Raw genomic sequence first — 135,581 nt, forward strand, 5'->3', positions numbered from 1 at the left:
AGCAAGTACCTAATAAAAACCATTTTTCTCCTAAAACTGGTATGCAGCTGGCCTCTTAAGCTGTTAAGACAGCAAGACCAAGCCCTACACTCTGATGTCTGTGGTATGCTTATTGCAAAAGATTTCCATTCTATGGCATTTTCCATAGTTAATGGGGTAGGGCAGGGAGATGTCAATATTTTAGTTGCAGTAAAGCACAAAAAAAAGGCAAATGCCACAAGAAAGAAAACAACAGCAGGCAATGTGCTCAGGAATCTGGGACCTTTGTTACAAACCTTCAAACCCCAGCATGGGCCTGGCCTTAAGAATAAATATTTCATGCTAAGAGGCACTCATTTCTAAAGAAGGTCATGTTTGAGGTCAAAGCTAGTAGACTATATTGCTTTAATGGAGACAATATAAAAATCACACATTTTCTAAACAAGGGCTATGGGGATGACTTTGCTTTGGCTTGTGATGCATTTACCCTGGAAGGAAAGCAGGTAAACATGGCTGAGACTTTCATTAAGCTATAAAAATTGATGGAGCCAATTATCTCCCTCTGAAAATCAGCCAATATAAGGAGAAGAGAAATGGATTGGAAATAGAAATGAGGCACTGACAGAGGTATGAGTGGCATCTAGGCAGTCTCTGATTTTCATAGTGTCCTACAAGGAACTAGAGGTCCTTCTGAGAGCAAAATTGACTGGTCAGTCAGCTTTTATGGAGCACTTCTTGTTCCTATGAGCCTTTGTGTTACACTCTGTCATGGATAATATTAAAATACAGGGTTCCATCTCCTTATTCTGGATAGATATCTACAGTGCAGTTGGTGGAGCCAAGAGAAAGATATCTGAAATAACAAAAGAACATTCACAAAGTGGTATGAGCTGAAACAAAATGTAAATTAGCTTCAAGTACCCAGGGAAGTGAGGAGTCAGGGAATCACATGATGTGTGTGTGTGTGTGTGTGTGTGTGTGTGTGTGTCTCCATGTGTATGTGTGCCTACTTGTATCTGTTGAAGAGGTGGTGGTGCAATGATCTGGGAAATTGAGCTTTATCCCAAGGAAGTATATGAGCTAGATTGTTGGAGGAAATGGGGCATTCTTTGTAACTATATGAGCAATGGGTACAGAGAAAAAATTAATAGTGCATGTAAATAAAAGGATAAAAAATATCCAGGTTATTTAGACAACCAGGTCTTTGTGAATAAGGTTAGGATTGTAGAGTTGGGCAACAGGCATGCCAAGATTTGTAGTGGGGGAAAAGTTATAAAGATAAATTAAGACAAGTTAAAGAAGAGCTTCAAAACCCATGGTGAACATAATACTCAATGGTAAAAGACTGAAGGCTTTCCCTCTCAGGTCAGGAACAAGATAAGTATGCTCACTTTCACCAATTCTATTCAACATTGTACTGATGGTTCTAGCCTAGGCAATCAAGAAAGAAAAAGAGAAATAAAACTCATCCGTATTGGAAAGGAAGAAGTACAACTATCTCTATTTGCATAAAATGTGATCTTTAGAAAACACTAAGGAATCCACTAAAAATCTATTATACCTAATAAACATGTTCAGCAAGATTACAGAATACAAGATCAATATACAAAAATCTATTGTATTTCTATACACTTGCAATGAACAATAAAAAATTAAATTAAGAAAACAAGGATATTTACAATTGCATCAAAAAGAATAACATACTTAGGAACAAATTTTAAAAGTGAAAAACTCATATGATGAAAACTACAAAGCATTGTTGAAGGATATTAAAGTTCTAAATAAATTGGAAAACTTCCCATATTCACGGATTGGAAGATTTCATATCATAAAGATGGCAATATTCCCCAAATTAATCTGCAGATTCAACATAATTCCTATCAGAATTCCAGCTGACTTTTGTAGAAATTTACAAGCTGAATATAACTTTAATATGGAGTTGCAAAGAACAAAGTAGGAAGACTCACACTTCCTGATTTCAAAACTTTACTAAAAACAACAGTAATCAGAATAGTATGGTAGTGGCACAGGATTGGCATAGATCAGAAGAATAGAATCAGGAGTCCAAAATTAAAACCATGTGTCTAGGATCAACTGATTTTTGATAAGGGTGCTAAGACCATTCAGTTGGGAAAAATTCTTTTCAATAAATGATGCTGGGACAGCAGGATAGTCACATGCAAAAGAATGAATTTGAACCCACACCTCACATCTTACATGTCACATCTTACACAAAATTAACTCAAAATGGATCAGACCTAATGTAAGAGCTAAAACTATAAAACTCTTAGGAAACACAGAAGTAAATCTTCATTACCTCAGATTTTACAAAAGATTCTTAGATACAACACCAAAAACATGACCAAAAACAAAAACAGATAATCTGGACTTCAACAAAATTTAAAACATTTGTGCTTCAAAGGGCACCATGAAAGAAAAGTGGAAAAGAGAACAGAATGAATGCAAATATCTACAAATCATATATTGAATAAAGATATGTATCCAGATTATAAAAAGAACTCTTATGGGGAGGAGACAAATGGTGGAATAGCATGGAAGATTTTTTTGTGTCTCAAATCTATGAAATACAGCCAGATCAACACTAAACCATCCTGCACACCAAGATAACTGATTTGAGGATTAACACAACAATCTGTACAACCTGAACCACAGAACTCAGCAGGTACATGGTGCGGAGAGATAAACTGGGGGAAAAAGAAGCCAAGTAAGGCAGGGAGCTGTTTTCGCGTGCGGAGAGAGGATGGGGACGAGGCGGGGGTGGGAGGGGGAGGGAGGAGAATACGGGAAAAGCACCCCCCCAAAGCAGCTGGAGAGAAAGTGGAAAAGTGGAAACAGCCACAAGGACTGAAAAGGGATAAAGGAGAGGATTTAAATTCCATTAAGACTCTATAAGGGGGAGCACAGAGTCTGAAACTCCACAGCTCGATACCTGGCAGTGCTCTGGTGGGAAGGGCGAATCCCCAGGAGCAGAGTGAAGTCTGGAGGTCTTCAGGCCACATGGGAAGAGGCGGTTCCCCTACTGGGAGGACATCTGGTAGAGGCTGTGTGGCCCCCCCCACAGGCAAAGGCCTCAGTGGACCCGGGAGAACAACCACATTCGCTGGTGCTGGAACAAGGTTGTTGGGAGTGAAACCTGGTGCCAGATGCATGTTGTGATTTGCCATAATCCCTGAAATGCTGCTGCTGCACAATCACGTGAACTTTTTCTGGGGCAGGCTGGCACCCAGCCACAGTCTCTGGGTGTGAGCAGCAGCCCGGTCCTGCGAACGTTCCTGGATGCAGCCGGCACCTGGCCATTGCTTGGTGAGACTCTCCTGCAGAGGGGCAGACTGGGTCAGAGCCACAGTCCCTCAGAAGTAAGAGGTCCGGAAACACAGCCGCATCTGAGATAAAACTCAGGAGGGAGGTACCGCCTGGGGCTTGGCCACGGACAGTGTAAAAGAAGGGAGTGGATGGAAGCCAGAGACAAAGGATAGGTGTGCGATTGCTGGCCAGGGAGAACACAGAGTTCCAATATGGAGAATGGATAGCAGGGTGACACCATTTTTGCGTGGCCTGTGCATGCGCATACACACCTACAAGTGCCGCAACAATCCCCGCCAGTAAGCTAAGCAGCGCCATCTAGTGGAGAATGAAGCCGTTACACTAAGCCCTGCCCAACTGGGTCAAACTGGCTCTTCAGAAACACAGGTCTTTCCACCTGCTTAGTTTATGGACTATAAAGCGCTCCATAGTTTGACTTCTAGGGGAAAACGAAGTAATTTCAGTCGTATTTCAGTCTGTTCGCTGGTCCATCTGTTCAATTTTCTTTTTTTCTTTTTTTTTCTCTTTTTCGTTTCTTTTCTTTTTCTTAAATACAGAAAGAGAAAAAATTTATTTTTATTTTCAATTTTTGTTAAAAATATTTTTCTTTATTTTTTCTACTATATTTTTTACTTTTGTGTAATTTTTTTCAAATTCTATTTTACTTCCATTATTTCATTTTATTCTATTTCAGTGTATTCATTTTTTCAAATTTTCAAACGATTTCCTTTTTTTTTCTTTCTCTTTTTTTCTCTAATGTATCAAGCCCCTTTCAACACCCAGACCAAAACACACCTAGGATCTAGCATCATTTATTTGATTTTGTGTGTGTGTGTGTGTTTTTAATTTTTTTTAATTTTAATTTTTTTAAATTTCTTTACCTCATTAATTCCTTTTCTCCCTTCAAAATGACAAAACGAAGGAATTCACCCCAAAAGAAAGAGCACAAAGAAACAATACCCAGGGACTTAGTCAACACAGATATAAGCAAGATGTCTGAACCAGAATTTAGAATCATGATAATAAGGATATTAGCTGGAGTCAAAAATAGATTAGAATCCCTTTCTATGGAGATAAAAGAAGTAAGAGCTACTCAGCATGAAATAAAAAATGCTATAACTGAGCTACAATCTTGAATGGCTTCCACGGAGGCAAGGATTGATGAGGCAGAGCAGAGCATGAATCAGTGATATAGAGGACAAACTTGTGGAGAATAATGAAGCAGAAAAAAAGAGGAAGACTAAAAAGAGCACGATTTGAGAATTAGAGAAATCAGTGACTCATTAAAAAGGAATAACATCAGAATCATAGGGGTCCCAGAAGAGGAAGAGAGAGAAACAGTGGTAGAAGGTATATGTGAGCAAATCATAGCAGAAAACTTTCCTAACCTGGGGAAAGACACAGACATCAAAATCCATGAAGCACAGAGGACTCTCATGAGACTCAACAAAATCCAGCCATCAACAAGGCATATCATAGTCAAATTCACAAAATACTCAGGCAAGGAGAGAAACATGAAAGCAGAAAGGGAAAAAAAGTCCTTAACCTACAAGGGAAGACAGATCAGGTTTGCAGCAGACCTATCCACAGAAACTTATCAGGCCAGAAAGGAGTGGCAGGATATATTCAGTGTGCTGAATCAGAAAAATATGCAGCCAAGAATTCTTCATCCAGCAAGGCTGCATTCAAAATAGAAGGAGAGATTAAAAGTTTCCCAGAGAAACAAAAATTAAAGGAGTTCATGACAACTAAAGCAACCATGCAAGAAATTTTAAGGGAAACTCTTTGAGGGGAGAAAAGATGAATGAATGAATAAATAAATGAATAAACAAATAAATGCCAAAAGCAACAAAGACTAGAAAGGACCAGAGAACACCACCAGAAATTCCATCTACAAGCAACATAATGGCAATAAATTCATATCTTTCAGTACTCACTATAAACATCAATGGGCTCAATGATGCAATCAAAAGACATAGGGTAACAGACTGGATAAGAAAACAAGATCCATCTATATGCTGTTTACAAGAGACCCACTTTAGCCCTAAAGACACCTTCAGATTGAAAGTAGGGGGATGGAGAACCATCTATCTTCCTAATGGTCAACAAAAGAAAGCCAGAGTAGCCATACTTATATCAGACAATCCAGACTTTAAAATAAAGACTGTAACAAGAGATGAATAAGGGAATTATATCATAATTAAGGGGTATATCCACCAGGAAGACCTAACAGTTATAAACATTTATCCTCCAAAAGTGATAGCACCCAAATATATAAATCAATTAATCACAAACATAAAGAAACTCATTGATAACAATACCATAATAGTATGGGACTTCAATACCCGACTTACAACAATGGACAGATCATCTAAACAGAAAATCAACAAGGAAACAATGGCTTTGAATGACACACTGGACCAGATTGACTTAACAGATATATTCACAAATTTCATCCTAAAGCAGCAGAATATACATTCTTCTCCAATGCACACAGAATGTTCTCCAGAATAGACCACATACTGGGACACAAATCAGCCCTCAACAAGTACAAAAAGATCGAGATCATACCATGCATATTTTAACCACAATGCTATGAAACTCGAAATCAACCACAAGAAAAAAATTGGAAAGGTAACAAATACTTGGAGACTAAAGAACATCCTACGAAAGAATGAATGGGCTAACCAAGAAGTTAAAGAGGAAATGTAAAAGTATATGGAAGTCAATGAAAATGATAACAAAACAACCCAAAACCTCTGGGACACAGCAAAGGCAGTCATAAGAGGAACGTATATAGCAGTCCAGGCCTTCCTAAAGAAGGAAAAGAGGTCTCAGATACACAACCTAAACTTACACCTCAAAGAGCTGGAAAAAGAACAGCAAATAAAACCCAAAACCAGCAAAAGACAGGAAATAATAATGATTAGATCAGAAATTAATGCAATCAAAACAAAAACAAAAACAGTAAAACACGTCAATGAAACCAGAAGCTGGTTCTTTGAAAGAATTAACAAAATTGATAAACCACTAGGTTTGGATCAAAAAGAAAAAGGAATGGACCCAAATAAATAAAATCAAGAATGAAAGAGGAGAGATCACAACCAACACTGCAGAAATAAAAAACAATAATAAGAGAATATTATGAGCACTTATACGCCAATAAAATGGGCAATCTGGAAGAAATGGACAAATTCTTAGAAACATATACACTATCAAAACTGAAACAGGAAGAAATAAAAAATTTGAACACACCCATAACCAGTAAAGAAATCAAATTAATAATCAAAAAGCTCCCAAAAAACAAGAGTCCAGGGCCTGATGGCTTTCCAGGGGAATTCTACCAAACATTTAAGACAGAGTTAACACCTATTCCCTTGAAGCTGTTGCAAAAAATAGAAATGGAAGAAAAACTTCCAAACTCTTTCCATGATGCCAGCATTACCTTGATTCCAAAAGCAAAGACCCCACTAAAAAGGAGAACTATAGACCAATTTCCCTGATGAACATGGATGCAAAAATCTTCAACAAGATACTAGCCAACTGGATCCAACAATACATTAAAAAAATTATTTACCACGACCAAGTGGGATTTATACCTGGAATGCAGAGCTGGTTCAATATACACAAAACAATCAATGTGATGCATAATTTCAATAAAAGAAAGGACAAGAACCATATGATCCTCTCAATAGGTGCAGAGAAAGCATTTGACAAAATACAGCATCCCTTCTTCATAAATAAACCCAAGAAGGTAGGGATAGAAGGATCATACCTCAAGATCATAAAAGCCATATATGAAAAACCCAACACTAATATCATCATCAGTGGAAAAAATCTGAGAGCTTTCCCCCTAAGGTCAGGAATAAGACAGGGATATCCACTCTCACCACTGTTATTCAACATAGTATTGGAAGTCTTAGCCTCAGAAATCAGAGAACACAAAGAAATAAAATGCATCCAAATCGGCCAGGAGGAGGCCAAACTTTCAGTCTTCACAGATGACATGATACTCTATATGGAAAACCCAAAAGATTCCACCAAAAAACTGCTAGAACTGATTAATGAATTCAGCAAAGTTGCAGGATATAAAATAAAGGCAGAGAAATCGGTTGCATTCCTATACACCAACAATGAAGTAACAGAAAGAGAAATCAAGGAATCTATCCCATTTACAATTGCACAAAAAAACATAAAATACCTAGGAATAAACATAACCAAAGAGGTGAAAAATCTATACACTGAAAACTATAGAAAGCTTATGAAAAATTGAAAAAGATACCAAAAAATGGAAAAAGATTCCATGCTCCTGGGTAGGAAGAACAAATATTGTTAAAATGTCAATAATACCCAAAGCAATCTACATATTCAATTCAATACCTATCAAAATAATACCAGTATTTTTCACAGAGCTAGAACAAACAATCCTAAAATTTGTATGGAACCAGAAAAGACCCCAAATAGCAAAAGCAATCTTGAGAAAGAAAAACAAAGCAGGAGGCATCACAATCCCAGACTTCAATACATATTACAAAGCTTTAATCATCAAGACAGTATGGTACTGGCACAAGAACAGACACTCAGATCAATGGAACAGAATAGAGAACCCAGAAATGGACCCACAAACATATGGCCAACCAGTCTTTGACAAAACAGGAAAGAATATCCATTGGAATAAAGACAGTCTCTCCAGCAAGTGGTGTTGGGAAAACTGGACAGCAACATGCAAAAAATTGAACCTGGACCACTTTCTTACACAAAAATAAACTCAAAATGGATGAAAGACCTAAATGTAAGACAGGAAACCATCAAAATCCTCGAGAAGAAAGTAGGCAAAAACCTCTTTGATCTTGGCCACAGCAACTTCTTACTCAACACGTCTCCAGAGGCAAGGGAAACAAAAGCAAAAATGAACTATTGGGACCTCATCAAAACAAAAAGCTTCTGCACAGCAAAGGAAACAATCAGCAAAACTAAAAGGCAACTGACAGAATGGGAGAAGATATTTACAAATGACATATCAGAAAAAGGGTTAGTCTCCAAAATCTATAAAGAACTTACCAAACTCAACACCCAAAAAACAAATAATCCAGTGAAGAAATGGGCAAAAGACATGAATAGACACTTCTCCAAAGAAGACACCCAGATGGCAAATAGACACATGAAAAACTGTTCAACATCACTCATCATCAGGGAAATACAAATCAAAACCACAATGAGATAACACCTCACACCTGTCAGAATGGTAACATTAATAACTCAGGCAACAACAGATGTTGGCAAGGATGTGGAGAAACAGGATCTCTTTTACATGGCTAGGGGGAATGCAAAGTGGTGCAGCCACTCTAGAAAACAGTATGGAGGTTTCTCAAAACATTAAAAATAGAACTACCCTACGACTCATCAATTCCAATACTAGGTATTTATTCAAGGAATATAGGTGTGCTGTTTCAAAGGTGCAGACGCACCCCAATGTATATAGCAGCACTATCGATAATAGCCAAAGTATGGAAACAGCCCAAATGTCCATCGATGGATGAATGGATAAAGAAGATATGGTATATATATAAATGGAGTATTATTCAGCAATCAAAACGAATGAAATCTTGCCATTTGCAACTATGTGGATGGAACTGGAGGGTATTATGCTAAGTGAAATTAGAGAAAGACAAAAATCATATGACTTCACTCATATGAGGACTTTAAGAGACAAAACAGATGAACATAAGGGAAGGGAAGCAAAAATAGTATAAAAACAGGGAGGGGGACAAAACATAAGAGACTCTTAAATATGGAGAACAAACAGACGGTTACTAGAGGGGTTGTGGGAGGGGGGATGGGCTAAATGGGTAAGGAGCATTAAGGAATCTACTCCTGAAATCATTGTTGCACTGTATGCTAACTTGGATATAAATTTAAAAAATAAAAGAAAAAAAGATTTAAAAAAAAGAACTCTTATAACTCACTAATAAAAAGACATATAAATCGGGGCGCCTGGGTGGCTCAGTCAGTTAAGCACCCAACTTCGGCTCCAGTGTTAATCTCATGGTTCATGGGTTCAGGCCCGCGATTGGGCTCTGCTGTCAGCACAGAGCCCACTTCAGATCCTCTGTCCCCCTATCTCTCTGCCCCTCTCCCACTCACACTCTCTCTCTCTCTCCCTCCCTCAAAAATAAATAAATATTTAAGTAATAAATAAATAAATAATAGACAATTTAAATGGTCCAAAAGACATTTTTCCAACGAAGATATTAAAAATGGACAATAAGCACATGAAAAGATATTCAACATCATAGTCATTAGGAAAACTCAAATTAAAACCACAATGAGATATCATTTCATACCCACTAGTATTGTTGGCTCAGTCAAGACAGCATGTGATGCTTTGATCTTGGGGTTATAAATTTGAGCCCCATTTTGGATGTGGAGATTACTTAACAATAAAACCTTTTTTAAGAAAGATGAATAGTAACAAGTGTTGAGGAGGATGTGGATTAATTGGAACCCTCATACCTTTCTGGTGGAATTGGAAAATTGTACAGCCACTATGGAACACCACCTGGCAATTCCTCATGGTTAAATATAGTAACCATATGACCCAGCAATTCATAATTATATACACAAGAGAAACCAAAACATATGTCCACACAAAAGTTTGCAAATAAATGTTCATAGTAGCATTATCCATATAGTCCAAAACTGGAAACTCAAATGTCCATCAACTGATAAATGGATAGACAGAATTAGTATATCCATCCAAAAAAATATAAATCCATAAAAAAGAATGAAGTATTGATATATGTTATAACATGAATAAACCTTGAAGACATTTTTCTAAATGAAAGAACAGTTACATTGGATATACTGTATGAGTCTATTTATATAAAATGTCTGGAGAAAGCATTTTATAGATTAGTGATTGCTTAGGGCTGGGGCAGGGAGAGGAGGGAAATAGAGACTGACTACTAATGGATATGGAGCTTCTTTTAGGGGGAATAGAAATTATATTGTGGTGGTGGTTGCACAACACTGTGAAAAAAAGTAACAACCAATGATTGTACGCTTTAAATTTTTTTAATGTTTATTTATTTTTGAGAGAGGGAGAGAGAAAGAGAGTGTGTGAGCAGGGGAAGGGCAGAGAGAGGGAGCAGAATCCTAAGCAGGCTTCAGGCTCTGAGCTGTCAGCACAGAGCCTGATGCGGGGCTCAAACCCACGAACTGTGAGATCATACCGAGCCAAAATCAGACGCTTATGCCAACGCTTAATCCAGGTACCCCAAATTGTTCACTTTAAATGGGTGACTCATATGGGATGTGAATTATATATGAATAAAGCTGATATTATCAGTTTAATTGTATCTCCCAAAAAGATATGTTAAAATCCTAACCCCTCATACCCATGAATATGACCTTATTTATAAACTTAATCAAGATTTAATCAAGTTAAGATGAAGTCATTACGTTGCTGTGTAATTCAACCTGACTGGCATCCTTATAAAAAGAAGAAAATTTGAACAAAAATACTCAGGGAAAATGCCATGTGCAACAGAAGCAGAGATTGGAGTGATGCAGCTGCCAGCCAAGGAACACCAAGGATTGATATCCAGCACCAGAAGCTAAAAAGAAGCAAAGGATTCCAGCCAGAATCTTAAAGGGGTCATGGCCCACTGACACCTTGATTTCAGGCTTCTAGCCTCCAGAGACGTGAGACAATAAATTTCTGTTGTTTTAAGTCACCCAGTTTGTGGAATTTTGTTATGAAAGCCATAACAAAATAATACAGCTGTTAAAAATGAATAAATAGAGGCACCTGGGTGGCTCAATCGGTTAAATGCTCAACTCTCTATTTCCACTCAGGTCATGATCTCATGGGTTCAAGAGATCAAGCCCATGTTGGGCTCTGTGCTGACAGCGTGGAGCCTGCTTGGGATTTTCTCTCCCTCTTTCTCTGCCCCTCCCCTGCTCATGCTGTCTATCTCAAAATTAATAAATAAGCATTTATAAATAAATAAATAAATAAATAAATAAATAAAACAACCCAAAGTGTTTCAACTTGTATGAGACATCAAAAATAACTAGGGGTTAAGAGACCTAAATTTTTTTGTCCCAATTCTCTCCTGACTTACTGTATTATATAAGGTAAGTCACTAGCTCTCTCTGAGCCTAAACTTTCCTATTTATAAAATAATGCAGGAATTGGTTTACATAATTATTAAGGCTCCTTCAAGGATGACATTCCCACCATTAATAGAACTAATTTATTTTACAGTTCAGAAAACATTAGCATGGGGCTCAAAATTCAAATAACACCATAAAACGTAGGAAGATATTTTATAATCAAATGAACTTTTTCCATCTTGAAGCTCTTTTGCTCATCTTGACATCGCACTGGAACTAAAATCACCCCCATTTCTTCTTGGCTCCTATAGGAACATGAAATCATTCCCCAAGCCTTGTAGGGACTATAAGCTAAGACATAACAGTTTCTAAGATATAATACAGTTATGAATTAAACTCCATTTGTTCTTTCTCTTAGACTATAAATGTAGAACATCCTTTCCAGCATTGTATTAATATAAAACCTATGTGATACCAACAACTAAGCCTCATTTAACCACAGAACGAAAGGTAGCATTGTCCTAGTTCTTGTTCTGCCTTGTATTCAAAAATGTTTTATGTAGTTTGTAAACCACTGGTTTTGATGCACATTAAAGAAATCTCATGCTGACCTCCCCTTCATTATTACAAATGTACAGCATACTTGCACAACACAGGAAGTGTTCAAAATGGCTTCCCCCTCCCTTTTCTATGTTTTAAAGATTTGGAACATAAAAGGTTTTCCTTTATGTTTCATTTCTGCTTTTTTTTAACTCTTGTTTTAATCTCTCCTGTGGTCCTTTCTCTTTGCAAGAAAAGTCACTTGACCCTCTTGAACCTGGTAAACTCTCTTGTAGCTCAATAAATGGAGTATGTCTCAGTTGCTGAACTGTGCTCCTACCATAAAGCTGTCTTTTCTTTAACACATAGCCTCACATGAAGTTTAAATTAACTTCCCAGATCATCACAAACCAGCAGAATTTCTTTTCACAGGCTGAATATTCAGGCAGCAATTTTTTATTTAGCTTCAAAATAATGAACTCTTCTAAGTGCCAATCATTGGCTTTTTGGCAACTCATTATGGTTTCTACTTAATAGCCTGCCTGTTGCACTTAAGATTTTCCAACTTACTATTGCTAATTTGTATCAAAACTTTTTATCCTTTGGTTTTTATAAAATGGCATTTTCAATTTCATGCTACAGTCGTTAGTTTTACACTCATTCAGTCACTCATTCATTCAGCAAGTATTTTTTGAGTACTGTGCAAAGATAAATAGATTTAATTTCTATAAATTAAACCACATTTCAATACAATACATGAGTAGTTCTTTAGAAGAAATCTAGAGTGGATCCTTCTGTAAAGTAACTAATCATTTGGTAAAGAGATATCTCTAACTTATGTTGCATTGAGTTTACTTGAAGTAAGGACCCTATTAGTTGAACATAGATGAAGCACAAATGTTTGTAAGGGGACAGGAAATGTGGTCTTGAGCCCACACAAGACAGAAAACTGGAATTAAGATTCCTATTTAAAATTAGGATCTTCGGGGCACCTGGGTGGCGCAGTCGGTTAAGCGTCCGACTTCAGCCAGGTCACGATCTTGCGGTCCATGAGTTCGAGCCCCGCATCGGGCTCTGGGCTGATGGTTCAGAGCCTGGAGCCTGTTTCTGATTCTGTGTCTCCCTCTCTCTCTGCCCCTCCCCCGTTCATGCTCTGTCTCTCTCTGTCCCAAAAATAAATAAACGTTGAAAAAAAAATTAAAAAAAAAATAAAATTAAGATCCTCAAAATCTACCCATTTTATGTAAAGGAGACGAGACAATTCTACCCATCATCTCAGGGAAACATCAAGGATACTTATGGGCTGCTAGGGGCTGCAGATTGAAAACAAATCTTCTCTGAGAAGTCAAATTCTAAGTATGTAATGTATTTCTGCATGGGGGTGCCCTCATATACATTATTCACATGGAATATTACAATAAATTAACATAAAACTTGATCCAAAACTGGTAAGACTCCTAAAGTTCTTGTGAAATTGAAGGTAATTATTTAGAAATATCTCCACACCTTAGGTTATGAAGCACCCAAGAAAAGACAACCCAGAGTTTAAAATACACACACACACACACACACACACACACACATACACGAGAAAATTAACCACTGTGAAGAAGAATCAGTTGTCACAATAAACAGCAGGATTAGCATCTCAAGAACTGTACAAAATAAACAGCTATAAAATAGGCATGTTTAAAACAATTTTAAAAATAAAAGAATAGGATTTTGGAAAAAAAATCTGAAGAACAAAAACAACAAGAAATAAAACATAGTTATTGAAATTAAAACTGAAAGAAGTAAAACTTCAGACTAGACACAGCTAAAGAGAGACTTTGTAAATAGTAAAAATTAGCTGAGAAAATTACCAACATGGAAAGATAAAAATAGATGGAAAATGTGAATGATTAAAATACCTAAGGATAGAATAAGCAGAATATAATTAAAGAGGTACTATTATTTCAAAGATCCCATTCACAATAGATGAAAAATGCATTAAAGAAAAAGTGAAGAAAAAGAATATGGAAAAGGCAATATTTGAGGAGATAATTTTATAGAACTGTTATTTTATAGAACTGCATATTTTATAGAACTGTTCTCAGATTTTATAGTTCCTCACATTAAAGACATACATTGAGGGACACCTGGATGGCTCAGTCAGTTAAGCGTCCGACTTTGGCTCAGGTCATGATTTCGCAGTCTGTGAGCTCGAGCCCTGTGTCAGGCTCTGTGCTGACAGCTCAGAGCCTGTAGCCTCTTTCAGATTCTGTGTCTCCCTCTCTCTCTGCCCCTCCCCCCGCTCACATTCTGTCTGTCTGTCTCTCTCTCTCTCTCTCTCAAAAATAATACACATTAAAAAAATTTTAAAGAAGTGCATTGACTCTTATGCAGGATTAGTAAAAACAAGTGCATATCTAGACATAGTATAGTGAAAATACAGAATAGCAAAGGTAAAACTAACCAAAAATATCCTACAAAGGAATGACCATTAGATTGACAACAGAGGCTCAAATAAAATGGAATGATAGTTTCAAAGTGATGAGGAAAATAATGTCTGCTACACTGAAGCTTATGCCTGGCTAAACTATTTTTGAGTGGGAGTAAACAAAAGGTATTTTCAGATAAATAAGACTATAAGCATTTTCCACTCACAACCCCTCACTGAACAACAATAAAAATATGTACTTCAGTAAGGAAAAATAATAATTATTTCAGGATAAAGTATAGGACACAAGAAACAATGATGAGAAGAAAAACTGAAAAACATATTGACAAGTTTTAAAAGTACTGAGTATAAAAACAAGCAATAATAATATTTGGGGATAGTAATAAATTTAATATAATAGGAAATAACATGGAAGAGAGGGTGGTGGTGGTATTTGTGTTCTACTGACTTTGAATTATTCAGAAAAATAGATTTAGTGATTAATATTAGACTTTGTTCAATCACATTTATCTGTACACATATAAGGGATCACATATTCATTTAAATTTTAAAAGAAATTTTAAAGAAATTTTAAAGAAATTTTAAAATTTTAATAGAAAAGCAGAAACAACATGTATGACTCCCAAATGAGTAGAGGGTAGAAAGAAAAAGAAAACTTAATCATTAAGAAGAATCATCACTGAAAGTTCCTCAAAAAGTTAAACATAGAGGCGCCTGGATAGCTCAGTCAGTTAAGCCTCTGACTTAAGCTCAGGTCATGATGTCATGGTTCGTGGGTTTGAGCCCCACATCAGGCTCTCTGCTGTCAGCTCAGAGCCCACTTCATATCCTGTCTCCCTCTCTCTCTTCCCCTCCTGCACTTGTTCTCTCTCTCTCCCCGCCTCTCAAAAAATAATAATAATAATAAATAAACTTTCAGGGTGTCTGGGTGGCTCAGTCAGTTGGGCGACCAACTTTGGCTCAGGTCATGATCTCACTGTTCATGAGTTCGAGCCCCACATTGGGCTTCTGCACTGACAGCTTGGAGCCTGGAGTCTGGTTCAGATTCTGTGTCTCCCTCTCTCTCTGTCCCTTCCCCACTTGCATTCTGTCTCTCTGTCTCTCAAAACTGAATAAAAGTTTAAAAATTTTTTAAATAATAAATAAACTTTAAAAAATTAACCATAAAGTTACCATATGACCCAGGAATTCCACTTCTAGGAATACACTCATTCAGAGAACTGAAGGCATGTCCACATAAAAACTTGCAAATCAGTGTTCACAGCAGCATTATCCACAGTAGCCAAAAAAACTGAACCAACTCAAATTCCCATCAAAGTGTGGTATATATATATATACCATGGAATATTAGTCATAAAAAGTAGCGAAGTACTGAAATATGCTACAACATGGATGAAACTTGAAAACACAATGTAAGTCAAAGAAGTAAGACACAAAAGGCCACATATTTTATGATTCCATTTATATGAAATGTCCAGAATAGGTAAATTCATAGAGACAAAAAGTAGGTAAGTGGTTGCCAGGGGTTGTGGGAAGGAAGACTGTAAGTGACTGCTAATATATACAGGATTTCTTTGGGGGATGATGAAAGTGTTCTAAAATAAAATGTAGTGATGATTGTACAACTTTGTGAATATATCAAAAGCCACTGAATTTTATATGTTAAAAGTAGTAATTTTATAGTATGTGAATTATATCTCAATAAATAAGCTATTAAAAAACTAAACAAAAAAGAAAGAAGTTCAAATATATTGGTAGCCATAGTAAATGATGATTGATTAAATTTAGCTACCAAAGTCCCATATGGTTTTAGAGGCAAGTTTAACCAAATTTTCTAAAACAAAATATATTAAAAAAAAAGGTATAATCAAGATTTTATATAAAATATTTCAGGAAAAAAGAAGCTGATCTCTCCAACTTATTTTCTGAGTCTAGAACACATTGGTACCAAAACCAGAAAAGTGCAAAAGGAAGACAAAAACAGGACAATCAAAATCCTAAATTAAATATTAGCAAGCCATTGTATTATAATTTTTTAAACATTTATTTATTTTTGAGAGACAGAACATGAGCGGGGGAGGGCAAGAGAGAGAGGGAGACAGAATCTGAAGCAGACTCCAAGCTCTGAGCTGCCAACACAGAGCCTGACACAGGGCTGGAATCCACGAACCATGAGATCATGACCTGAGCCAGAGCTGGACACCCAACTGACTGAGCCATCCAGGCAACTCTTATAATTTTTAAATTATGACCAAGTAGTATTTATCCCAGCAATGTAAGGTTAATTTAACATTAGAATATCCATGTAATTCACAAAATTAAATGTCCAAAGGAGAAAATTCATCAAGGCTCACTAGATACAAAAAAAGCATTTGATAAAATTTAATATTTATTCAAATGAGTAAAATATAAAACAAATTCATAGCCAACTTAGAACGAAAAGGAACTTCCTTGGGTACCTGAGTAGCTCAGTCAGTTAAGCATCTGATTTTGGCTCAGGTCATGAACTCACAGCTCCTGTGTTCAAGCCCCATGTGAAGCACTATGCTGATGGCATGGAGCCTGCTTGGGGTTCTCTCTCTCTCCCTTTCTCTCTGCCACCCCCACTCTCTCTCTCTCTCTCAAAAATAAATATATAAACTTTAAAAAAAAGGAACTTCCTTAACTTGATAAGGATAAACTCTTAACTGCAGGAAACAACTTGACGGTAGGTGGGGGAATGGGTAAAATAGTTGATGTGGATTCAGGAGTTCACTTGTGATGAACACAGAGTGATACAGAGAAGTTTAGAATTACTATACTGTACACCTGAAAATAATGTAACACTGTATGTTAACTAACTGGAATTAAAATTAAAACTTAAGCAGCACCTGGGTAGCTCAGTTGGTTGAGCATCTGACTCTTGATTTTGGTGCAGGTCGTGATCTTGCAATTCATGAGTTCAAGCCCCTGGGCAGGCTCTGTGCTGACAGTGTGGAGCCTGCTTGAGATTTTCTGTCTCCCTCTCTCTCTCTCTGTCCCTCCCTTGCTTGGTGTCTCTCTCTCTCTCTCTTTCCCTCTCTCTCTCTCTCTCTTTCTCTCTCTCTCCAACATAAATAAACAAACATTTAAAACAAATAAATAGATAAATAGGTAAGTCAATCAGTCAGTCATGGAGATGAAAAGTACAGCATAGGGAATATAACCAACTATATTGTAATAACTTTCTATAGTGACAGATGATGACTACACTTATCATGATGAGCATTAAGTAATGTATAGAACTGTTGAATCAATATATTGTACATCTAAAAAATTTAAAGATACAGCATTTGAAAAATACTTATATGTGGGGCACCTGGGTGACTCAGTTGGTTGAGCATCTGACTATTGATTTTGGCTCAGGTCATGATCTCATGGTTCATGAGATCAAGCCCCATGTCAGGCTCTGCACTGAGAGCACTAGTCTGCTTGGGATTCTCTGTCTCCCTCTCTCTCTGCCACTCCCCAACTCTCTTTCTCTCAAAATAAATAAACTTAAAAAAATAAAAATACTTATATGAAATGGAAAGAAATGACCATAACTAAGAGTAAGAAAATCACGAAAGGTAAAAATTTCACAGGTAAAAGCAAACACACAGTAAAGGTAATAGAATAATCACTTAATACACATAAAATGCTACATATAAACCCAATGATAACCACAAATCAAAAGCCTATAATAGATACACAAATAATAGAGAGAAACAAATCCAAACAGAACATTAAAGAAAGCCATCAAACCACAATGGAAGAGACGAAAAGAAGATAGAACAGAGAAGAGCTATAAAAACAACCAGAAAACAATTAACAAAATGGCAATAAGTACATACCTATCAGTAAATACTTCAAATGTAAATTAACTGCTCTAATCAAAAGATATAGGGTGACTGAGTTGACTAAGAAAAAACAAGACCCATCTATATGTTGCCTACAAGAAACTCACTTGAGAACTAAAGATACATACATACCGAAAGTGAAGGGATGGGAGATCATATACAATGCAAATGGAAGGATAAAAAAAAGAAGCTGAGGCAGCAATACTCTTATCAGACAAAATAGGCTTCAAAATAGGCTGTGGCAAGAGACAAAGAAGGGCACTACATAGTGAAAAAAGGAATCAATCCAACAAGAGGATATAACAATTTTAAATATCTATGCATTCAACATACGTGCACATAAATACCAAATCAAATATTAATAGGCATAAAGGGAGAAATTGACAGTAATACAATACTAGGGAACTTTAACACTCCACTTACATCAATTGATACATCACACAGAAAATCAACAAAAAAAATCAGTAGCTTTGAATGACACATTAGACCAGATGTACCTAACAGAGAACGTTCCACCTAAAAACAACAATACACATTCTTTTTATGTGCACATGGAATATTCTCCAGGATAGGTCACATGTTAGGCCACAAAACAAGTCTCAATAAATTTAGGAAGACTGAAATCATATTAAGCATCTTTTCAACCACAATTGTCCACAAACAGAAATCAACTGTAAGGAAAAAAATTGGAAAACACAAACACATGGAGGCTAAACAACATGCTATTGAATAAGTAATGGGTCAATAAAGAATCAAAGAGGAAATTTAAAAATACATACATACAAATGAAAATGAAAATACAATGGTCCCAAATCTTTGGGATGCAGCAAAAGCAGTTCTAAGAAAGAAATTTATAGTAATACAGGCCCACCTCAAGAAACAAGAAAAATCACAAATAAAAACCTAAATTTATATCTAAAGGAATAAGAAAAACAACAAACAAGGCCCAAAGCTAGAAGGAAGGAAATAATAAAAATAGGAGCAAAATAAATGAAATAGAAACTAACAAAGAAAATAGAAAATATTAATGGAATAATTAGCTTGTTCTTTTTAAAGATAAACAAAATTGATAAACCTTTAGACAGAATCATCAAGAGAAAAAGAGAGAGGACTCAAATAAATAAAATCAGAAATGAAGGAGACATAACAACCAACACCACAGAAATACAAAGAATTATAAGAGAACATTATGAAAAATTATGTCAACAAATTGGACAACCTAGAAGAAATGGGCAAATTTCTGGAAACATATAATTTTCCAAAGTAGCAAAATGAGAAAATAAGAAAACAATTCCACTTGCAATTTCATCAAAAAAGGAGAGGAAGATGGCAGCGTAGGAGGACACTGGGCTCACTGCGTCCTGCTGACCACTTATATTCCACCCACACCTGCCTAAATAACCCAGAAAACCGCCAGAAGATTAGCAGAACAGACTCTCCAGAGCCAAGCATAGACGAGAGGCCCACAGAAGAGGGTAGGAAGGGCAGAGAGGCAGTGCACGCTACACAGACTGGCAGAAGGGAGCCGGGATGGTGGAGGGGCAGCCCACCCGGCAAGGCAGAGCCCCCGAGTATGGCTTGCAAAAGTGGAGGGGCCGGATGGAGTGTGTTCTGACAGCCAGTGGGACTTGTCATCTAGAATGTTATAAGTCAACAGCTCTGCTCCAAAAGTGGGAGGGCTAGAGGACAATGGGAGGGAGAGTTGTTGAGCCCCAGAGGACAGCGCTCAGCTTGGCGGGGAACAAAGGCGTTGGGAAGCCACATCTCCCTCACCCATCCCCTAGCCAAAATCCCAAAGGGAACCAGTTCTTGTCACGGAACTTGCTTGCACTGCACAAACACCCAAGCTGTGCATCTGCAGATCATCCTTCCAACAGGTCTGCCTCCCTCCCAGTGCCGCAGGGCCCCTCCCGAAGTGGACAACTGAAGGCAAAGCAACTTGAGTCTGCCCCTTCCACCCCTGTGCACCTTGTGGCTATACACCAGCTAATACGCCAGATCCCATCGAAGCAGCACCACAAGCCTGGCAGTGTGCAAGTAGCCCAGACAAGGGCCACACTACTCCACAGTGAGTCCTACCCCTGGGGGAGGGGAAGATAAGGTACACACCAGTCTGACTGTGGCCCCGGAGGCGGGCTGGGGGCAGACATCAGGTCTGACTGTGGCCCCACCCACCAACACAAGTTACACAGACAGCACAGGGGAAGAGCCATGCAATTCCGCCCCACTCCAGGGACTATCCAAAGTGGCGAAATGGAAGAATTCTCCTCAAAAGAAACTCCAGGAAGTAGCGACAGCTAACGAACTGATCAAAAACGATTTAAGCATATAACAGAAAATGAATTTAAAATAATAGTCATAAAATTAATCACTGGGCTTGAAAAAAGTATAGAGGACAGCAGAGAATCTATTGCTACAGAGATCAAGGGACTAAGAAACAGTCAGGAGGAGGTAAAAAATGCTATAAATGAGCTGCAAAATAAAATGGAGGCGACCACAGCTCAGATTGAAGAGGCAGAGGAGAGAATAGGTGAATTAGAAGATAAAATTATGGAAAAAGAGGAAGCTGAGAAAAAGAGAGATAAAAAAGCCCAGGAGTATGAGGGGAGAATTAGAGAACTAAGTGACATAATTAAGCGCAATAATATACGCATAATTGGGATTCCAGAGGAGGAAGAGAGAGGGAAAGGTGCTGAAGGTGTACTTGAAGAAATCATAGCTGAGAACTTCCCTGATCTGGGGAAGGAAAAAGGCATTGAAATCCAAGAGGTACAGAGAACTCCCTTCAGATGTAACTTGAATCAATCTTCTGCACGACATATCATAGTGAAACTGGCAAAATACAAGGATAAAGAGAAAAAGCTGAAAGCAGCTAGGGATAAACATGCTCTAACATATAAATGGAGAGTGATAAGACTAGGGACGGATTTATCTACTGAAACTTGGCAAGCCAGAAAGGAATGACAGGAAATCTTCAATGTGTTGAACAGAAAAAATATGCAGCTGAGAATCCTTTATCCAGCAAGTCTGTCATTTAGAATAGAAGTAGAGATAAAGGTCTTCCCAAACAAACAAAAACTGAAGGAATTCATCACCACTAAAACAGCCCTACAAGATTTCCTAAGGGGGATCCTGTGAGACAAGGTACCAGAGACATCACTACAAGCATGAAACCTACAGACATCACAATGACTCTAAACCCGTATCTTTCTATAATAACACTGAATTTAAATGGACTAAATGCTCCAACCAAAAGACATAGGGTATCAGAATTGATGAAAAAACAAGACCCATCTATTTGCTGTCTACAACAGACACATTTCAGACCTGGGGACACCTTCGGATTGAAAGTGCAGGGATGGAGAACTATCTATCATGCTACTGGAAGTCAAAAGAAAGCTGGAGTAGCCATACTTATATCAGACAAACTAGACTTTAAATTAAAGGCTGTAACAAGAAGGACATTATATAATAACTACAGGGTCTATCCATCAGGAAGAGCTAACAATTATAAATGTCTATGCACCGAATACAGGAGCCCCCAAATATATAAAACAATTACTCACAAACATAAGCAACCTTATTGATAAGAATGTGGTAATTGCAGGGGACTTTAACACCCCACTTACAGAAATGGATAGATCACCTAGACACACGGTCAATAAGGAAACAAGGGCCCTGAATGATACATTGGATCAGATGGACTTGACAGATATAGTTAGAACTCTGCATCCCAAAGCAACAGAATATACTTTCTTCTCGAGTGCACATGCAACATTCTCCAAGCTAGATCACATACTGGGTCACAAAACAGCCCTTCATAAGTGTACAAGAATTGAGATCATACCATGCATACTTTCAGACCACAATGCTATGAAGCTTGAAATCAACCACAGGAGAAAGTCTGGAAAACCTCCAAAAGCATGGAGGTTAAAGAACACCCTACTAAAGAATGACTGGGTCAACCAGGCAATTAGAGAAGAAATTAAGAAATATATGGAAACAAACGAAAATGAAAATACAACAATCCAAACATATTGGGATGCAGAAAAGGCAGTCCTGAGAGGAAAATACATTGCAATCCATGCCTATCTCCAGAAACAAGAAAAATCCCAAATACAAAATCTAACAGCACACCTAAAGGAAATAGAAGCAGAACAGCAAAGGCACCCCACACCCAGCAGAAGATGAGAAATAATAAAGATGAGAGCAGAAATAAACAATATAGAATCTAAAAAAACTGTAGAGCAGATCAACTAAACCAAGAGTGGGTTTTTTGAAAAAATAAACAAAATTGATAAACCTCTAGCCAGGCTTCTCAAAAAGAAAAGGGCAAGGACCCAAATACATAAAATCATGAATGAAAATGGAATTATTACAACCAATCCCTCACAAATACAAGCAATTATCAGGGAATACTATGAAAAATTACATGCCAACAAACTGGACAACCTGGAAGAAATGGACAAATTCCTAAAAATCCACACACTCCCGAAACTCAAACAGGAAGAAATAGAAAGCTTGAACAGACCCATAACCAGCGAAGAAATTTAATCAGTTATCAAAAATCTCCCAACAAATAAGAGTCCAGAACCAGATGGCTTCCGAGGGGAATTCTACAAGACATTTAAAGCAGAAATAATACCTATCCTTCTCAAGATATTCCAAAAAATAGGAAGGGAAGGAAAACTTCCAGCCTCATTTTATGAAGCCAGCATTACTTTGATTCCTAAACCAGACAGAGACCCAGTAAAAAAAAGAAAACTACAGGCCAATATCCCTGATGAATATGGATGCAAAAATTCTCAATAAGATACTAGGACATCAAATTCAACAGCATATAAAAAGAATTATTCACCATGATCAAGTGGGATTCATTCCTGGGATGCAGGGCTGGTTCAACATGTGCCAATCAATCAACGTGATGCATCACATTGATAAAAAAAAAAAAGATAAGAACCATATGATCCTGTCAATCGGTACAGAAAAAGCATTTGACAAAATTCAGCATCCTTTCTTAATAAATACCCTCGAGAAAGTCGAGATAAAAGGAACATACTTAAACATCATAAAAGACATTTATGAAAAGCCCACAGCTAATATCATCCTCAATGGGAAAAAACCGAGAGCTTTCTCCCTGAGATCAGGAACACGACAGGGATGTCCTCTCTCACCACTGTTGTTTAACATAGTGTTGGAAGTTCTAGCATCAGAAATCAGACAACAAAAGGAAATCAAAGGCATCAAAATTGGCAAAGATGAAGTTAAGCTTTCATTTTTTGCAGATGACATGATATTATACATGGAAAATCCAATAGACTCCACCAAAAGTCTGCTAGAACTGATACATGAATTCAGCAAAGTTGCAGAATACAAAATCAATGTACAGAAATCAGTTGCATTCTTATACACTAATGATCAAGCACAGAAAGACAAATAAAGAAACTGATCCCATTCACAATTGCACCAAGAAGCATAAAATACATAGGAATAAACCTAACCAAAGATGTAAAAGATCTGTATGCTGAAAACTATAGAAAGCTTATGAAGGAAATTGAAGAAGATATAAAGAAATGGAAAAACATTCCGTGCTCATGGATTGGAAGCATAAATATTGTTAAAATGTCAATACTATCCAAAGCTATCTACACATTCAATGCAATCCCAATCAAAATTGCACCAGCATTCTCCTCGAAGCTAGAACAAGCAATCCTAAAATTCATATGGAACCACAAAAGGCCCCAAATAGCCAAAGTAATTTTGAAGAAGAAGACCAAAGCAGGAGGCATCCCAATCCCAGACTTTAGCCTCTACTACAAAGCTGTAATCATCAAGACAGCATGGTAGTGGCACAAAAATAGACACATACACCAATGGAGTAGAATAGAAACCCCAGAACTAGACCCACAAACGTATGGCCAACTAATCTTTGACAAAGCAAGAAAGAATATCCAATGGAAAAAAGACAGTCTCTTTAACAAATGCTTGCTGGGAGAACTGGACAGCAACATGCAGAAGGTGGAAACTAGACCAGTTTCTTACATCATTCACAAAAATAAACTCAAAATGGATAAAGGACCTGAATGTGAGACAGGAAACCATCAAAACCCTAGAGGAGAAAGCAGGAAAAGACCTCTATCACCTCAGCCACAGCAATTTCTTACTTGACACATCCCCAAGGGCAAGGGAATTAAAAGCAAAATGAACTATTGGGACCTTATGAAGATAAAAACTTCTGCACTGCCAAGGAAACAATCAACAAAACTAAAAGGCAACCAACGAAATGGGAAAAGATATTTGCAAGTGACATATCGGACAAAGGGCTAGTATCCAAAATCTATAAAGAGCTCACCAAACTCCACACCCGAAAAACAAATAACCCAGTGAAGAAATGGGCAGAAAACATGAATAGACATTTCTCTGAAGAAGACATCCAGATGACCAACAGGCACATGAAAAGATGCTCAACGTCGCTCCTCATCAGGGAAATACAAATCAAAACCACATTGAAATATCATCTCATGCCAGTCAGAGTGGCCAAAATGAACAAATCAGGAGACTATAGATGCTGGAGAGGATGTGGAGAAACGGGAACACTCTTGCACTGTTCGTGGGAATGCAAACTGGTGCAGCTGCTCTGGAAAACAGTGTGGAGGTTCCTCAAAAAATTAAAAATAGACCTACCCTATGAACCAGCAGTAGCACTGCTAGGAATTTACCCAAGGGATACAGGAGTGCTGATGCATAGGGGCACTTGTACCCCAATGTTTATAGCAGCACTCTCAACAATAGCCAAATTATGGAAAGAGCCTAAATGTCCATCAACTGACAAATGAATAAAGAAATTGGGATTTATATACACAATGGAATACTACGTGGCAATGAGAAAGAATGAAATATGGCCCTTTATAGCAACATGGATGGAACTGGAGAGTGTTATGTTAAGTGAAATAAGTCATACAGAGAAAGACAGATACCATATGTTTTCATTCTTCTGTGGATCGTGAGAAACTTAACAGAAGTCCATGGGGGAGGGGAAGAAAAAAAAAGAGGTTAGAGAGGGAGAGAGCCAAAGCATAAGAGACTCTTAAAAACTGAGAAAAAACTGAGGGTTGATGGGGGGTGGGAGGGAGGGGAGGGTGGGTGATGGGTAATGAGGAGGGCACCTTTTGGGATGAGCACTGGGTGTTGTATGGAAACCAATTTGACAATAAATTTCATATTAAAAATAATAAAAAAAACAATTGCATCAAAAAATAATAAAATTCCTGGGAACAAATTTAACCAAGGAGGCAAAAGACCTATACTCCAAAAAGCATCAGACATTGTTGAAAGAAATTGAAGACAACACAAATGGAAAGCTATACCATGCTCATGGATTGGAAGAATACTGTTAAAATGTCTATACTACCCAAAGCACACTATAGATTCAATGCAATCCTTATCAAATTACCAATAGCATTTTTCACAAAACTAAAACAAATAATCCTAAAATCTGTACGGAACCACAGAAGACTTCAAATAGCCAAAGAAATCTTGAGAAGGAAGAAAAAAATCTGGTGGTATCCCAATTCCAGATTTCAAGATATACTACAAAGTGTTAGTAATTAAAACAGTATGGTACTGGCACAAAAATATATACATACATCAATGGACAGGATAGAGAGCCCAAAAATAAACCCATACATATATGGTCAAGTAATCTACAACAAAGCAGGCAAAAATACACAATGATGAAAAGACAGTCTTTTCAATAAAAGACTGTGGAATTTAAGAAATAAAACAAATGTGATATCATGGCCTGTGAAATAGACCCCTATGTCAGGCTCTGTGCTGACAGCATGGCACCTGCTTGGGATTGCCTCTCTCTTTCCCTCTCTCTCTCTCTCTCTGCCTCTCCTTGCTCATGATCTCTTTTGTTCTCTCACAAAATAAATAAACACTAAACAAAGAAATAAAACAAATGAACAAACAAAAAAAACAAAAAAGACTTAAATACAGAGAACAAACTGGTGGTTGCTAGAGGGGAAGTTGGTGGGGAAATGAGCAAAATAGACAAATAGTACTAACAGGTACAAATTTCTAGTTATAAAATAAATAAGTCGGGGTGCCTCAGTGGCTCAGCAGGTTAAGCCTCTGACTCTTGATTTAGGTTCAGGTCATGATCTCATGGTTCATGAGTTCAAGCCCTGTGTCTGGCTCCACAATGACACTGCAGAGCCTGTTGGGATTCTCTCTATCCCTCTCTCTGTGCCCCTCCCTCGCTCAGTCTCTCAAAAATAAATAAATAAACATTTAAAATAAATAAATAAGTCATGGAGATGAGAAGTACAACATAGGAAATATAATCAATAATATTGGAATAACTTTGTATGGTAACAGATGACTATACTTATGATGAGCACTGAGTAATGTATAGAACTATTGAATCAATATATTGTACACCTAAAACTAATATAACATTGTATGTCAATTATACTTCAGTAATTAAACAAGAGAATTTTCTCCTTAAATAAATAATAATAATAACTTACATGATGTTCTGTCTGAGAAAATATTTCGAGGCAATAAGTACCTATAAGCATAACATGCATAATAGTCCGTTTTTCCCACTAATAATTTAACACAGTGATTAAAAGTATAGGCTCTAGAGTTTAACCCGCTAACATCTACTGAGGACCTACTAAGTGCCAAATCTATCCATCTTCACAATAATCCTTTGAAGTAAAGTGTTATTTAGCACCATTTTTTAGATGAAGAAAAAACAAGGCCGAGAACTTGAATTATGTACAGCTAGTGAGAACCTGATGGCAAAGCCCAAGTGGCGCTACTCTAGGTGCTCCTAGAAGGAGTCTAATCTACCCAGAGTCATGTTATGAAATTAGCCACAGGGATCTGGTAGAAGGGGAGTGTTGTCTTCAATCCTTGTCAACGCTGTCAGAGCAAAATCTTGTTTTCAGTTCATTCAATGATTTCAGTAATTTTGACACCAAGGAGTCCAGAGAATTCAGACACCTTTGCCAGAGTTTTTCAGACTATTTAAATGTTCAAACTACCCAAAGGAATTGACAGATTCAATGCAATTTCTATCAAAATCCCAATGGCATTTTTTACAGAAATAGAAAAAACAATCCCAAAATTCATATGGAACCACAAAAGACCACAAATAGCCAAAAGAAGTTTGGGAAATAAAAACAATTTTAAATAGCAACCTCAAAGAGACTTAAGATATTGAATCCCTAAAACAAGGACAAAGTGCTACGACAAGGGACCAATTAGAGAAAACGTTTGTATAAACTTAAAATGTTATTTCCAAAATAAAACCTTGTGACAAGATTGAGCATAAAGCTGAGGAAATTTCCCAGAAAATAGAATGAAGAGAAAAAGAGGTGGGAAATCTGAGCAAAAAGATAAGAGACATAGAGGATCAACACAAAATTCTAAATTTGATTAACAGGAATTTCAGAAAAGAGAATTGAGAGAGGAGAGTGAAAGAAATGATCAGAACAAATAATACAAGGTAATTTTATGAGTTTTGTGAAGAACAGTTTCCATATCAAAGGGGCCTTCTTCAGTGTCAAGTGCAATGAATCAAAAACACTCCACAGCAGGCCACGTCATTGCAAAATTCCAGAATGCCAAAAATCAAGAGAAGTTGCTAAATGCTTCCAAAGAGAAAAAACTAGTCATCTACAAAGGTACAAGAACCAGACTGACATTATATTTTTCATCAGCAACATCAGATGCTAGAAGACAACTGAGCCATGCCTCTAAATTCTGACCAAAAAGTACTTTCAAATGAGAATTCTGCATCTACAAAGTTATCAATCAAGTGTAAGAATTAGAATAAAACATGTTCACACATTCAAAATTCAGAGTTTATCTCTCACACATTCTTTCTTAAGAAGTTAGTTGAGAAGCTGTTCCATCAAGAAAAAGTAGTAAGCCAAAAAGAAAAAAAAAAAAAGACACTGAGGTCCAAGATCCAGTGGCTCTCTACTCAAGGACTGAAGTGAAGAGACCGCTTTTCTTTAGAACTAGGGAGCCAAGTGGAGGGCTCCAGGAACGAGGTATCCACAGAAGACAACAGGCATCAAGATATCTTATACTATCCTTAAGAGGTGCCTGGGTGGCTCAGTAGGTTAAGTGTCCAACTTTTAATTTTGGCTCAGGTATGATCTCATAGGGTTGTGGGATCAAGCTCCATGTCAGACTCTGCACTGACAGCACAGAGTCTGCCTGGGACATCTCTCTCTGCCCCTCTACCCTGTTTGCATGCTCTCTCTCTCCCTGTCTCAAAATAAATAAATAAACATTTAAGAAAATAGAGATGTTATACTGTAAAAACAGGAACAACCTAAGGAGATGATAAAAGCAGGAAACACCTGGGAGTTAGGAGAGCAACTGAGGTAGCAATAACTTAAGTGATACAATGCCCACAGACTCTTCTGGGAAGAACTACTTAAGGATGTAATACATTCAGGCAAGAAATAAACAAAATAAAATCTTATAAGTAGAGATTTATTGGCTAGTGTTCTTTGGTAAAATTGGCTAGTGTTCCAGGCAGTAAATCAATGTAAATATAGAACTAAAATCAAGCAAGACATTGAGGTTACAGGGACTTCCCACATTGTCAATGTGTAAGTAGCAAAACTACATTCCTCAGCCTGCCCTACAGATAGCAGATGGCTGGGGCAGGTAATGAAATAAAAATGGCACTTTAGCCTTCTAAAAGAGTCTTTTTGGGGGCACCTGGCTGGCTCACTCAGTAGAATATGCGACTCTTGATCTCAGGGTCATGAGTTTGAGCCCCACATTGGGGTTACTTAAAAAAAATTAAGACTATGAAATAAAGTATATCTATATATTTTTAAAGTCTTTTTCACCTTCTTCCCCCTTCTTCCTGTTTCTTGCCTGGAGTATAGACACAAGGACTAGAACACCAGCAGCCACATTATAACCTTGAAAATGAAAATCACACACTAAACATGGTAAAACAGAACACAGGAATGTTAGGGAGTTCCTAATAAGTTCATGGAGCCCTGACCATGTCCTGACTTACCTCCAGTCTTTCTGTAGGTGTGAGACTAAACCCATACATGTTTAAGTCACTAGAGTCAGGTCTCTAGTAACTGGCAAACGCAATTTCTAACCAATTACTAGAACATGAAATAAATGTTACAAACCTTGACTTTGTGATTATTGTTATATAAAACAGAACTTGTAAGGGGAGAGGGAAAAACATAAGTGTGATTTCCTCACCTTTCATAGTAGAGAGTCAATCAATATAATTAAAATTGAAACAATAAGGATATAAATAACAACCTCTTGATTTTTTTTCATCAATTTTTCCCTCAATCTTACAGGATCTATTAGAAACTGATATGCCTTGTGGTGAATAAATATTTTTCCAAAGTGTATAGTTTCTCCAGTTTGACCTCATTTTCATTTTATTCCATTAATTTCTAGTAACAGTACGTTGAGTAATCTTGATAAAAAATGTGTAATATGATTCAATTTTTTTAAAAAAATGATTCTGTACATCTATCATCTGTCTGCAGTGGGATATCTAGAATGCTGTTAACCTCACATTAATGGTGATTGTATCAGGGTGGTGGGGATTGGGGTGGTTGTAGCTCTCAACATTTTACTTTGAATGGCTTGAATTTTTTAATAATGAGGATGTATCAATTTTAGAAGAACAATAAGGTCATTTTGGAATGATATTGGATTCAAAGGTCTCCAAAAATCTCTAAGCTCTATAAGTCTATGATGTAATATTTTATGAAGCAAATATAGAGCTATAATTCAATGATAAAAGCCTCTACATTTTTTAAAAAAATTATGCCTCACTTTATCTTCTAGCCTCCTATGATAACTGATCTTTGTCTAGGTCCAAGACCTATTAGAAATACACTAGATAGGAGTGTCTGAGTAGCTCAGTCGGTTAAGCATCCAACTCTTGATTTCAGCTCAGGTCATGATCTCATGGTTCGTGAGATCAAGCTCTGAATCGCGCTCCACACTGACAGCACAGAGCCTGCTTGGGATTCTCTCTCTCTCTCTCTCTCTCTCTCTCTCTCTCTGTTTCTCTCTCTGTTTCTCTCTCTCTCTGTTTCTCCCTCTCTCTCTCCCTCCCTCCCTCTCTAAAAAATAAGCTTTTTTAAAAAGTGTTTAAGAAACCACTAGATGACCTCAAGCAATTAACCTTAGAAGGCAGTATGTTCTCATCTCAACTAAAAACAATTTCTTGAATACAAATGAAAATTTTAAAACAGGAAGCAAAGATCTAATCCAAGAACAACGAAGAAACATTACTTACACATAAAGCCGTTCTAATATTTAATTGTATGACAGTAAACTGTCTACTTAGAGAGGTTGTAAATATAACTTACATTGGCATCCTTTCTTCAAAACAAGGAATCAAAATATACTATCTGGTAGGAACACCCACTATTCCCCTAATCTCCCAGCTCTTTCATACATCTGTGCCTTTATACACACCCTAATGCCTTCTCCTTCATCTATAATTTGGATAAATGCCATTCACCTGGCAAAATTCAGTCTTTCTTACAACTACAAGCCTATAGCACTTGGCATATACTGTTATAACAGTTTGCAGGGCCACAGTGTATAATTGTATAGTTTGTGCACTGCACAAAGGTACCCAGATAACGGAGTAAGTGGGAGCTGAAATTCATCTTGAGTTCAGCTGCCAAGCCAGGCTGTACCTGTCTAGAAGAAGTCTTTTTATTAAATTTGCACAAGGTGCCTTATAGGTTCACATTGACTCTTACAATTATTAGGTTGAAATCAAAGTTTACCCATCTATTGTACCCATCAAGGACCCTGCATAAAGTAGTAATTTAATGTTTGCTTAATGGATCCTGAATAAATATAAGATATAAACAGTTCCCTTAATCTCTTAACATCACAGTGAAAATAAGTGTCAGGCATTTTTCTCTTCTTTTATTTAACTTGAAAAAATATTTTTTTAAGTTCTACAGAAAAAAAAGGAAGGATATAAAACTAAAATTTCATGAGTAGCAACTGTATGTCAGGAGCTTCACATGTATTATCTCATTTTCTTTTCCCAATAACCCTACCCATTAAGTCTCATTCAGAGTGATAACCAAAATATTTAACACCCAGTACAACATGGGCATCCATCCATCAGAGTGGACAATGACCCAATCAGAACAGAGCCCAGCTGCAAACAGCTGCTCCACTCATGCTGGTAAGTATCAGTCCTGAGTATATCATATCATCCTATTACAGATGGGCAAATTAATGCTCAGAGAGGTTAGATAATGTGTCGAGCTCACATACCTAGTAAGTGGACAAGCTAGGACTAGACCCTGGATGAGTCTGATTCCTGAAACCAGTGCTCTTTCCATGATACCATGATGCTTCTCCCTGGTCTCTAAAGCCCAGCAGGAGTGTGGGAAGTTGGGTCTGAGTTTCCTGATGTTTAATCCAATGTCTATTCACTAGACTATTTACTTCTCCAAAAAGGAATAACCATTGTTTACAACTCTAAAGTAATGACCCTCATTCCACAAGTCACACACAACAAATAGTCACATTGCCTTAGAGTCATACTTCGTATCTTAATAAATCTGAGTGAGACATTTTTATTACTTTATATATTGAAGGGGTTAGCAAAAGGAGACAATTCTTGAATAATGCTCCTGGCTCACTTTGCATTTTTAAAAGTCTGTATTCCTTAAATTTGAACTACATAATGCAGTTCCTTTCAGTAAATACACTTCAACTACTGAAGAATATACCAAATGTAATTTTGTTCTGTGACAGTTCAGGGCAATACTTTTGTATATTACACAGTTTAGTACCAATTGATGAATTCTAGCTTGTTTTAAGACCTCATATGTTCTATGAACATATGTTCATTTATGGATCTTGTTATTTACTCAATCCTTGGATCAGCCATTGCATAGCACTATGGCCAGACACTATATACATCATGCCAAATCCCTACTGAGAGTGAAAACATTCAACAATGTTTGGTTTCCTTTCAGGTTGTTTTCCATTACAGCCTTGTAGGAGATTTTAATAAATTTGTTGCTACTATGAAATCAGTTCTTCTCTGTTAAGGAAAGGGTATTTCCCCCCTTAGGTCAGTTTTACTAGAATATAATACTAACTTAGAGGCAATCACCTCATTCTGATTTGTAACCAAAATGAATTTTCCTGGCATTAAAAGAATAAACCTAAAGAAAGATTATCACTTTAAAAATGCTTTTTTAAAGACTTGATTTCTTCTTTTTTACAGAAATAATTGGTGAATGTCTAAAAAATGCAAAATTTATACAAAGACACATTGAAATTGCTTTAGAAGAAATCAACCCAACTACAAAATATGTTATTTACAACTATACTTACACAAGTAAACATAGAAAATATTGTACATATGCCTTCTGTAATATGGGTTTGGAATCCTCTTTCCACATAAGCCACAGGAGTGGTATTCAACATATTTAACAATCACTATGGCAAAGACATCAGCCAATCAAAATAGAAGCCAACCTTAACCCTGGAGCATAAGCCTGAGTCCTCACACCACAAATTCACTTTTAGTTGCTAGGTAGTAAGAAGACCTTGGGGTTTCCAGGGAGAGATCAAGTCAGCTGGGGTGAGGGAGGCACTCAAGAGGCTCAGGAAGGAACTATTTACCAATCACTAAGAGGTATTCAATATTTTAAATATATATATATATATATATATACACACATATGTATGTATATATATATTAATGTTTATTCATTTCTGAGAGAGAGAGAGAGAGAGAGAGAGAGCATGAGCAGGGGAGAAGAAGAGAAAGAGGGAGACACAGAATCTGAAGCAGGCTCCAGGCTCTGAGCTGTCAGCACAGAGCCCGACACAGGGCTCAAACTCACAAGCATGAGATCAAGACCTGAGCTGAAGCTGGACACTTAACCAACTGAGCCACACAGGTGCCCCTTCAATATTTTAATAACAAGTACAGTGGTACTGGCTATTAGATAATTAACATTAGTATGTTATAATGAATATTCTATTTTATTAAATATTACTATATTATTTACAAAATAACAAGTATGGTAGGTACCATCTGAAAACTAATCCTGCCAGTCAAGATGCTATACTTAAAATGTCCGTCAGTGCCTGGCATACCCCAAGCCCTTTGTTTAACCACCCTACCCTTAACCCCTGCTGTCCAGGCAGCCATGTTATATACTATATTACTCAGACATTCACTGGCCACAGCCACCAGGACTGGCCATAGCCAATGGGACTCAGTATGGGCTCACAAGCCAAGGGCTGAAATCCAAAGGCCAGCTAGGAACACTTTCTGGCCTAACACAAAAAGATAACCTGACCAACCAATCAGATTCCTAGTCTTAGGATTTGGCGTTAGGAAACACAAAAAAGTACGCAAGGGGCAGTTAGTCCTTTCCTGGGGGGAAATTAGAATGGAAAAGATGATAACAAAGTTATCACTAAATACACAGAAGAAGGGGTCAACTAGGGTTGAACACAAGTGGCAGCAGTTAATCACAGAAGGGAGTATGGACATCACAATCAGCACATAAAGAAGGATGGCAATCCAGGTGCCAACAGGGACAAACACAGTGAGACCTGAGGGGTTCCCACAGAATAGAAAACCCAGAAATAAACCCACAACTAACTATATGGTCAATTAATCTTCAACAAAGCAGGAAAGAATATCCAATCAGAAAAAGACAGTGTCTTCAACAAATGGAGTTGGGAAAACAGACAACAACATGCAAAAGAAAGAAACTGGACCACTTTCTTACATACATCATACACAAAAATAAGTTCAAAATGGATGAAAGACCTAAATGTGAGACCTGAAGCCATAAAAATCCTAGAAGAGAACACAGGCAATACCTTCTTTGACATCAGTCATATCAACTTTTTTCTAGATAGATCTCCTGAGGCAAGGGAAACAAAAGCAAAAATAAACTATTGGAACTATTGGAAGGTAAAAAGCTTCTTTCTGCACAGCAAAGGGAATAATCAACAAAACTAAAAGGCAACTAACTGAATGGGAGAAGATATATGCAAATGACATATCTGATAAAAGGTTAGTACCCAAAATATATAAAGAACTTATAAAACTCAGCAGCCAAAAAACAATCTAAATGGGCAGAAGACATGAACAGACATTTCTCCAAAGAAGACATCCAAATGGCCAACAGACACATGAAAGGATGCTCAACATCACTCATCATCAGGGAAATGCAAGTCAAAACTACAATGAGCTATCACCTCACACCTGTCAGAAGAGCTAAAATCAACAATACAAGAAACGACAGGTGTTGGTGAGGCTATAGAGAAAGGAGAACCTTCCTACACTGTTGGTGGGAATTCAAACTGGTGTAGCCACTCTGGAAAACAGTATGGAGGTTCCTCAAAAAGTTAAAAATATAACTACCCTACAGTCCATCAATATCACTATTGGGTATTTATGCAAAGAATACAAAAATACTAATTCAAATGGACACATGCACCCTCATGTTTATAACATTATTTACAATAGCAAAGATATGGAAGCAGCCTAAGTGTCCATCGATTGATGAATGGATAAAGAATATGTGGTATAGGGGCACCTGGGTGGCTCAGTTGGCTGCGTGTCTGACTTTTGATTTTGGCTTAGGTCATGATCCCAGGGTCGCAGGATCCAGCCCCACATTAGGCTCAGCATTGAACATGGAGCCTGTTTGGGATCCTCTCTCTCCCTCTGCCCTTCTCCCCCATTCATGCTCTCTCTCTCAAATAAAGAAAGAGTATGATACACACACACACACACACACAATGGATTATTCAGCCACAAAAAAAGAATGAAATCTTGGGATTTGCAATGACACCGATGGAGCTAGAGAGTATTATGCTAAGCGAAATAAGTCAGAGAAAAAAAAATACCAATTCATTTCATTCATATGTGGAATTTAAGAAATAAAACAAATGAGCAAAGGGAAAAAGAGAAAGAGTGAGAAACCAAGAGAAAGGCTCTTAACTATAGAGAACAAACTGATGCTTACCAGATGGTAGGGTGAGGGAGCTGATGGGGATTAAGGGGTGCACTTGTCCTGATGAGCACCAGGTGAGGTATGAAGTGTTGAATCACTATATTGTACACCTGAAACTAATTTAACAGTATATGATAACTAGAATTAAAATAAAAACCTAAAAAAAAAAACTTAAAAAGCCAAAAAAAAATTTTAGGGATCCCAGTAACACAACTGACAGATAAACTAGAGAAATTCTCCTGGCTTGAAACTACCAACAAAACCCCACTTCTTTTTATAATGTTCATTTATTTATTTATTTATTTGTGGGGGGAGGGGCAGAGAGACAGGGAGAGAGAGAATCCCAAGCAGGCTCCACGCTGTCAGCATGGAGCCCAACACAGGGTTCCATCCCACGAACCATGAAATCATGACCTGAGCCAAAATCAAGAGTCCAGTGCCTAACCAACTGAGCCACCCAGGCACCCCAAAACCCCACTTCTACATGACCACCAAAGGCCTGATTCAAGCACCCTAGAACAGGGGTTTTTAAAGTGTGATTCCTGGACCAGCAGCATCTACATCACCAGGGAACCTGTTAGAATGGAAATTCCCACTGAAGGCCAAACTCTGGAGGTGGATCTCAGCACTCTGTTTTGTTTTTTGTTTGTTTTTTTTTCTTTTGAGAGAGAGAGAGAGAATGTGAGAGAGCATGAGTGAGCAAGCATGAGCAGGAAACAGGCAGAGAGAGAGGGAGAGAGGGAATCCCAAGCAGGCTCCTTGCTGTCAGCACAGAACCGATGCGGGGCTCTATTCCACAAACCATGAGATCATGACCTGAGCTGAAATCAAGAGCCGGAAGCTCAACTGACTGAAGCCCCCCAGGCGCCCAGCAGTCGTGTTTAATAAGCCCCCCAGGTGATTCCAATCCAAGCTCAGGTTTGAGAAGTAAACCCTCAAAGCTGCCTTGCCCAGCATGCCAGTATTACCTGGAAGTGGACTGCCACTGCCCTTAGAACACGTCAGGGGTAAGTCCTCCCAGAGGCAGATTCTCCAGTTGGTCAGATTTGCTGACCAAGGAATTGACTTCTGTGCAATAACGTATGCCTACTGATTCCAGTATATAATTCACCATACCCAAGCAGCTGCAGGATGCAATATATACTCTGAATAAACAACCATAGGTAGGCCCAGGACTTGAAGATTTGAAGATGCCACCTAGAAATTATCAACACTGGGTCCAATAAGCAGCTTTTATTGAGATCTTTCCACATCTAGATAAAACTGGCTTGTCTTCCTCCTGCAAGTGGAGGGAGCCGGTGTTTGTGGCTGAAGCCTAATAGGTAGATTGTTTCAGGCAAAAACAACTTTGGTGCAGGATACAGGAGAAAGATTAGTATACATTGGGCAAGAACCAGACTACAGGGAGGTATCAATCACTACCTGCTTACAACCTCTGCTGCTCATGCTGCCAAGTTTCATATCACATGACCTTGCCCGGTAGCCACAGGGTGTATGCCTGACCCAGTTGCAGCCAAGTCAGTCAAACCATTTACCTACAATGTGACCTGATGCAGAAGATGATCTATGTCCCTGTGATTCTCCCACTCAAAAAATCTGAGGACTGTAGCAGTTAGAAATGACAGCTAATGCTTACCAAAAATGCCCTGGAGAAGAGAAGGATCTATGAAGGATCATGGCAAGGCAAAGTAACAACAAAAGCAGAATGCATTGAACAGCATGAGGTTCCAAGAAATAAAATCAGTAGGCCATCCATTAAGGCTATAGAGAAGCAGAGATACTGAGATAGAATGACAATGACAAGGACATTGAGAGACATCATGTGGTCCTAAAGAGAGACCGAAAGTAAAACTGCCTGGATTCCTGCTGGCTTACAATACTCACCTTTGCATATTTAGGTATCAGAGTGAGTTACTAGAATGCCTGAGAAGGGGGCCATTTAAATTTGTTTTGGTGTAAGAGCAGGTGAGGGTGATTAGCAAGTTGAGAGAGACAGATGCACTGTAATGAGAGAGACAAAGAAAACAACAGAGAAATACAGGTCAAAGGAGACAGAGAAAGTCCTACTGATGCAAAGCTTGAAGGGCATTCTGTCAGACAAGTGGTCACGGCTACAACCCCTTCTCCCAGAAGTTTACCCTAAAGTCCAGTGAAATGAAGAACAAAGGAATAAATGAATGCACAAATTAATAAATAATAAATACATTTTAAATACATGAAATTAATGACATTTGTCAGGATGGACAGAGGTGACTCTGGTCAAGGCCCTGTGGCAGAATAGAGCAAGGGAGCTTCTGAGATCAAATCACTATGAGAGTAGAAAGAGATGGCACTAGTGAGCCAGCCCTTGCTCACAGCCAGGTAGTCAAAGAGGAACAGGACTGAATCTGAGGGGTGCCAAACCCAGCAACCAATTGCACCTCGGTTCTTCTGGTGTCCTTAAGAAAAGTTAATGTTTCTAAAGAGTTCAGGTGTTTGAATTCCAGATCAGTTTTTGCGAGAGCACCTTGGCCCAGGGGTGGCCTGGGTGGGATCTCACTAAGGGGCCAGGGAAGTGACTCGAGTGGGAGTGTTCTGCACTAAACATATCAACTCTGTCATGATGAGTGACAGCGCACAGTCCAACACAGCAATGGCAACAGGGGAAATCAAAGGATCAAAACCCTTGCCAACTTCAGTAGCAGTGAAAGTGACATAAAAGCCTGTCCTGAAGCAAACAGTTTAGAAAAGCCAAGGTAGAAGTCTCCACCCTCAAAGGGCTTGTCTGAGTTCAGACCCAGTGCCAAGAGAAGAGTAGCAGGACCAAGCCCTGAACCCAGATAAACATACAGGACCTTGGGGGCATTCCCAGACACACACAACATTTTGCTCTTACTGCCTATTTTGACCCTGCCATCTTAACCCCAGAAACATTTTTGTTCTGTGTTTTGCTCTCTCCTCGACACAGAGTGGAGTCACTCAGGTTAGAAGAATTCAACCTTGGTAGGAGTTTAATGCCTCTACTTCAACTTATAAGAAATTCCTTTGAATGTATAAATAGGGACTTGACATCTTGAAAGCAACTGAGCCCATGAGGAAAGACACTGTATGCTGATATCCCCAGTTATACAGCTGGCATATGTTGCATTAAGTCCTCTTCTCAGAGTACTCTTGTTTTACCAGTTTATAACAATGATAACCTGAAGCGTGGTGCCTGGGGGCAGAAAAAAAAGGCATCTCCTGAAATCCAAAAGCTGGCCTGATGGTCACAGCTAGGTCGTGTTATTCTCCTACTGGACATTAACAATTTCACATATCAACCCCAAAAAATGTTATTCTGAGAACATGAAAGTGTGCGACTAAACAAAGCCACTTCATAATTTTGTCCTAAGCCCAAAGTCAAGGTCACTGTGCCCCCAACAAACTACCAAACACTGCTGCTCCCTCTCAGCTAAAATGAGTAATCACTATTTCTTTACCAATTATAGCTTTTCTATCTCTAACCTGCCCTCTCTATAGATTTTACTGAGAAACCCAGTTATAGAATCATCCCTGATTTCTGACAGCATCCAGTCTAGAAGGAACCCTCATTTCCTTAGACCCTCCCTCAATCACCTAACCAAAGCTCAAATCCTATAATAGGTTCTTTCTACTATCCTCTCAATGTGAGACCCCATGGTTCCCCGTGGTTTGTGTTCTCTCCCCTACAGCAAGTAATAAGCCCAACTTGTCCAACTACAGGTGTGTTCCTGGTAGACTTTAGCTGAAGATCACTGGCATGCCCCTAAAATGTATTATTTTAATTGATTAATTTTGTCTTTATTGTTATGTGTGTGTGTGTGTGTGTGTGTGTGTATGTGTGTGTGTCATTAAATGTTGGAGGACATAAACTTTCAGTATCATATTGATGATTTCTGGGGGTGGTAATAGGGTTTTACATGTTGAGCATACAATAGCTGCAAAGAGGTTAAGGAGAACAGGTAAATAGCTATATTATATTAAGAGAAACTGCCTAGTTAGGTTCTATAATGGTAAGTAACATTAATTATTAAACCACTTGAGTGCATTTTAATGGAAATTTGGTGCTGTTTTAACAAAATTGGTGTCAATTTGGGGGCTCAGGGATGCGTGACATTTTCTCCCATTTAAAGTAATGGTAATTGCAACTTTGACTTAGGAGGATTTGCACTAAAGGAGATTGCCAGAAACAAATGACAAGAGGAAAGATTATAAGTATGGATGTGCAAGACCACAGATTCATTCTGAAGAATGGGAAAATTCTGGAACATCTGAGGGGAGTTGCTCATAATTTCCTTATGGAATCACCAAGAAATTACTATCAATTTCCAAGTCATAAAAATATAGCAAGTAGAACTAATCAACACAAATAAAATGGTCAATGTCTAAAACTGCACATAGTAAAATTTATTGGAAACAAAAAAACAAAAAATACATGTCATTTGTAACATTGGAAACATGGTGAAACTGCACATGATAAAATTTGTTATTGACTATAATTTTAAAAATCACACGTTCTTGAAAAATTTAGATTTATAAAATTTGACCCAGGGAAACTATACCTTGATAAAAATAACATCCACAAATATGAAAAATAATTTATTGATAAGTTAAAATGAAACTAATCAATCCCAATGAAAATATGTTCAGAATAAAAATACAAATGGAAAAAAATGGAATTGTTCTACCTTGCAATTTAGAAAACTCATCAAGGATTTTAGTTAGCGTAAGGGAATTTATTTCAAATATTTGCTCAATAAAAAATCATCAATACTGGGGTATTAGTTAGGATACAGTTCCATATACCAATAACAACAAAATTTAAGACAGGGGCTTAAACAGATGAAAAACCATTTCTCTCCCAAGATAAAGAAGTCTAGAAGTGGGGGCACCTCAGGGCTAGAAGGCAGTTCCATGGTCATCAGAGACCCAGGCTCTTCTATCCAGCTACTACATCATCCTTGATGTGCATCCATTTAATTCAAGATGATTGCTTGAACTCCAGCCATCAAGTCCACATTCCAACCAGAAGGAAAGAAGAAAGGATGAAGAAAACTTTTAAAGACACTTTCCAGAAGTTGCAATGTCACTTCTGTTTACATCTCACTGGCCAAAACTTAGTACAGGTCCATACCTTGCTACAAAGGAAGCTGGGTAATAATAGTCTTTTAAGCCAAGTGGCAGTGTGGAAAACTGAAAATAAATGTTCTTACTAAGCAAGAAGTAGAAGATGTGTACTGGGATGCAATTAGGAGTGTCTGTCCCTGTTAGCATAATTGTGATATACATGCTTATACTCGGAAACAGGGAGTCCAAATATTCTTGGAGCCAAAATAGATGGGGGATCCAAACTCCTAGATCAAAAATACTACTAGGTCAAAATGGTAGCCAAAAATAAAATATTTTGTACCCCTCACAAATATATCAGGAAGGAAGTCTCTAAGTGATAGACTCTGAACTTTCCACTGAGCTATGCCCATGGGGGCTCAAATGTTATAATTTGGGATACTGCTAGAGGACTATTATTCACACACTAACTATAAATCGGGACACCTCAACAGAAAGAGCCTGTGCTAGATTCCCCTCCACACTCATCTTGTACCCAGTCCTTTTGCAATGTAACACTGCAGCATCTCCCATCTAGAACTGGAGTCAATTTATCTACCCCTTGAATCTGATATGGCCTTGTGATTTGCTTGAAGTTGTGTGAAATCCAAGCCTGGGCCTCAAGAGACCTTGCAAGCTTTCGCTCTTCCTTTTGGAACCCTGCCAAGTTACCATGTGAACATGCCCAAGCTAACCCACTGGATGATAACAGATACATGGCTGAGGTACCCCCACTGACCAAGCCAACAATCAGTCAACCACCACAACCAGAGTCACCTAACTGACCAGTAGTTGACCAAAGACATGTGAGTGAGCCCAGTCAAGACCAAAAGAACTGCCTATCTGAGCCCAACCCAAATTGCCAACCCACAGAATTGCAAATTAAATAAATGGTTGTGTTGGGGTGCCTGGCTGGGTCAGTCGGTACAGCATGAGACTTCTTGACCTCAGGGTTGTAAGTTTGAGCCCCACATCAGATGTGGAGATTACTTAAAAACATATAAAAAAATAAATGGCTGTTTTAAGCTACCAAATGTTAGAGTGGTTTGTTTTGCAATAAAAGCTAACTGATGCAGGGGCGCCTGGGTGGCGCAGTCGGTTAAGCGTCCGACTTCAGCCAGGTCACGATCTCGCGGTCCGTGAGTTCGAGCCCCGCGTCAGGCTCTGGGCTGATGGCTCAGAGCCTGGAGCCTGTTTCCAATTCTGTGTCTCCCTCTCTCTCTGCCCCTCCCCCATTCATGCTCTGTCTCTCTCTGTCCCAAAAATAAATAAACATTAAAAAAAAATTAAAAAAAAAAAGCTAACTGATGCAGAACCTAAATAAAACAAAACCAAACCAAGCTTAGTTGTCTTCAAAGCCTGAAGCTGACAATTCTGAATACAATTCCAAATGTTTCCTTCAGTATATTAAGTCCAAACTCTACATCCTGGGAGACACAATCACTTTTACAGTTCTACGAGGTTTGAGCAGTGTAGCAACTCCAGCACCGACCTAGCACTCTGGAAGATCTCCACATAAGGAAAATTATGGCATGCAAATTATTCACACATAGTTTACATTGCTGTTTAAAAAAAAACCCTACAAAATAAAAACAAATGTTTTAAAAACATGGGCATGCATATTCAAATTTTAGCAGTAGATGTGCATTTATAATAGCATATGAAAAGCATCACTTTTTCTCCTACTATCATTACTAGGCAACCATTGCCATATCGCAGAAGAGAAAACTCAAAATGCTGTAACACTGTTGTATAATAAACCATTGTTCACTGATAAACTTAGTCTCACCAATAATCACAAAATATGATAGATAATAAAAAATCCCGCATAGATGATACGATTCTCATTAGAAGTTACCAAGTTTGTATTCTATAATGGTACCTCTTGTGACACCTCTTCTATTAGTCAATGTTCCTGCCATGTATGATCATGTAATCAACCACAAGCTGTAGGAACTGACCTGGCTACAGAAGCTGAACACTGAAGCAGTGTATGCATAGTGTCCATACTGGCCCCTAGAGGCAGCAATGGGTTCAAGGCTCTTCTGTGGTCCTCCCCCTATCCTCCTACACAAGTAGTGGAGGAGTCTGAACTGATGGGTAAGATTCCCAAACACTTCTTGAACCACAGTTTCTAAGTGGGTAGAGCTGTAGAAATCTAAACAATCCCATATGGATAGCCTCTTTCTGGATTCATTCATTCCCTCTGGAGTTGGTAGTTTCGAGTTTTTTTCTCATTGGAATGGCAAATTCTGAGTTGATTTCGGCCTAAGGGAAATACTAAACCATTCATCTGGCTTTGGTTCTGAGTTCCAGGCAGCCTCTACCTTAAACCTCCTTATGCTCAAGCCCAACTCAGTAGCATGCTAAACTGGAGTTTGGAACCAATGTCCCAGTTTATAAGATGCTACTTAGCTTTCTTTTACCACTCTTTTATGCACATGTATCCCTTGTGGAACACATAGAGGTGGTAAGGCCAAGGCAGAATTAAGTATTCCTGAGTCTCCAGGCCTATTAGCATCATAATTCTACCCCTTAATAGATTTATAATAGATTTATAATAATCTCACCTTCACCCCTAACACTGGCATGATCTCAGCAGACAGAGCAAATATATGCCCCAGGGAACTGACATTTGGAGAGCAAAGTCCCAAGAAAGAGATTGAGTTTCAGTCCTCCAACTTGAAGCAGTGCTTCTGTACGCCCAGAATATAATCTCCCACGTGTAACAGGCAGGTGTTAGTATTGATGCAAATATTCATTTTAGGAGGTAGGGCAGACTTCAAACTGCAGGAGCAGCAAAGGTCCAGCACATGACCTAAGTCTTCCTAAAATAAGCAGTGTGACATATTTGGCCTACTGGATTGTTAGATCCAAAGAGTCACATGGCCAAGTAGATGGCAGGCCCAAACTCTTAATTCTCTTAATGTTGTTTTAAACTACATCCAGGGATAAAGAGAGAACAATGGTGGGATGAAATTCTGGGGTGTCATATGCCTTCTCTAAAGTTTTCTGAGTCCCTTGTCCGTCATACGTTCTCATGTTGACTCTGATTTGGGCATTATCTAAATCCTAATCTATGAATTTGTGGAAAAAATATAAAGGGATAGAGTAACAGAAATAACCCTTAGTGATTGGCAAGGCCTAATTGGGAGAAAATACATTCCTTGCAATGGCTTTCCTGATCAGGTATCTTCAGTGAGCACTGACCAAATGTCTAATCATGGTTGTGAACTTCAGAGGCTTCAGAGCATGGATGCAATCACTGCATGTAGAGTTCACTAATAAAAAAGGAATTGAGGGCTTTATTGCACAGGGAAAGTAGACTCTTTGAGGTGGAGAGGAAAATTTAATAAAGAAAAAGCAAATCCAAAAGTCAAAAAGACATTAAGTAATGCCTATACCCAGAATGGCTTGGCTTTGAGAACTGGGTTCACCTGGAAATAGTGGAAGGCTATTAGTCAGCAGGTAGAATGATTACAGGATATTTTAAAACTTTTGTCCAGGAGATACTTTGAGCTTTTGTTGTGATGGGAGAAAAGTTAGAGAAGAATTAGGAAATAAAGAAAGAGAATAAAGTTTGACATCTTAGAAGCCAGGATAGATGTATGAAAGAAAAAGATATACCCAGACCTAACTGCAATCCTCCCTCATGAAGGTAAGGGAGGCTGTCTACCTACCTGTACGCAGTATAGCTAACACATATGGAGAAACAATAGATGGAATACTCTTGGCGATCAGAAGAAAATGGGTAAATTATATTTCATCAATGCTCTCATATGGCCAGTACAAAAACTAAATGGCATTTGGGAGACTTATACTCAATTCTGGGAGAGAACTGAATAAGGTATCTATCAATCCCAACTGATGATGATAATGGTCACACACCAAATATTCTAGAAAAGATAAGACCTGGTGCAAAGATCTTTACTGTCTTAGATATAACAAATGGGCTTTGGTCTTTACCACCAAATGAGGTATATTAGTTCAAAGCTGTATTCATGATGGGAGGTAGACAACTGCACATACATGGTACTCACCATCAACCTTCCATAGATAAATGGGGACTCTCAAAAATAGACCACAAAATTTGGTAGTCCTATACGGACAAATACTAATAGCTATCTCATGGGGAAAAGATCAGAAATTAACCAATCATGTCTCGGCCTTCAATGGAAATATATAGCTTGAATCTGATTACAGTGGCCTAGATGAAAGTTTCCCTAGTGGGAAAGCAATGTATCAGGAAATGGACAAATCGTCAGGTCACAGATGTAAAAGCCTGGTGATACCACAGCACAGTTATATGCCACACCACAGTGATAAAGGCCTACACTTGGCCCAGTTATCTCGTGAACCACTGCTACAGGCAAGAGGCACCAACCAGCACGGACACCACTTATACAGACAATAGCCTGGGCACTAGCTTTGGCCTTACAAAAACTTTGTAACCTTTTAACCTCTGCCGAATAAGAAATCCCAACGCCACAGCTACTGGTTATATGAGAAAGTTTCATTTGTTTATGGAGAGAAATCAGAACCTAGCACTTTGTACCAGTGCAGAATATCCTGATCCAAGCACATCATCTGCTAAGTGTCCATAGAGGAGTAGACCTAAGAACAGGTCAGTGATATACTATCCAATCAATATTCTCCTTGAACACTCTACACCTTTTAATGAAATAACTAAGGGCTAAGAAGAACTATGTATACAAGGGGAGTGTCTTAATTGGGGTTTCCTCAGAAGCAGACCCTGGGATGATTCTCAGGCAAGTAGTATTACTGACAAGTTGACTCCAGAAAATACCCAGAGAGGAACAAGTGATACAGGGAAAGAAACAAAGTCAATAAAAAGTGTGTCATCAACACAACTACTACTTTGAATGACTGGAGCTTAATTCTTTGAGTAAACTCCAGGGAACCATATAGAAAAGACCCAACCTGATTCCTTGTTTGCAGAATGTGCAAAGAGGGAAGTGGATAGAAGAACAGGGACCCTGAGAAAGACCTCACTCAAGGGGTGAGAGAGTTTGGGTACTTATACACCAACCCCAATTAGTTTTTGGTTAAGAGGCACTCAGAGGTGTTAACTTTCTAGTTCTTCCAGCCTATCATGCAAAGGGTAGAAAAGCCTTCCAAAACTTCTGATAAAGTCCTCAGACAAAGCCCTTAGACAAAGAGCGGCAGTTAGAAATCAGCTGGAGCACACAGAAATAAGGCTGAGGGATAGGGGACAGAACAGATGGCATTAGCTATATATATTTGAACCACAGGAAAATCTTACCCCTTGTCAATTGGGGAGGGTAGCTTGGACAGACTAAATGAAGGAGACATGGAACAGAATTCTGATAGAACTTTGAAATTTGATGACAACTAGAGGATTTCAAGAGTTAGTTAAGAATAGCTAGAGAGAAAACAACTTGGACACCAGCACCATCATGGGACTTGAAACTGGCAGGGGAATCTGAAATAGCTGCATTGGCTACTGCACCACAGAGGAGGAACAATAACCTACAGTGGGGACCTTGGCCAGTAATTGGGAAATAATAGCATTTTATTTTGGTGACAGTAGACAGCTCCACCAGTTGAGCAGAGGCTTTTCAAACCAAACACCCTGCAACTAAGATAGCTGCAATAACTTCTCTTAACTGCAAGGTCTCAGACAATACACCAAATGTGGGCACAGGTTTCATGGGAGAATTGTGTAATGCGACAAGTATCCAGGTTTTCCATATAGCATAACCACTCATAGGCCAGGGAAAAAGGAGCTGTGCAATAAAGAATGAGATACAAATGGCTATTATTACAATGAGAGATTACTGAGCTCACTGCCTTCTTTTGATTCTAAGGAAATTAGTGCCTGAGTATCCAGTGGATCAAGACAGATGCTTTCCAAGTGCCTCTTTGGGAGCCCAAGGATTATTGGTAAACCCATTCACCTCTTGTCTTCTACAGAGGTCTTGAGTGAATAAAAACACTCAGGGTCCCTGTTCTTCTATCCACTTCCCTCCTTGCACATTCTGCAAACAAGGAATCAGGTTGGGTCAGATTCCCATACAACTGATTGGACCATTTTTGCTGGTGAGCTGGATCATTGTGCATTTATACAATTGTATTCAAGAATACAGCATGCTCTTCTGCTTCCTCTGGCCTCCAAGTAGCTGGTAAACTTATTGTCCTGCTTTATCTCTCCAACAGGGCAGCCAAGCCTAAGGCTACTACCCCATCAGTCTCAGCCCCTTGTTAGAAATGGGATTTCTTTCTTAGAACTTTTGAATTTTCTATCATACCTTAATTTCTCTGTGTAAAACTGACAATAAGAGAGGTTTCAAATAGAGACTTGGGCATTTTGTATCTCCAACATTGTATTATTTGGACTATGCTATCATCTGGGGTTCACTGCATGGGCCTCCTTGGTAGGCTATGTGCAACAACAATGCTGTACACAAAATAAGATGAATACAGTAGGTGGTGATTTTTTCACTGAATATATAGTGTGGCCTTTAAGTTAAAGTCCTGAATAAAACCATTTCACAAGTTTCTGAGGATGACATCAGAGGTATTCAGTGAACATTTTGGAGAGCTGAATTTCACTTCTCTTTGGTCCAAAAAAGTTTCATAAGAGCCATGATATGGATCAGGAAAATGGCCCCATGAAAAGGTTCCAGGAACTTACCTGCAGATTTTCTCCCCTAAAGCAGACAGTCACATACAGCTTAACTATTAACCCCTCTGGGTTAACAGAAAGAACAAGCAGAGATTGTTAAATTTCCATGAAAGAAGTTTAAAGATCCTAATTGTACTTGCATGCACCCTGCATCTTAATTCCTAAGAAATGCTGAACTGATTGATCAGAGTCCAGGACCCTCACTGTTTTTCAGTGCACAAAACTTGGGGGTTTCAAAAAAACCCTCTCGGGTATCATTTTCTCTAGCTCAGGTAATACAGCATTTAATCTCACTGGTGTACAAAATTCCAAGATTTTATTTTGGGCTTAAGAGCTCTGGATTGAAGTCTGAAGCAAAAGCACCAGCTATTGAAGAATTACCTTGCTTACCTTTGCCTCCTTTGTGAATCTTACAGAAAGGGTAGTTAAGTGGGACAGATTTGGGGATCTCTCGGTCCCTTGACCTAATATCACCCTAACCTCATAACAGCACCTTCATTTCACCCCAATCTCCAACAGAGTACAAGACTCTAAGTCCTAACAATAGAAACAGTAAAAGGAACCCAATCAGGAGCATGGCAGGAAGAAATATGAAATCTAGACAATGAATGAAGACTTGGAAGAGTCCAGCAGACACTGGTTTGTCCTTCTAGATCTATTCCTATGTTTCAGAATGCCTACAAGAAGACTGAGGGTGTAAAAGATGCTGACTTGCATGCACGGCTACCCAAGTTTTGCTGGTGATACACTAAATAGATTCTGATAGGAAATGCAAAAGATCTTGGTGGGGGGAGGGAGGGTGGGGAACAACTCTTTAGTGATCCAAGCCTTGTTTGGTAATGAAAATCACTGTCCTGCATTCCCCAACTTTGCTTATTTGCTGTGTGTTTCACACTAGATCCCAATTCATTTTCCCTGTTCCCCTGACAACCTGACCTCCATCCTGATTAATCACAAACCAACAGTTTCATGTGAAAGACACAGGTTGTTTCCTGAGCCAACAGGCCCCGTGGCAGAGGCAGTAATGTTAAACACTCCATTTGTTCCCCTACATTTGCCAGCCCTCTTTCAGATACACAGGACCATGTGACTACTTTGGGACAATAAAATATAAGTGGGTGTGACATGTGTCACCTCTGAGCCTATGTAATGACGAACCTACATGAGACTCTTCAGCTTCTCTTTCTCCTACAGTAGCAGCTGAAAAGGCCACATGTCCCAGATTGTACTGCCACAATACTAAACACTGGAGCCTCAGTCAGTCTGGAAGCTTAAGTGACTGTGTAAAACAGATCCCCTCCCATTCTCATATCCTTCTGACCTGCATGGAATCTGTAGTGTGAGCAAGAAATAAACTCTTGGTGTATAAAAACTCTGATACTTTGAGATTGTTTGTTTTCTGAGCCTAACTGTAGTCCTATGGATGCCAGCCCCCATTCTTCTACATGCATAGCACTTATTTCGTAACCTTAACTTAGTTGTTAATAACTCTACATGTTATACCCAGACTCCTCTGAACTGGCTCTATGGGACAGAAGATCATGCACAAGTCAGCAAACAAAGCTTTAACTTTCAACCAAATACATAGTAGAGTGAGCAAAACAATTCAATAAACACAACTATTTTTCTACTGCACAAAAAACAGGAAATAATTAAATTTCTTATAGACATTTCTTTATTATATTTTCCCACTTGAATATTTAGAGAATAATTTAAATGTAATGCATACTGACAGCAAGCACAGTATCAAATATTAGTTTTTTTTTAATATTTTTCTGTTCTCACCCTTTATTCCTTTAGGAAAAAAATATTTAGATGACCTCAAAAGAAACAATTATTATGCTAATCACAGTATGCAGTAACACATACAAGCCCATACTCAATAGAAAAGAAAGCAACAAAGAAGTGAAAAAGTCTTTCTCCTCAAATCATTTTAATTCATTTTTCCACAGCCATATAAATTTAAAGTATGAAACAACAATAATACAGCTATAGAATCTAGGTTCTCTTTCAAAGCAGCGGCATATAAAACATAGAAAAGCTAAAACCTCAGCACAAGCTTCAAAAGAACAAGGACTGAGAGGATTTTGATGAAGACATGAAATGCACAAAATACAGTACACAAAAATACTAGAATGCATAAAATATAAAGCTACACATTTCAGGTAGAAAGCATTGTAAAATATATAAAATATGCAAGAAATCAAAACCAAAGAGATTTTTCTTAGAGTACCATGAATACACTGGAACTGGCAATTAGCATTTGAAGATGGGAACAAGAAAATAGCAGTTTCCCATTTAAAACTTTATTTCTAGGCTTTAGGATTTCACCTTCTTGACATCCTTCTTTCCAGAGCTCTCAGTAGCTGACTCTGCTTTTCTTTTCTGTGACTAAAATGGAAACAGATTTAATGTTCTGCTCCAATATGCACATTTTTAAATGGCCCAACAATGTTAAATCTAGGATGTAAATGCATCAAAAAAAAATTTTAACATGAATATTCACTTAAATGTTATACTCACAGTTAATGTTCTATATAGCCCAACAAAATATATAACCCAATGTAAAATAACCTTCAAAGACTTTTTTTTTTAAAAAGACATAAAATACCCACCAAAAATAGTCAGCAAATGTCTACTTACACAGGGTACCATAAATGTACTCTCATGTTAAAGAACTACTTAATACTTAAAGTTTTCTAGGCAAATGCTATTTATTTTTAAAACCTTATGATAGATGTTAAAGCACCATATTTCATATATTCTATGATGCGCATTTCTTTTTCACTTTAGCATCTCTGAAATCAGGATGCATCTTACAATTGATGACAAATGAGTTAGTTGGCAGCAGTTTCACTTAGCAATACAGAAAATGATGCTGTTTCTTACAATAGGAAGCATCTTAGACTTGATGAAATATGGTAGTTTACTTAACCACACTCAAATACTATGATCTATTAAAGAATATTTCAAATTGTAGCTACACAAGGCGACCTGACTGGATTAAAACCAAGTCATCTTATTATTCAGCAATTTATTTGTTACCAAGTAGACGAAGTAAAGCTTTGCTGTCTGCTCCAAGTCTCATTTGTACTCATAGTTCCACAAAGATCAGAAAACTTATTTGATCAAATCAGAACTCCAAGTTTCAACCTCAGCCCCATCCCATCCCACCCCACCGCTCTCCTACTCCCCCACGACAACTTGACTCTCCATTCAAAGGATTTTACTTGCATTATACTTCTGCTTAAAGTCATGAGGAATTTTTTAAAATATTGAGCCCTCTTACTAGGGAGTTCCTAACCATATGTTCTACAAACAAATAAGGAATGCGGTTGTAGTGTATTCTTTTTCTGTCAAAAACAAATTAGCACTTCATAAAAACAGTTTTTATAATAGGTATCACGTGGCATTAAACATAATATAGGCATTTTAATTATGTAAAAAAAGTGAGATCTACCTAAAAGTTAGGAAAATGCTGAAAATTTTACCATTGGAGTTTTAGTTGCCCGTTTCTTCTTTTCTGCTCTCTCTCTTTCCTCAATTTCCATATTTTCTTTCTCAATCAATGAAATCAGAGTATTACAGCGTCTCTGGAATTCCTAAACCAAATAGTAACAGACTTTTAATTTCTGCAACTCCAGCATAATCTTTAAAAAGTTGTATGGGGCGCCTGGGTGGCGCAGTCGGTTAAGCGTCCGACTTCAGCCAGGTCACGATCTCACGGTCCCTGAGTTCGAGCCCCGCGTCAGGCGCTGGGCTGATGGCTCAGAGCCTGGAGCCTGTTTCCGATTCTGTGTCTCCCTCTCTCTCTGCCCCTCCCCCGTTCATGCTCTGTCTCTCTCTGTCCCAAAAATAAATAAACGTTGGAAAAAAAATTAAAAAAAAAGTTGTAATTATTTATTGTATCATTTCTGTGGTACAGGATTTCTAAAGTTGATTTACTTCAGAACAATATTCATACAGGATATTAATGGATTCCACCAAAAATATATGGAGGGGGTAAATGTCATCCAGTGGGGTGAATGGGTAAACCAACTGTGGTCCATCCATTCAATGAAATACTATTCAGCTATAGGAAGGAAAGAACTATTGGTACACAACAACCTGGATGAACCAAAAGTGAATTACACGGAGTGAAAACAGCCAATCTCAAACAATTATTTACCATATTCTATTTACAGTACATTCTTGAAATAACAAAAGTTTAGAAATGGAGAACTTATCAGTGGTGGCCAGGAGGTAGGAAAGGGGGGGAGAATGTGTGTGACTATAAAAAGCTAGCATAAGGGAGTCTTGTGGTGCTGATTATACACACCTACAAGTGATGAAACTGCATTGAACCACACACACACACACATACACACACACACACACACACACACACACACACACAAGTGCATGTATAACCAATGAAATCCGAATAAGCTGTATGGATTATACTACTACGGATTTTCTGATTTGACATTGTAGTATAGCTATGCAAGATGTTACCATTGGGGAAAACTTGGTGAAGGGTGAATGGGACCTTCCTGTACATTTCTTTATAACTTCCTGTGAATCGTTTCAAAATAAAAAGTCAACAAAAATCACAGAAACAAAAAAGGGGGGAAGTCCGATTGGCAAAATAAGTTTTGGAAGTATTCAGGCTACAGATGTACAACAGATTTCTTTCTACATACAGGGCTTCTCAGTTCCTGATGAGCACTCTCAAGCACTAGGTGGGAGATGTAGGATGCAAGCAGTTCTCAAAGCTATTCAACCAACAGAAATCTCTTCTCACAGGACATCTTGTAGGATCAGAGTCCTGAGGAGCACATCTCAGGAAACACTGCTGTATTTGTTAATGCAGAGAAAACAATAGCTGAAAAGATTTTGCCTTAACCTTGCCACTACCTATATTTCACTGCCAGCAAATCAATGCATCCAAACTATAAATAGTGCTTATAAATGTATGGTGAGCATTAAACATATGATTCATTAATATGGATACTCACATATATTAACCCTGCATACACAGCTGTATTTAAAGGTAAATCATAGATAAATAACATTTTAAGGTACAATTCCTTTTCTGTATTAGCAACAGGGTATGATACATACAACATAGCTAAACACACAAATGAAAATGTAGGTTTACTGGCAATTAAGAACCCCCAACAGGTGGCTCAGTCAGTTAAGTGTCTGACTTTGGTTCAGGTCATGAGTTCAAGCCCCACATCAGACTCTGTGCTGACAGCTTGGAGCCTGGAGCCTGCTTTGGATTCTGTGTCTCCCTCTCTCTCTGCCCCTCCCCTGCTCGCTCACTCGCTCTCTCTCTCTCAAAAATAAATAAATATTAAAAATTTTTGAAAAAGAACCCCCAACAAAAATATGGTCAAAGTACAAGAATAGAAAACTCATAAAAAATTAAAATGTCCACATATTTACAAAATTTTCACTGAAACTAATGATCAAAACCATTATTACACTATATGTTAACTTGGAGTTAAAGAAAATTAAATAAATAAACTAAATAAACTAATGATCAAAGAAATGCAAAGTGAAACAAAGCCATCTTTATCAAATTACCAATGATATGTGCATGCATGTGTATGTGGTGTACATATCCAGTATTGGCAATAAGATGGGGATATGCGAACGTTCATTCACTGATGATGGCATGCCAATGTTAATACCTGTTATGGACTGAATTGTATTCCCCCCAAATTCATACATTGAAACTTAACACCCCCACAATGTGACTACTGTTTGAAGATAAAGCCTTTAAGGAGTTAATTAAGTTAAATGAGATCATAAGGAGCGGGGCCCTAATCTGACAGGACTGGTCATCTTATAAGAAGAGGAAGAAACACCCAGAGATACCTCTCTCTACACTCTTACAGACAAATGGCCATGTGAGAACACAGCAAGAAGACACTATCTATAAGCCAGGCAGAAAGACCTCACCAGAAGCAAACCCTGCTGACACTTTGATCTTGGACTTCCAGTCTCCAAAACTGTGAAAAACTTCTGTTTAAGCCACCCCATTTGCGGTATTCTGTTATGGCATCCCAAGCAGACTAATACTCATATACTACGTTCATGGCGACTGGCTGGCTCAGTCAGTGGAACACATGACTCTTGATCTCGGGGTTGTGGGTTTGAGCTCCACTGGGTATAGAGATTAATTAAAAATAAAGTTTTTAAAATAATATATCCTACACCTTCCTAGAAGGCAATTTGGGAGTATCAATGAAGCATCTTAAAAATCTCCTACCTTTTGAGCTAACAATTCCATTCCTAGAAACTTAATGTAAGAAAATAAGAGATGTATACAAAAACTTACAAAAGAATATTTGGAGAAGTTATTATTTTTTTAGCATGGAAATACTGAGAACGAAATTTGTGATCATTTAAAAATGGAATACACAGACAAATCTTACTATATACATATCTACAGAATTATAGCGGAGAGATTACTAACTACAGCATTACCAGTTAGCAGCAACTACCTCTAAAAGTAGGACTAATGCTAACTTTTTTATTTTCATGTTTATACTAGTCTGTATTTTCCAAATTTTCTGCAATGAATGTGTAACTCTTGGGCAATCTATAACATTTTTAAGAAATGGCAAGTGACTTTTTAATACACTTTTACTTTTCCAAATAAAAGCCAGAAAATGACATACAACATAGGAAATGATACACACAGAAATATTATTGACTATCCAAGCATTTTCTACTCTCTAAAAATTCAAGCCCAAAAGGAGGCAGAAAGCCAAAGGCAGTGTAACCGAAAAACAAATCCTCTTATTGTTTTTAAAATATTACTATTTTAAAAAATATGTATATTACTATGTATTAAAAATAACCTTACAGAACACTGTACATTCACGTTTCTTCTGCATCCTCAATTATACAAGGTTAAATAATTTAGGAAAAATAGCATCCTTACTTACCAAAATAATACTGATGTTTTTAATATGCAGACCAAATATTCTCCATACCTTCATTCAATAACACACATACAAACTAAACAGCATGTTATTCAATTTATCTATTATAAAAAGGGCTAAGTTGACCCTGATGAGATTTGATTGTTGGTTTCTAGGGAGACTAGATAGAGTCTATGTGAAGCTGATTCTTGAATCATTAAGCTATACCCTCTGGCTGTTATTATTCTCAATAAGTAATAGCAGCCAGTGACTGAAGATATCTGTAAGATACATGTTCATGGTTCATATGGGTGATTCAGGGGAACTAATACTTTTGAGACTGTGTCATATGCTGGGAAGGAGAACTTCTCCAAATGATTATAAATAGACTGTATAATAAGTTCTCACCTTTATTCCTTTTAACCTGTCACTACTCCAGACACAGAAAAATACCCTCTCTAGAGAACAGCACCAAGGAGTGGGAGAGTATGGATATTACCTTCCTAGCATAGGTAATGTCACTTCCTCTATAGATATCAACCCCATTTTTTATTCACATGCTTAAACACTGCCTAACTAAACAGATGGTATCATAAACAGAACACTAGCTGAAACCAGAAATTACAAGGCAAAAGGCCAGATTACCAATAAAACAGTGATTCACTTTTTGAATAACTAAGTGACTATGAAAAATTTCATGACATCTAAAGCACCTTCATCTTACATAATTTCTCCTTTCACATTCATATTCTCCTAAATTCTTGCACCTCTTTATATTCCTATTTTCCTGGGGTTACAGGGAGTGTTTTGTGTGGTCTCAAAAGGTTTCCACAAACTCTGCAGTCTAATTATCTTTTTCACCATTTCCAAATGCAGGATTAGGAATGAAGTTGGAGGGAGAAAAACAGCACATAAGAGGAAGAGAGAGAATACAAAAACAACAAAAAACAAAAAAGAATACAAAAATGACAAATGGAAAACTGGTCTGCAGTGTGAATAGTGGTGGCGAAAGGAAAAAAAGTATTGTGTTCATACATGTGTGGGAGATGCTATAGTTTTAAAAAGTTAAACCAAGCTCTTCTCAGAGCTTTTAGTACCCTAATGTAGATTGGAAGTGTCAAGGACGAGATTCAGTATCAGCATTTCCTAAATCTATTTGAACACAGAACCTTTGTTCTACATGTCACAGATTTGCATATCCTAGAACAATGCTTGGTAGAAACCAAGGTGGGAGATGCTGTGCAGGTTAAGATAGATGAGGCTAAGTTTGGATCAAAGTACAAAGAACCTAGACACTACCAGTGGAGAACTGAAGAATTTTACTTAATTTAGCTGACAAAAAGATTTCATTAATGGATTTCTATGCAGAAGCAGTGATGTACTCAAAGGTGTATTTTGTACTGGGAAATCTTCCCTTGATACAGATTCTCGGTTGTGTGAGTTCATAAAATTACAGACTCTCAAGATTAGAAAACTTTAAAAATCATTCAAGATGATGCTGAATCCTTTCTACTAGGTCCTTGCTAGTTAGTTGTCTGACCCGTCTGAATTCTTCCAATGATGGGAATACCAATAGACTACCTCCCAAGGTTTTCTATTCCACCTTTAGACAAATTAAAAATGTTCCATAATGCAATGCTACCTTATATTTCCAACAACTGGTTCTAGGTCTAATTCTTATACTCACAGAGAACAAGCTGATTCCCTCTTCTGGATGACAATCCTTTAAATATTACAGGAAGTTCCCATGCCTCCATCACAAACACCTCCCAAACACCTCTCTTTTGAGCTAAATAGCCTCTCCCTTTACCTATCCTTCATTTAACCTGATTCACTTAACCTTCATTTACCCACATTCTTTTAACCAGAGCTCAGCACATCTTCTCTGTGAAGAGCCAAACAATAGTTTCAGCTTTGCAGACCACACAGTCTCTGTCACAACTACTCAGCTCTACCACTGCAGCATGAAAGCAGCTGTAGACAATACATAAATGAATGAGTATGGCTGTGTTCCAATAAAACCTTACTTACAGATACTAAAATTTGAATTTTGTAAAATTTTCACATTTCACAAAATAGCTTTTTAATTTTCTTCCAACCATTTGAAAATCTAAAAATAATTCTTGGCTTGCAGGCCAATACAAAAAAGGTTGGTGGGGGGCAGGCTGTAGTCTGCCAACCCGTTTTAAACTACAGTCTTTAGATTTACTTTAAACAAATTGTGGTGCCTTGGTTTTTCCATACCTTCTTAATGGTTTGTGATTCTATTCAATGCAAAGTCACCCATGTTTCAACTTTTGAAATACTTTTCAAAAGTACTATTCAACTTTTGAATACTAGGATATGTATCTCTACTTTTATTTAATAAATGATGAAATATTTGCAATAAGCAGTGCTGCCCTTTACTGTGTGGTGAATATCAATCACACCAGGCACCAAGTTCAACTATCCTTTGCCCCAATACTCAGCTTCAAAGCATCAATTCAAAAGGCACAGAAGGCATCAATAGACTTGAAGTGACTTATTGAAAGAGATTAAAGAGGCTCCATGTTACACTTCCTATGTACTAAAATCCTAGACACTAAGCCTGCCTAAGTCTGAATGACAGAAGGTCTGTGCTTGTTATAATTCAAAGTCAAAAGCAGGTGAATGAACAAGGGAAAAAAAATAAATTGCACTTCACATTTGCACCTCTAAATTTGTAGGTAGTTCTAAAAAGTCAGAATTTTCTTCTACAATTCTTAGTAAAACAAAATTGGTATTTTTCTGCTTTGCTCTTTTATTACCTCCCCATACTTTCCTTCTAGAATCAATACCTTTAACTATACATTCTCTGGTATATTTTCCAGGTTGTCACTTTTGAACATTTATCATACTTAAAAATAATGCAACAGCATTCTATATTAGAATCTCAGGGTCCAAGCATATTGGCAGTTAAATGGGAGTTAATATTCTAATAAATATATCATATATGTCTCAAACAAGTATCAAAAGTTATGATACTTTTACATAACTGCTGCCATTTAAACATCATTATTTATAAAATGTTTTTGTCACTTCCTCACAAGATAACACAGAAGTATAAATACATAAAATGGACCCCTGTTAGTGCATTTACTGTATTTCAGATTGCTAGAATAGTTCAGTCTTAAATCAAACACTGTATTTGCTAATAAAGCACATGATATTTATACCAGGCTTTTCAAACTTACAAAAAAATAAAAAATTCAGGTATGACAGTCAAATAAAGTCTCTCATTAGAAAAAGGTAGACAAAAAGAAAAGAACTCAGAGTCATTCCTACATTTCTTTACTTTCTATCCAAATCTGATCCAACTATAGGAGACTATGAGACAGAAGCCAACTAAAGTACAAATGTTCCATGCCCATTTATTCACTGAATGCCGACTTTGTGCAAGGTGCTATGCTGGTCCCTTTAGATATAACCAATGCACTTGAGGGTTAAGAGAGCAGCAGTATAAAAAAAAAGGAATCTAGGTCAGATGGTGATACATTAGCCAAGGGAAGGGGGAAAAAAGGAGGAACAGAGAAAAGACAGAGATAGAAATTTGGTGATAATCAGCCTATATGGTAATTGAGGCAGACATTTGCCCACTTGCACAGAACAGTATTTCTAAAATGTAAATCTGATCACTGTCACTGCCCTATTAAAATCTTTCAATGATTCTTTCCATTTCCTATAGACACGAAGAAGACTTCTATACAGCAGACAAGGCCCTTCACAATTTGGCTGCCAGCTATCTCTTCTTCTCTGAGTACCTCCCTACTTATACTAACCTCCTTGCAATTTCTTCATATGCTGTTTCCACAACCCAGAATGTAGTCCCATGGCCATTTCCTAGTTTTCCTAGACTTGGATCCAAGAAGGACGTCTTCTGTGAAGCCATTCCTCTAACCTAACCCCAAGGCAAAGTTAAGCACTACCTCTCCTCTACATGCCTCTGTATAGACCCTTTTTCAAACTTAAGGCTGAAAAGGGACAATTCAGTCTTTTAAATGCATGAGGAATTATATTCCTATGAGCATAAATATATTTTTTTAATATTTTAATAATTCTACAGTCAAGAAGCATCCATCAGTATATATTACAGTTCACCAACTTTACAAACAGTGTAATTGATATTTTCACATTTCTTTGTAATGCTCCAAAATATCAGTATTAGCTATTATCACACAATTAAGTGCTAATACACAAAATTAAAAAAAAAAAACAAGCAGCACTCTGTAAGAAATTTCCTAGACTATGCTGCATAAGCAACAAACCAAAATGTTATTGCGACTACTGAATTAAGTGGGAAATGTTTTTTTTTTTTAATTTTTTTTTTCAACATTTATTTATTTTTGGGACAGAGAGAGACAGAGCATGAACGGGGGAGGGGCAGAGAGAGAGGGAGACACAGAATCGGAAACAGGCTCCAGGCTCTGAGCCATCAGCCCAGAGCCCGACACGGGGCTCGAACTCACGGACCGCGAGATCGTGACCTGGCTGAAGTCAGACGCTTGACCGACTGCGCCACCCAGGCGCCCCTAAGTGGGAAATGTTTTAATTTGACTTTCATTTTTCTAAAGTATCTATAAAGAAAATCCTTCTCTAACTGGACAGATAATTTATAAAATATCCTGTGCTGAACTAGTAACCCAATTATCATTTACTATCACTGATAAACTTATAAAAAGGGAAGCAAGCTAATAAAAAGCTATAGCAATATTTTTTAGAAAGTATTTTTTCTCCTGCAATTCTAATGAGAGATGTCAATGTCTTAATTTTAAATAAGGAACACTTCCATTAATAACAAAGTTGTGATTTGAAAACAAACAGTAATAACGTGAAGTTTTTATTACACTGTATGCAACAGTGTGTGATTCTTTTTCTCAGATGCTATCAGAAAAATTCATTTAACTACCTAAGGCACGGTAATTGTAAACAACTCATTACTAATACTTTGATTCAGTTCCAAGGTACATGGCCACAGGCAATGCACACACAGCTTCCTGAGGTGGCTGTGAGAGGAAAGAAAACAGCTCCTCAGAGGCTAAAAGGTAAGAATGTTTTTTGACTCAAATTAAGAGTCAAAGCAACTCTGTAAAGGATGCAATAAATAGTTATATCAAGAAATGTTCTTTAGCTCAGAGAGTTAAATTCTGCCTTTTCTTCTTGAAGCCCTTAAAAGGACCTAAGCAGGTCTAAGGAATTACTGGTTGAACTTTGGGTATTTTCCACATGTCCTTTCCAGTAAACTGACTAACGTGGGAGATCTTTTGGACCTCTCAGGTTCCTCTCCAATCTCCCAGTCATGTTAGTCTGTCACTAAATGAATGGAGATAATATCCTGAAACTCATTCCCTAAAAGGAATGGCAAAAAAATTAATAAGCTCATGTTAGTAAACAGATTGGCAAGCATTACATAAAAGGTACTATATAAACACAGAGTATTATCATTTCCTCTTATAATCACTTGGTAAAGGTCCTTTTAACTTTGATCATCTGTGAATGTCCTACAACTAAGACCCCATTATAAGATATTTTTCTTTGAAGGAAATGGTAGGGCAATTCACATGCTCTGAGCTTAAAAAACTAAATTGATCATATCCTTCCTACTTGTTTATGTAGTTCAATAGAGACTGATTGCTTACTTAAAGACCACCAAGTTCTCAGAGAAAGAAATCACTATCTTTTTAGCACACAGAAATAGAACTAAAACTCATTTTCTCTTTTGTATAGCCAGCATTTTTAAATGGAGAAAAGCCTCAAAGAAATCTTCATACTTTAGCTGAAGGCTTTAAAAGTGAAGCATATTTAGAAGTGGAGGTTCATGCCTTTAAGCACTTTAAGACTGTTAGTTAAGTCAGGAGCCATGAATTCAGTACTTTGAGATGTCTGAATAAAATATAACTACCAAGGTTCCCACTTTTTTCCTAAGTATTTCACACTATTTATTGGCATCCCTGGGAAAGAAGAGTCACTTTTAAGCAAAACTCTGTTTTTAAAGATAGCTTCTTTGGTAAGCTAAGTTTAAAGTTTAATCATTAATAAGATTTTAATTTGAACACAGTGACACACTCACATAATCAAACTACATCCTCCGTGTTTCTAAGATAGGATTTTTCAAAGAAACAAATTAATATCGGAAATGAAAACTGCCTCTTTCCAAGGGGAAAGTTCTCTTCCTAGATTGTACATGAGTTTCACTGTATGAGAGCAATTATTTAAAATAAGGAGGGCAAATGGATCATCTATTAATACTCCATTCCTTTAACTCCCTAATAATTGATGTTGCCATGAAATATTCCAAAAACACCTTATGAATATATGCATGTTCTAAAATATATTACTTATACTCTAAATCCAGAAGCATAAGTAAAAATTATCCATTAACTAGGAGGGAAATAAAAAGCAATATGATAGAAAAGTTAAACAAAAAACTCTGGATTAAAATATTTAAATATAAAATAAACTATTATATGTTCTCAAAGATTCTTTAGAAATCATAAACTCCACTTTCCAGAATGACAAAGGTATCTTCATTATTAACAAATAAAATAAAGGTTTCGCTTCATATTCACCTAATGAATTAATATTTGCCCTTTGGAAAATATACATAGGAGATTTAAATCTCTTAGTAAAGAAAGAAGTAAATGCTTTGTAGAAAGAAGATGGAGGAAAATGAGGATCTTTACAAGGGAGTTCAGAGCCATCTAGTGGTTGTTAATAATATACCGGTTTTTTTATTTAGAAAATGAAATAAGGATATGTAGTTCCATAGCCATGTTCATGTATTTCAAATAACATAAGGTTTTTCTTGCACTTGTGAATGTTTCATCCTTTGCTTTAGTTTAATGATTCTAGAGACTTAAAACCGCATCAAACTCTCAACATTTTAAAAAATTAGTAACATATTACTGAAATAATACTCAAAATCCAGCAAATGATCTATCACATAAAAGGGCATTTATGATCTAAAACATGATGCACTGACAAATGCAGGTAGGCATTTGTCTTCTACAAGCTTTTGGTGCTTCTCTACATTAGATCATTACACACATAAAACTCCAAATGGCTAAAATTTTTAAACTCATGGCCTTTGAAAGGAGTTCTCTGCTAAACATGGTCATAGATGCACTGAGTTAGAAGACACCTTAAAAGGCCAACTAGCTCACTGCCAAAGCCTTCAGATAGTCAAAGCAGAATCTCTTTCAAAGCTAACAGAAAAGCTACTCTATACCATTCTTCAATAATCTATTTCAATGATCCAAAGAACCCTGTCAAACAACTCTTTCCTACATCAAACTTCTGGCTTTCATGCTACAAATTAATTCTTATCTTTTTTATTCTTATTTTTTAATTCAATGCTTCCTACTATACCTTATTAACATAAACCTCTTCATATTCTTTTGTGTAAGCAGAGCACTTTAAATTTATGCCTATTGAATGTTATGGTGTGAGACTCAACCTATCCATCATTCCAATTTCTCTAGTTCCTTTTGAATCCTGGCTTGATCCAAAGTATTTGCTAGCTCTCCAGCATTATGTATTTCATAAACTTGATAGATATATTCTAATAGTCCAAGAACACTCTAAATTGATGTTACAGTTTTAAGAAATACTTGATCTTATCTGCCAGAATTAGCGTCTTCAGTGCAGCAACCCAGATTTTTCTTTTTTTTCAGTTCACCTTGAACTTAAAATAAAAAATGAATCAGAGGCACCTGGGTGGCTCAGTCAGTTAAGCATCTGACTTGATTTCAGCTGAAGTCATGATCTCATGGTTTGTGGGTTCGAGCCCCACATTGGGCTCTGCGCCGGCGGTGTAGAGCCTGCTCGGAATTCTGTCTCCCCCTCTCTCTCTGGCCTTCCCAGCCTCTCTCTCAATCTCAAAATAAAAAAATAACCTTTAAAAAAATATGGGGCACCTGGGTGGCCCGGTCGGTTGAGTATCTGACTTCGACTTGGGTCGTGATCCCGTGGTTCATGGGTTCGAGCCCCACATCAGGCTCTGTGCTGGCAGCTCGGAGCGTGGAGCCTGCTTCGGATTCTGTGTCTCCCTCTGTCTCCACCCCATCCCTCTTGTGCTCTCTCTCTTTCAAAAATGAATAAACATTTAAAAAATTTCACAAAAAAATAAATAAGTAAGGGGCACCTGTGTGGCTCAGTCAGTTAAGCATCTGACTCTTAGCTCATGTCATGATCTCACTGTTTGTGGGTTTGAGCCCCACATCAGGCTCTGCACAGCCAGTGCAGGATTCTGCCTGGGATTCTGTCTCTCCCTCTCTCTGCCCCTTCCCTGATCGCTCTCTTTCTAAAAATAAATAAATAAACATACATACATACATAAATGAATCAAACAAAACATTAAGCATTGCTTTGCACCCTTATTTCCACTTTTGGCCAAGAAAACATTTATGAAAGATAGCAGCTACTTAAAAATGTCCATTATTTGAACTGTTAGTTTCTGGTGCTTTTAATTTTTAGGCTATCTAAAGGTACTTTTGTCTTAATTACCTCAGCTGACAAAAGACTGACAATGCTAATATTAAAAATGTGTTGCATTTTAAAAACCATTCAATATCAATTTGAACTCTGTTAAGCAGCATTAAAAATTAACAGGCACACAATTTACATTAGGAAGTAACAAAGTAAATTGCATGAAGCTAAAATATCTTTTCTACTTAATTATTCTCTGTCTCATAATATTCTTTTAAAGACTCACTTAGGCAACAATTCCTTCTCATTGAAAATAAATCCTTAAGTTGCTCACACAGTGTGAAGCACCACCTGCCTAATTACAAATAGGGAAGTATACCTTTAAAGTGGACAGCTCTGGTGGTCACCATTTTAACCAAGTGATCAAACTTAGCATCACCAAGAGGGGGACAACCTATGTCATCGTGCCCCCTGACGTGATGCAATAAGTACACATCACTTGTGTCACATTCTTGCCAAAAATGCTTAACCTAAATCTAAAAATGAGCGAGATAAATGTGGAACATTCTATGGGGTGCCTGGGTGGCTCTGTGGGTTAAGCGTCCGACTTTGGTTCAGGTCATGATCTCACAGTTTGTGGGTTGAGCACCGCATAGGCTCTGTGCTGACATCTCAGAGCCTGGAGAGCCTGCTTCAGATTCTGTATGTCTCTCTCTCTCTCTGCCCCTCCCCTCCTCACACTCTGTCTCAAAAATAAACATTAAAATTTTTTAACAAAAAAAAATGTGGGACATTCTAGAAAACAGGAAGTTCAGGTACCTTAAAAAGCCATTTGTCATGAAAAACAAAAAGTTGTAGATTGAAAAAGACTAAAGAGGATCAGCAACAAAATGCAGTATGTGAACCTTGTCTAGATCATCAATTTAAGAAAACAGCTATGAAAGACACTTTGAGAGAAACTGGAAAATTCTGTACATGGGACTGTATACCAGATGACATTACTGAATCACTGTTCACATTTTCAGGTAGGATAAAGGTATTATGGTTATGTAAGGAAAAGTTCTTATTTCTAGGAGATAAATGTTTAAGTATTTAGAGGTGGACACTCATGATTTTTTCAACTTACTTCCAAATGGCTCAGAAATAATAGAATGTATATTTATGAATATCAGATACAGATACGTATTTCTGAATATAGGTATGTTCCTGTATTTCTGAATACAAAATATAGGCTCTATGTGTACATACAGATTCTATGTATATATGTACAAATGTATATGTGGGTAGGGGGAGAAAGCCAATTTGGCAAAATGTTAACCATTAAAGAATCTAAATGAGGAATATATGACATTTGAAATTTTTCAAGATAAAAAGTTGAAGGAAATAAGAAAAGAATACATACCATGGCAGTTCTAGACTTGATAAACCAGTCAAATCTAAACTGAGGAGCATTCCGTACACACTGTCTTAATTCTTCATACACGTTTTCTCTGTCAAAGCCCATTTTGTGTAACATACAAATCAAGAATCTATCTTCTTCCTCAGTATAGTTCTTTCCTTTGCTGGTTCCATACTGAATACGTAACTGATGAAATGGAGCCTTGTATCTTGCAATCTATAAATTTAAACAAAATAGTGATTTTAACTAAATGTGTAATAAGTCAAAACTAATCACTGTATCAATTAAAACAATCTAATAATAATTTTTAAATTATGAAATAAAGTACTTTGGCATCCAGGGCTTTCTTGATACTGATCCTTCGTTGAATTCTTGCTTCTCCACGTTCAATCTGAGCCATAATTTTCTCAATGTCCTGTAATTCATTGCAACGTTCCCAAAAGACAGCTGAAAAACACAATTATTACTTTTCAATAAATGTACTACCATCTTAAACAAATGAATCCAAGGAACTATAGAATAAAGAATTAACAGGGCATGATGTAGTAAACTTACACTGTTTAAAACTTAAGATTCAGATTCATCTGTATATGTGTATATGTTCAATTATTAAATACCCCTTTTTATTTAAAAGTAAGACCTTGGGGCACCTGCGTAGCTCAGTTAAAGCTTCCGATTTCGGCTCAGGTCATGATCTTGCAAACCAGTCCATGAGTTCAAGCCTTGCGTCGGGCTCTAGGCTGACAGCTCAGAGCCTGGAGCCTGCTTTGGCTTATCTCCCTCTCACTCTGCCCCTCACTGGCTCACGCTCTGTGTCTCTCTCTCAAAAATAAACATTAAAAAATTTAAAACACCTCAACAAGAAGGTTTTAGGTTAATGAATTTCTTTTCATGAAATATTATAGAATTTTTAATTATCAATCTCAAATGACTAGAATTTTTAAAGATACTACAGACACTAATTTAAGCTATGCTTTCATTCAAACATGATATAAAAGGGACCAAACAAAGTGAAACAGGAGAGAGGTAGCCATATAAACTTAGAGAACACAGCTTCCTAGCAAGAAAAAACAAAAACAAAACCCATTATCAACTCAAACTTCTTATGAAGCAGCAATTTATTACTGAAACTTTTTGTTAAATTTATCTTGAGAGAGAGCAAAAGAGAGTGCATGTGAGAGAGAGAGGGAGAGAGAGATTCCCGAGCAGGTTCCGTGCTGTCAGCACAGAGCCCAATGTAGGGCTCGATCTCATGAACCCAGAGATCATGACCTGAGCTGAAACCAAGAGTAGAACTCTTGAGAGCCACCTAAGCGCCACTCTTACCAAAACTCTTATTTCACTTTTGGAACCACTCACTAAACTTACAATATTTCCAACAACCTGTACCCTGTTTTCTAAACTTACCTGAAATAGTCTTTTCTCTTAAAAACAAAACAAAAAAACACAAAGTCACCCAAATTTTATATATGATCTAAATGATCTGGCTGCATTAGGTCACATCTTATGACTTCAGTGGAGGGTATTTTAATGTTTGTTTGTTTGTTTATGTTATTGAGAGAGAGAGAGAGAGAGAGAGAGAGAGAGAGAGAGAGAGAATCCCAACCAGGCCATGTACTGTCAGTGCAGAGCCCGATGCAGGGTTAAATCCCATGACCATGAGATCATGACCTGAGCCAAAATCAAGAGTTGGATGCTCAACCGACTGAGCCACCCAGGTGCCCCAGTGAAAGGCCTTTTATTTTTTTTTTAATTTTTTTTTCAACGTTTATTTATTTTTGGGACAGAGAGAGACAGAGCATGAACAGGGGAGGGGCAGAGAGAGAGGGAGACACAGAATCAGAAACAGGCTCCAGGCTCTGAGCCATCAGCCCAGAGCCTGATGCGGGGGTCGAACTCACAGACCGCGAGATCGTGACCTGGCTGAAGTCGGACGCTTAACCGACTGCGCCACCCAGGCGCCCTGAAAGGCCTTTTAATGGCATACTCTACATTCTCAAATTTTTCATTTTTAGAGCCTATCACAAAAGGAATGTTAGTGCTCTCTGATTTTTATTTGCGGAAGGGGGGGGGGGGCTTCAATAACAAACATTTATTTCTCACAGTTATGGAGGCTGAGAAGTCCCAAGATCAAGGTGCTGGAAGATTCCAAGTCCAGTGAGAGCCCACACCCTGGTTCATAGATGACGGTCTTCCCAATGTGTCCTCACATGCTGGAAAGGGCAAGGGAGCTCTCTGGGGTCTCTTTTATAAGGGCACTAATCCCATTCGTGAGTACTCCACCCTTATGACCTAATCACCTCCCAACCCTACCTGCTAATACCATCACACTGAGGGTTAGGATCTCAACATCTAAATTTGAGGGGGAAACATTCAACCTATAGCACCCAATCTGAACATTAGTGGGCCATTTTCTTCTTTGCGCTGGACGTTAACCACCCATCTCAGCATCACAAAAGAAACTGTCACTCTCTGGTTTTTATAAGCACCTTTGTTCATTTATTCATTCTCTCTTATTCATTCAGCATACAAATGCCTGCTATGTAGAAGATACGAACAGCCAATTATATACACTTCTTTTATTGCAACCAACTACATGAAACCATTCCGATCTCCCCATCCTGTGACATGGCCCCAATTTAACTGTGCTGAGCCAGTCCTGCCACCGGGCTTGGTGTCAAATGTGAGAGAACATCTGATACGGTATCTTTCTGAATCACTTCTTTTCTTGCAATTTCATAAACATTGATGCTATTTTGAAGAAAATTCTACTTTGGAAAATCTCTCCACACAAAATCTCTTATATTCTTTTCATTAGAATGAAAATGCTGTTAGAATTTCTCATCTATTTTTACCCTTTCTAAGCCCCCAAATGCTGTAAACTTATGTGATAAAGCTTACAAGTAATAGTAATGCTATACTGGAATCAAGGAAAAGGAAGTTCATAAATTTGGTATTATATGAAGTAAAAGCTCAATATAATCAGCCTCTAAATTCCTTGTTCATCACCAGAAACCCTCTCTGATTTCCAAAAGAAAAAGTGTCTTTTCTCTTATTAAACCTGGATTTCTTCAAGCACTAACAGTACAGATAAATTAAAAGCTGTTCCTAGGTTATATTAATTTTTGGTATATTTATTAGTATCCTCTCCCAGCTATTTTTCATGGCAAAAACACAGAATTTCAACTGTTAAAGCCACATAGGCTTTGAGGGGTTAGCACAAAAACCTAAACCTACTTTGTAATATTGTTTCTATAAGGGAAAAAAAATGGTCTAGATTCTAAATAGCTGATACTCAGACTAAATTTGAAAGTTCAACCTATTTGTAAGTAAGAAAATTCCTGTTCTACATATAGAAAACTTGCTAGAGATAATTACCTATTTTTACTAAGATTTCTTTCAGAAGCCTGAGGTTCCATGTGCTGCGACATGGGCATTCATATTAACTCTATATGCTTCAAGACCAAAGACACAGCTAAGTAAGGGAGAGGATTCCAGAACCAATCAAAAGATTTATTTTAGGGGGGTATCTGGGTGGCTCAGTAGGTTGAGCATTGACTTCGACTCAGGTCTTGATCTTGTAGTTTGTGGGTTCGAGCCGCATGTTGGGCTCTGTGCTGACAGCTCAGAGCCTGGAGCCTGCTTTGCATTCTCTCTCATTCTCTCTCTCTGTCTCTCTCTCTCTGTCTCTCTCTCTCTCTCTCAAAAATGAATAAACATTAAAAATTTTTCTTTTAATTAAAAAAATTTAAAAATTAAAAATAATTCTAGCAGTCTTTTTAGATCTATTCCAGCTTGCCCCAAGTTAATGGAATCCACATGACCTGTCTGGAGCTGATTAGAACTCGAAGGGTGTTTGAGGACCTAAATTCCCTGAGAAGAATCTTCTACTTCAAAGATGTCCTAGAAAGACACAAATTCAATCTTCTGAACCTCAAGTCTCAGATCTGAATTGCCCATAAGAGGATCAAATTCCAGAGATGGGTAAATGGGAAACTCATTTTGTCAATGCTCATTCAACAGCTACCCTTGTTTCGTTAGGACTTTACTTGGCTCGATAAGCTAACTGCTAAGGATAATAGCAGCCTGTTTAGGTAAATCTTATAATCTTATCGTGGAAATACAATTACATTTTATACTGTTACCTACACTTTATGCTTAATAGTTTAAACGATCTCTGAACAATGATACAATTAAATTGATACTAAAGAAATGAATAGGTTACAATTAAACACTATGTTTAAAGTTATACACAAACCTGAATACTCCATGACCTCTTCAGGTGATTTGCCCTCCACCTCTCGAGCTATATTATCAATGTCATCTCTTCCATACTTCTCATTAGCTTTAATAAACTGGTTAAAATCTCGCTTAGTCCAGTTTGTGAATCCCTGTGAACAAAATATTAAGCATCATCAACAGAGGTTAAATTAGCAAATCCATTTATCCATTTATTATTCTACATGTTTTTTACAATGATACATTAAAAACAGTTTGAAAGACTTAAAATGTTCCTCCTTATAAAATCCCAGGGTATTTTTGGAATCAGAAGTTGAGTGTTATAAAAATAACTGATTTTCTATCATGAAGAGATATACTTCTAAGTACTACAAATGGATATAGTTCCAAGATATTGTGTAGTTTTTAATTCCGTATTTTATAGATGCCTACATTAAAATACAAATGCACTGATATAAAAATGCTAATATAAAAACGAAGTCCTTTATATTTCAGTGCTTCAACAGTTTTTTTTCAGATCTGTTCCCATGTAAATTAAGAAAGGAATGTGGTTGCATTAAATCCAAAAAACTTAGAGGGAAAAATAAGAATGCAGAAAATATTTCATACTCTTTATAGCATTCCAAATTACAGGTGACCCTTGGGTTTTTTTGTTTTTTTGTTTTTTTGATGAATACAGTGCAGCACTATAAGTGTATCTTCTCTTCCTTATGATATACTTAATAACATTTTCTCTTCTCTAGCTTACTTTATTGTAAGAATACAGTATGTAATACATGTAACATGAAAAGTATGTGTTAATCTGCTATTTATGTTAGCAGTAAGGCTTCCAGTAAACAGTAGGCTATTAGTAGATAAGCTTTGGGGGAGTCAAAATTACAGGAAATTTTTCAGCTTCATGGGGGGTCAGCATCCCTAACTCCCACATTGTTCAAGGGTCAACTGTACTGTGAATAAATAATTTCTATTCAAAATTGTATTCATAAAATAGAATCTGTATAAACAGAATATGACTGGTCCCACTCAATTTCCTTATTAAAAGATTGAACAGTTTAATCACTGTTTTAAATCTCTGGTATTATTAGCATGTCTGTGAAATCACAAAACCAAGAATTTGTTTTCTACTTCTTATTTCCCAACCCATAAAAATGTGATATCCCTGGCAGTTCAAAACTCTATCCCTAGCTTTTAGTTGATGAAGATTTCAGGTGACCCCACATTTTGTTTCTTTGCCATGATTTTTTATTAAGATTAATTATTTAAGGCACCAGAGAAAGATGTTTAAAGATGAATTCAACTACTAGGAGGAACAAAAAAAATTGACTTTACTTCTAGTTACAAACTAAAGCAATTTCTCAGTTGATAATGTGTATTCACAATATACTGTACATTCACCATATACTACAAGCCAAGTAGTATTCTAAGACCAGAACTTTACTTTTGTGTTCAGGAAATAAATTGTGAAAATACAACATGAATATTTAAATGTTTTATTTTATTCTGTGGTAAGTCCTAATATTCAGCCAAAGCAATTACATTGTCAAACTAAACTTTATGACTTCCAGGCATTTGGCTGCAAAACTTATGATTATACTTTGCAAAAATTCATTCAGTAAAGTTACACATCATAACAAAGATCTATATAATAAGATAAAAATACAAAACTATCTTTCAATAATTAATGTGACCAACTTTCCTAGCACTGTGCTTTGCATATTTTTCAAAAGTACTTGTTGAATAAATAAATCTTGCTAGCAACTTTCTATATACTAAGGTGGTACCATCCAGTACATTTGTTTATTATCTTGCAAGGGTCTTTTACACTGTAACTTTTTTTATCTTCTACAGATTATTTGTGTATTACTTCTATACTCATAAAACTCATTAAACCAACAATGACCATAAAGCATTAATATTTTGTTCAAATGAAAATGTTCCCTATTTAATAACTATTAGCTTTTAATTATACAATAATCACATTACAGGTTCAGAAATCTCTCATTGTTATATGAAAGTCCTTTCCAAGAAAGGATAAAAAGCATTTTGAGAATTACGAAATTATTCTAATAAAATATTAGTAGAGTACAATTTCAGAGGACAGTTCACAAAAATGAAATAAATTTAAACTTTGAAGAATATGCTCATAATTACTGTCTACCAAGCTTCGTATGTGTATTAACTGAGTTTAGTATAATTGCTAAAATATGTCTTCTTAGTAATAACTGACACTTATATTTTGCATTTATGTATTCTCTAGCATTTCCAAATGCATGTATCCTACAAATGGGATAAAAAAAAGAGGAATATCTGATCTAAATGTATGTTTACAAAATAGCCCTGAGTGTTGCTGATGTGTCTAATCAGCCCATACAATAAAAGGTAAATGTGATCTGTTTTTTTTTTCTTTTTCTACTGGTTAATGAAGAAGCACTTCAGCCACTTAAAATATTTTACTTGTGTGAGAAGTTTTTCTTTTTCTTCAGTCTCTTCTGGTGTAAGAGGTTCAGCTCCATCAATCTTTTTTTGCTCCTCTCTTTGAGCCACAGCTGGATTGGGGATATCAGGATTCCTTGGGACCTATAAATCAAGAGATGAATTTTAATTAAACTGTTAAGAAAAATTAATTAAGGGTATATATATATATATATATATATATATATATATATATATCAATCTTAGAGTTATTTCAACAGTAAACAATATAAAGCCATACCAGAATGATACGGGATCCTCTCCACATTCTTACTACAGTGCTATTACCAAAATAAAAACCATTTTTAAATGTGCCATGTGGTATTTTAGAGTTAAGCCCTCAGCTAAATGCCACATTATATTCTAGATTTATTTATAACTGTGGAACAAAATACATCCTTGTAATATTGTAATATATGGTGGTAACAATAATACCATTATGCCAACACTAACATTATACAATAAAATTTCAAGCCCAGAAGAAACAAAAAGTTTGGCAGTACAAAAAGAACTCATACACACCTGGCAATATAGACCAGGGTAGAGAAGTGCAATGCACTCAATGCTCTGATCACTTCAAAATGCAAAAAGAAAGGAATGATTTTACTGCCTGCCAGGGCATGGAAAGGGAGAGCAACTTCACATAAAATGCCAAGACTGGAAGAAGTGACAGGATAATGAAGAACCCAAACTCTACACTCTACATATATAGAGAATATATGTAAGAGGGAAAGGGTGGCCGAGTATGCGAACAGCTGTGATGCAATCAGCAGTCAAGAGAAAAAGATAAAGTAGCAGTGACCAACAGAAATTCTAGTGTTTAGGATACAGAGTTACAGATAAACTGACAACTAAGAAGAGAGTTCAAGTCCAACTCTTGAATTCATCCAACTCTGGCTCGGGTCATGATCTTGAGGTCCTGGAGTTCGAGCCCTACATCGGGCTCTCTGCTGTCAGCACACAGCCCATTTCAGATTCTCTGTCCTTCTCTCTCGGTCCCTCCCCCACTCATGCTCTCTCTCTTAAAAATAAATACAAAAAAAATTTTTAATTAAAAAAAAAACAGGTTGACACTAAGCCTTCCACTGTTTGATATGCACACCTATCATAAACAACTCATTCCCTATGGTTTTACTACAATGTAATTATGATACACATCAGAGTACATTTTTCTAATTGTTGTACATATTTCATAGAGTTTGAAACCATAGTGTAACTTGAAAATAAATATTTTTTAATTTATTTTTTGAGAGAGAGTGAGTGAGCCAGTAAGCGTGAGCCAGGGAGGGGCAGAGAGTGGTGGGGGGGAGACAGAGGATCAGAAGCAGGTTCTGCATTGACAACAGTGAACCTGATGCAGGGCTCAAACTCACAAACCATGAGATCATGACTTGAGCCGAAGTCAGACACTCAACAATAATTTTTAATATTTTTATAATAATTTTTAAATTATTGTATCCAGTAGTTTTTTAAATGTAAACCCTACTAATTTTAAAAGAATTACTGAAAAAACAGGTTCATTTGCAATCATCAGTACCAGACAATCAAATTAGTAAGTACAGACTAAATGTCTATTATGTCTGTAGCACCATGACAGGTATTCACTGGAATATAAAATCAGTGGACATGGTCCTTGCCTACAGGAAGCCTCACAACCCAGTTGTGGAATTTTGAACTCTAAGGATTTGGAGAGCTGAAGAAGAGGCAAACAATATTTGAGGCTGGAACACTAGGAGCAAAACCAGTAAAAGCAATGCCAGGAAGGATCATACAGGGTTTATGTTGAAAAGGGGTAAGAAACAAGGCCAGGTGGAGAGAGATTTACAAGCCTTTTAAACTACACAGTACACAACAGCAAGCCACTGGAGATTTTTCAATAGGAGACTAAAGTGTCAAAACGTGTTTTCACTTGGAAGCTTTGTGCTGGATGCACCGAAGTGTGGAAACGGCAAGAAAACCAGCTAAACGGCCATAATCTAGAAATGAGGTATGATCACCTGGCCTAAGATGGTTACAAATGTAAATGGAAAACGTATAAATTAAAAATGAAATGCAGGCCAGTGACAAGCATGACTAAAATAACTTTTATCAAAAAATATATATATAAAATAACTTTTCAATAGCTAAATTCAATTTTTAAATTACAGCGCACCACCAATTCCATTCCTAACATATCTATCTATACAAAGGCTTTTACAAAGGGGTGCCTGGGTGGCTCAGTCAGTTGAGTGTCTGACTCTTGATTTTGGCTCAAGTCATGATCTCATGGTTCGTGGTTTTGAGCCACATCAGGCTCCGCAGCAGAGCCTGCTTGGGATTCTCTCTCTCTCCCTCTCTCTCTACCCATTCTGCACTCTCTCAAAATAAATAAATAAACTTAAAAAAAATACTTTTGCAAAAATGTTCACAGCTTTACTCCCAACAGCCAAAAGCCAGAAAACAGCCCAGATGTCCATCAACATGAGAACAGATAAGCAAACTGGTATATCCTTACAATGGGATAGTACTTAGCAGTAAAAAGGAACGAGCCACCAAGAATGGGACATGAATGAATCTCAAAAACATTATGTTAAGAGAAAAACACCTTACACATAACACATGATTACATTAATGTGAAATTCTAGAGTAAATAACTAATCTATGGAGGAAAATACCATCAGAACAGTGGTTGTCTCTGGGGAGTGAGTATAGAGATTGACTGGGAAGAGGCACTTTCTGGGGTGATGGTAATATGCTATATCTCCATAGGGGTTTAGTTCTGCAAATATACATTTGTCAAAATACAATGAATGAAACACTTAAGATTTATACATTTCATTGTATGCTAATTTTACCTTGAAAAAAGTATCAAATAAATATTGAACACTGGCTAATAATATGCACGTTGAAGTGTTTGAGTGAAATATACTTAGGTATGCAACTCTGAAATGCATAAAAAATAAGCTGGATATCCATTTGCTAGAAGGCTGGAGAAACGGACAAATAGGTGATAAAGCCAATATAGTAAGATATAAATTGAAGAATATATGTGGTGTGTATGTAGATGTTCACTATACAATCATTTCAATATTTTTATAAGGTTAAAATTTTTACATAACAAAATGTTTGGAAAAAATTACAGACAGAGCTTTAAAAAGTTTAATAGACCTGGGGTGCCTGGTGGCTCAGTTGGTTAAACATCCAACTTTGGCTCAGGTCATGATCTCACGGTTCATGAGTTCAAAAGGCCGCATTGGGCTCTGTGCTGACAGCTCAGAGTGTGGAGCCTGCTTCAGATTCTGTGTCTCCCTCTTTCTCTGCTCCTCCCCTGCTTGCACTCTCTCTCTCAAAAATGAATAAACATTAAAAACATTTTTTTAAAAAAAGTTTAATAGACCCTTGGTGATATATGAAATTACTGTGACTTTAAGTTTTAATTTTAACTGAGAAAAACTTATTTAATCTTAAGATATTTCTCTATGAAATAGCTTCAAAATCTCCATGTCCAAGAAACCATTTTAACAAAGTACATATTTTATAAACATCTAATTTTATGCCAGAAAATGGAAATACACCTGGAAACATACCTGCACAAAATAAACTGCTCACTCCTATGCAGATATACCCAATACTAAAAATTTCCCCCTTGAACTTTAACAAAAGCAAAATCATAATACTATATTACACCATTAGATTTTAGGCTCCTTGGCAGACTACTTTTTCCACATCTACTGTTAATATTTTCAGTGCAGCAAAACTTTAGAAGGACTTCATCTGTGTTATGTTTACTATTTTAATTAAAATACCTAACCGCTAAAATTTCTAGTATTAGAAATTACTCAAAATGGGGCGCCTGGGTGGCGCAGTCGGTTAAGCGTCCGACTTCAGCCAGGTCACGATCTCACGGTCCATGAGTTCGAGCCCCGCGTCAGGCTCTGGGCTGATGGCTCGGAGCCTGGAGCCTGTTTCCGATTCTGTGTCTCCCTCTCTCTCTGCCCCTCCCCGTTCATGCTCTGTCTCTCTCTGTCCCAAAAATAAATAAACGTTGAAAAAAAAAATTAAAAAAAAAAAAAAAGAAATTACTCAAAATGCCTACATTCTCATATCTCTTCCTATAATATTCATTTTTAAAAGGTATTTATTTTTTCATTTGTCATATTTGAAGCTGGAGAAAGCTGTAGAACATTCTAACATTTATCTTCAATAAAAAATTCGTCAGGGACAGATACAGACATTTGACAAATGGAGAAAGTTCTATAATCTCCGTGAGTTTTGTACATATTTTATAAATATGTTCTTATCAGCATTAAACTTCCTGGAGTGATTTCAAAGTGCTATATAAGAATTAAGTAAATAAATCATAGAGATACCTACACACTACCTGAAATATTCATACTGTATGTCTTACTGATGCCCCTCCCCCCAGTAACACTTAATACAGCCACAATAAACTAAAAGTTATCTTTCGAGAGGAAACATCTCCATTATTACTTGGATTTATAGTCAGACATTAAGGAATGTGCAACTAAGAGCTGTGTTCCATTGAAAAGTGAAAAAAAAATTTGGTCATGGTCAGAATGAGTTTTAGGACGCCTTTCATAGAAATATGGAACAATGAATTAAATGCAGTGGCACACAAAGTCATGTAGTGACCTGAAATCAGCACATGGTACTGTCCTGCCACTGCAAACAGCTGGCTCACGATGGCACATTACCAAAACTCACAGAGATTATAGAACTTTCTCCATTTGTCAAGTGTCTGTATCTGTCCCTAAAGAATATTTTATTGAAGATAAATGTTAGAATGTTCTACAGCTTCCTCCAGCTTCAAATATGGCACAGGTCTTTCACACCAGATCTTAGACTCAATGGGACTTACAGATCCTCTGTTTTTTTTTTTTTAATTCTGCAATCGAAATTTCAATGAAGTCATCCTCTTCCAATAGAAAGATTTCAGGGAACAAGTGATTAAACACACTGAGTAACTCATTTAAGTTGCAAGGGCAGTAAAGCTTCTGAATGTGTCTAACTTGCAGTAAGGTCAAAGCTAAGACAGCAGGGAGAATTGGCACATGATGCGCTGCTATCCAACAAGTGGTTAGGGCAAAACAAACAAAACTTCTCAGGTTCAAATAAAATAAAATGCTTTAATTCCAGATGTTATCATGAGCAATATTGTTGTGACCTTGTTGTGCTGAGTATAAGGGGGAAAAACAAAATAAAATTAAAAATCCAAATAGGCAGGCTCTGGAGAAAAAATGTTCTTTACTAAGTGCTTCAAAAGTACAGAGCCCCCAACTAGACCCACCCAAAATCACTACAGAATAAGACTATGGGGGCTCAAAATGGACAAAACAGTACCGTGTACCACAATACCCCCAGCTATAAGACAACACCTCTCTCCCCAACAATCCTTTAAGCAGAAAGGGGGCAAGAGTCCTTTTTAAGAACCTAACTATGCTTCAAGAATACCAGGTAGTTTCACTGTAGCAGTTGTGTTCAACTGAGAATAAACCATTGCTCCATTCACTTTGTGGCTCTAGTGAGTTTTCAATAGCTATAGGGGGAAAAATGTTAGATACCTCTGAGAAGATATGTATAACAGTTATTAATATCACATGGTCCTGGGGAAAAAAAAAACTTTTGCAGAGGACTAGCATGCCATGCTCCTCTGCCTATAGTCTCAACTCCAACACGACACCCACCCAATTGAAGCACACACCTTAGCTCAGATCTGCATCCCCTGGTAAAGAATGGAAGAGACAAGGTTCAGAAAAAGCCAACATCCAGAATGTACTCTTATTTGTGTTATAAATCCTCAACTAAATAAATATGCATATGGAGGATCAAGGCAAGTCTTAAGATGACACAAACACAATCCACGATGAGGCTGAAGAGAACACACAGCTAGTAGAGTGGTAGGAGATAAATTCTCCTTCCACCATTGCCACCATGCTCCAAGCTGCCATCATCTTCTCTCATCTTTTCATCCTTCAACAGCCGCCTGGCTGGTGTCCCTGGGTAAAGTCATCATTCTCTGTATGTAGTCAGGGTGATCTTTTAAAAAATGTAAATCTGATCATACTCCACATCTTAAAAGTTGTTTAACCTAGGGCAAATTACTCAACCTCTATGTGCCTCAGTTTCCCCATCTGTAAAACAGAAATACAGTCTCAGGGCTGTTAGGAGGATAATGAGCCAATCTTTTTATTTTTAAATTTTTTTAACGTTTATTCATTTTTGAGAGACAGAGAGAAACATAGCACGAGCGGGGGAGGGGCAGAGATAGCGGGAGACACAGAATCCGAAGCAGGCTCCAGGCTCTGAGCTGTCAGCACAGAGCCCGCCGCGGGGCCGAACCCACGAACCGTGACATTGCGACCTGAGCTGAAGTCGGACGCTTAATCGACTGATCCACCCAGGCATCCCGAGCTAATCTTTTTAAATAACTTAGAACAGAAAGCAACACAAGTAAGGACCAAATAGGTAATTGCTATTAGTATTTCACGACCCACTCACCCCTCCACCTTAAGAACGTCTCAATGGTTTTCCTTTGCTCTAAAACTAAAGTTCAACTTAATGGGACCTACAATTAATGTTCAGTTAATGACCCACTCCACAACTTCATCTCACTCCTCTCCCTCATCACTCCTTACCAACCCTGGTCTGCCTTCAGTTTCTGAAGGGGCAATCCTCCTTCCTACTGTAACACCTTTGTACCTATGGTTTCTCTGATGAGCTCTTCTCTCCCACACTTCATACTTTGGCTAATTCCTGTGCATGTCTCTGATCTCAACTTAATGACACTGCCTTAGGGACCAACTCCCTGATCTCCCAATCCACATTTGATACCCATATCATGTTCCCTTGCAGCACCCTCTGTAAGCACAGAAAACAACTAATGCCATTACTCTGTTGTATCAACTTAATATCCATCTCCTCCAATGAAACACAAGTTCCATGCACTGAGGGACCTTGTCTGTCTTATTCACTACTTTATCATCAGTGCACGGCATAGGACCTGGCCCAGAGGAGTCCTCAGTAAATATGAATTAAATGAAAAACAGCCCTCCTTTCACTCATACTCCCTTCTCCTGTTACTTCTCTCTGGGAGGTGAGGAAGAGAAAACAGCAAGGTGCCATAGCGTGGATTCCATACCATCTTCCCTTTCCTCATTCATCCCTGTCCTCCCTCCTTCCACCTGCCTGCTTCTTGTCACCCTCTGCAGCTGTCCCTTCATTCCTCTCTCTACTAAGGTTTCTCTCTCCTCCATCTCCTTCCAGTTGGCTACTACCCAAATATGATTGTAAGACCTCACCCCTAACCACAAACCGCCCGTAATGAAAGGCACTGCTTACATTAAAACCAGAGTTGTGGCGAGAATGTGGTGGGCACTGTACTATGACAGGGAAAAGAATTTCAGTATCTCCAAAGGAGCACGAATAGTTATATCCACAGAGATGATTTTTTTCATTGCTGCTATTTGACTACCACTTGGCTTACCTCCCAAACAACATGTCACACCACTATAAACACAGTCCTTATTTAGGACTGCAAAGAGAAGCAGGGTTATGTCACATGCAGAAATAGCCCAGAATGCCTGGGGGAAAGAGCATAGCATTTGAACAGTGAGAACTCAGGTTTGAGACCAGCACCCTTGGCAACTCTGTTAGCTATGTGAACTTGAACAAGTCTTTTAACCTCTCTGAACTTCGGTCTCCTCATGTCTTATATGGAGGAGATAACACCAATGTCACAGGACTGTTAGAAATCAGATGAAGTGTGTGATAAAGGATTTCATAAATTATAAAAGGCTCTATAAGATATTTGATTAATAACTGGGTCTAACATTTCAATTAATTTTCAAATCTCACTGATAACAGTCCATAAAAGTAACAATATAACGATTAACATTTTTATAACTTTAGTGGGATAATATATATTTGTATATTTGTTCACCTCATGAAATATTACTAATCACTTTCTTAATATACTATTTTCATTTTTATTTTGAATAATTATTAAAATAACATGTTATTATCACTATTTTTGAAATATTGGATAATTCTCCATTAATTTTACAGTTTCTTCTGGCATACTGCCATTTTCACTTTCTTTGAAACTGATTTTACTCCTGGTCTGAATGTTCAACCATGGTACTTTTACTCTTTTACAACTTCCTAAGACAGATTTTATCCAGTCATGTTGATTCAATACATTCAAATTTAATCACATTTCCTAAGCAGATTATAATTAACTACTTATATTCACCTTAAGTTTCTTGTTCCTGTTTATATATATTGAAATTTAGTACATAAATAGCAAGCAAACCTTTTTTGCTCCATTTCAAATGGTACTGCTCTCACTCTGGACAAACAGTAGAAATACTCTAGAAATTCACTCTACTTTCAAAATATAAATGAACTAAGCATCTTATATACATGAAGCTGTTCTAGACACATTACAACTACTAATCAAAATAATTGGGTATAGTTCCATTTGTGATAAAGGTTCACAAAATAAATTAAAGCATAGCTTCCAATGCATGAAACAGAAAAGCTCATAAAACTACAATAGTGTTAATATTTTTTAAGTTTATTTATTTATTTTTGAGAAAGAGAAAGAGAAAGGAAAGGACAGAGAGAATCCCAAGCAGGCTCTACACCAACAGCACAGAGACCAACATGGGGCTGGAACTCACGAACCATGAGATCATGATCTTAGCCAAAATCCAGAGTTGGACACTTAACCGACTGAGCCACCCAGTCCCTAGTGTTAATATTTTTTATAATTTTGTTTATACTACTGAATTTTATACCTTGGTCATCCCTTTCCATTCACCAGAAAGTGAGTTTCAGCATATAGAAATAACCAGGTATGCTTAATCTCTCAGTGTGAAAGCTTTAGGGTGACAAACATTTCACTCACTAAAAATGGGTTCCTATCTACTTAAAAATTAAGAGTTTTGATTTCCAAACTATCATTTTTAAAAGTTTTTTAAAATGTTTATTCATTATTTTGAGAGAGAGAGTGTGTGAGTGGGGAGAGGAGCACAGAGAGTGGGAGAGAAAGAATCCCAAGCAGGCTCCACGCTGTCAGCACAGAGCCAGAAGTGGAGCTCCATCTCATGACCTTGAGATCAAGACCTGAACCAAAACAGACACTTAACCAACTGAGCCACACAGGCACTCATCTAAAAGATCATTTTAAAATGTTAAAATTCATTATAATGTTTATTATTAGCTTTAACACCTACGTGGCAACAATCAAATAACCACCAACAGTGCTTTCATCAACCCAAGAACAATAAATACAAAAGTATTATTTCTTGATCTTATTAAGGAAAATGATTTAAAAAAAAACCTCCTGTCATCTATCATATATTCACTTCTAATTAAAGTTAATTGTTCGATTGTTCTTTCTACATAGTCTCTGACCAAACACTAGCATTATTAAAATAATGTTATTATCACTATTTTTGAAATACTGGATAATTCTCCATTAATCCCATTTCAAATTCATCCTATTGGTGACTTGATAGTTTGATGCTTTACTTCTAGTTAAACCTCCTCTTTGGTTTTAAAAACACCACTATTTTGAATTATTCTGATGTTCTCTCACATTAAAATGGAATTCTGTCCAGTCTACTTTAACAGATTATATTAGTTTAGAAGATTAGATTATAGGGCTTCCTGGGTGGCTTAGTTAAGCATCTGAGTCTTAATTTTAGCACAGGTCATGATCTCACAGTTTGTGGGATCAAGCCCCACATCAGGCTTCACGCTTGCTGGAGCCTGCTTAAGATTTCCTCTCTCCCTCTTCCTCTACCCTTCCCCCACCTGCATGCATACACTCTCTCCTCAAAAAAATTATACTAATCTGAAAACTTTTAAAAATAATAAACACTTGAAAAATTACCTTATAGCCTATTGTCTTCCTGTAATAAAGAATTTCCTTTTCCAGGAGCTCAAACAAACGTGGTGGGAAAAACTGAAAATCCTGAACATTTGGCTGCTTTGGAGGTCGGGGAGCCTATGGGGGGAAATGCATTATACACATATTTGTTTTCAGTACATGAAGTGAACATACTTATCTTTAACTATTTCTTTAATATATAGAAAAATAAATATAATAAGTCCCTTTATATAAGGCTGAGCATACCAGCTACTTTTCTACATTGTTGTTATATTTTAAAGACTATAATTTCACACTAATATAAACCAATCTAAATCATAGACCATGTTACAGGAGAATTCTGCTGTAGAGCAAAACAACAGAGCTCATTCTTTTTTACCTTTGGAATCTTTGGCTCACTGACACGTAAAGCCTCTCTAAAGTAGGCATCCACTGCGTAGTTTGCTTTGCGTTCTCGTTTAGGAGGTTCGATCCACTCCACCATCCCAAGCTATACACAGTAAGAACAAGGAATTTAATTATTCCAAAATGTTTACAAAAAATCAAATACAGCAAAGTTGCACAAGCATGAGAAAACTAAAGCTATTAGGAAGAATCAAACTTGCTTTAGATGTCACAATTATGTATCCCAAGTTCCAAAACCTTGTACCATACAGGCCAAGTTCAGGTTCAAGGATGCTTATCTTTTTCCTTTTTTTTTGTAAATAAGTTTAATTCTTATTTTAAAAAAAAAACCTAGTTCTTCCTTAGTAATTGGGAAGAATTTGCACAATCAGATTAGTATTTTATGTTAAAATGAATACACAGTATCTAATACAGATGGAAGACTAACACTGATTCTGGTGACTGTGTCAAGTGTATGAATTAGAAATAGCTGAATGGAGTATGATGAATATCAACACAACAGGCATGTGTCCCTTCAAATCAAGAGTTAAGTAAGGTCTTGGGGCACGTGGGTGGCTCAGTCAGTTGAGCATCCAACTTCAGCTCAGGTCATGATCTCACCAGCTCATGAGTTCGAGCCCCACATTGGGCTCAGTGCTGACAGCTCAGAGCCTGGAGCCTGCTTCAGATTCTGTCTCCATCTCTCTCTCTCTCTGCCCCTTCCCCACTCGCACACTCTGTCTCTGTCTCTGTCTCTGTCTCTCTCTTTCAAATGTAAATAAACAAATTTTTTAAAAAGATGTAAAATGAAGTAAGGTCTTAGTAAGACAGCTGTGGGAAAAGTCAGTGGAATCAGAAAGACCTGAATTTGAAAACAGGTTCTGCCACTTTACCAGTTGTAGAACTTGGGGAAGATTAATTTCTCCCTCTATGAAGTGGGAATAGTAATACCTAACTTTAGGATTAAATGTGACCATGTAAGTGAAGGTATTAAATAAACTGACAGGAGGTAAATGTAAATTTTTATTAAATATCCAAAGTTGGGTGAACAATGATTAGGTCACATTAAAAGACTTTACCCCAATATTAACTAGAAAATACAATTTAAAAGCCAATAGGCAAAACTGACAATCCAAAATTCTGGAGTCTCAAGAGATGGTTTTCCAGTTCAGATATTTTTTTTTTTTTTGGTTTCAGAGTGTCTATCCTAGTGCCTGTACACAAAAGAGGCCATTAATCTATAATTAATACCATTCTATTTGATTCTATCTGAGGGTTGAGTTCCAACCTTGGTATCCTATTTTAAGAATGGATGATAAACCAAGATGACTAAGATGGTCAGAGATCTACAAACTCTCAGTGTCCAGAGAAGGGAAGACTAAAGACAGACATAATGGTGGCATTCACATATGTAAAAGTCTATCAAATAGAAGAGAACACAGTTCTCTTTTGAGCCATAAGGTTAAAACCAATGGGGAAAGTAAACTGCTACTTGATATAATTTAACAAATATGTTGTAAGTACCTATTTTATTATTTACAAGTCAGTGTCATGGATACAAAGATGAATAAAATAGTGTCTTCCATCAAGGAGCTTGTAAGTCAAATAAGAAGTGTTATGAGAAGCAAAAAACATAAAACAGTGAAATGAACTCTCCCAAGGAGTATGATTCCCAACATGACCACATGCAAATAGAGGCTGGATAACTGTCCTACATGCTCTAGATGGGATTTCTTAATTACAAAAAAGGTCGGACTAAATGACCTTTAAGTTATCTTTTAACTCTAAAAGCTTATGAAATACAGATAGTATAATGTAAGTTTACATAAAATAAAAACACTCAGTGAAATGAGTTTTGTTTTTTTCCCCTCAACTGAATTAATGTTAGAGGATAGTAACAGAAAAGATGTTTTATTAATAACAAATATGTTATTTGTCTCAATTGGGATGAAAATAAATCAATAATTTAAATTAACTTAATCAAAAGTAATGTACTGGCCATTTAACCCAAACTTATATGCAAGTCTAGGTATTCAAACTTGGAATAAGCATTAAGGGTCAATTCCCAAACTTTGAAAAACACCAAATGGTGCTGAATTAGTTTTAGATAAGTAAATTAATACAAACTAATTCAAGTTGATTTCTTCAGGATCAATATCAGTCATTATGATTCAATTTACCGGACAGACATGGCTGTAAAGTAATGCAACTGGTTCAACAAATCATATATGAACATCTACGTCATTATATAATTCCCATGATTTATGTACAAACAACATTCTTCTATGTTTTCAATTCTCTTCAAAGGATAATATTAACCTATTTTTTGAACCTATCTAGAAAATAGAAAAGCCAGAAATAAAAGGTAATCTCAAGTCAGAATATTTTTAAAAATCTTATTTGGCCATTCAATTATAAAAACACAAGTCATCATAATTATTACTAAAATTTCTCTATATGTGTACATTACTTTGCTAGAAATGGAAGCACAGGAAAACCTGATATATTAGAAAGACAAATATTTTACTGAGTCTAATTTTACTCTAAGAATGTAGATATGAAGATCCACTGATATTTAGACTTTTCGCTGTTTAATATTTTTCCACTTTATAAAACACTCTTATTACCAATAAGCCCATGGAAATAACTGTAAAGTTTACAAAATTCATACCACACAATGAGATCTGGAAAACAATTTCTACCTTATGCATGCAAGCCATCACGTTCATCTCATCAGAATAAAACATAAACAGTCTAAACTAAGACTACAGATAGAACCACCAAATAGATGTAAGTGAAGACACTAAAAACTACCAGAACTAATGATAGCAACAGCATTATCAGCTTACTAGTTGCAATGCAAACTAAAATGGCTCACCTCTCATTCTTCAGTAAAATCAATATCCAAAATAAGCTTTCTTATTTTAACAAAATTCATTTCTGTGAGTTAAAAATATAACAGCCTTATGGAACAATTTCAGCAAACAAAATGATAAAATTATATTATAACTCAGAAAGTGAAATAAATATCCATGAGTCCATGCTGATATAAATAACTGAGTATATAAATAAATGGGAAGGGACAGGTCTTCCTTACAGAAAACTCTCCACTAATAAGTGTAGGAGGAATGAAAGGAAAACAAAATTACTATTAGGCAAAACACCACAATAATAACTATTGCAGGCAAACTCCAATACATGCTTAAATCAATGGGTATGTTTGAGGAGTATATTCCCCAAGATATTTATCAAGTACAAAGGGAAAATGGTAACTCTACAGTGAAGAAACCCAGAAGACACCACCTCAACTAAGTGATCAAGGTTAACAGTCCCTACAATACAACACAGCAACATCTTATATTCCCTGGTAAGATGTACTGAGGACATAACATCTCTTCCATGGCATTCTTGCCAAAAAATACATAATCCAATCATGAGATAATGTCAGACAAATCCAAAATGAGAGACAAACTACAAAATAACTGACCAATACTCTTCAAAATGGTAAAAACTGGGAAAGACAAAGAAATACTGAGAACACAGATTAAAAGAGCCTAAAAATATCAGCAAAAAAATGCAATCTGGGTCAACAGAATGAGAAGACAGGCTCAGAATGACAGAAAATATTTGCAAAACATAGCTTATAAATGACTATTATCCAAAATATACAAAAAACTCCTAAAATTCAACAATAAGAAAACAAACAACCTGATTTTAGGTGTTTTTTTTTAAGTAGGCTCCACACCGAAGATGGGGCTTGAACTCACAAACCCCAAGAACCAGAGTCACATGCTCTACTGACAGAGACAGTGAGGTGCCCCACAAACAACCTGATTTTAAAAATGGGCAAAGGGGGCATCTGGGTAGCTCAGTCGGTTGGGCGTCTGACTTCAGCTTGGGTCATGATTTCACCTTCCGTGAGTTCAAACCCCACATCTGGCTCTGTACTGACAGCTCAGAGCCTGGAGCCTGCTTCTGAGTCTGTGTCTCCTCTCTCTCTGCTCCTCCCCTGCTCATACATTCTCTCTCTCTCTCAAAAATAAATAAACATTAAAAATTTAAAAATAAATAAATAAAAATAAAAATGGGCAAAGGATCTGAAAAGATGTCTTGCCAAAGAAGACATACAGATGGAAATAAGCAAATGCAAATAGGCTGAACATCTTCTGTCAGTGAAATACAAATGAGAACAATGAGATATTACTACACACCTGTTAGAATGGCCAAAATCCAGAACACTGACAACACCAAATGCTAGTGAGAATGTGGAGCAACAGGAACTCTCATTCACTGCTCATAGGAATGCAAGAAGAGTTGGCAGCTTCTTACAATACTAAACATAAACTTACCATGTACTCTAGCAACCATGCTCCTTGGTAACTACCCAAAGGAGTTAAACTCTCTGTCCATCCAAAAACCTGCACATGGGTTTTTATGAGAGCTTTATTCATAACTGCGAAAACTTGGAAGCAACCGGGGTGTCCTTCAGTAGGTGAATGAATAAATAAATTGTAATACATCCAGACAATGGAGTATTACTCAGCACTAAAAAGAAAAGAGCTATCAAGCCATGAAAAAAACAGAAGCCACCTTAAATGCATACTACTAAGTCAAAGAAGCCAATCTGAAAAGGCTACATACTCTAGGATTCTAACTATATAATATTCTGGAAAATGCAAAATTATGATGACAGTACAAAGATCAGTGGTTGCCAGAGGCTGTAGAGACAGAGAAATGAATAGGTAGTGTACCAAGGACTTTTAGGGCAGTGAAACTATTCTGCATGATACTCTAATGGTGGATACATGTCATCATACATTTATCCATACCCACAGAATGTATAACACCAATAGTGAACTCTAACATAAAAGATGGACTTTGAATGATAATGATGTATCAGTGTCAGTTCAATTTTAACAAATATACCACTCTGATATGGGAAACTGGTAGTGCAGTAGGCTATGTTTGTTTGGGGCAGGGAGAATATGGGAACTCTTTGCATTTTCTGCTTGATTTTGCTGTGAATCTAAACTGCTCTTTAAGGCTTCAGGGGTGGCTGGGTGGCTCAGTCAGGTAAGCGTCCAACTTCGGCTCAGGTCATGATCTCATGGTTCATGGGTTCAAGCCCCACATTTGGCCCTTGGAGCCTCCTTTGGATTCTGTGTCTCCCTGTCTCTCACTGCCCCTCCCCTGCTTATGCTCTGTCTCTGTCTGTCTCCCTTTCTCAAAAATAAATAAACATTAAAATAAATTTTTTAAATAAAGTTCCATTTTTAAAAATTGCAATGTTGAGACCCTGGATTGTATTTCCTAGAACAGAGAAAGAACATTAGGGAGAAAATGTGCTTATTTCCTGGACTTGATAATTGTACTATGATCATGTAAATTGTTAACATTAGGGGAAGCTGAGTGAAGGATACATGTGAACTCCATATTATTTTTTGTAATGAAGTCTAAGTCATTTAAAATTTAAAAAAATTCAGGGGCACCTGGGTGGCTCACTCGGTCAAACATTTAACTTCAGTTCAGGTCATGCTCTCTCTCACAGGTCCTAGGTTCGAGCCCCACATCAGGCTCTGTGCTGATAGCTCAGAACTTGGAGCCTGCTTTGGATTCTGTGTCTTCCTCTCTCTGCCCCTCCCCTGCTCACACTCTTTCTCTCAAAAATAAATAAATATTTTTAAAAAATTTTTAAGTTAAAAAAATTTAAAAATTTTTAGTTATGGGGCACCTGGGTGGCTCAGTCTGTTGAGTGTCCGACTTCAGCTCAGGTCATGGTCTCCCGATTTGTGAGTTCAAGCCCCACATCAGGCTCTGTGCTAACAGCTCAGAGCCTGCAGCCTGCTTCAGATTCCGTGTCTCCTCCTCTCTCTGCCCCTCCCACGCACATGCTCTGTCTCTCTCGGTCTCTCAATAATAAATAAACATTAAAAAAATTTTTTTAATTTAGTTATAGCCATAATTTTAAACAAAATAAGTAAAACTCCCACTTCCTCAAAGGACTCTTGTTGTCCATACAGTGCATTACTGTACCCTCAATTTGACAGGGGAGAAAAATGAGTACCCAAAGTCAATTAGTGACACAGTTGGGATTTCAGCTTCAGAATCCAGGAACTCAACCACAATCCTACACTGCTTCTCAAAAACAAGAGTAGCAGTAGCAACAGCAGCAAATACAATGATGAAGATTATGGTACTAATAACCTAGCAGAATATATTAAAAGATAACACTTGCATGAGATCTTCTGATTTACAGCAAATTTTACTCCATAGCAGAGCACTGTAAGAGTTAAGTGCCAGTGGTTATTTTATTTTATTATCATTTTAATTTTATTTATTTTTTTAAGTAATCTCTACACCCAACATGAGGCTTGAACTCACAACCCCAAGACCAAGAGTCGCATACGCTTCTGAATGAGCCAGCAAGGCTTCCCTGCCAGTGTTTTTTAATAATGGTTATGGGGAGAAATGCTAATTTGAGAGTCTAATGGTTAAGGTAAAAGGTTACCTTCTGTTTTTCTCTATAATCTTCTCCTTCAAACTTGTACAAACTTTGTTCAGTGTCCATTCTAAAATTTCTCAGAGAAGATTCTCCCATTTTCTGCAAGCGTTCATTCATCTCTGCGGTCTAAAGTTCAATACGTTGAAATTAGAAAATTATCACTGAACTGCTTATAAAAATCTGTGGACTCTCTTTTTAGAAGTCATGACATGAAATATCCATGACTGAAATAACCAATTATTAACCAATTATTAACTGAATTAACCATGACATGAAATATCCAATCGGTTAATTTACAAGGTAAGAATACAATGCTAACATTAAGTGAATATAAATTTAACTTCAAGTATTTTAAATATTTAAATGGTTATTCAAGTATTCTCTATTAGGCTTTCTTTAAAATCTTTTATCACTGAAGATGTAGTCACACTTTGATTTCAGTCTACTCTTACTTATATTTGAAATTATCCATAATTTTAAAATAAAAGAGATAAATTCAACACAAAACTATAATAGTCTGAAACAGCTTATTAGACTTTAACAAATGATCCTTTAATATTTCATGAAATGTTCACAAGAGATTTTCATTCAATGCAATTTATCAGTAGATAATTTCTAATACAGTGCAAAAAAATGGGAGTTGTAAAAATGTGGTCCTGATAGATGTGATTAAAAATGAAATTTATTGGGGCGCCTGGGTGGCGCAGTCGGTTAGGCGTCCGACTTCAGCCAGGTCACGATCTCGCGGTCCGGGAGTTCGAGCCCCGCGTCAGGCTCTGGGCTGATGGCTCAGAGCCTGGAGCCTGTTTCCAATTCTGTGTCTCCCTCTCTCTCTGCCCCTCCCCCGTTCATGCTCTGTCTCTCTCTGTCCCAAAAATAAATAAACGTTGAAAAAAAAAAATTTAAAAAAAAAAAAAAAAAAAAAAAAAAAAAATGAAATTTATTTGGCTTTTAAGTAAATATCAACATCATTTTCAATAAAAATAAGGTATAAGGTCACTCAATTTTAAACTCTACTTCTTAGTGTTTATCGCCAAAAACTAAACTAAAAAACCCTAAACCACCTCTGAATATCAATCTACAAATCCTTAAAACAGGAATTATTTTAAACATGCATTTGAAATGATGAAAATACAAGAAGCATGCCAAAGTATGTTGATGTTAAAGCAATTCATCATGAAAACAAATGCCATTTTAACAAACCTTCTTTTCCCCTCTTTCTAGGAGAGTTGTAATATCTTCATCTGTCAGCTCACTTTCTTTAGAAGCAAAAACATGGGTGGCTCCATGACGTATCATTTGCAACATTTCCTCTTTTGCCAGCTTATTAGACTGTTGGTCAATGAGTCTTCCTAATAATAAAAGTTGTGTATTTTCAATTATATTCCAGAGAACGCACAGCCTCATAGTTCTAACCAGCCACTACCACATTTAACCATAAGTCAAGGTTTATAAGAAAGAACAATTAATGAACTTTAAAGTTATATTAATGAACAGCCCTACCAATTTTTCTTCTACCATACCTTCTATTTCAATAGAAGTTTTTCTGTAAAATTCTAATTTTTAAAAAAGGAAGAACTTCTAAGCTATGCCTCACTGACATTTTAATTGCTTCCAAAAATAGTAAATTATCCCATAATTTATTGGGATTTTGAGTGCAAAGCTATTTTGCATCTTTGTACTTCTGAAATTAAATTTCTTTATCTTAAAATGTGAGTCACACTGACAGATGTGACTCTAAAACTCAGAAGAACAGAAATATTTTTTCATGTTCAAACTTCATTTTTCAGATCAAAATTTCTTTCCACCAACAGGCACTCTCTAATACCTGCTTAAAATGTTTTAACCTAGACATTTTAACTGCTGCTTAATATCAGAATCTTCAGAAGACATGCCATTGGCATTCACCTAGAAGGTAGTGATGTTCAACTATCTACTCCATACATTACTGAATACAAGGCTTTAAATTAGAAAGATTTAAATTAGCACTTATTAAAAAAAACTGACTTTTTTCCTCTAAATTTGCAAATTTTTGTCAACTTTAAAAGTAATCTCCTTTAAAGAAAATTGCACGTGTTTTTGCAAAAAAACACCTAATTGAGTTTATATGTTTAAATACCTTGTTGTATAACAATTGAGTCAAGTCTCAGTTTTATCTCTGCTCTTTCTACAATCCTTTCTTCAACAGTGTTGTCAGTGATGAGACGGAACACACGTACTGGCTTCTTCTGACCAATACGATGTGCTCGATCCTAGTAGAAAGAATCCTAATGTAAGATATTGGGTATTCTGGATAAAATATATAGTATAGCCATCATATGCTATAAAATGCTGGATATAAAATTAGTTTCTGAGCTCTCTAGACCTGTCACTTTTTAAAGAAGGATGATGAGAGGTGGTGGTGACTCAGTCGGTTGAGTGTCTGACTCTTGATTTCAGCTCAAGTCATGATCTCACAGTTCATGGGATCAAGCCCCACACTGGGCTCCACACTGACAGCACGGAGCCTGCTTGGGATTCTCTCTCTCTCTCCCTCTCTCTCTGCCCTTTCTGTGCTCACTCTCTCTCTCAAAAGTAAATAAGCTTTAAAAAAGGAAGATGATGAATATTAAGAATATCTACAGATCACTGTGACCAAAAAAATCTGCAAATATTATACTATACCATTAATGGAAAACTTCCAGAAAGACAACAGCCAAAGCCCCTATAAGATGAGGACTAGAGGGAGTTTATTAAATAAATTTACGCCACTAAATACAAACATCTTCCCCACTAGCAAGAAATTTTGCGAGGGGCAAAGTAATTATCAAGGGTTGCTGTGGTGGCAAAGTTAGCTTTATCTCATCATCACGCAGTTCCTTCTGTTTATGGAGGCAATTCAGGGATGTAAAGGGTCATAAAAATTAATGGTATACCAAAATCCTTACTATATAATGGTCTAGAATTAGTCCTATGATTTATAGTTGGTAAAGGTGACAGATGGCAAGTACTGATTATATAAAAATAGCTAGGGAAGTGTCTTTAAAACACAGACGCTGCTAGGGGTGCCTGGGTGGCTCAGTCTGTTAAGCATCTGACTTCAGCTCAGGTCATGATCTCAGGACTCATGAGTTTGAGCCCCACATCAGGCTCTGTGCTGACAACCCAGAGCCTGAAGTCTGCTTCAGATTCTGTGTCTCCCTCTCACTCTGCCCCTCCCCCACTCGTGCTCTGTCTCTCTCTCTCTCTCTCTCAAAAGTAAACATTAAAAATATAAAAATAAAAATGTCCTGATGGTCAATATGTTTCAATTCTCTATTATAAAAAAAAAAAAAAGAAGGTGGTGGGTGCACTCCTGAGTTTTGGCCTCAAAAAATATAAATACAAATATATAAATACATTTTTAAAAAAGGAAGAACTTGGGGCGCCTGGATGGCTCAGTCGGCTAAGCGTCCGACTTCAGCTCAGGTCATGATCTCGCGGCCAGTGAGTTCGAGCCCCGCATCGGGCTCTGTGCTGACAGCTCAGAGCCTGGAGCCTGTTTCGGATTCTGTGTCTCCCTCTCTCTCTGACCCACCCCATTCATGCTCTATCTCTCTCTGTCTCAAAAATAAATAAACGTTAAAAAAAATTTTAATAAAAAAGGAAGAACTTCTAAGCTATGCCTCACTGACATGACTTTAATTGCTTCCAAAGAGAATAAATTATCCCATAATTTATTGGGATTTTGAGTGCATAGCTGTTTTGCATCTTTGTACCTCTGAAATTAAATTTCTTTATCTTAAAATGTGAGTCACACTGACAGGTGTAGCTCTAATTTAGTAAATGACACCATGATGAAAAGGAAGAGAAATAGCTCCTTGAAAAATTTTTTAAAGAGTAGGATAGTTTAGTTTTGTTTGAGAAAGAGAGAAAGAGTGTGTGTGTGCACACATGCAAACAGGAGAGAGGCAGAGGGAGACAGGGGCAGAGAATCTTAACCAGGTTCCAAGCTCATCACAGAGCCAGATGCTTAACCAAATGAGCCACCCAGGTGCCCCAAAAGGGTAGGATCGTTTCTAATGCTATCCTTAGGTAGCAAACATTTTCCTGGAATATATTCTTTTGTTACCTTTTTACCTCCTCACTTCAAATGTTTTATTACAAAAGGTAAAATCATATCTCTCCCAATTTCAGTGCTAAGGATTTTAATGTATTTATATATTAAGCAGAATTAATACTGACAGATTGACTTTTTAACCCTTTTCATTAAGACGTACGTATTATGTCCCCTTCAATATTCAGGAGTGGGAAAAAATATTACTGTTTCATGATAAAAGTCAAAATAAACACACAAATACTATCATTGGGTCTGGGGTATATGTGTGTTTGTTTTTGTTTCCTTTTTTGTTTTGCAACTGGCACAGCATCTTTTGTTTCCCAGGATAATCTATTTCAACATCTTGAAAACCTCCCAAAAAATAGTTACCCTTTTATCATTATTTATGTCTGTGCTGTATATATTAACAATAATATTCTGAGCTAAGATAAATGTCTGGCGTCATTGAAAATTACTAACCATAGCTTGTAGATCAACCTGTGGATTCCAGTCTGAATCATATAGTATAACCACATCAGCACTTGCCAAGTTAATTCCGAGACCCCCAGCTCTGGTACTCAGCATAAAGATGAATTTGCTACTATTAGGAACATTAAAGGCCTCTATTGCTTCCTTTTTTAAATTGACATAGGAGATGAAAGAAAAAGAGAGAAAAAATAACATTTTATTACCACAGTCCTTAAGAAACAAACATTTTTAACATGCATATACAAAACCCCACTTTATAATATTCTTCCATCTCAAAAATATTAAAGCAAATGCCTATATATTGTACTTTGTGAATTACTGTAGAAAGTATATTATATAAAGTTCCTAATCTTTAGAAGCTTACATCAATAGAGACAAACTCAGAACAACTGCACAAAGTAATAAATATTTTATTTAAAGTAATAATAGTGAATATGTTTTAATTGAGAGCTGAAAAATATCTAGGAAGTAAAATGTCAGCTATCTCAACTTCATTCCCATTACTTTATATAGGATTAATAAGGAAGGTATAGTTTAGAAGATCAGCCAAGAGAGAAAAAGGTTCAGGATGCAAATGAGAGCAATGGATAAAGGGGAGGCTAAGTAGATTTATTTCCATATCATGAAAAGGGGTAAACAGGGAAGTAATGAGGAAATTCAGGAAGGTAATCCAGGGATATTTAGTAAAGAGTCTTAACAATTAATGGGATGCTAACATCTAAACTATATAAAGATCTCATACAAATTAATTAGAAAGAAAACACTAAGACCCCAATAGAAAAATGAGCAAAAAGAAAAAACAGACAACTCACAGAAGAACAAATACAAATGGCTAATAAATACAAAAATAATGTTCAATCTCACTAGTAAACAAATAAATGCAAATTAAAACATAATACCATTTTTTGAAGATTAAAAAAATGATAATACTCAATGTTGACGAGGGGGCGGTGAGACGGGCACTCTCATACATTGCTGCAGGGAGTGTAAATTGGTACAACCTTTCTGGAAAGCAATTTGGCAATATGCATCAAGAGTCTTAAAAATGTTCATACCCTTTGACCCAGTAATTCCACTTCTAGGAATTTATCCTAAGGAAATAATCAGAAATGTGCACAAAGATTTATGTATAAGGACTTTCACTTTAGCATTATTTATAATAGTGAAAAATTGGAAACAACCTAAATGATCAACAATTGGGGAATAGATCATTTATAGTACATCCACTGGATATATATTATACTTAAATTATTTACAATAAATTTTATTACTGATATAGGAAAGTACAACATAATGCTAAGTAAAATGTTACCAAACTTCATATATAGTATATATAATTTAACAGCAATTACTTATATATGTTATATATACAAAAAGAGATTGGCCAGAAATACTTTTATTTTGCAAATTTCCTTCAGCAATCATATATTACTTTCATAATCAGAAAATACAGGAAGTTATATTTTTAATGAATGGAATGGCATGGTCAAAAGTTGCAGCAGAGGTGACACTCACTGCCGCAGTCCATATAGCATGTAGAGGGGGCAGTGTAGAAAGCAGCATGGTGTAGTGAGAGGCAATTTGGTGTAGAGGAAATAGCAAAAACCTGGTGTGAATCATTATCATTCATTACACATGTGTTTCTAAGCAAGCATTTAACCTCTCTGAGACAGTTTCAAGTGGAGAAAATTATACCAGAAAATTATACTTTACTGGAATGCTAGAAGAATTCAGTTGGAACTATACATTGCCTAGCTTCAAGTAGTTGCTTGACAAATGTTATATCCTTTCCCTATAACAGTGAGGAGGCCAATTAAGTAAAGGTTATAGGAAATGAGTCAGAGAATGACCAGAGTCTTAGCTAGCTGAATTTACCTGTACCACTGAAGGGCAAATCTGAGAACTACTGAAAAAGAACTGTTAACAGCTGGCGAATAATGAAAGTAATGAATCAAATATGGTCATTTCCTCCTTACTAGGGAAATAGATGAAATGATTATGTGGACAGCAGTATAATGGGAAAGGGGGGCATTTCCAAAAAAAAAAAAAAACAGCTCTGCTTTGCTGTATCTAAAGTCTAACTACTATAGTTAGTAAACTACTAAAGTAAACTATTATAGATCAGGGATCAGTGTAAACTTTGAGACACCCATTATTTGCAAATGTTATCAATAGGTAGCAGGTTAACCCTGAATATTAAAAGAGCCTGTGTGTCTGCAGGCCCTATCCTATGCTATGAACCAAGCTTCAATAAGTAAGCACACAAGGGACGGTGTTCACTGAAGCTATGGAAGGAAACAGACATGAACTAAGAGTCTTTGTAGCCTGAGATGGGGCCCTAAAGTTGAGGTAAAAGGCCTGTGTGCAATTTCCTGACAGTGTATCCTGCATGACACAGTTTAAAAACTATACTCACATCTATTATATCCAATGATCCTCACAACATTATCAGAAAAAAAGAAGCCTAGGTATTAACATTACCCTAATAATACAGTTAAAAATACTGAGGCTCAGAGAATTAAATAGCTTGCATATACTACAAAGTGGTGGAGTTGGTGTTAAAATTTAGGTCTTCTGAAACCAAGTTCAATGCATTTTCCACTATACCATGAAATCACAATCTTTGCCCAGAGCAGCAGAATAGACTTAAAAGAGAAGTCAAAGACATAGCCTTGAAGGACCACAGAAAAAAGAAGATAAATTAGCAAAGCCCTCCTCCCCCCAAGAAAGTGCTTTACATTAGACCCATGACATTCAGGAGGGATAATCTAAAGATCTGTTAATAATTCCTTTTGGGAATTCTTACAGGCTGAGAAAGATACTGGGTGCTAGTTAGCCTTCCTCACTAGCTAAGTGACTCATTCCTGTACACCAACCTTTTAGTATTCCAAGATCCAAATGCATGATAAGCACCTATACCTAAGCTTATCCAATTTCAGTTTTACAAAATCTCTCTAACACTGAGATTATTCCCTTTACAAATTACTGTTTCGTGAGTCTTTAGGGTTGCTAATAAACTAGAAAAATCTCAACTGTTAAACTCCAAAATGGCGAGGGTCTACTGTAGGAAGGAAATCAAGAAAAGTAAGATACAGAATCAGAAGTTAAAAAGTAGGATGAGAAACAGTAATCAAAAGGTTAGAGATAGCAGTGGTTAGAGGAGGTAAGGGTATAATGGTACAGTGTCCTTTAAATAAGTAAGGATGTCTTTGACGATCTTGAAAAGGATGATTTGTGAAAAGTCAGTGTAATGGGAGCCAAACTGAAGATCTCAGACAGAGAGAGAGAGGTGTTAGTGAGAAATTCAATGCACCTAGCTTAAAAAAAAAAAGTCAAAGTTCAAAACTACTGAATGATGAAAAATATGGATTAACTGAACTCTGAATTTGAAGGTTTTTTTTTCCTCACCTCTCTTTCTTCATGTGGGGTTTGTCCATCCAGTCGACAGTACTCATAACCACGCCACATACAATAATCCTCCAGAATGTCCAGCAAGCGAGTCATCTGGCTAAAAATGAGAACCCTTGAACCTAAAACATTTCCCCCCAAAGAGCAAGTTATTCAGTTTGTGTAAAACTAATTTGAAACTTACAAAAATAAAAGTAAACATCACATGTAATAAAAATGCATAGTGCCTGAACACTCCACAAAACACACACATGCACACACACACAACCTTCAAGGAATGCTATACAGAATTATGCATTGCTGAATTATGCATTTTTAAGGACTTCAAAACCCTCCACACATACTGAGATTATTTAAAGTCTTCCTTTATTCTGTCCCAAGGATGAGTGATGGTCCACACTACCTTTCACTAGACTACTGCAGTAGTCTCCCAACTAGTCTCCTGTTTCTCATCTGTCATCCTCAGTGGAACCCGGATACTGCTTCCAAGGTTCTCCTTCAAACATAGAAGTCTGATCGTGCCAGCTGACACAGCAAAATCTTCTAGGACAAACCCCCTCCTCACCTTCCAAGTGGTCCAAAGTCCTTAAATCATGCTTAAAAGGCCTTCTATAATCTGGCCCATCCAACTTTCCAGATTCATCAACTACCACTGTACCCAAATACCATAAGCTCTGCATTCCCTATTCTCACACTGCTCTTTCATTGCCCTAGATAATGTTTCCCTTCCTTTTCCCCATGAGTTACTCCTACACATTCTCCAGTGCTTAACTTCAAATATTGTCTTTATGAAGATTTCCCCAACTCCCAGTATCTCAACTTATTATTTACTTATTACTTACTCCCAGCATCTCAACTTACAAATTGCAACTATTCCTCTTCACTACACTATGAGTTTCTCCAAGGCAAAGACTGTTGTCTTACACATCTTTGTACACCCAGCCCATAGGACAATTCCTAGCAAATAATAAGTACTCAACAATGTTTGCTGAATGAATGGATGATGAGTAAATACGCAAAATATTATTTATACACAAGTCACTAATACAGTTATTTCAAGTGAATGTATAGATTTGTAACTCACCCTGTTCTTTCAGTTTGGCCAAGAGTTTATCAAGAACTACCATTTTACCACTATTGCTGACAATGTGCTCATCAGTGGTATAAGGTGGGCCAGGTTCAGCACCATCAAACAGGTAAGGATGATTACAACACTTTCGAAGCTGCATCAGAATGTTTAAGAGTCGCATCTTGTCCATCTTGCCAGCAGAGTTTAACACATCAATATCTTTCATCAGGATTTTTGTATACCTAAAATTTTAAACTATAATTAATCATTGATTATTAGAAAGGTTTAATGGCATAAAGCAATATCCCTTTGGTGATCAGCATTGAGTCCTATTTAAATATAAACAACAGGTCTGACTTTGAGACTAAATCTGATCGCTAAAATCAAGAAACTTTTGAACATTTTAACATGTATATTGCCCATAAACCTGTTTCCTCCTGCTTTATCCATTGCTACAAATTGCCATTAGCTGATAAGTATTCAGATAACTGTATCTGATAATTAACTATTCAATAACTACAATATTTGCTGAAAGATGGCATCTAACTTTTACTTGTTTGAGCTTAAAACTATCACAATTTCTTATGCCTATATTCATAAGGCATTTTTTTCTGATCTATAAATGTTTTTCATTATCTTTTGTTGACCTTTACCCAGATGAAAACAGACCTATTTATCCACCTGAACAGCAATTAATATTTAATTATAGCAACAGCCAACTTGCACTGAGTGAAAGTGCCAGGTATCATGGGAAGGGCTTTCTATAAATTATCTTGTTAAATCTTCACAACAACTCTGAGGTAGGTACTAGAATCACCCCCATTTTATGAATGGAAATTCAGGCAGCTATGAGAAGTGAAACAGCCTACTCAGGACCACAAAAAGGGACAAAGCCGGAGTTTGGTCTTTTGTCTGAATCTAGAGAAATATACTCTTCACCACTACCCTACACTGGTCTCAGTAGTAGAGAAGTCATTATATATTATAAGTGACCTGATTTTATTTATATAAGCAACATTTTGCTTCTTTAAACAGCATTATGACATAAGCATATCTAATTTGTGATTCCTTGTGACTTCTCTTGTCAATTTCCTGCTTTGCTTGTACTTATCAAACCGATTCAGCTTCTATTTTTGTAATACCCACAATCGCTATTCTCATCCATCTTATTATTACTTATTATGGTTATTACTATTTTCACTGATGCAAAAAGCAAAAATAACAAACAAACGTGCAAGTGACATCAGCCTCTTTAACCCTGACATCAACTCATAAGCTAAGTATCATACCTGTTTTACAGAAGAGAAACTGAGGTTATAGAATTTGCCCAAGCTAAATAGCTACTAAGAGACGAAGCACTGTATTCAAATACAGGTGTATAGACTCAAGGCCGACATGCTTTCCCAAAAGCTAAATAAAATATTCACTAATTTTCTATTAAAATATTTGAAATACTTAACTTGCCATTTAAACATAAAATGTAAGTTTTGATCTAAAGGCATAACTGAACCACTAAAAAGTTAAATTTTAATAAATCCTTATACATAAATAAATGCTAATGGAAACAAAATAGCTCACCATTCTCGCTGCATCTTACTCAGTCCCAAGTAAATCTTTATTTCCTTTTTAGGAGGTAGGCTCTTCTCTACATCAGTTTTTATACGACGTAACAAAAATGGTTTTAAAACCTAAAAAGTGACAGTTTTCATAAAAGTTTATAAAATATCTAATATTATAAACTACATCTTTCATTGACAACACCCTAGTGTGAAATTTACTTCCCAATGCATAATCTGAAAAAAATCTGGCATCCACCAATGCCAGATGCCAATATTCTCAGTAAAAAAGAATCAAGTAATGGCCCATTAGAAAATCAGAATGGGGAGGGGGGTCGCCTAGGTGGCTCAGTTGGTTGAGCGCCAGACTTCAGCTCAGGTCATGATCTCACAGTTCTTGGGTTCAAGCCCAGTGCTGACAGCTCAGAGCCTAGAGCCTGCTTCAGATTCTGTGTCTCCCTCTCTCTCTGCCCCTCCCCCTCTCCCTGCCCCTCCCCCATCACAAAAATAAATAAACATTTAAAATTTTAAAAAAAAATAAAATTGGAATAGGGAACCTAAATTAGATATTCTTAATTTGATGGCACAAAATACATTAAAAAGACAACAAGATTACTGACTACTGAATAGTCATAAAAGAATCTCTTTTTAAAGTTTATTTATTTATTTTGAGAGAGACAGAAACTGTGAGTGTGGGGGAGGGGCAGAGAGAGAGAGAGAGAGAGAGAGAGAGAGAATCCCAAGCAGGCTCTGTGCTAACAGCACAGAGCCTGACATGGGGCTCAGTCTCACATACCAAGAGATTATGACCTGAGCTGAGGTCCAGAGTCAGATGTTTAACTGGGGCGCCTGGGTGGCTCAGTCGATTAAGTGTCCAACTTTGGCTCAGGTCATGATCTTATGGTCCATCGGTTCAAGCCCTTCGTTGGGCTCTGCACTGACAGCTCAGAGCGTGGAGCCTGCTTCAGATTCTGTGTCTCCCTCTCTATCTGCCCCTCCCCTGCTCACACTCTGTCTCTCTCCATCTCTCAAAAGTGAATAAATTTTCTAAAAAAAACTTTTTAATTAAAAATAAGTCAGATGCTTAATTGACTAAGCCACTCAGGTGCCCCAAAAGAATCTTTTTTTTTTTAAAGCTGTTGTCATACAAGATTTGTTTTTTCATTTGGTATAGGAATAATTTTGATGGTAAGGAATATATATTTTCCCAAAAAAGACATACAGATGGCTAACAGACACATGAAAGATGCTCAACATCACTAATCATCAGGGAAATGCAAACCAAAACTGCAATGAGATATCACTTTACACCTGTCAGAATGGCTCATATCAAAAATACAAGAAATATCAAGTGCTGGCAAGAATGTGGAGAAAAAGGAACTTCATACACTATTGGTGGGAATATAAATTGGTGTAGCCACTGTGGAAAACAGTATGGAGGTTCCTCAAAAAAATAAAAATAGAAATACCATATGATCCAATAATTCCACTACTGGGTATTTACCCACAGAAAATGAAAACACTAATTTTAAAATATATATGCACTCCTATAGTTATTGCAACATTATTTACAACAACCAAGATACAGAAGCAACACCCAGATGTCCATCGATAGATGAACAGATAAAGATATTTGTATATATGTGCATATATGTGTGTGTGTACATACACACATGATGGAATGTTACTCAGCCATAAAAAAAAAGGATGAAATCTTGACATTTGTGACAACATGAATGGACCTAGAAGGTATTATGCTAACTGAAACAGCAAGATTTTTAAATCTTAGAGGAAATCTGAAGTCAGAGTATGGATCAGAGTGTCACTAAAAGTAAGATAAAGATGTAGGCCTCTTCAAAATAGCTAAATATATACATGAAGAGAAAATGGTTCAATGTTAAGATACAGATAAATGGAGAAAAAAGGTGAAATAATCAGTGTATACCTGCAAGACAGATTCTATCACAAGAACATAATAGCACTACCGTCTATAGAGTACCTGCAATGTGCCAGAAACTGCACCATAAACTTTACAAGACTGAGTAATAAATCCTTACAATACATCCTTAATGGGAATGTGATTATTTCAATTTTTATTAACTTAACCAAAGTCATTTTGCCAGTAAGTGGTAGAAGCCGAATTCAAACCGACATCAAGCTGATTCTACCATCAGCTCAGTCCCTGAATAGCTGTTATGAGCCTAGACAAGTTCCTTAACTTTTCTGAGACTATTTATTCATCCATTCATCAAAAAATTATGATATATGTATATGAAAAGCATTTTAAAACTAGGATAATGATACCTATTTCCAAAGCTGCTGAGAAAATTTGTGGTAGTACTTGTGTAGACCTTAATAACTGTAGATGTTAGTAAACAGCAGATATTATTATTAGAGATCTATGGGAGGTAAAGAAAAGGAGAGTAAAAGACAACTTCTGGTTACTGGTTTGGGCCACTTACATTTGTCTAAGAGAGGTTCTTAAGAGTTTAAACTGTCTGTGAGACATTTAGTCAGAAAGACTCAGAAGGCAGTGGGATATGTAGGAACTCAGCAAGAAATATGGAGAGAGAAACTTGGCAGTTATAAATAGATAGGTAGTTACTAAAACCACAGGAGTGGATTCCCAGAGAGAGCACATATGAAAAAGAAAGTCAAAGACAAAGCCCTACAAAACATGAAACTTTCAGGGACAGACTAAGAAAAGCCCATAAAGGAGCCTGATAGGAATGGCCAAAAAGGTAAGAGAAAATCCACTCTGTATCCCAGAAACCAAGTAGGAAATGGTTTCATGCAGGAGTGGTTAGCAGTGCTAAGCAGTACAGAAAAGACAAAATACTGAGCAAAAGGTATACCCTGAATTCAGCAACTGGAAAATGACTGAAGACCTTGCAAGGTAAGTTTCAGTTGTGTGGAATGGATAGAAGCCAGTGGTCAGCGGTTTCAAGAGTAAACAGGAGATCAGGTAGTAGACACGGAGAATATAAACTAATTTTTCAAGAAGCTGAGATATCAAGGGAAGAAACCAGAATCTCAGCTAGAGACACACAATGTTGAGAGTACTATTTTGTATATTTGTGAGGGTGGGTGGGTATGGGTATGAGTTTGGATTTTAAAATACTTCAGCATGTTTACATGTTAGAAAAAAGAGCCAATATAAAGTGAGAGCCAGAAAATTCAGCCAATAAGAATGATAAATAATGGGGAAAGGTCCATAAGGAAACAGGAAGAGATGAATGAGATCCAAGGTTCATGCTGAAAGACTTAGCCACTGACCAGAGAAAACACCTCTTCCACTCAGAAAGAAGGTAAACACAGAGGCAGATATCCTTGGAAGATGGATATCCTTGAAGGAGTTCCTACCTAATAACTTCTATTTTCTCTGCTGAGAAAGGAGAAGGGCAGGGAGTATCCATGATAGAAGTCTTGGAGAGATTGGGGAAGGTCTGAAATAGTTGTTATAGGAAATTGGAAAGAATGTTATAGGCAGCCATGTTGAAGGATTGCTGACATCATCCAATCCCAGCTTATGTTACAGAACATGAAATCTGGAGTTGTTCCAACGTATACAGTTGTATAACCTCCTTTATCAGTGTTGAGAAGCCCCCAGTATAGAGCAAGTCACTCTTCTAGTAAATGGTAGAAGCAGAATTCAAACCCAGAAGACAGAGACAGTTATAGTATTCTAGTTTAGGGTTTCCAGGGCAGAAATGACAGATGGACAAGAGAGAAAAAGAGTTTGGGAGTATTGGCAAAAGGGTGATTCAAGAGATTGAAAATGGGCTCAGTTCACTGATACAGAAAAAAGTAACCATAGGGGCTCCTGGTTGGCTCAGTCAGTGGAGCATGCAACTCTTGATCTTGAGGTTGTGAGTTCAAGCCCCATGCTGGGTACAGAGATTACTTAAAATCCTTTTTAAAATTTTTTAATTAATTTACTTACTTTTGAGAGACAGACAGCACAAGCAGGGGAGGGTCAGAGAGTAGGAGACACAGAATCTCAAGCAGACACCACACCATCAGCACAGAGCCCGATGCAGAGCTCGAATCCACGAACCGCGAGATCATGACCTAAACCGAAGTCGAACACTTAACTGAGCCACCCAGGTGCCTCACTTTTTTCTTTTTTTAAATAAAGGTTTTGGGGTGCCTGGGTGGTTCAGTCAGTTAAGCGTCTGACTTTGGCTCAGGTCATGATCTCGCAGTTCGTGGGTTCGGGCCCCACACTGGGCTCTTTGCTGTCAGCTCAGAGCCCATTTCAGATCCTCTGTACCCCTCTCTCTGCACCTCCCCTCACTTCAAAATAAACATTTTAAAAAACTTTTAAGAAAAAAGTAACAACAGAAAAGAGGTAATGGATGGGGAGAAAAACAGGGGTCCAAGGACTAGAGGTCTCTGTATGGTAACAAAGTACAGGAGTAACAGGAATGAAGGAGTTAAAAGGACATAAGAAGTTGTTATCAAAGAATGGAAAAGTGTTGTCTTTTCTTAAGTTTATTTATTTATTTTAGAGAGACAATGAGAGTGAGCAAAGGAGGGGCAGAGAGAGAGGGAGAGAGCTCTGCCAGTGCAGAGCCTGATGAGGGCTCAAACGCATGAATCGTGAGATCATGACCTGAGCTGAAATCAAGACTCAGACGCTTAACCGACTGAGCTACCCAGGTGCCACAGAAAACTGGTTTTTAACAAATGTGAGGGAGTCACCTGGATGAATAGATGACAGAGAAGAGAATGGATAGAGGTTGGACCTGCAACATAACTTAAGCTTTAAAGGAAGAGTTCTATACATGATGGTGGAAAAGCAGTGGCTTAGAAGTGGCATGGGGGGGGGCATCTGGGTGGCTCAGTCTGTTAGGCATCTGACTTTAGCTTAGGTCATGATCTCACAGCTTGTGAGTTTGAGCCCCGTGCTGGGCTCTGTGCTGACAGCTCAGAGCCTGGAGCCTGCTTTGGATTCTTTATTTCCCTTACTCTCTGCCCCTCCCCCACTTGTGCTCTGTGTCTCTCTCAAAAAATGAACAAACATTAAAAATTTTTTTAATTAAAAAAAAAGCAGGGGGCGCCTGAGTGGCTCAGTCAGTTAAGCATCCAACTTCGGCTCAGGTCATGATCTCACGGTCTGTGAGTTCAAGCCCCGTGTCGGGCTCTGGGCTGACAGCCCAGAACCTGGAACCTGCTTCGAATTCTGTCTCCCTCTCTCTCATGCCCCTCCCACACTCATGCTCTTTCAAAAATGAATAAATGTTAAATTTTTTTTTTTAATTTTAACAAGAAGTGGCATTGGGGAACTAGAAAAATACTGATGCCATCTTGATACAGGCTGAGAATATAGTGGAGTTCATTTCCCAAAGAGGCTGTCAGAAAGGTTGGGAGAAGCAGTGAGACTGAGCCAAGAGGTAAACCCAAAAGTTCAAACAGATTCTACGGCCGTTTGTTTTCTAGCTGGGTTATATACATTTAATTACTAAATTTTCTTGTCTATTACTTACTGCGTGAAGTCTTTCCACAAGTTTTTGATCACCAAGACAGTTTTTAGTGTCAAACCAAGAATCAAAGTCCTGTGGAGGGGTGGAAATTCTGCAGTAAGCACACAGGTGTTTGTTTGTTTGTTTTAATAAACTCAATATTCTATAAATTCTTACACAGTGATACAGCAGTAATTCATTTTAAAAGCACTGTCAAAAATATATTAACCATGATGGTCAATATTATTTACTTATGAAAATAGCTAAAATACTGGAGGAGTTAAGAAAATTTGAATTCCATGATACAGGAACTCCGCCAGCAGGGTTTCCTTATAAGACTTTTATGAGGCTTCCCCACACCATAGTAGTATTATATCCAGTTAAAGAGTTAGAGTAGGAGTGAGAATATAAAATTGAAGGCACATAATGATAATGAAACTTTTACACAAACAATAAAAATGAACAAAAGCAAGATAAGGTATACAAACCAATGGATAGCTGAACTTGGTACTTTTTATTATCAATTAATAGCAGTAATGAGGAAAGCTCCAAAAGTCCTTAAATCATTCAATTCGGTTTGCTGCACTAGCATAACCTTGTGTTAATGATAAAAACAATGTAAATCATACATTTACAAAATATGTTGTTTTTCGAATCACACATTATGAGCTCTTCAGTACTCACAAATATTAACGACTACAATAATCAAAGATCATTTTAAAGACTCCACCTGCCAACCTAGTATGTAGAAAGCCCTTTCAAAGAAAATTTTGAGCTTGCTGTTAATGAACTCAGCCTATCTCATATCTTAAGTTGTGGTAACAAGGAGATATAGGCAAAGTTTAAAAGGCAGAATAATCTCAAAGAAAAGAAAATCATTTCTCTAAATATCCCCATTTGAAAAATTTGTGCTTAAGAGCTTTTTTTCTGAGAACACCAAAACACACAGATAAACAGTTACAAATGAAAAAAGAACTATAAATTTTATCTATATTCTATGATTGGAAAAGAGATCTGTGAACATAAGAAGACTGTACTTAAAACATAGGACTTAAACTTACATCTGCAGAATTAAAGACATCAGGCAATAAAAAGTTGAGTAATGCCCAGAGTTCATGCAGGTTATTTTGCAAAGGTGTTCCAGTTAGGAGCAAGCGGTTAGTTGACTTGAACTCACGAACAATCTCTGAAAGCTAGAAAAAAATAATAGTTCTGTTAACATTATTTCATTTGTAAGAATGCTCAACATCCGGAGTTCTTTATCCAACCAATGCATGTTTTTTAATAAATCTTGAAAATTATCTTTCTATAGAAAAATATCCTAGTTCAGGTGACACTGCCACAGTGAGTCACAACTGAACAAAATATTCTAGGCATTTTTACACTTATAAGAACGCAAATCATAGTCCTACCTGACACCCCTCCCTCACTTTAAAAAACTTATTTGGTCTATTTTGGGTCCACAGAAACAGTCAGAACTCCATGGAATCCAGGCTAGTCACTTAACACAATAACATCTTTCTCCCTGCCAATCATGTTCATCCACATACCTAGCCAAGTTCTAACTTGGCCTGGTGACAATTTTTTTTTAGGTAGGCTTCGCACCCAGTGCAGAACCCAATGCAGGGCTTGAACTCACAACTCTGAGATCAAGATCTGAGCTGAGATCAAGAGTCAGATGCTCAACCAACTGAGCCACCCAGGTGCCTCAAAGGCCTGGTGACAATTTCTAAGCACCAGAGTTGAGCCCATTTTCCCTGATATCTTAACTTTCTAAATATAAGACTATAAAAATTAAAGCACAAAGCATAAAAGAACAGTAATCTTATCAATACAAATGCATATTTTTATAATGCTCTTAAATAATTATTCTCTAACATGCATCCTTTTATAAGGTATTAGTCTCAATTTGAAGTTAGTATGATCTGCCTGGTGGTTTTGCTCCAGTTCTGTCCCTGTTTCTCCCAAAGTAGCCCAGTAATCATAAAAATCGATGCTTTTCCTATTGTTGATGGAGTTGAATAGCAAGAAATAGTGGTATTTTTCAAAATTTACACCATGCTCTAACTCACACAAATCAGGTAATTCCAGGAAATTATTTTTTCTAATCCTTATGAATACACATAAGGTAGAAGGCTCCTCAATAAAAATCAATGCAAATGCCTCTGGTACACAAATATTACCAAAATATTAAAATACTGTAGCATAACAGAGTTAGACTGCAACAGGTATAGAAAATGAACACCTTATTTTCTTTACATTAAAAACTGTGTTCAATTTTCATGTCTCATATTCAATAATTTAAACTTCAAATCATTTTTAAAATGGATTTTCATTCATATTCTGTGAATAAAATCAGAATCTTCCATCACATTTTTTCTTTTGAATACACAGAAGTAATAAACGGACATGGTTAGTTAAAAGAAAAGTTTAACAATGATATTGAAAACTGGCTTACCTTAGATTTTTCATTCTTTATTCTGTGAGCCTCATCAATGACTAGGTATCGCCAATGAAACTTTTTAAATACAGATTTTTCTTTAATTACCATCTCATAAGAAGTAACACAAACATCCCATTCTCCTGGCATCATTTCATCACGAATAAAAGCAGCCTAATGCAAAATAAAATTCTTTATATTAAAATACACTGACATGATGATCACAGAATTAAAGCATCAAGAAAATACTAATAACTCTAAGAGCCCTCAGAATCATTTTGTCTCATCCATCTTAAAGATAGGAAAACCATTTGGTGTCATCCATTTTAAAGACAGGAAAACCAAATCCCAAAGACACATTATCTGGGTGGCATACTAATATCAACAAAAGAGAAGCAAAGGCTTCCCTTAACCGAGTACAACATATTCAATGAACTGGAAAAGTTCTTATCACCAGATGACAGATATTAGGCTCTCTTCATACAACAAATGGTCCAAAAAGACAGGAGCAAAGTAAACTGCTTTCTGAAAAGCATGTTCTTACTAAGGTCAAAGCACTACCAACTATTACCAACACAGTTTCAACAAATGAAAAGAACTCAATATACATGAATGATTTCCACCTTTTGATCTCTTTTATGTTCCTTCCATTTCTAACAGGAATGAGTCATATATTTTGTTAAGGAGTCATGAAAGCCCATTAATGCTTTTGTGAATTCCCTGATATTGTTGTAAGACTACAAATATGATCTTATAAAGAGGACTTGCTCTATCTAGTACAGAGGGCTATTTAAGACAGTGAGACTATTTAAAACTATTTTTAAATCTTCTAAATCTTCATAGGCAGTGGCCAACATAGTAGCCAAGTTGACTGAGAGCATTTTTAACTTGTATGAACTGAATTTCAGATGTTATGTATGGGTCAAAATAAAACCATAGAAGTTAACAGGCAGCAGCCAAATCTATATTGAGAAGGTTCTGATTAGTACTGTAAATATGAAATTACAGTGCATAAACAAAATTAACCGTTCACTGCAAACTCATTATTTCATAAACTCACAGTTATGCACCAAACACACTGTGGACTCATTCAACAAATATTTACCGAGTGCCCTGATATCTAAAAGGATTGTCTGGACTGAAGTAGAGGACAGAAAAAAGGCCTTTGTAGAGATCCCAGTTGCACTCTGGGAAGTGGTCATATTTAAAAAGTTAATTAAGACATTACAGAATTGGAGGCAAAATAAAGAGAACCAGGATGCCAGACTCCATTTGGTCTTGCAAACACCTTATCTTTGTTTGATTTTTTTGAAACACTCAATTTTGAAACTCCTACAGTTTCACAGAACACACATATATTTTTAATTTATATTAGCTCTGCCTTGAAATTTGTGTAACAGAACACTGAACATCACATAATCCAAAAGCTCTTTTATAGATGACAAAATGAAGGCCCTTCAATTGTCACTCAATGTCACACACGGTCAATAGCAAAGCCAGAACTAAAACCAGATCTCCTGTTTCCAGGTCCAAGATCTTTGATGTCTCTGGAGTGGAAAAGGAAAGAAAAACCATGTTTGGTGGGGCGCCTGGCTGGCTCTGTTGGTAGAATATGCAACTCTTGATCTCAGGCTCATGAGTTCAAGCCCCACATTGGGCGTGAAGCCTACTTAAAAAATAGAAAACAACTAAAAAACCATTTTTGGGATTCACACCTCTATATACTGCAGGACTACATTAGCGCCAAACTGGGTCAGGAGTATTACTAAGAATTTCCCAACTCAATCAAATACCTGTGGTAACCTACATCAAATTTTTTATTAGTAAAACACTGACCTCATAAAATGTTTACAGAAGGCCAGGAAATTATAAAAACACATTGTATCTATCCCATGTGGTACCAAGATTCAAATTTGTCTATAAATAATTATCTGGGTGGTGCCTAGGTGGCTCAGTCAGTTGAGCATCTGACTTTGACTCAGGTCATGATCTCACGGTTCATGGGTTCGAGCCCTGCATCAGGCTCTGTGCTGACAGCTCAGAGCCTGGAGCCTGCTCCGGATTCTGTGTCTCCCTCTCTCTCTGCCCTTCCCCAACTTGTGCTCTGTCTCTCCCTGACTCAAAAATAGATGTTAAAAAAATTTTTTTAATAATTATCTGGATTTTCTCTATACATTCTAACACCAATCTGTAAGTGCTGAATATAGTACATTATTTATGTAATTAATAATTACCATTCCACAAACTCTTTGCCCATGGCCCACAATAAAATAATATTTTAGGTTGCAATCCTTTTTTAAAAATGTTTTTAAGTTTATTTATTTATTTTGAGAGAGAGAGCAAGTGGGGTAGGGATAGAGAGGGGGGAGAGAGAGAATCCCAAGTAGGCCCCTCAGCATCAGTGCAGAGCCTGATGCAGGGCTCGAACTCACAAACTGGGAGATCATGCATGACCTGAGCCAAAATCAAGAATCAGATGAGTAACCGAGTGAGCTACCCAGGCACCCAGGTTGCAATCCTTAAAAAATGAGCAATACATATCCCTACCATGTGCGAAACACTCTATTTTCTATTCTATTCTCATTTTTTTTTTATTGTTGTCCACACCAACACGAATTTGCAATATTAATGACTGGCAATATGAAAAGCACAGACTTTGAAGACTGGTTTTCAAGATTAAAAAATTTTTGAAGCCACTAGTAAAATCTCAGCCACTCATGGGGTAGAGATAGGGCAGTCACAAATTAAATACAAGCATTCTTCCTTTAAAACTCCCAGAGAGAAAAAAAAAAAAAACTCCCTGAAATATTTCATGAAATCCTTGGATTCCATATAATATAGGGGAAAACCACTGACACAGTTTTATTGAGACATATGAAAACACAAGTGCACATATTTCTTTTTCTTTATGATCTTAGAGAAATACTTTCAAACAAAAATCAATACTTCAGAAATACAAAGTTTTTTAAGGAATGATATTACATTAAGTAACAGCAGTGATCAGAAAAGGGTTCTAAGTGACTAATTTGCCACTGGGAAATATTAAGCATAAGGAAGAATCAAGCCTGTAATTCTAAATTTATGAGCTCAGTATTTCAATACTTAAATTATTTATAAGCTGAATTTAAATAAATTTAAGTAATTTTTCTGCAAGTAAAATGGTAAGAATAAAATTACATAATTCATTATGCTACCATTCTTTTGAGGATATCTTTTGATAACCTATCTAAATACGAAAAATAGAATAAATCTTTTCTCTTAACTATGTCCTCTGGAGGCGAAATAAAGGCAAAGTTTAATAATATGCTTTCTAAGCTGATTATTCATTTTTATATTTTTGCATAATTTATTTCTTTTAGATTAATTCTACAGTCCTAAAATCATTGTAGCCTACTAAATTGACAAATGGCTAATTTAAGCAAGAGCCCAGCATTTCCAATACCTAAGAATGTATGCAGGTATGTATTTTTCTATTCAAAGAGCAAAACTGGGGGCGCCTGGGTGGCGCAGTCGGTTAAGCGTCCGACTTCAGCCAGGTCACGATCTCGCGGTCCGTGAGTTCGAGCCCCGCGTCAGGCTCTGGGCTGATGGCTCGGAGCCTGGAGCCTGTTTCCGACTCTGTGTCTCCCTCTCTCTCTGCCCCTCCCCCGTTCATGCTCTGTCTCTCTCTGTCCCAAAAATAAATAAAAAACGTTGAAAAAAAATTTAAAAAAAAAAAAAAAGAGCAAAACTGAAAGCTGTGCCTTTGCAGAAATACAAACACAGGCTCTCTGTATGAATAGAAAAGGCCCCATTCATGTGTGCATCTATGCACAAGTGTGTGCATGTATACCAAATCAAAGTTAAAAAATTAAAAATTTAAACATAAAAATTAAGTCATACAAACGTATATATTTTTGGTGTCAAAATAATACAACTGATGAGTCACTGATAAGATATACTGTCAATGATGATTTCTTTTAATAAAAAGTGATTTAAAATGCAACTCAAAAAAGCTGACATTAATGTGCCAGTTGAAAGTAACTATAGGGGCGCCTGGGTGGCTCAGTGGGTTAAGCGTCCGACTTCGGCTCAGGTCACGATCTCGCGGTCCGTGAGTTCAAGCCCCGCGTCGGGCTCTGGGCTGATGGCTCAGAGCCTGGAGCCTGCTTCCGATTCTGTGTCTCCCTCTCTCTCTGACCCTCCCCCGTTCATGCTCTGTCTCTCTCTGTCTCAAAAATAAAAATAAACTTAAAAAAAAATTTAGGAAAAAAAGTAAATGCAGATAAGCATAATAAAAGTGATTGCGTGTTATTAATAGGTAACACATCTACTTCACAGGAGTGTTGGATTAATTAATATATTAAAGGCATTTACAACAGAGCCTAACATAGAGTAAGCACAATGTGTTATTTACTAGTAGCAGTCAACTTAAATGTCTTTTATGGTATTTGTATAAAACTTAACCCCAGAAATGATGTTATTCTTGATTGCCTCTTTAAATCAGTTTCTCACTTACTCTTGCATCCTTGTCTCCAACGAAACAAATAACACGGAGAGATGGGACCCATCGTTTAAATTCATTCATCCAGTTGTATAGAGTAGACTTTGGAACTAAAACCATGTGAGGTCCTGGAATGTTTCGGTAATGTTTCAGGTAACCAAGCAAAGCAATCGTTTGTAAAGTCTTACCAAGACCCTGCATTATCGTTACAAAGAAAAAATCCATAAATGTTTATTTAATGAAACATTTTGTTAGTAATAACAAAGACATTTGCCAACTATCTCACATGGGGAAAAATTTTAAAGACCTTTGTTTTTTTTTAAGTGAATAACCATACCAATTTGTACTTACTGTGCGCACAAAAAGAAACCAGGAACTTGCAGGCAGAAAGTTGCTTTGTTGCTCCTCTTAAAGGAGCAAGTAGCATACTTCATAATTTTTTCTAGTGGCAAAATTAGGGAATTTTGTGTATATGTGTTTCACACTCAAATACCAGCCTGCTTCGATACCAGTCTTTCTTTCCCATTGTCCCCAACATTATTACAGCCCAGGCATGAAATATTCAGACTATGCATCTCAAGGGGCTTGTAGCTCTGTACTTGCATCTCACACCTTTGAAGACCTATGGAACCATAAAAGAACAAAACATGAAAGAACTCTGCAGCCAGAAAAGGCCTTAGAGATCACCTAGTCCAGTAGACTTTTTAAAAAACAACATACTGAACAGGGGAGCCTGGGTGGTTCAGTTAGCTGAGCATCCAGCTCTTGATATCAGCTTAGGTAGTGATCTCATGATAAGGGGATCAAGACCGGCATCCAGCTCTGTGCAGAGCATGGAGCCTGCTTAGGATTCTCTCTCTCCCTTTCTCTCTCTGCCTCTCCCATGTGTATGCACTCTCTCTTGCTCTCTCAAAATAAATAAGTAAACATTTAAAAATAAATAAGTAAAAATAAAAAACATACTGAACACCATGAACCCACCACCTAACCCATGAGGAAGGGAATGATGTCCTATGCTGTGTGGCCTTTTAAAACAGTTTCTGGCTTTATCTCTATGCAAGGTATATATTTTCTTTTATAAACCTAGGCTCAAAACTATTTTTATATGGTTTATCCTAATATTTCACTTAATGAGATGCATCAAAACCTTAAAATACTTAAAATTCCTTAATCAAGCAATTCCATTTTTAGGAATCCTATGGAAATAATTTGAAAGGTACAGAAAAAGTAAATTACAAGGGTTCTCACAACAGCATTATTATGTACCATATACACGTGTATCAACCAATATATACTATATACATCAGTCCAAATGACCAGCAATAAGGGAGGATATTAACAGAATTATGGTAATTCTCCAGGATTATTATACAGTAATTAACAATTATTTTTACAAATATTTGAATTATGCAGAAAATATGTATGAATGTGAAGAAATCAGAATACCAAATTATATGTACAATATGATCTCAACTATATAAAATAAATACATCCAGAATTAAAATGCTAAAATAAAAGATGCCAAAATGTCAACTGTGATTATTTCTGGGTAGCATAATTATAATTTACTTTCAATTTTTTTCTTGTTTTTTTTCCAAATTTTCTATACTCCTTAAAGTATCTTTCCCTTTTTTAATAAAAAGTACCTGGTGCCAGCATAAATTCAATATGAAGGATCTTCAGATCCTTCATGTTTAAAGGCTGCAGTCAAGAAGAGCTTGGGGCAAATAATCCTGGTCTTTCTGCTATCCAATTAACCAAGCTCCTCCCCTCCTGAGCTAATTGTAGTCTCCAACCCAGAATACTAAATATAAGGAGCTACAGACCCTTGATTTTAAAGGACCTCCTGCCACACACCTAACAGTTGCTTAGCATCTATGGGATCATTACTACACTACATGTTATAGAGCATAAACAGTCATGTGGCTCTTCTGGAGAAGAGTGATTGCAATAATGGCTCCAGAGTTTCATAAACAGGAGTATCACTGGGTCATATAGATCTAGAACTCCCCCCAGTCCTCTCTTAAATCACATTTAATTTATTTTGTCTTAAAATACCAATCTAAGTCTTCATATACTCCCCCAATCTGCTGAATTAGCATCTTCAATGGACTTACTTTTTCTCTTTGGTCATTTTATTTATATGTCCATCACTCCTTAGCTTACTTCCCAGGCCCTACCTGGTATTCTGCTAGGTCAGAACTCAACATTGCTCTTTACTTTTTTTTTCCATCTATTCACTTTCTCACTGCTCACACATTGAGGCATTTACATTTATTCATTCATGCTTTCATCATTTATTGTCTGGTCTACTCATTCACTCATTTAGTGTTTGGTTTATATACCCCACCTCATTACCAAAAGGATTTCAGGTAGCCTACAAAGAAAACATGTTTCAGGTGGCCTACAGTGAAAACATGGAACGTAAATTAATGGTAAAATAGATATAAAGAAGGGCCAGGGAAAGATTAGAAGGTATTGAATAGGAAAAGACACAAAAGACACAATGGGCCAACCATTACATTACACAGGTGCTCCATTTTGGCATTCATTTTGGCTCTGAGCTTCCTGGAAGCCAAAGTATAAATAAAAACAAAAGTACAAGGAGGTTTTTTAAAACCATTTGAGGAAATCACACTAAGAATTATGTAGCCTGTGAAAGTGTAAACAATCCTAGACTTTACAAATGCCTTTTACATTATAACTAAATAAAGCAATTAGCCTCCAGACCTCAGGGGTGCAATATAGCTCAGGCACTTCAAATTTACAAAAAAAAAAATTGATAACTGAGATCCTGTTTCTGGCTATCATCTCCTTACCATTTCATCTGCCAAGATACCATTGACTCCATTTTCATACAAAGAGATCAACCAGTTCAGCCCTCGAATCTGATAATCCCTCAATGGTCCTCCTTTCACATCTAAAAAAGAAATCAAGATGCCTCATACTTTTATTAATATAATCAAGTAGATTTTTTCTAAAATCAAATTGGGAAAAAAAAACACAAACATGATGAGGTACTTACATGAAGGTGACACCTCAAATCTAACACACACATTAGATGTTTTCCGACTCTCTGAGAGTAGCTCTTCATCTTCTTCTTGTTCCGTGCGCCTGTGGCGGTAGCTGAAATGAAAAGAAATACCTTTATGTTCAACACAAATGTTAAGGTGTCAATGAAGTCAGTATACATCGCTAGTATCTTCATGAAAAGAAAATGAGTTACTTAAGGTCTTGCTTAGAAGTTGGTAGAACCGGCCTACATTTTTACTGATTTCTAGTGAGAAAAACATGTTGCCTCCAAAACTTATTTACACTGACAATAACCTTATTTTTTGAACACAGAATTATACTGAATAAGTGAAGAGGGAATGAGAGTATAAGGAGGGAGAAGGGGGGACAGGAGGAAGAGAGGGAAAGAGGGAAGAAAGTAGAGAGAGATGCCAACATACTCTCCAGCAGAAATTAAGCTCTGCTTGTCATCTTTCTTTATTCGAGGACGTCCCAATTTCATGTTCAGAGGAGATGTTGGAGATTTCTGTGCTGACGGTTGAATGAAATGTGCAAAAAGTTCTGTTTGCTTTAATAAAAATTCAAATCTCTTTGCTCGGTCTGCTTTCTAATGCACAAAAGAAAAAGTAATGATTTTCTTTTTTATTTGCTCAAAGTTATTTAACAAACACTTACATTGCCCTTACTTTGTACTATGTTCTAAGCACTTTAAACATACTAACTCATTTAATTCTCTTAATAAACCTATGAGGTAGACACTAATATTATGTCCATTTTACAGATGATAAAACTAAAGTACCGAGAGGGTAACTAACTTGCTCAAGTTCCCACAGCTAATAAGCACCTAAATTTGAAAAATGGCATTTTCAGATACTCTGAATAGAAGCCAAGTGATCTAACAGAAGTAAATGCCCCAATAAGAAGTATCCTGCTGGGGCACCTGAGTGGATCGGTTAAGTGGTTGTGCATCCAACTTCTCAGGTCATGATCTCATGGCTCTGTGAGTTCAAGCCCCGCATTGGGCTCTGTGCTGATAGCTCAGAGCCTGGAGCCTGCTTCGGATTCTGTGTCTCTGTCTCTCTCTGCCCCTCCCCAACGCACAAGCGTGCACACACATGCTGTCTCTCTCTCTCAAAAGTAAGCAAACATTAAAAAAAAAGAAGTACCCTGCTTAAAGAGTCAGGGTCAGAAAGCAAATCCTCTTTCCAAACCATAATAATTTTCTTTTCCTAGTTAACAAAATAAAGCATCATAATATGTAATATATCCTAAATGCAGAAATATAAATTATTGGCTTTGATATACATATACCATAAACTGATCTCTTAAGAATTTATAAGATTTGGGGGAAAAATACACGTACACATATAAGTAAAATAGTTAACATATATTAACTATTAAAAATTTATATGTGGGGCACCTGGGTGGCTTGGTTGGTTAAGTGTCCGACTTCGGCTCAGGTCATGATCTCCCTGTCTGTGAGTTTGAGCCCCGCATCGGGCTCTGTGCTGAAAGCTCAGAGCCTGGAGCCTGCTTCGGATTCTAGGTCTACCTCTCTCTCTGCCCCTCCCTGCTCACACTCTGTGTGTGTGTGTGTGTATGTATGTGTGTGTGTGTGTGTGTGTGTGTGTGTGTGTGTCTCAAAAATAAACATTAAAAAAATTTAATTGATATGTGCTATAATTTCTCAATAAATTGTAAAAGGTCATGTAACTTGTACCATATTAATGAAATAAAACTTCACTAAAAAATCTTAGAAGATCAAAAAATGTACACATTATTCTAGATGAAGAAAAAATGAAAATGATTTTTTATTTCCCAGTCACTTTCTGACCACAGGGTAGGGAATATTTGATTGCTAATGAAGGATGCATAATTAATAATACCAGAAACTTACAAGAGTTCATTAACATAAACACAAGAATTAGACAAACATTCAGACCAGAAGCTGGAAGGAGGCCAAAACTTTTCCATTTTATGTTATCCTCACTGGAATGTTGTTTTTAGAGTTGTTAAAACATTAACTGTCTATATTAGATGTGACCTTAAACATTAAGGCATGGAGTATGGCAAAATCACTATGAACAACCAAAAAAATACTTCATTTCTACTTATTTTTATAATATTACTGCAAAAGCAACCCCTCAACAAAAAAATTCAGTTCCAACTACTTGTTAAATTTCTCTTTTGAATTAACCAAGTTCACTGGTTTTGAAAGATCCCAGGGCATAAAAGATTAGTTAAAATGAAAGCTAAGATATGGATTTTAGTAAATAAAAACTAAATAATTTGAAATACACAGCAAAGCAGTAGGTGGCATAATTAAGATTATACTGTTTAAATACGTAACAGTTTCATGTACTGGGAAAATGTCCTCTCCTCCAGAGAAAGTGTTACTGTATTACATGTCTCATAATATGTAACATTCATTCAAATATCCAAAGCAAGAACAGAGGGAGAAAAAAAATATCAGTCCAGCTCTGTGACCTGATTTCTTTCAGCCATACTGATATTCCCACTGATATTGTCACTTAGTGGATACAATATTTCTAGCATAAAGCATCTTATTATGAGATAAAGAGTGCTGAACAACAGTGAAGAGATGTGGTTTCTGTTCCCAACTATTTCATATAGTTTTTCTGCTCCTTATTTTCTCATCTGAAAACGAGATTCATTTATTCAACAAAATTATGATGGATTTATTATTAAATTACTTTCCAATTCTAAAATCTATGATCCTGTATTCATTATATATGAACATGTATCATTTTAATCTTTCACATCTCCTCAATAAAAATCAAGTACAGTGAAACTAATGTTAATATTGGGTGCCAACTACAGTTCAATGACAAAAAATCAACTACATTATTCATGATCAACCCAGGAATATATTTACCATTTTCTCTTCATATTCTGGGTCCATTTCCTTTTCAGATTTAGAAGCTTTAACAGCAAGTTTGAGTTGAAATGAAGAAACATTTTTCTAGAATTTCAAGAAAAAATAAGCCATCAAATTGCAAAGCAAGATCTTAAAAATGGTCGACATTGTCATTTGAAGAAAGTAAAAAGTAATTAAATACTAAATAAATAAATCAACATGGGCCACACATAGACCAATGATGAGAGCATGTCATGAAGCAGGGCTTATGATTAATCCAGTTCTGTGCACCTGGGGTCCAATAAAAAATCTGTATTATAAAAGCTAGAGAAAGACCATTAATTAAAATAAACACCAAAAGGTGAAACATTGAGCCATTTCATCTATTTTTTAATTTCAAGCATAAGAAAGTACAGAACCACTGAATAGATTTAAAATCTAGAATATGGTAATATTATCATCCACAAACCAAGGAATTCAAGGAAAGTAAATATTAATTCTCAGAAACACATCTTTATGTAATAGAAACGAGCCAAAATTTCAGAAGGAGACTATGGTTTCTGTTCCTGAAAAGACACTTTTTCATTGTTTTCATATTCTAATAAGAACATTTAAACTTTTTAATGTAATACATGTTAATTTCTATTTAAATAATAACACAATACAGTTTTAAACTTTTGATTTATCTTAGTTTTTCCCAACTGGAAAGAAAACTATTTTAAACCCTGTTACATAAATATTTTGTAGCAGTTTCTCAAGGCTATCAACTATTAACATTTGATATTTAAAAAGTTGTGATTTAGTGAAAACTAACATAAATCAGCTTCTTCAAAATATTGAAATTATCTGGGGGTTATTTCATGCACACTATCCTTTGTAAAGATAAGCTTGTACTTGCAAATATAATTAGGTATATAGAATATACCTCCTTCCCTATAATAAATAGAAAAATAATAAAAACACAAATCTACCATTTAGTATCAGAGCTGAGAGTATTTCAGTTTTAACACAGATTTTGCCCAAGTCACAAATCAGTTTGTGAAAACTACAGAAATTACGTCCATTTTGTCATGGCTTTTGTCAATCAGTTCCTGAAAACTTAGATCATAAATCAAAAACAGAATGTGATGTTAAACATAAAAAAAAACATAGCTCCAATAGTTAATGAATATGCCTTCTAACATTTACTGAAATTCCTAGTTTAAGACAATTCAAACTAGGATTATGGAATTTGACCCTGGTCAGTGTTCTACTTTGAAGCACTGATCAGATATTGTTCAGTTATTCTTAACCCAAATAATAGCCATCTTGATTTAAGCATCACATACATATATATTGTCCACGTGAGATGTTTTGAATGTAATCCTGGATGGACAAGAATAGAAAACTGCTAAAATCCCCTCAATCCCACTCTTTCAAACTGTCCCATGTACTATAAATCTGATTTTATTTTCAAAGCAACAAGTAATGGAATACTGGGTAACAAAATTCACACCTTTATCATTCCTTGAAAAGCTATATGAAGTCTAGTTTTCAAGTTTCAAAACAGTGAAAATTACTTCACATCATATACACAAGTATATATCTAATAGTGTGGGACAAAGACTTCGCTTATAGAAAAATTAAGGCTTTAATTAGAAAAAAAATTTTACTCAATACTCTTGCCTACCTTGTGGTAGAATACCATAAAATTTAATTATATGCTAATTAAAATTCCTAATCTTAAGCAGTGCTATTAAAAGCTGCGGGTAATTACTTAATTGGCACTATCTTCCACAACAAATTTTAAAATACCTACCTTCTAAACCTTCTCCTTTGCATATGTTTTCAAAAATACACTTCTTGTACAAGAAAACATAAAAGGATATTTTAATGAATTTCCTATAGATTTCATCATCTGGTAGTTTAGATGCCATGAGAATGTGGACAAGGTCATCAAGATGCCCTTAGAGACCATGACCTTTTTCTTGATGTTTTCATTACCAGAAATACCAACTCTAACTTCCAGTGTTAGGTTATCCACTGTCACTTAAACCAAGTTAAGCTCAAGAACCAGAACGTAAACAAAAATACGTTTCTGTAGCTAAATGTCACAAGTCAATCAACCAAATCTCATCTACTTTATGCATCACAAAAATGCTCTTACTCAGAGCCTATTTTCTTTTACTTGATATACAATTCTAGCAAGTTTGATCATCTGACTTGCCATACTACAGAGAATAAAAGCAACAGCAAATGACACAGGAAAGATCACTTAGAAGAAAGAAAGCACAATGTCAACAGCAAGAAGGGATGGCAGAAGCCCAGGACTAAAAGAGGAGTTCCACTGCAGTAACATCCCTTTTCCTTACTATTCGGGCATAATTATTTCCCTCTCCCTGCTCCATCACTTGTATTTTTATATTTTGTATTTTTACAGTTGTTTTAAATGATTGTATGGTTTTGTTACATCTATGTCATTTTATCATATGTTCTTTCTGATGAAAGTAGATGAAGTTTTTAAAAAATGATAGCTAACACCTGACAATTGAAGGAGGCGAGTGAAAAGTCATTTAGGAAATCAACACAATACTGGGGGCACTGGCTAACTCAGTCCATAGAGCATGTGACTCTTAATCTCAGGGTTGTAAATTCAAGCCCTGTGTTGGGCATGGAGCCTAGTTAAAAATTTTTTACAAAATCAACACAATACTGGAAATGCCCGGGAAGTGGTTATTTAATTGAGGGGGAACAGCCTCCTACATCTCAAATACTGTACACTTTCAGAGTACAGTAACTGATGAACATGAAGGAAAGTTTAATCTACATTTTCAGTCCATCACTTAGGCAGTCAAGGTAGTGAGCAATCTATTTAGATGGAGTGGGGGGAGTGCCAAATTACTTTATTTAAAGGAATGAAATGATACACATGAAAGAACTTAAGTAGATATTTGGTACTCTTTAGATTTTTCAGAAAAAAATTAAAAATGAAAGATGTGGTGACTAAAATAATCAACTTAAGGTATTCAGAAAGTTCCTGCCATGCAACACTTCACTTCCCGATGCTGAGCAGACAAATGAGATAGTATTAGGACAACTTCTGATGAGGCTATAGAATTCATTAATATATGTATCAATTCAGTGTTTGTTACATAGGTTTTTTTTATTGATTCCCAATTTTTTCACAACTCAAAAAATTTACACAATCTGGAAATTCAACAATCTTTACTGCCATACAAAAGAGTTTATCCCTTACATTTGCACAGTCTAGGGAATAAAAGCCACCTAGACTCATTGGTGAATTCCCCAGCATTTGATTTTATATTGATACTTTGTATCTGAACCATCTTTACAATACCATGTTACTGATTCAAGTACCACATAGATCTTAAAATGTGTATGTTTTGTACGGTTTTCACTTACCACTACAATTGTCTTTCTGTTTAGTCAACCTTGTAACAGTAAAATATATCACTTTAAACAAATGCTGGATTTAAAATTACTAATTCACGGCAAAAGGTGTTAATTGCCTTCAAAAGCTTTTCATTTGGTCGCATCGTACCATATAATAATTCAGACAAAGCCACTTGAGATCTCTAAAGCATAATTTTAATTACCTACCGTTGTTTTAATTGCGAGATGTCTACTCATAAACGGAAAAAAAAAATCTACCCATAAACGATCCATTCTACAATTTAATTATACATCAACAATCCTTATACCCCATTTTATTTTTTATTCTGAATGTGTTTCATAGTTTCATTTGCATGTCTTGGTCCATATGAAATATGCCTTATGGAGATAATACATATTTTCTGGATTTGGCTTTAATAGGTGTCTGAGTGGTCCCTTTATGTATGTTAGCAGGAGCTCATCCTAGCGACGCTGGGTTAAAGAAAAAGAAAAAGAAAAAGAAGAAGAAAAACCCTGCATGTGTCCAGGAGCCAGCAGCGCCCACTAGGAGAGGGAGGCGGAAGCCTGGAAGGCTTGGGGCCGGATTGGGGGACCATTTGGGTGGCCCTGGAGTGAAACACTATACCGTCGGGGGCGGGGCAGGAGAGGGTGAGGGTGCACACGTTGGAAATTTTCCTAAGCCAGCGTCCACGGTTCCTCAGTTTGGGGTCTGGATTGCGGGGGAGCGGGTAGCACGCGGAGAGCTAATTTTCTCGGGGTGACACCCCCGCTTCAGCAGGCGGGGACCAAACGAACAAGGGATGATTTTTTTGCTGCCACCTAAAAGGCCGACATGGCCATTCAAAAAAAATAAAAGTCTCTCCTATCGTCCTCCGCCTCCCAACCACCAGCACCTTGAAATTCAAATTAAAAAATTGTAAGCCCCAGCAGAACCCCTTTCGCGCGGGTGTGGGATTGAAGGGCCCAGATTTCCCAGGCAGAGGCCGACGGGAAGGGGGGGAGAGGGAGAGAGCGAGAGGAGAGGGAGAGGCGGAGGCTTTTTCCTGCACAACCCCATCCCCCACCCTGTTACCCCAGTTCCGGGAATGTGGATGGGGCCGGGGGCTGTCGAGGGGCGTCCAAGCCCCCCAAGCCCCGGGATAACGGGCACCCTCCGCCCCGCGCCGCTCCCGCGCCCAGCCCCGCCCCCGCCCTCCAGGCGGCATGGAGGAAAGGGGGAGGGGAGCAAATGCTAGACTGTTCCGCCGCCCCCCACTCCCAGCGCGCCCGCTGCCCCCATCCCCGCTGAGCTCCGCCGGTACCTGTCGGCGCTGAAAGGTCAGGGCTTGGGCCCCTCGGAGGGGCCCGGCTCAGGATTTGTTGACTACACACACACCCCCTTCCTATTTACCTCCTTCTTTTCGCCCTTCTCCGTGGCCACGGTGGCTTCGGTGGCCGCGGCGGCCGCTCCCTCCTCCTTAGAGGTGGATGGCCCCGGCTGCTCGTCCTCTATGACCACGATTGTGGCGGTCGCATCAGCAGCTGCCACGGTGGCTGCCACTGCAGCGGTGTCCGGCTCCATTGCGTTGGAGCGGGAACGAGGAAGGGGACGAGAGCTCCTGGGCGGCGGCAGTGGCTGCACTGGAAAGAGCTAGATGGAGCAGGGGTGGGGAATCACTCCGCTTCCAACCCCTTCGCTCAGCCCCCCCTTCTTTAAATAACCCTCAACCCTGCCCCACTTCCGTCCACCCACCCTACGTCATGGCCTCCCCCCCGTCACCCTCCCCCCTTCCTCCACCCCCCCCCCCTCAACGATCGCGAGACTCCCCCTCCCCACCAAGAGCCCGGGCCGGCCCCGCACGACCAACTGTTGCCTGAGTGTGGGGCGCGGACTGGGGTGGAGGCGGGAACCCACAAGCCCGCGGCTCCCTAAAAATCTCCCTTCCCACACGCCCCCAACAGTCAGCCTGAGCTCCCCACGCATATGTGTGCAGAAGGAATCCTCTTTCCCTTAAATCTGCTCTTTGTACCTCGGGGCGCTCTCCCCTTCTTGCACAAAGAACTTTTACTCTGCTTGTAACTGCACTGTAAAAGGTCTCACTATTTGCAAAGCAGAGAACCCCTCTGGGGACTGCCCTTTCCCAGGTTCCAAAAGGGGTATTGGTGGTGCTATTCCCACCTTTGGAAATTCTGCAGAAGGAGAAGCATTCCTTGAATCTCTTGATTATAGCTGCAAACATTCTCTTACAAGGCAAAGCGTGACACTTGGGTTTTATTTGCAACTCTGATACTTCTCAGATGGCCAAAGTGCAGGAGCCCTTCTGTTGCCATCACCGCTGAATTTTAAAACTCGCTGCGTGGGGGACAAAGTCAAGGGCCTCAGAGAACCTGGGGCAAATCATGGTAGAAACCCAATATTAGTAATTAGATTAAATTACCGTGAGTTTTTTGGTATGTGTTATTTTTGTATCCCCATTATTAAGTAGTAATTAAACACCAATAATAGGCATAATCATGGATATAAAAGCATTTTGTAAAGGGTGGGACAGTAGGCAAATGTCGATTATTAAATATTATTGTTTCTATTTCTCCTCACCATTTATTTTGATCAATCATGGGAAGGTTTACATCTTTCTAGGTTTTGATCATTACAGACGAAAGATAGCAAAACAGGTGGAAAATAGTATACCAAACAACAATCACAAAATCTACAATTTCCAAAATGAAGCAAATACTTTTCAAAGTGTAAACAAATCATGATTAATTTCCCTCAACACACCTTCCTAAATTACCAATTAAAATCAAATGTGATTTCTATGAATAGCAGGAAAGCACACAATTGCCCCCCAAATATATCCCTTTTTCCTGGGAATAATAGCCTAAATTCCTCTCTGTTTTAAAGTTGTGACTGCTTCATATGCAAAATCCTTGTGACATTTTACCTACTATTGGTCATTTAAACCTTAGTGTAAAGAGGTGTGAGATACTGTCCAGGGACTGGTTTTGCACAGAAGCACACAGGTTTTTAGAGGCAAAGAGCAAGACAGTGGTGATTGAAGGAGTGTGTCACTGAGACTGGTAGTGATAGCTTTGCTCTGATTTTACTTTCATTATTTTTATCATTTGCCCTTATTTCTCATCCTGAAGTACACATGTGTAGTATCCAATGGGGGTGTGTGTGTGTGTGTGTGTGTGTGTGTGTGTGTGTAGCATATATAACAATGGTTTGTATTTCTGGAACATCAACCTTAATCAAAAAGTGGGATGGAATTAAACCACTTAACTGATCATTTGAAACACTATTTTTTCTGTAAAATATGCAGATGTATTAAGGAATGAACTGCAGAGTTTGAACTCTCTCCACATAAAAGCTTGAGACTTCCAGTTAGATATCCTACCCCTTCACCACCACCTTTTCAGTCTCCTCAGTCATTAAGACTTGTTTCATAGGGAAGTCCAGGAAGCACTAAAAGACAAGGATGTACGTATCCACTTGACTTGAAAAGGATCCTTCTAGAAAGTGTGATGAAAGATTTCTTTTTCATGAAACTGAAGCTATGGAAGGATATAATTCCCCTTTCCTTGCCTGGGGATTCAAAGAAAAAAGGGTTAGTAAATATTTATTATGTATTGGTGTGTTCCTGCTTACAAAGATACTTTATTCCACTGTATCTCTCATTTCCAACGTATAGTATTTCCGTTACACCTTGGGCTAAATGCACTCTTAGAGGAAATCTGGGAAACTCACATCCGTTTGTAATACCTTTTCTTTCGAAACATGTGTTTCAAGTTCCAAAAAAATTAGGTTAGAAATTCATTTGGGGGCCAGAACATATTTGTGTGTTGGTAATTTTCCATATGTGTATAATGTGATCCTTCCTTTTCAGGATGACATGGCTGAAAGTGCTACCAAGTAATGAGTTTGGCTGGAAAGGTCAATGCTTGGTCCATAGACCTTGCTTCAGGATTCATGTAAATATTGCCCTTTGGCTTGTGGCAACAGCTGCTATTTACAGAGCATGTGCTATCCTTATTTGCAAATCTGCCTAAAATTCATGATCTGTAGACTTTGCTCAACAAAAGTCATCTCATTTCTGAGCCTACCCAACACCTTGCTCTATCTGTTGCTACTACTACCTTCTATTTTGTCTTTTCATTTGAAATGGTCTTTAATTGCTGTACTCCAGTGAGGTAGGAGAACAAACCAAACTTTTGTAGAGGATCTTGGGGTCATATTTGGGAGCCTCAAAACCAATCCTAGTCTACTAGACAATACACCCATCTTGGCAGATAGCAAGTATCATAGAAATTATCCAATAGTCATTTTTGTATAGCCAAACAGTATCTGCCAGAATGCATGTCCAGTAGTGGTATTAAATACTTTGATAAAGTTCATGAAGGCACGGTCAAAGACTTGGTGTTCATTCTCTTATCCTGTATCTGATATTTATCATTGAAACCACAGTGTGACTTAAAACTACATTGTGATCCCACTAATCAACGTTCTTTAGAAGTTGGTACAAAGGATTCCGGTCACAGTATCTTGCTTACCAACTATAGTAACCTCTCTGTTCTTAGCAGTAAGCTTTCTCACCATTCTCCTTGAAGACATTTATGATATGTCATTTTTGAAAATATGGTTATTTCCTCAGCACTCTGTATATTAAGGAAAAGGTCATCATAGTGGCTAGTATACATCAACCATTTCTTGAGCACTCACTATTGTACTAGGTTCCTGACATATGATGTTGCTAATCCTCCTGGTAATGCTATGAAATAAATGTTATTACCCCTATTTTACAGATCCGAAAATGGAGACTTAGGGTAATAACTCATCTAAGGTTTCACAGCTAGTGAGTGACAAAAGCCAGATTCAAATCCCAGGCCATCTGGCTCCAAACTTCATCTTTCCACTTTACCTTTATTAAGTTCTCTGTTCTTCATAGGGCTTCCTCTTTGACAGTTGAAATCATATTGAGAAAATTACTGAAAAATACTTTTGCCATCTATCTCCAAAGTGTTCCCTCTGGATTTCTGAGGAGACATTATCACTCTTAAGGCTCTGGTAGTATGCACGGCCAGATAATTTCTTAGGCTGTACATAAAAGTTGCTGTAAGGTGGAGATTAGAGAATAATTTGGGATTCTTGAACAGCATGTACCCAATGTAAATTCTCAGAACAGTAATGGGACTCAGGACACAGTGCAGAGTGGGGGGAAAGCTAACTGAAACAACTTAAATGTGCAAGAGGAAGTGTTTGGCAAAATGTTGTACAAAACATTCATAAAGGGAATACTATGCAATCATTATGAATGGTTATGGAAGTATGTATCTGGTTGATATGGAAATATAACCCTAATAGGTTGTTTTTTCCATTTTTCAAGTTTTTCATTTTGTTCATTTTATCATGTGTATATAAAATATTTGAGTCTCAACAGTCAAAATTATATTAAAATATATGTTCCTAGAATCTCTACTACAACACTGCCTTATCTTTTTTTCTGTTCCCATCAAGTAACCACTTGTATTCTTTTTCAGTTTTCTTTCCCATTTTTACACCAAAAAGCTAACTGGCTATATGATATTCTCCACATATAGTAGAGATCACTCCATATTAGATTGGTAGTCTTTCTCAGACTTTTTATAACTCCACGTTATAGAATCATGTGTCCCCCCTCATTTCCTAGGTCGTTTTTTTGTTGTTTTATTTTTTTATTTTTGGAAGAGAGAAGGGGAGAAAGAGCGTAAGTGGGGGAGGAGCAGAGAGAGAGGGAGACACAGAATCCAAAGCAGGCTTCAGGCTCTGAGCTGTCAGCACAGAGCTGGATGCAGGGCTTGAACTTACAGTGAGATCATGACCTGAGCTGAAGTCAGATGCCCAACTGACTAAGCCACCCAGGCGCCCCTCCTAGGTCATTTTCAACAGGGCGAGTCAATATGACAAATTCTACCTAATAGGATAAGAGTAGAATAGATATCTCACTTCTAGGCCAATTTTTTAAGAGATAGTCTGTGGCCTTCTTGCTCCCGGTTCCTTTACAGTCATGATCACAGAGGCCCCTAATATATTGTTGAGTGAAAAAAGGCGAGCAACGAAGTAGAATGATCCCATTTTTTAAAAGAAAGAAGGAAAGAAAGAAAGAATTAATTAAGTAGGTAACTAATTTACATAAATAGATTTCCACAAAGGAAAAGGTCTTGAGGGTTCTACCCCAAATGTTAAAGTAGTTGCAAGAAGGTGGTGGGATTATGAGTGACTTTTTTCTTATTTTGTTTCTCTATTACTTGTAATTTTCCTTGGTGAAGGTGCTTATACTTATATAATGAATAAATAACATTTTAAAGGATTAATTGCAAAATATTTCTCAAAACTAGACAGGTTGAAATAATCCGTAACAGATGGAGTAGGAGCTAGTAGACAGAATGATTCAAAAAAAGGAAAAGAACACTTTCATACTAAAGAGACAACACAGTTATTTAATGTGTAAAGTAAGAGAAGAAATATAAATTACTGGGCCGTTTGCAATAATGTTACCTGGTTAAAGAACTATTTTTGACATTATCATTTTAAGTTGTATGTAAAAGGATTTTTCAACTTTTAAAAATTATCACCCAAATCCTAGTTCTAAAAAAAAGATATTGTCAGTTTTTTTAACACTTCCCACCCTGAAATTGTATACAGCAAAGCATGCCCTAAAACCTGTAACACATACTAAGTAGTCTGAACTGGGTTTTCTAAAAATACATGGTGAATATTAAAGGAAGGAGAATAGCACAATTATTACCAACCTGGGCTCTAGAGTCAGAAAGACTTGGAGTTCAAATGCTACCAAATTATTTAACCTCCCTACGCCTCAGGTTTGCATCTGCAAAATGGATATAATATCTAACTCAAAACCAACTGCAATTAAAATAACAACTTTTAAAAAACCTAACTCAGAGTTGCTTTACAGAGAATTTAATGCACAAGCATATGTAAAACATTTCACATTGTCTTGGTACATAATGTGCATTCATTGGATGGTAGTTAACATGAAGGTGATGCATTGAGCTTCAGACTGAGCCAAGGAAAAAGCCAGGACACAAGAAAAGTCAGTCTGGAAGTAAGTCGTGAACTAAAGTGGAAATAAAGCAAAACTGTTGTTTGCCAAGTTAATTTTCTCTCTCCATTATCATTTATTAGGGTCAGCAATTACACTTTCTCAAAGGTAAGTTCTGAAGAAAAGTAGTAAATGAGGGAAAAGAGGGTCAGGACACTTTCCTACATAGACCGTGACCTCCTTGAGGACAGGGACCATATCTGATTCATCTTTGTTAAAAGCCTGCATGAAATGAGGTGGAAGGAAGCGGGCCCAGAAACTGGCTCCCCAGCTCCATTGTGTCTTCCACCCTCCACATATACCCTTCAGATTTTATGTTTGCCCCTGAGGTTTCTCCCACTTTTCCTCCTAGGTATCTATTTGGCAAGATCTCATATGCATAAAAATGCATCTATAGGACACGTTTGAAGGCTCTTTTACAGCTTATCCACTATGGGTAGAACTAAATAGGAAGGACTATGATGGCTCACAAAGAGAATGGATGAGGTCCTTGTCCTGCACCTAGACCAGAGGTCTCAGACTTTAACACATCAGCATCACCTGGAGGGCTTGTTAAAACACAGATGGCTTGCCCCATTCCCAAAGCTTCTGAATCAATAGGTTTGCAGTGTGGCTAGGAATTTCCCTTTATAACAAGTTCCTAGGTGATAATGATGCTTCTAGTCCAGGGACCACACGTTAGAACCAATGACCAAGAACAGAGATAACAAAATTTTTCTGTAAAAGGCCAGATAATAAATATTTCAGACTTTGTGGCCCTTAAGGTCTTTATCACATGACGCTATTGTGGTAGCATGAAAGCAGCCATAGGCAATAGGTAAACCCATGAGTGTAGCTGGGATCCAATAAAATTTTATTTATTTATGGACACTGAAATTTGAATTTCATATGAGATATTATTCCTCTTTTGATTTTTTGAACAATTAAAAAATATAAAAACCAGTATTAGGTTGAGGGGGCATACAAATATTGGCTCAGGCTGTTTTCTGATCCCTGCCTGAAAAAGGTTCATTATCTAATGAAGGCAAGACAAATACAAGTGAAAAAATGAGACATATCAAAGGAGTAAATGTATGAGAAGGTGTTTAATCTCAATAGTCATCAGAGAAATGCAAATTAAAGCCACAACGAGGGCTCAGTTGGTTAAGCACCTGACTCTTGGTTTCACCTCAGGTCACGATTGCATGGTTCATGGGTTCGAGCCCTGTGTTGGGCTCTGCACTGACAGCGCAGAACCTGCTTGGGATTCTCTCCTTCCCTCTCTCTCTCTGCCCCTCCCCTGCTCTCTCTCTCAAAAAAAAAAAAAATAACAAACTTTAAAGCCACTATGAGATCCTGCTACACATCCACTAGAAAGGCTAAAATGTTTTAAAGATTAACAGTACCAAGAATTGATCAGAATGAGAAGCAATAGGAACTCTCATATAGTGCAGGTGAGAGTGTAAATTGTACAACCACTTTGGAAACCAGTTTGGCATTATTAACCAGAGCTGAACACTTATATACCCTATTGCAGGTTGTGGTAGAGAAAGAGATATAATGCCACCCAGATTCCCCTTCAAGGAAGGACATTCTGCACAGGTATGGGTAATGCACCAACAGATAGCCTCCAGCTGCCAGCTCCTTGAGGGTCTATATTATCTTCAGAGAGTTGCTTTGCCCAAGGTCACACTCTTCCTAAGGTGAACGAGCAAGGCAGGAGCAATGCAGAACACATGAATGAGCACTACTTGTTCCAAAGCTCTATACCAAATCAGCTCAAACTTTGTCAGACTTGTATCACAGTTCATCTTTTTTCTCTGCTTAATCCTACTTCCTTCACCTTTCTTTCACAAATGTTAGTCCCTAATAAACATCTTGTACTCCATACTCCATCTCAGCCCTTACTTATGGAGAGCCCAACATGCAATACCTTTGACCTGGTAATTCCACCAGGATAATATACCCTAGAAAATAATCATTCATATGTGCACCAAAAGCCATACACAAGAATGTTCATAGCAGGTTTTATTTATAATAGCCAAATTCTTGCAACCATTTAAATGTCCATCAACAGGAGAGTGAATGAATTGTATTCATACAATGGAATACTATACATCAATGAAAATGACAGCTACATACAGATACATGCATGACATAATATTGAGTGAAATGAGCAAGACATGAAATAGTGCACACTGTTATGTCATTTGTATAAATTTCAAAAACAGGCAAAGATATTTGTGGCTGCATCTGTAAGGGGTAAAACTGTAAAGAAAAGCAACTAAATGATTATCATAGAAGTCAAGACAGTGGCTATGTACAGGGATGATCCTCAAAAATTTAAACAACTGGTAAGACACAAACCTTGACTAATCCAAACAGACAGAAGCTTTTATGCCTCATCAGATTATCCTGGCTCAGTACCAGCCCTGGTTTGTTTGGTTTTTTTTCTTCAACGTTTATTTATTTTTGGGACAGAGAGAGAGCATGAACGGGGGAGGAGCAGAGAGAGAGGGAGACACAGAATCGGAAACAGGCTCCAGGCTCTGAGCCATAAGCCCAGAGCCAGTACCAGCCCTGGTTTAATTCTGGGTGGAAGAAGAAGAGGTGGTCAGAAAGAGAGGTATCAGGTTGAGGGGTGTCTTCCAAAATGCTAACAATGTTTGCTTTCTTTTCTTTTTCTATTAAAGACTTTATTTTTAAGTAATTTCTACACTCAACCTGGAACTTGAACCGTCGGCCCCGAGATCAAGAGGCACCCCAATGATGTTTGATTTCTTGACCTGGCTAGAGGTTACATGGGCATTCACTTTATAATCATTTGTTAAGCTGTACATATATATTTTATGTTCATCAAAAGAAGGAAAAAATAGGCATACTATGGAAAAATATAAATAAATGTTTTGTAAATGATTTACTTGAAAAAGTTGGGGCGCCTGGGTGGCGCAGTCGGTTAAGCGTCCGACTTCAGCCAGGTCACGATCTCGCGGTCCGTGAGTTTGAGCCCCGCGTTGGGCTCTGGGCTGATGGCTCAGAGCCTGGAGCCTGTTTCCGATTCTGTGTCTCCCTCTCTCTCTGCCCCTCCCCCGTTCATGCTCTGTCTCTCTCTGTCCCAAAAATAAAATAAACGTTGAAAAAAAATTAAAAAAAAAAAGAAAAAGTATAACAATAAAATGCTGAGGAGGTGGTGGGAGAGTAAAGATAAGAAACATCAGAGCTCATCATGTGCTTATTCGTTCTGTAACAATATGATACAAGATAGACCTTGAAAAGTTCCAAGAAGTTCTATAAGAGGTACACAGAGACACTGTTGTTCAGAAGAGGGAGCATTCTTTTCCAGCTGAGGGGTGACAGGAGAAGAGCTTCAAGAGGAAGGACCATTTGAGGTGAGCATTGAAGAACAGAGAATATTCCAGCAGGTATAGTTGCAGAGGAGGTTGGGGAAAAGACAACATTAATGAGATGGAAATCGTACCATGTGATCAAGAAATTAAATAGTCAAATTGATTAAAGCAGCATTTCACAACTTGTTTTGATGCTTAACACCATTAGGAAAATTCTAAATCATGCATTATTTTCTGCAAGGGATAATTATATGTTCCACAGATACCTATCAAATAGCTACCGTGCTAGGTGCTAGGTGCTAGGTACACAGCCATAGCAAGAGAGAAAATGTTCTTGAGCTTACACTGCCTATATTTAGAATTAATTTCTTTCTAGAGGCACCATTCTTCCTGAGAGCAGAAAACAATCTAGCCTTGTCCCCGTAAATTCAGTCAATTCATTGCTGTGTGTGTGTGTGTGTGTGTGTGTGTGTGTGTATCATTTCATGTTAAACTCAATCAGATTTAGGAGTTACCTCTTCCCTTCTTTACTCTCACGTTGATTTGGAACTCTAGAGTTTATGCAAGACTGAAATAGCAGTGGTGGGGAGGAGGTGTCTACTTCTAGGGCTCTTGATATATTCTGCACCATCCTTCCCTGGGATATACAGTCACCCTCTTATCCATCCCTACTGCCATTTATTAAGGCAGCTAACTCCCCATCAGGCCTCTAATGACACAGTCCCTACTGCTACCAAACACTGCTTCCTCTCATCATGACCACAAGATCCCATCTTCTAAGTTCCCTTTTCCTACTTGCCTTCCTCTTCTCAGTTCTGAGGCTTTTATCCACTAGGGTAGAGTAATGGGGTGAGTAACATAACATATCTTCCCCAGCAAGTATTCTTCCTAAATCTGTCTTACACCCTGGACTGAGGCATAAAACAATAACCTAAAAACCAAGAGAATGTTCTGTCCTTCTTTCATGATACCTGTGTTGGAGGTGAGACCAGTCTTATGTGTCACTGCCTGCCTCGAGAAGGGTCACAGGGTTGAGGATAGAAGGGAGCTTAAGTAATGCTCATAGATCATCCCACTAGATCTATCACAGTGTAGATTTTTTTCATAGTGGGCTCCATGTCCAACATGGGGCTTGAACTCATGACCCTGAGATTAAGAGTTGCATGCTCTACCAATTGAGCCAGCAGGCGCCCCCACAGTGGATTAAATATCACAAATAGACAAAAAAAAAGTTGAATTTAGTCATAACCCTATTTTCTCTTTTCAGGTTTTTGAAGTATGTACTAGAGAAATCTTTACGTGCCATGTAAGAATTTTGATCAGATAAATGCAACTTATGGGTCCGATGATTATCACCTCGAGAATTTGTAGAATTTTTATCATTTTTATAGTCTGTGTTTCAACATCAACATCTCTCTAATTCTTTGTGGGTATATATTAACCAGCTTGTGACCATTAAAAAAAATTAACACTCTATAAAGGTTAAGACCGAGATGACAAGTTAGCAGTATTCAGCTGAATTATCAATGGAGTACCTGAATCATGAGCACACCAGTCTGATTGCCACTAACCACTGCACATGTTCAGTTCTTAAGAGAAACGCTGGGTAGAGCATAAGGTTTATAAAGAGTGGTCTTGGGAAGTAACTGGGAAGATATGTTCAGCATAGAATCCTTGGGGCCTTAAATGCCAGGCTAACTCTATATTCTTTCAGTTCAGTATCTCCAGAAGGAAAGTAGGCCTGGGCAATGCCAGACCTGGCTATGGGATTCTTGAAACAGAAAGGAGAGCCTGACCTAGGAGAAAGAAATAGGGGTGGAGGCAGAAGGAAATGAAGAAACTAGCTAGGGTGGGAATAAAGCAGCAAGTACCAAATTCTAAAAGAAATGAAAAGTACAAATGGAAATCTGTAAATAAAAATGAGCTCTTCTTTATGCCACTTTGTATGGAAAGCCAGATCTATGTTGGATTTGTGTATATGAAAAGTGAAGCTTTTCAACTAGCAGTGATTTAAAAATCAGTGAATCATTTATACCTCTGTTCAGCCTGCCTTTCAGCCTTTGGCTGCTGACTCACCTATGTGAAATCCTCCCCAGCCTCATCTATGTTAGGCAGGCCTGTTTCTTCCTTTGCAGGCCCTAAGCTCTCTCACTTGTGAAGGCTTCAGCCAGCATCATATTAAACATATTAAAATGCATCCACATCTTGCATTAAATATTTATATTTTTGTTATAAATTTTTGAAAGGGCTTTTGTAATTCTGCTTTGGAATTATTTGTGCATAACTAATTTAATTTATAATGGCTGTGATTTCTCCATAATTATTATGCATATTGGAAATTCTTGAGAAGTGAGAAGATCCAACCCAGAAATTGTTTTTAAAGACAGTGGATTTTTTTAATACATAGAAAATTGGGGTGCCTGGGTGGCTCAGTTAGTTAAATGTCTGACTCTCAATTTTGGCTCAGGTCAGGATCTCATGGCTCCGGAGATAGAGTCCCTGAAGCCCTGCTTCAGATTCTCTTTCTCCCTCTCTCCACCCTTCCCCCACTCACACTCATGCTTGCATGCTTGCCTCTCTTTCTCTCTCTCAAGATACATAAGTAAACTTTAAAAAAATAAAAAATAAAATGTAATAATGAACTTGATATGTTATATTTTGTAGCCATTTAATTAAATAATTATTTATAAGTTTTCTCATTTTCTTTTAGTATTTTATATTCTTTTCTTAAGATCTCACTTTTTAAATTTTGTCTCTAAAAAGCCTGTAAGTTCTAAGCTCTTAGTTACAGTAGTCTAATGTATAAAAGATAGGCACTGAGCACCAATTTAATTGTGTGTGTGTATGTTGTACATATATGGTGTGCATGTGTGTTGTCTGTGTATATTTGTGGTGGTGGTGAAGGTGGTGAGACTCATGTTTTCTTGAAGCTAGAGTTTCATTTAATTTTTTTAATGCTTATTTTTGAGAGACAGAGAGAGTGTGAGCAGTGGGGGGGCAGAGAGAGAGGGAGACACAGAATCTGAAGCAGGCTCCAGGCTCTGAGCTGTCAGCATGGAGCCTGACACAGGGCTCGAACCCATGAGCTGTGAGATCATGACCTGAGCCGAAGTTGGATGCTTAACCAACTGAGCCACCCAGGTGCCCCACTAGAGTTTCACTTATTTAAATTTTGTTCCACAGCCATTTAACTCTTTGCATTGGATGTCTCTTGCATCTAAATACAAGTATAGGCTGTAAGACCTTTATTTAGTTAGGCACAATGCCATCTGATGATGATAGGTGAGAATGATCAGAGATATACACTAAGGAATTTGCTATAGAACTGACAAAACTTGAGTTATTGGATATGATAGATGAAGGGGAAACACGGTTCACCAATAAATCTGAAGTTTCAAACTTGGGTGACTAAACAATGATATCATTAACAACTGTAGCTAAGTCAGAAGGTGGTTGTGGCTAAAATAATGATTTTAGCCAACTTACAAAAATTACTTAACATATACAGAAGCATCTAAGTAAGCATAGTCCCTGAAGTGATCCTAAAAAAATACAATAATTTGCTACAGGATCAGACCTAGGGGAATGATTGCATTCGTCAAGCTTGCCTTCATTCTCTCTGCTGGTCTTAGGCTGAGGGGATACATACCTTTACTTAACTTTGACTCCAGAATAAGCTATTTCAATGCATCCCAACTACCACTTTAAACTCCCTCACCCCATGACCTACTGCTTTGCCTGCTATACTAATTCCCAAGCTTAATGCACCTTCTTGGTATATTTTTACTACTCCCGCTTTTCAAAATCTGCCAAGCATTGCTACAGAAAGTTACAGACCCATGCTGATTTGGACCACCATAGAAATTCATGTCATCTTCCTCCAATTGGGCTTTCTCTGTTGACCCTAAACACTTTATTAATTTTTCTGGATTCACTGTCACTCTCCAACTGTGGCTGTTCCCTCTTTCTCCACCTTATTCAAGTTCTCAAACCCTCTCTCTCAACTTCAGTTTCATCAAATTAAATGCGATAATACAGGTAGGGAAGTTACCATAATGCCTGGCACATAGAGGGTTCTAAATAAACACTTACTGTTAATACTGTTAATATTGAACGAACAGCATAATGTGTTTGGTTAAAAAGTTCCAACTCTGGGGTGCCTGCATGGCTCAGTCAGTTGAGCAGGTGACTCTTGGTCTCAGCTCAGGTCCTGATCTTGAGGTCGTCAGTTCAAGCCCCCTATTGGGCTCTGCACTGGGCATGAGGCCTACTTTAAAAAAAAAGTTCCAACTTCAGAGCCAGACTAACATTAACTTTGAATCTTGATTCTGACATTTACTAGTTAATGGGAAAGCTGCTAAACTTCTCTGAGTCTCATTTTTCTCACCTTTAAAATGGAAACAATAATATTACCAGTTTACAGGGATTTAGTGAGGATTAAATGAAAGTATCTATGTAAATCCATGTGGAGATTGTCACATGAGCATCAACATTAGCCACGAGGATTATTTTTGGTATTACTATTACAACATCCACTTACTATTTTTTTTTTTTTTGGGAGAAAGTCATTGTCTCCCCTGTGAGAGACCACAGTTTTTAGTGACCTCACCTCAATATATTTCCATTTTTTCCCAACCTCTTATTTGTTTTATTTTAGAAAGGGAGAGAGAGCACTTGTGAGTGAAAGTGGGGCAGAGGGGCAAAGGAAGAGAGAGAGAGAGAGAGAGAGAGAGAGAGAGAGAGAGAGAGAATGAGCAGGGGAGAGGGGCAGAGGGAGAGAGAGAGAATTCTAAGCAGTCTCCATGACCCTGGGATCATGACATGAGCTGAAATCAAGAGCCGGATGCTCAACTGAGCCATCCTGGCGCCCTGGTGTGATGTGAATTTTCAAATTTTGCCAAACCAATGGTTGTGAAATGCTATCTCATTGCTTCAATTTTCAATTTCTCTGAATAGTAATGAAGTGAAACTTCCTTTCTTGTCTTTATTGGCCATTTGGGTTTCTTTGACTATGAATTGCTTATTCATATATTTTGTCAATTTTTCTACCAGGTTTCTTTCTTTTTCTCACTGATTTATAGCAGTTCTTATACATTCTGAACACTAATTCATTCATTGTTTTAATCAATATTTTTCTAGTGTATACTTTGTTCCAAGAATGGTTGTAGGTGCTGGGAATGCAGTTATGAACAAAACAGACAAAATCTCTGCCCTCATGGAACTTATATTCTAGTGGAGGAAGGTAAACAATAAACAAGATCAATAAGTAAAATATAGGATAATGGATAGTGATGAATCCTATGGGGGGAAAATGAATGTGGAAGATGAATGAAGCTGCATGTTTCAGTAGAAATGGATAAGGAGATTGTTGAATTGCAATGTTAAATGAAGATGTCTAGGAAGGCCTCACTGAGAATGTGTCATTTGAACAAAGATCCAAAGGAGGTGAGAGGCCAGGCAGAGTAAACAGCAAGTGCAAAGGCCCTGTAGCAATAGTGTGCCTAGAAAGTTCTAGGAATAACAAGGAGCAGTATGACTAAGCAGAGTGAGTTGCAGAGTGTGATGGGAGAGAAATAGGTAAGATGATGACAAGT

At 37.3% G+C, this 135,581-nt stretch overlaps 1 protein-coding gene across 6 annotated transcripts; it reads right to left on the bottom strand.

Moving 5' to 3' along the window:
- Window positions 1–48,159: 48,159 nt before the first annotated feature.
- Window positions 48,160–121,273, bottom strand: SMARCA1 (SWI/SNF related, matrix associated, actin dependent regulator of chromatin, subfamily a, member 1). 6 transcript variants are annotated; one of them, XM_047844487.1, is made up of 25 exons: window positions 120,973–121,273; window positions 116,208–116,294; window positions 113,752–113,918; window positions 113,325–113,425; window positions 113,119–113,219; window positions 110,315–110,494; window positions 105,835–105,990; window positions 104,438–104,569; window positions 103,401–103,469; window positions 97,934–98,043; window positions 96,371–96,597; window positions 95,287–95,408; window positions 92,934–92,969; window positions 91,870–92,022; window positions 89,452–89,584; window positions 88,536–88,684; window positions 87,339–87,458; window positions 80,826–80,936; window positions 80,450–80,563; window positions 70,534–70,656; window positions 68,099–68,231; window positions 64,169–64,287; window positions 63,844–64,056; window positions 50,543–50,684; window positions 48,161–49,473 (listed from the first exon to the last, which is right to left on the bottom strand). In XM_047844487.1, exons 1-24 carry the CDS (start codon window positions 121,141–121,143, stop codon window positions 50,550–50,552), a joined length of 3,162 nt encoding a protein of 1,053 aa, XP_047700443.1. In that variant the 5' UTR covers window positions 121,144–121,273; the 3' UTR covers window positions 48,161–49,473; window positions 50,543–50,549. The 6 variants fall into 6 exon arrangements, with proteins under 6 accessions (XP_047700447.1, XP_047700443.1, XP_047700442.1 ...); XM_047844486.1 differs by having other exon boundaries at window positions 48,161–49,542; XM_047844490.1 differs by having other exon boundaries at window positions 48,162–49,542; window positions 50,574–50,684.
- Window positions 121,274–135,581: the final 14,308 nt, after the last annotated feature.

This window comes from Prionailurus viverrinus, chromosome X (assembly GCF_022837055.1).
Source record: "Prionailurus viverrinus isolate Anna chromosome X, UM_Priviv_1.0, whole genome shotgun sequence".
Taxonomy (NCBI): Eukaryota; Metazoa; Chordata; class Mammalia; order Carnivora; family Felidae; genus Prionailurus; species Prionailurus viverrinus.

Coding starts and splice junctions, on each gene's coding strand:
- SMARCA1 (XM_047844484.1), bottom strand. CDS start 121,143: ATGGAGCCGGACACCGCTGCAGTGGCAGCCACCGTGGCAGCTGCTGAT. Junction 103,470..104,437: donor ATGTCTTTAATTCTGCAGAT/GTAAGTTTAAGT, acceptor ACCCCTCCACAG/GACTTTGATTCTTGGTTTGA. Junction 64,057..64,168: donor AGAAAGCCCTGGATGCCAAA/GTACTTTATTTC, acceptor TTAAATTTATAG/ATTGCAAGATACAAGGCTCC.